The sequence below is a fragment of the Equus przewalskii genome, chromosome 6, assembly GCF_037783145.1.
Source record: "Equus przewalskii isolate Varuska chromosome 6, EquPr2, whole genome shotgun sequence".
Taxonomy (NCBI): Eukaryota; Metazoa; Chordata; class Mammalia; order Perissodactyla; family Equidae; genus Equus; species Equus przewalskii.
The window spans coordinates 42,621,900-42,763,511 of record NC_091836.1 but is presented as its reverse complement, the minus strand read 5'-3'; the positions used below and the strand labels follow the sequence as shown (position 1 = coordinate 42,763,511).

Sequence of the window (141,612 nt, the reverse complement as noted above, 5' to 3'; positions counted from 1 at the left end):
AAGGTGGGGAAATTAAACTAGTAGACTGCAGTTCCCCCCACTTCTGAGCTGTTTTCAGTGCTTTAGGTTGACATACGAACCTGAGAAGCGTCCTCCAGGATCAGAGAAGCAGCGAGCCCCCAGCTCCACAGCAGAGTCAGCTAGTGAGCCTGCAGACCTCCCTGTAGTGACTCCGTCCTAGAGCCCATTTTGTTCCTGTCACCTCCATCAACTTTTATTGACTATCTACTGAGTGCAAGGCATTACGCTCCGTGTGGAATCGTCCTTCCACCTCTGGGGATGGCAGATATCTTCCTTCTGGATGTCTCTCTGCCTCCTCAGTCTCGGGCATGCCGGGGTGCAGAAAAGATGAAACGGTTCTCCAGCCCTCCTTTCAGCTACTTCAGTCATGACGATGTGGAAGGAGTCTCCACAGGTCCTTCAGCCCAATGCTCTGCTTCTCGACTGCACAAACCAAGCTGTAAAGCCAGCTCCCCTTGGCCCCGTCTGCTCGCTGCCTGCTCTCTCCTGCACGTTAACAACCAGGGAGGGAGGAAAGAAACTCTGGAAAGAACCCAAAGTGCCCATTAGATGATTGTTATTATGTTGGTGCCTGTTGCAATGATCTAAGTCTGAGGTCTTCATAAAATCCAACATTTTCCAATTAGCTGTTGCTTAATTAGCATCATGAATATTCAGAGCCCCCACGCCCTTTTGCATCCTCCCTCTTCAAGTCTCTTCCAGCCCAGCCTGCTTCACCAGGTTGTATTTGTGACAGCTGCGGTCGGGAGGTGGCGCCCGCAGAGCCCAGGCCTCCTTCCACCTCCTTGCAAGGCTGGGCTGATACAGGCATCTTTGGGCCTGGCTCTCACTACCCACCCTCCTCCAGGGGCCAGAAGGCGCTCGGGCCATCAGACCTCCCGTTCGGAAACATGCAAAATGCACAGGTTTCCTTACTTGCCATGAAGCCTCTGAGGATGATTACTTCTGGAAAAGGCCCTCCCTGAGCACTAGAATATGTGATCCTTTAAGCACAGACTATTGCAGCAGTGAGAAGTCTGACTGCTCCTGACTGCTGCGGGGTCCTCCCTCCACCCTCCCTCTCTTTCTTCTTCCTTCCTTTTTTAAAAAAAAAAAAAAATTAGCAACAGAACCTTTCCTTCAGAGGCACCTTCTTTAGAACCTCAATATATATAACAGATAAAAACGGCACAGCTCTAGCTAGAGCGCGACTGAGGATGCAGAGCCTCTCGCCTTCTCCACCCACCCTTCCATCGGATCCCCTCTGGGGCACCTTTTGGAGATCTACGGAGCACAGTGTGCAAAACATTGATTGTCGTCTTTTCTTTTTTTCAGGAAAAAAAATGGAAGGCCAGGAAGGTAAGTTGCCAGAGATCAATCAGCTCATTAGGAACAGAGGGAGGGACTTGCTTGGGGCTCACTGTCACCTCATTCAGTGTGTTTCCCAGGCGCTAAACTGGGAGACCAGACCGAAACGCGAGCGCAGAGGATCCCACTCAGATGGAAGGAGGACAGTTTCCCCTAACTGCACTAAAATCCGTTTTGCTTCCCCAGCAGGCAGAGGTACCCTCTCGGCACTCCTGACTGTGGAAAGAGAGGAGAGGAGAATGTTGTCCTCTGCTCTCAGAGCCCCTCCCCTGGCCACCTCTCCCTGAGGAAGGGCGGAATACGCTGCATTGGCTGTAATTGGGGCTTAGCTTGGAGGTAATTTCCTGGTGGTGCCCGCAGCTTCTTAATGCAGGCTGTCAAAACGATGTAGAATTGTGCTCTGCCAGCCACCCAGCTGACTTTATTCAGATACATCCAATGTGACAATTTTGTCAAAGCTTGTTTTAAAGAGCTGTTTTGACTGCGTGTTAATTCAGCCTTCCTAATCAGCCAATTGCTACATCTGATCCCCCATACCAGGAACGAGATGGTGATGATTTCTGAGTGGATAAATGTCTCCCTTGTCCTGGGGAGTGACCCAGCCTTGAGGCAGAGGCAGGTGGTGGACAGTAGGCTGAGCCGCGCCCTGCTCGCCCCGCCCCCCCCACCGGCTGCAGTGGTGGTGCTGGGAGACCATCAGGCCCTTGGGTTCAGGAGCTGAGCAGAGAAGAACCGGCTGAAAGCTGAGGGGAGGACGTGAGGACAGGGGCTCTGGAGCTTGTGCTAATAAGGGCGAGTTAGGGGACCTCCACTGTGCTTTGAGAAGCTGGAGCCAAGAGCTTGTTTAGGAGACTGCCCAGCTGCTGGGCCGATGCAATGAGTTAGATTGCAGCCTCTTTGCTCGCCTGAGGGTGTTGTAACTGCGCGTCTGGGTGGGCAGAGCAGCAGCCAGGGCACTGGGCTGCCAGATGCAGGTTAGAAGATTCCCAGTCTCAGGCAAGTCGCCTAACTCATCTGAGCTTCAGCTTTCTCATCTGAAACCTCTGAGGGCTGACTACGAGATCACAGGTGGAAATGCCTGCATGTAGGCAGAAAATTCAGAATGGCAGCTGCCCTTGTCCTTCCATCTCGCCGTTGCTCCTGGGCGCGATGGAGTCTGAGCCTGACATCTACACGGAACTGGATACACGGTCCCTGTCAGCCACTTCTTCCCTTGTGCTCAGTGGACTGTTTATAACGGCCCTGTTTGACTGTTAAGCTCTGTGTGGGTAGGAGTTGGGAACTGATTATTTAATATACATTCCAAGGACCTTCTATATTCCTATAGAATCTTTGGCAACTGATTTACTATGAGACGTTTACTCAAGATTTTCATCTTCTGTAATTTACACCAGTTCTCTAAATAGTGGATTTTGTCTTCTGAGGGAAGCAGAAAGTGAATGAATGGGTAAGTGCTTGTGGGGCACCTGTTGTGCATGAGGCCCTTGCTGGGCACTGTCCCTGTGTCACATCTAACTGAGTTGTAGCAGGTCTGTGACTCACGCAGCTGTAAGTGCCTGGCTTGGGTGGAGCCCATGTCTTCTACCACCAAGAGCCAGGTGTGTCCAGTAGACCGTTGTGACCATGAAGGCACTGCGTGCAACAAGCCATCACAGTTCTCACGCTGAGAAATTGGCATCTGCCATTCTGTGCTGGTTCCTGAGAGGTGTGGAGGCTGAGAGGTGGCCTCTGAATTGTCCTCAGACTAGGTATGCTGAGGTGGTCAGAGGGTGGCCACTCTCCTTGCCTGGCTTTGGGACTTTCCACTTCATTTGCATCTCAAAATGTTATCTCCTTTCTCCACGTTGCTGGGTATTGATGTTTATTTTTAACTTGCATGTCATTAAGATGAATCAGAGCTGTCTTTACCAGCTGCAGATGGTCCTCATTGGGGCACTAGGGGCTTGGGTCTCCATGGCCTCTTTGGGGTCTTCTCTGTTCCTCATCAGTTGAATTGACTCTGGCCACATTGACATGTTATCCAGCTCACGTGCTCAGGAGGCCACAAGAGATTCTTTGATCCTGTCTAAATGCCTGGTTGCCCTCTCCCCCACTTCCTCTGCTCTCCTGGGAACATCTGTGTTGCTGAAGGCACTTTGTCTTCATAAAACACAAGTTAAAAATAAAAATCAATAACCACCAGATTATCAAGGGAGGATTAATTCAACTTTTGTAAATGCTAATGAGATCTGGAACCCTAGCCAGCGGTTCAGGCGTGGATTAGTGCCCTTCTGCCTGGCTCTGGGAGAAGGGCTAACAAGAGTTCTCTTGGGGTATGCCTGCTGGACTCAAGTGTCCCTATGACCACACCTCACGAGGCCTGTGCCCCAGGATTCAGGCTGCGTCTGATCCCTGGCACAGGCCCTGCTGGCTCCTTGGCTGAGGGCAGTGTGGGCAGAGTGTGACCAGAACACTCCTTCCTGGGAGCAGAACAAAGTCTCTGGGGTCAGGACCCAGGAGGCTTTTGGTTTGTGAGGTGGTTTTGATGGTTGAGTGTAGTTACCATGGGGCTCCAGGAAGCCTGTCAAAGGCTCCCCACCATGAACACGTGCTCGAGTCTGCTTTGGGAACCTCTTCCGAGCTTGGCTATCCCGGCTGTTCTGAGACGGCACAGCTACGGGGCTGGGGAGGCACGTGGTAGTGGAGCTCCCGGTCTTGAAGGAGCCCATGCTGCTCCCAGACCTACCACACTGTTTAGCTGGCTCCAGCAGAGCCCTCCAGGCCTTTCCCCGACACAGGTGTTTCCTCTGCAAGTCTGCTCTTCCTTCAGGAGCTGGTGAAGGTCCCGCTCTCTTCTTACAGTCTTTGCTTGAATGTCTCCTCTGTTTCTAAACTGCAGCCCCTTCCCCACCCTTCTGACTCCTCCTGACCTTCTTTATTTTGCCCCACAGCACTCATCACCTTTTACATCCCACACCACTTATTTATTAGGTTTGTGATAGGCTAGGATTGTTGCCTATGTTGTTCAAATGTGCATCCTCAGTCACGTAGCAGTGCCTGGCACATGGTGGACCCCCAATCAACACTGACCATCAAGGAAGATGAAAAGTCAAAGTGTGTTTTTCCTTCTTTCTTAGCTCACTCTGTGAAAAAGGTAGTAAGGATTATGAGGTGGACCAAAAGAGCAGGGGAGCAAACTGTGGTCCAGTCATTCCATGATCTCTACCTGGCAGAAAAGAGATGAGCTACAGGCAACAGGTCAGGGAATCTCCAAGACATTGTACTGGGTGAGAAAGTCAGTCGCAAAATGCTCCCTACCTCTTGACTCCATTGATTTGATATGCTGGAAAAGACAAAATTACAGTGATGGGAAACAAATCAGTGGTCGCTAGGGGTTATGGAGTGGGTGAGGCTTGAGTATAAACAGGTAGCTTGCCGGAGTTTCTCGGGTGATGGAGCTGTTATGCATCCCGATCATGGTGGTGGTTACATGAATCTATACGTGTGTAAAAATTCATAGAACTATACACCCAAGAAAAAGGAGTCAATTTTACCATTGTACAATCATTTAAAAATAAATAAAAATATCTTTCAAAAAAGAAGGGGTGGAGTTTATCCGGAAGCACAAGTTGGAGGATAATCTGTAACTAGAGTCTTAGCCCCGCTCAAGGGAGAGGCGTCTCTGCTGCAGAAACTGCTCCCCCGCCCCCTCAGTCAGAGCCCGCAGGCCCTGCATTTATGAATGGAGCTGTGGCTATGTTTACCTCTTTATGTCCACACAGCAGACACAATGCATGGGTGTCTGTGTGCAATTTTGAAAGGACAGCAGGTTCTTAATCCGGAGCGATGCCACTTTAGCAGACCATTTACTGCGATAAGAAGGAAATACACTATGAACAGAATTTTCTTTGCAAATCCCTTTCCTGGCCTCAGACCCAGTTATGGATTTCCTGCTGTTAATAGATTTCAATTCTTTCACTTTCCTCTCCTTGCCTGTTCTGTTGTGGTCTCTGTGCCCTCTGCACCCTCACAGCTCTCATTCCACTGCAGAGTCTGCCGTTCTCACTCACCACTGGCCTGAGCCTGGAAGCCAAACCGAGCAGGAGCAAGTGGCAGATCCCACCAATGAGAAATATTTTCTGCACTGAAGTGATGCCAAACGTTCTGAGTGGCGAGTTCTTACCCTGGGTTAAGTGCCCTTCTGGGACATGCAGCAGCCACCACTAGCAGGATAGCACAGCAGCTCCTGGCGTGCTTTTCCTCCTCCAGCACTGCACGTTCATTCTGCTTATTCAGTCCATGAATGTTACTGAGTGGGCAGTATGGCGGTCACTGTGCTAGGGTACAGCAGTGACTGAGACAGATCTAGCCTTACCCTCATGGGGCTTACATTCTGGCCCTTTCTCCCCCAAACCTGCTTCTTCCACCAACAAAGTCAGAAACCTGTGAGCATCTCTGGGTGCTCTGCATCCACACTATCCGGCTGACTCCCAGTCCATATTCCATCTGGAACCTTGCTCACATCTGCCCTCTCTTTTCCATTCTCTGCCATGGCCTCACAGAGGCTGGCAAAGCCCCTTGCCAGGACCACTGATCTGGACTCCTAATGTCTTCTGTGGTCCCTTTCCGTAATCATTCCTTCCTCCAGCTTACCTGTCACCCCCATGCATTGCAGAGGCCACAGTTATCTTTGTCAAAGAGTTCATAAGGACACCTCCTGTTTAAGAACATTTTATTTTAAAACTGCCTATGGAATACAGATCAGGCTCCTTCACAGAGCCCCTCATAAGTGAAGGACCAGCCCCATCGCCTGCCCAGGAAAGCTGCTCTCTTTGCATCACCCCACCTCGCTTCCCAGGGTCACACGTCACCTTCTCTGTGAAATCTGCCCCTCCCCCACTGCTCTCCAGGCAGAATGAATCTTCTCCTCCTCTGTGCCCTTACTACACTTTATTCCTAGCAATGGTGTGCCAGTTCTATCACCATAACCTTGGGTGCTCCTACAGTAGCCAGGAGGTTGCTTTTGTTCCCGTTGGCATTCCCAGCACCTGGAGAGGTACCTAGCATAGAGGAGAGAATTTAATGCATATAGGTCTGTTGAATTGAAATGGTTTCAATTTCCCAGATGCCATCTTTTCCAGGGGCTGCGTATGCACGCGTGCATGCATGTGTGTTGGAGCGGCAGTGCAAGATGGTGAGGGAGAGAAAGGGTGTGTTCGGGGAAGAATTAAGGTCTCTCCATTACTATTTGGCCTTAAGCCATCCTGACTCCTTCCCTCCTCGGGTCTAGGTCTCTGGCCTTAAGCATCCTGTTCTGACAGAAGTCTTGGGTATCAATTTAATCTCCTCTCGCTTTTCTACTTTAAGTTTATAACAGCTCAGTCATGGCGAGGCCAAACCCCTGACGGACTGCCCCTCTCTCTCGGGGAGTGGGCACCATGGCTTCAAATATCTCTGGGGTTGGCTCCAGAAGGCAGCAGGTTGGCCACAGGCTGGAGTCAGGGTGCAGCGGAACTCAATGTGGCTTCCTCTCCAGGGAGCCTCTGGTCACATTTCTGAGATGGTGTGATCGGAGAGTTACCTTCTTGCCTTCCCGACTCCTGAAACCACTCATATTTCCAAATCTACATTGGATTTCTTGGGGGAAGGGGAAAGCTTACAGGTTGGGGGAAATTTCTTTAGTTTTGGAAGGAAATTTGTGAATTCTTCTGAATCAGACAGTCCTAAAAATGAGTTTCTGCTCCTCGTCCCACCTTCCTGCCTATTCTCACCCCAAACCTGTCTGAAGACCCCAGCTGGGAGTGGGGACGAGATGGGTAGCTGCTGTTCCATGGTTGTCTGAGTTGCTGACAAATTACTTTTTGATCTTGTTATATTTTGCTCATGCAACTTCTTTCCAAGAAAGTAACCAGGTCATTTATGTTCCTTTGCTTAAGCAGACTTTTATTCCTGAAAGAGAAGTTGTATAGGACAAGCTTCGGTCCAGAATTTTGTTTTCTGAGACTCTGGACTCCTTGAATGAATGAGGCTGAGGGTGTGAGATGGGGAAAGAGACGATCAGGGGGACGTTCTCCAGGTGAGAAAGTCAGACAGAGCCCCTCAGGTGAGTGAGGAGAAGAAGGTCGGGGGAGCTTCTCCAGGGGAGGGAGCAGGACACAGCCCCTCAGGCCTGAGGACAGAGGACACTTTCCTCGCTCTTCTCCTGATTGGGCCTTTGTGCTTGTTTGCTCAGCCTAGAATGTTCTTTTCCACATGTTTGTATTACTTACTTATTCACCTCATCTAGGTCTTTGCTCCGTTGTCATCTTCCCAGGGAGAACTTCCCTGAGCGACGGATCTAAAACCACAAGCTTCATTATTTTTTTTCACTTCTATAATTTATGTTTCTTCCTAGTGTTAGAACTACCTACCATTGTTTATGTGTATTTGATTTTTTTTGTTATTATTTTCGTACCCCTAGTATGTAAAACCATAGATTTTGTATGTTCTGGCTTTCTACTGTCGCCCCAGTACTTAGGTTAGTTAAAGGCACCTGGTCCATTTTATGTATCAACTTGGCTAATCCACAGTAACCCAGATATTTGGTCAAATACTAATCTGGATGTTGCTGTGAAGGTATTTTTTAATTTTATTTATTTGTATTTTGAGGAATCAGTCCTGAGCTAACCTCTGCAGCCAATCCTTCTCTTTTTGCTGAGGAAGACTGGCCTTGAGCTAACATCCATGCCCATCTTCCTCTATTTTATATGTGTGACACTTGCCACAGCGTGGCTCAGTGAGCGGTGTGTAGGTCCACACCTGGGATCCAAACCTACATACCCTGGGAGGCTGAAGCAGTGTGTGCGAACTTAACCACTATGCCACTGGGCTGGCACCTGTGAAGGCATTTTTTGATGAGATTAACTTTTATATCAGTGGATTCTGAGTAAAGCAGATTATTCTCCATAACATTTGTGGACCTCATCCAATCATTGAGGGCCTTAAGAGAACGAGACTGAGGTGCCCCGAAGAAGAGGGAATTCTGCCAGCAGACTGCTTTTGGACTCAAGCTGGAATGTCAACTCTTCCCTGATCTCCAGCCTGCTGGCCTGTTCTGCAGATTTTGGACTTGCCAGCTCCAATTGCATGAGCCAGTTCCTTAAAGTGTCTCTCTCTATGTGGATAGGTAGATAGTTATAGATATAAATACATAGATATGTCTCTCTATCTATATGCATGTCTATAGATGTATATCTCTATAGACAATACTATTGCTTCTCTTTGTCTGGAGAACTCTGACTAGTACTGCAGCCAATAAATATTTCTTGAATGAATGAATAAACAAACGAGGTGTGAGACTTCAGAGGAAAATGACTTTACTGTATTTCTAAGAGACTATATTCTAGACACTGACTCCCAAGAAAGTCCCTATAGTTGTAAAGCAACATTGCTTTGAGGGATCATGGCGTGTGCTCAAAGGTATCAGAGGAGACTAGAATAGAGTTGGGGTGTAGAGGCTCTTTCCCCAGGTGGGTTTTTTTTCTCAGATTCTTGAGTGTGGTTGAAGTAGGGGGAAACAATATTGGGTAACAATAATGACTTAGAGCTAGTTTATTTTTATTTAAAGAAAAGGAAGTACTATACCATTTCTTGAATATCTACATTTATGTTTTAAGTTTGTTATCTTTCTAAGTTTTGAATATTGGTTGTCCAGGCTGTGGCCACTCCTCCTCTCTTGCCAATGGTCACAATGTTTGACTTATGGTCATTCTCCTAGAAGCTTTGTTTGTGCATTCATCCATCAAACATTTCCTGAGCACATGCTGTGTTCCAGGCACTATTATTGCTATGCGTATGTATTAATTATCTTTGCTGCATAACATATCATCCCAAAACTTAGTGGTTTAAAACAACCATGCCCATTTATTATGTGTCATAATATCTGTGAATCAGGAAATCAGGAACAGATTGGCTAGGTGTTCCTGGCCTGGGGTCTCTCATGAGATTGCAATCAGATGTCACCCTGGGCTGCCATCATCTGGAGGCTTGACTGGGGTTGGAGGATCTGCTTACAAGGTGGTTTAATCACCTGGCTGCCAAGATGGCTCTGGCTCTTGGTGGGGGTCCTCAGTTCCTCTCCATGTGGATTCCTCCACAGGGCTGCTTAAGTCTCTCTATGGCATGGCAATGACTTCCCCTAGGTGAGTATCCAGGAGACCAAGACAGAAGCCACAGTGCCTTTATAATCCAGCACTGGAAGTTAAACACCATCACTTCCAGAGTATTCTATTGGTGACCCTGGTCAGCCCTAAGGAAGGGGACTATATAAAAGCATGGATACCGGGAGGCGAGGAGCATTGGGAGCCATCATGTAGACTGCCTATCTGAGAATACAAAGATGAATAAGATGAACAAATTCCCTGTAGTGCTCATGTCTTGTGAATTAATTGGTGTGAGTTGGGCCCAGCATAGGCCTACATTATCTCCAGATGACCAGGTCTCCTGCCTAGGAAGCCCTCTTATCTCCAGTATCATCACTACCACCAGACTCCTTCTTCTCTTCCTGGTACCATCATTGCTAACTATTAAGCACAGGATGTTATGCCCTATGTCTGGTAATATCCTGTGCCCTGGTCATATTGTGAGTGGGCACGTACAAACGACCTTCATGGCATAGAAGGACTCCTGAAAAAATGCGCAGACCTGCAAGGGTAAAGTATAAATCACAGGTGATGGGGTTTGACCTCTGAAACGGGGCAGATACACCTGGTGACTTCTTCCCTGATAGTTCCATCAGGCCCATCCAGTGGCACATTCCCTTAGTTCTTTGGTGCCTCATCAGTTGTTCTGTGTTCATTTGTACTTCTTTCCTATTAGGCTCTATGTTCCTTGATGTCAGGGAGTGAGTCTTCTCTCTCTGGAGTGTCTTTCTCCCCTTCTAAGTCAGTGCAGTAGAGATGCAGGCAATACCCTTAAATGACTGGTTTCACTGTCCTCACTTAAGTGGTCCAGGACCAAGACCTTTCACTTTTGTGTCCCCAAGGCCTGAGACGGTACGTCTGCTGAGAATGAAGTTTCTTGAGAGTAGGAACTTTGTTCACTTTGCCTAAAACAGTACTCTTCAAGTAAAGACAGATACTTCTTAAATGAATGAGTGCACAGAAGAAAGCAGAGCATCTTCTTACAGCCCCTGCCAGGAATCCACAGGTCAGGACAGTTCACCAGTGGGACAGGAAGGAAGTCCTAGGCCCCAGGACCCTGAAGAAGAGACCATAGCTACAGCACCTTGGCTCCAAACCATCTTTTCCCTTGGACCATGGAAACCTATCTTCTGTCCCCTTGTGCATGAAATGACAAATGGAAAAAGGGAGCAGAGAAACCATGAAGCTTCCCTGGTAGCCAACGTCCCAGGCAAACTAGGTGCCTAGGTCATTCAGCAGTTCCCTGCATGAGCGAGTTAGGAATCCGACTGTATTCCCAGTGTCTTCAGGGTCCTCTTACTCTCACTTGAGCTAACTGGATGCGAAGCCAAATTACTGATGCTGTGGGAGGCTTCAGGTGGTGTTTCCTGTGGTTATTATTTCCAGCCTAATGTTGTATTAACATAGCTCTGCCTGGTGATGACTGCATTATTATATATTAATCATAGGATAATGATGTACACTCACCCTGCTTCTCTCCTCAGTCTGTTCTGAGATCCCACCTGGATCCTGTGGTGCCACTCTGGCTCTCCCTGTATCTGCACTCCCATCTCACCCTCAGGGGCCAGCCTTGGGCTCAGCACCCCTTCTTTCAGATAAAGTTAGAGGAGGATAATTTTCCTGGGTCCATGTTCCAAGCTAACAGAGTTTTTCCAAAATCAGAGTTTGGAGCCCACAAATCTTTGCTACCCATTAGCCTCTCCTTCCTACCCTCAGGTGGGGAAAGGTCTAGGAGGCAAACTAAGGTCCAGAAGAGATGAAAGTCAGTTTCACTCATTTGCTGAGATCCAGAAGAAGGAAGTCAAGTGGATGTAGACCTAGAGAGAAGAAGGAAGAACATCTACCTCTAGTCTTGGCCAAGGGAGACCTCTATGTGTGTGGCTTGCTTCCCAGGGGCTGTTTTGAGGTTTCAGCACAAAGTTCAAGAGCATACCTTAGCCTGGCTTTCTCCTCCACGCATGCATCTCTCTCTGCAGGAGCTCTACAGGGTCAAGATAGAGTTGAGAGTGGCTGTAGTGGGGCAGGATTTAGGCATGCTGGGGTCTGGGTCCCTGGCCAGGTATTATCTTCTATCTTAGTATGACTTCTGCATAGTAACAGGAGAACACCTCACATTCTAGGAGATGTAAATTTCTAGAGGTAGGGGGATGGGTGGCTTGACATCTGCGTGACCCCAAAATTCACCAAGTCTTTTGCATTTCCAGCTTTCAGCAATTGCTTAAGAAAATGACTCAACTGAGAAGCAACAGTCTTCAGAGTGGAGCCAATGCTGTGTTTGCCGTGGTAGAAGCAGTCTCCCAGAGTTTGAAGAGGTAAGTGGGTGACGTTTGCTGGAGGACATGAGGGACAGAAAAGGTTGTAAGGGCAGTTTTAGCCTGAAAGATTGACCAGGGTCAAACAGTTGATCCAGGCAGACTGCTTGCTCTTACCCCCCCGAGAGCCCTTACTCCTCACCTCCCTCCCACCAGCTATGTCTCCCTTAATTCCTGGAGCCTGAGTTCCAACCTCTTGGCTAAACCTCCATTTCCAGCAGTTTCTAAACATATGGGGAATGATCCTAACTATTGCAAAAGGTGACCCTTTCTTCAATGCTCTGGCTCAGCGCTCTCCCTGTAACCAAGAGCTAATCTGATTGTTGCTCATACAATGCCAGCCTAGAGAGCGGAAGCCACCATTTGTCTTGTTACCTTACAAACAGGAGTGGGGGCACTCATCAGGGGCCTGGGGCTGGCAGGGCAAAGTGCAGGTTTCATTGCTCTGGTATCCAACATTGCCATACGGACAGATTCTCTGGGACCTGTTGTTGTCACTTTCTTTTCTGGGCCAGGAAGATATTCTCTTCGGCCAATTCTGCTCCGAGAAGAATCACCACCTGCTCTGTTAGTGCAGGAAAAGGCAGATAGGAGGGAGAAGGGAAGGCAGTGAGGCTGAGGGCAGAGAAAGCAGCCAGGTTAGAAATGACGTCTGCAGAATTTCCCAGACCACTCCTTTTTCTGCTTTGGTGACTCTGGCCTCCCAGAAGTCTGTTGTAGGGGGTGTAGGACTCAAGATTCTTGAGTTGGAGGTGAAAAAATTAAAAAGAAAAACAAGATTAGAGATCCACCTCAAGGCAGGTAGCATACAACCCTGAGGTTAGTCCCCTGGACAGAGAATCCCAGGCATCAGGTCACTGTGGCATTGTCTCTCCCTGCCAAAGTACAAGGATCTAGGTCACCCTGCAAGCTCCTGGGCTGTGTCTCTCCTCTCTGGGGAAGGCCAACTTTGGCCAGCTTTGCTCTTCATTTTTCTGGGCTAAGGGAACACCAAGGACTGGCTCAAGCAATATGTTCACTGCTTGCTATGTCTTTACAGGACTGCCACTGCATTCCTGACACAAAGCTTTTCTTGTCCATCCCCAGCTTCTAGATGGTACAGCACTGCCTTCCACCTTCCTACAGGCTGATCAAAAAGAGGGCGTACCAGACACTCTGATCCCTCCTGGGAAGATGCTAAGATGATGTGGCTTGGAGAGCATTTCAGGCAGAGTGGAATGCCCTCTGCCAGAGTTCCACCCCAGAGGTCTTCCACCTGCCCACAAGTCCTGCCACAGAGTTCAGAATTCACTGCAATCTAAACAACAGCTCTGTTGATGGCATGTAATAAACACACCCTGCAGCTTTATGTTGCTTAATTAATAACCTCAGTATTAATCCCCAAACACCTGCAAGCATAACCAATTCTTTGTTATGACCATGTTGCCATCTTGGTGGGAATCTGTTTCATCTAGCTCTGGCTCAGCTGGTGGAAGAGAAAGGCAACTTAATTAGGAACCTGTTGTCTTTCCCTTGACACTATCTGTTCAGTTCTCATTCTCTAGGAATCCTGTAGTGCATTTGCTATTTTATACCTCTGACAGTTGGTGCCTCTCCCAGCTCCCTTTATTGGGCTGCTAGCTCCACCCCAGCTGCTCTGTGAGTGTTGGCCACTATTGGCTAAGAGCTGCACCCTACCCTGCAGGGAAATTCAGCCCCCAGACCTGGGCTGACCAGTGCAGATTACAAAAGGCCAGCCCCCTTTCCTCAAGGTGGAACAGCTGTGTAGTGCGCATGGAGTTCATGCTTTGGGGCTCCAGGGGGACAGTGAGCTGAAACTAGACTTCAGATGAAACCCTGTCTTTCCTTGGCTTCTCCCTCTGCCCATCCTGTTTCCTTCACTTCTCTTAGGTTCCTCCTGAGAGCTCTCCTTCAGTAAATCCCTTGCACAAGAATCCCCATCCCAGGTTCTACGTCTAGGTAACCTGACCCAGGACACATACATACATACACATACACATGTATGTGTGTGCATGTGTGTGTGTGTGAAAGAAGAAATGTTGGCAAGGGAATCAGATTAATTCAATCTGCTGAACACTTTCCATGAGCCCTGTGGAAAGGGCTATAAAAGGGGTTAGCATAGAACCGAGGCATTGAATAGGAGATACAGGAAGACCTTGGGGAGAGGACCTCTGCATCTTGAAGGATGAATGATAAGGAGCACAAAGAAGAGGAGCAGCAGGAATGAAGCTAAGAAACTGAGCCTTAGATGGAGTCTAGGCAGCTTGCCAAGTTCAGGCAGTGGTGAGCACTGGAGCCAGGACCCAACCCCATCTGTCCGCCTCCAAAGGCCGCCTTTGTGCCACATGCCTCTCTCTCATTAGCCTGGCTGCCTGTGTGGATACTGAAACTTCTGCTCTCCCCTGCCTTTCCCATGTCCTCCATGTCAGGACTTTGGCTTACATGCTTACGTGTTTAGATGCCTTACCTGTCTCCATGGGCATGATGCCGAGGTAAATGGCCTGTGCTCATTAAATATCTGTTGAAATGAGTTGACATCAAAACTGTTCTTAACCCAGCTTCAGTTTGTTTGTCAAGGTTCAGTGAAGGAAGAAGTCTCCACTCTAGATATCTCAAGCAGACAGGGATTTAATACAGAAAAGTAGGGACTTACACAATTGTAGGAAGGGTAGGAGAAACAGATTCAGTGTTGAGACTATTAGAAGGACCCCCAGAACAATGCAGAATTGGGGACACTGTAACTCTGAGGCTGCCACTGGGGCTAAGCCCATCAAGGTTGGAGCTGCCATTGGCCCCAGAGAAGCCTCTGGAGACCTGGAGATGGGAAAATAGACCTCAAAATCCATGGATTAGACAGTTAGATGAAGAGGCTACTGCTAATGTTTTTGAAACTTAGAAAATTAGGAAAAAACAGTGGAAACTCCTGCAAGACTATTATAACCTTGATAACCATCAATAGCCAAGGCCGCAGGGAGATCACCTCCATCTCCTGTTTGTCTTCCAAATCTTGTGCAAGTGCATGTCATGAGTGGGGTCTAATTCACCACCAGAAAGCAAAGCTGCAAGGTGGTTTGGGAAATGCTTTCCAATCTTTCCATATAGATGGTGTGGTGGTGGGGAATGACATGGTGAGTGACAGAGCCAGCCAACGGGATCTCCCACAGCCTTCTTTTCTCCATCAGATGGATCGTCTATTGTTTGCCTGAAAGGGATGGATGAATGGCAAGAAATCTCCCTGAGTCCAAGAAGTTATAACTAAAAGTGGGTGAGTGGGACCATAGGGGGCGTAGTTGATGGTCCTTAGGCCCTCAAGGTTGTAAAACCTCCGTGTGAGTTAGAGGTGGCAATAGATTGCACAGAGAAGGTTCAAACTATGCACATGGAGAACATGCCTTCAGAGACTTGCACTTCACGTGCTAAGTTCGGATTCTGATGCTGGAGCCAAGGCTTGGGGTGTTCCTGCACAGGCACGCACAGCACTGAAATTATTCTCCTCAGACCTTAGACATTTCACCATCTGTGGTAATCCTATTAACTCATTTTATTTTGGGGGAAGCTTAGCCCAGAGACGGCCAAGAAAGAAGCTCCTCCACTGTCACATAGGAAAATTAGTAAACAAAAATAGAGATCGAACTCAAATTGGGCTCCCTCCATAGGCTGAAAGTTATCTTAGGGTTTTTCAAGATCTCTTCTTGCCTATGAGAGGTCGAAATCACCTGCATGTCCTTCTGAGGGTCAGATTGCCCCCAAGGTCTTTGTCATCAGCCTCTGCACAGCCGCATATTGAGAACAGTGAATACAAATGTAAAACACTGTTCCTTCCTGTAAGCAGCTTCAGCAGAACCATCAACCATGTGTAATTAAGTGGTTTTCCTTTTGCCTCATGCCAGTTGGTGGACATTATGGGGAGGGAGATTTTGACTCTATTTTAACAGAATTTTTGAGCTGTTCAGCTCGAGAAGTGGCTGCTTGATGGGAGTTCTCCATTCCCCACGGTGTCCCAGTGAACATGTTTACTATGATACACAGTCACTTGTTGAAAAAGTCATTGAGGAAATTTGGGCATTGAGAGAATGGGGAAGGGGTGATCTAATAATCTCTCAGGGCTTTTCTATTTCCAATGCTCTATGCTTCTGTGACTTGACCCAGAGATTGACCCGGCATGAAGCCAGTGGCATAGGCGTGTGCAAGGGAAAGAAGATGAACTTGTCCACAGGGTAGGGGGCAGTGTAGTCTGAGGCCTGGAGCATCTGCTTGGGCTGTATTGAGTGGGTGGTCCCATTCTACCTTCTCTCTCCTCTAACCTTGACATTCTCTTTGCATCCCCACTTCTGTGCCAGATGGGAGTGAGTTGGTGGCTGTCACTCTGCATTGGCTTCTATAAGGCTTGGCACCTCATTTCCTATTGTTTGGGGCCTCAGGTGCAGATGTGCTCCAAGCTCCTCTGAGGATGGAGGTGTAGAGAGAGCCCAGCTGAGTTATAATGGGCTCTGTCTAGAATAGAAGTCGCTGGGCGTTTCTCCAACACCCTTGACGAGATTAGCAGGCAGGGCACATCCCAGAGGAGTGGGAGTCAGAGTCCTACACAACTGGCAGAAGAGCTTCTGCTCAAGGTGTGTGTCATAAGTGTGTCGGGCTCATCACACCATGACTCACAGGCAGTGCGTGCTCCTGAGTGTGCAGCTCGCAGGGCAGGTGGGAAGGGGGCTGGTGAGGAACTAAAATTCTGCTCATCACTTGGCCAGCGCATGCTTTCTGAGGTCCCAAAAGTGCCCTCTTCTTCTAGTCAACAGCATGTGTATGTGTCCCCATGTATGAGTGTGTTTGTGTTTGTGTACATGTGGGTAGACATACATAAGAGTATCCAGGTATGTATATCAACTATTTCTGTGTCTACATGCAAATTTTTATGTGTGGCCTAGTGCATTTTCTGCACATACTTCTCCATACGCCTTCTTGGGTGTGTGTGTGTGTGCACAAATGTGTGTGCGTACATGTACAGTTGGGGTGGGCAAATGTCTCTGCTGGGCTCTGCCTTGGGCCGTTGGTTTCCTAGAGGGTGAGTTTGGATTTGTCCTCCCTGTTCCAGGTCAATGGCATTGATCCAGAAGGAGTGAAGAATCAATTGTAATTTGGTTTGAGGGCCTGGCGCCAGAGTGTGTGGAGAGTAATTAGAGGGAAAGGAGCAGATGCAGGGGCTGGGCCTACTGCCCTTGATGGCGCTGGCAGCCTGGGGGCAGATGGGGCATAGTGGAGAGGAGACTCATTCAAGGAAATTTGGGGAATTTCCCCATGAACACATGACGTCAACTTAGCCTCCCTTCCTCTAGTGGGATGAGTTCTGAGAAGAGAGCCCAGGGAGTGGTGGCACCTGGAGGACAAGCTTTTTGTTTTTTGCCCTTGCTGATCTACAGTGTGGGAACAGGATCTCTTGACAGATACTATATCTTTCACTCCTATGCATCTCTTGCATAATAATAAAAACTCACATCATTTATTCAAGGCTTCCAGCTTTTCAACAAGCTTTCACTTTTCTTTTCTCATTTGAAACTTAAAACATAATTATGAGGTGAAAACACAACTATCATGCCCCATTTTATAGACAAGGAAATGGAGGGACACATGCAAGGTGACTTGCCAAAACTCCCATAGCGAGTTAGTGGCAGAGCTGGGTTCACAGAGCTGGCAGACCCAGCTCTGGACTATAACAGTGGTTCTCCTACTCCAGTGATGCTCAGATATGGCACAGACATGCATGTGTATGACTTTTACTCATCTGGGGTGAAGGTGGATGGGAAAGGAAGTCACCCAGATGGCTTTGGAGGATGGTTCCTGCTACATTAAGGCAGTTGCTCCTCAAAGTGCAGTGTGCCTGAGCCACCAGGAGGTGCTGTAGAGAGCAAGTTTTCAGGCCCTCACCCCAGAGGTTTTGATTCAGTGGGTCTGGGGTAGATCTGAGGTGAGGCTCAGAGGCTGAGATTTTTGTCACATGCTCCAGGTAATTCAATGCAGATGGTCCAGGAGCAATGTTTGGCGAAACACAACTTTAGGAAGTGGAAGGAGAAGAAGGGAGGGTGTCAGTAAGCAGCTAGTTCCAGCTGAGGGTAAGGGACAGCTAAGAGGCAACATGAATGATGGGGCATCCTGTCTGCCTGAGGCAGGTGGAAAGAGAAGGGAGGCTGTTGGAGAGCGTGGGTATCTCCAAGTCATGAATAAAGAGAGAAGAGTGGAATGACAAGGCTTTAAAACCCTGGCAATTCTGTGTTTCACTGGAACTCCCTCACAGTGTTTCCAGCCTCCTCCAATTTAGTAGAGGCTCCTTAAGAATCTTGTTCCTTGGAATGCCAATGAATTCCTTGGCATCTTTCTTAGGCAGTGGTGGGGGGAGCAGGGGAGGTGTCCAGATTAAGTTTTAGGAGAACGTGAAAGGAGATACAAAGGAATGTTAAAATTAGTACAGGAAAACAACCAAAAATGGAGTCAGGAAGGCCCGTAGAGGGAACTCTAATGCCCTACCACTCTGGTCAATTACCCCCAACAGGAAGACATCAATTACAGCATCAGTTAATTACAGCTCAGTTACAGACCATAGCAGAAGAGAGTAGTTGCACTCTCAAACAGGAAGTGCAACTACTTTAATGCTCCAGCAAAAGAAAGGAAGATTTCCTTCTTGCCCAGCAACAAGCCCAGCCAATGGAAAATGCTGCAGCTTAGTCAATGAGAAGCTGTTGTCACCTGAACTTTTATTTTCCTCTAATGAACTTTCATTGTTTCCCTGCTGATATCTTCCTTTCCTTGTCCTGGCCTCCTTACCATAAGAGTCTTCCATGTTGTATAACACCTTGGAGTGTCTCTTTGCTTACCACATGTGTTACTGCTTGATTTATGAATCATTTAATAAAGCCCATTAGATCTTCAAATTTACTCAGCTGAATTTCGTTTTCTAACAGGAGCAAGAACAAAATAGAGAGCTGGGAGTGCTTAGATGCCTTCACTGCACGGCTAATGGTGTCAGGCTCATAGCCATTCCTATTAAACGCCTGGGTTCATTTTGCCAGCTTGAGGGGCATAAGAGAAGAACTCTGTGCTAATGGATTCGTCTGCCATGAGAGTAAGGGAGGAGGGACTAGGCTGGGGAAGATTCTGCAGAGAAAAGAAGAATTGGGAAAAAGTAGGAGGTGGGGGTGGTGTGATGGGTTTAAAGGACCATCCCTCGCTGGCCAGTGACTATTCTGTCTTACATGGGAGCCAGCCAAGGATGGGGGACATGAGGCTTCCAAAAAGATGGGGCTTTTCCTCATGTACATGGAATGATTCCTTTCTGAGGATCAGAGAATATTTTCTAGGAAGCAGTAGGTCATATTAGGATGAGTCAGGTTGGGGACCAAAGAGAGTGTCCAGAGGTCCATTTTCTGAAGTAAGTTGCAAATAAAGTTCCTGGTCTCCATGTCCTACTCTTTGAGACAGCAGAGGGACCTGCTCTAATCCACAGGTGACTCTTAACTTGATTGTACTTCTGCGACTTGCCCTAGGATGCTCTGGGTTAGCAGCAGTTCTCCCATAATAGCAATTCTCAAATATGTCATGTCATGGAGTAGGTGATGTGTTCTACACTAGGGACTGTGGCTGAGGAGTGGTGATGGAGGGTACAGGGGAAAAGGAGCTGGTGAGACATTGGTTGGAGTTTAGAGGAAAATTTCAGGGTGACTTGAAAATGATCTTAATGTTCTACAAAATAGTTTGACCTCCAAGCTAGTAATGGACTAAGAGTGAAAAGCCACACAAGGATGCTCGTCACTGCTGGCCCCTTTATGTCCATTCTCTACCCATTTCTCTCTTCTTGGTGTGATGTACCAATCCCAGATGGCACCTGTCCCCTTTCTGTTTCCTGTATTCATCTCAATTCTCACTCCTGGTGCAATTACTCATAGCATGAGCCAGGCTACGATGCATAACAATATACCCTCACATTTGTATAATGCTTTTCAGTCTTTGAACTCCTTTTATACCCATGATGTCATTTGATGCACATGACACACTGTGAAGGAGGCAGTGTAGTGTCATGGTTAAGAACACAGATTCTGGAGGCAGGTTGCCTGGGTCCCAATCCTGTCTCTGCCCCTACAATTGGTGTGATTTTAGGCAAGTGCTTTCACTTCTTCTTCTTTAAAATAGGGATAATAACCAATTGTTTCACTTAATGTCATGAGGATTTAATGATTTAATCTTTGTAAAGTGCTTATAACAGGGCCTGGCATGTGGGAAGCTCAATTAGTGTTAGCTATTGTTATGGTTATTATTCCAGGTCAGTAAAAGTGGAAACTGAGACTCAGATGAGGTAAGTGATATACCTAGGTCTCAGAGCTAAAATCTGGCAAGGTTGGAGCTTGAACCCAGATCACCCGACTCTAGTTCCACAACATGGTAATGCTGTATGACCAAACAAATCAATATTCTTTGCACAGACTGTTCACCTCCTGGTCTGGAAGTTCATGGGGCTGGAAACCAGAGTTTCCTCTAGTACGTGCCAGGCACAGTGCTAGGAGATGGATGGTCTACAAGCCATTTGATTCTCACAACAGCCCTGAGAAGCAGGTATTTTTATCCCCTGTTCTATAAGACTCCAAATTCAGAGGAGATGGGACTTGAATGTATCTGACTCCAGTTGCTCTTCTGGATGCAGAGAAGGGAGCTCCAGTGTCCCGAACCTCTGAGAACTGCTCCGTGACCGCAGGTCCCTGCTGGTTGAGGCGCTGTCCACAGTGCTGAGGAGCCTCAGTAGGACCGGTGGGGCGAGGAGGTACCGCTGCTGCTCAGGACCCGCAGAGGGGTGTGTAGAGGGTTGTTCTCCGCACTCCCACCATCCTCAGACAAGGGGGCTCTCAGATTTCACTCCTCTCTCTGACCCCTAGAGGCACATAAATTAGCATGCTGTACAGGATAGGAGTCATCTCCTCTCTATTAATGCGTCTCTCCCACTTTCCGGGGATTGGGGGGCACTGAGAATTTACAGATATAGCAGAGTGCGCAAGAGTGCACATACGTGCATGGGCATGTGGAGCTGCTGTGTGCCTGGGCGTTGGTGTGCATCTTGGCTTCATCTATATGTATCCCTGTGGTTCTGTACAGGGCCCGTGTATATGTGCGAAAGTGTGTGGGCGGGCAGGTCTGTATGTGGCGGCACAGCACCTGTCTGCGTAGGTGGTGTGAGAGTGTGTGTGTCCCGGGAGTGTGTGTGGTGTGGAGAGTGTGTAGGAGAGGGCTAACAACTGTGGTGTGTGTGGTGCTGGTGGTCCCGTAGTTGTGAGGAGTCAGTCTACTTTGCTTGGCTTCATCTTTACTCCTCCCTGAGCTGCACCACATGCAGCAGCACACACAGGTGCACACACACATACCACACACACACACACCTGCAGTCTCAAGCCTATTCACACCTACTTCTTCCGTATCCACTGACATGTAAGTAACTCACCAGCATTAGGGTAAAGCACTCAAATGTGCATGCAAACAGTAACACATGTGCACACAAAACATGAGCACATGTATGTCCAAAGCTGTGACAGATCACACAGAAGCTGGCTCTCTGCTCCTCCTTCCTCTTTGCTATCTCTAATCTTCAGCTTCTCATCTTCTCTGAGAATCCCAATCTTTTGTCCCCTCTCTCCTCTCCCTTGGGAGTGGTTTTCCTTGACCTGGTGCTCTTGGTAGATCCATTTACTGGGCTTGGCCCCGGACACAGGAAGGAGGGTTATACCCCGGCATGACTGCTTCTCCTCCCAGAAATGTGGATTTGTTCTCATTAATACCAATCCTGGTTACATGAGGCTCCTGCTGGTGCCACCTGCTGGTGGCTGTTACCTAGTGTCTGTAACAAGTGGGGGACTGGGGAGCTGGGTACCTGGGAGACAAGAATTAGGGGGAAGCCTAGGGAAACGTGGACACAGAGCTCTGGGTGAGTCTGAGGAAGGTGGATTTCATGTGGACAAGTCTCCTTGGGAAGTGACTTAGGTAAGAAGAGAAGAATGTTCTAGGGACATCCATGCTGAGAATTCTGGTGTGAGAAAGCAGGAGGACCCAGGTAAATATGAACTATGAGTTGGTGTGTGTTAGCCTTGTGATGCACGAGGATCTGGCATACACTTGCCCATATGAGCAGTTTAAGAGGATATGGACTCTGTAGATAAGTACAGATGTACATGCGACCTATGTGTGGTTATCTGAAGAGATTCTACCTGTCAATGCATGCGCAAGAGTGCCCTGCATTTATGTGTGTGATTTTGCATATGTGTCTGAGTCCCTACAATGGGTGTGTGTGCAATGCATTGCTTGTGTGTGTGTTTGTGGAGAGACGTGGGTTTAGATGTACTAACATACCATATGATAAAAGCCTTGCCATTCTTATTATAGCAAACCCTCCAACTGAGAGGCAGGGCCCGAAGCTTGGGAAGTGCTAACACTTTCCTCTACACTGTGAATTCCTGATTGTCTCCTAAAAGTACTGCCTAATTTTCAGTTAATACTCACCCTTCTCCCCTTCTCTCCCTTTGTGCCTTTCTCTAAATATCCATAATTCATGGGGTACGGTCGGATTCTGGAATTCCACATATAGACATTTCCAAGCTACTGTCATCTTGGGGTCTAAAGGCAGCTAAACCATCCACTGACCTCATTCTTGTCTGCCAGGGGTAAACCATTTGCCTGGATGATGAATGGCAGACCATCCACTCTTCCCCCATCCTACCCCACGGTTTTTTGCAAGGCTCATGCCTCAAAGAACCTCCACAAAGGAACAGCAGTCTAGGGCAGAGAAAGGCCCCTTCTCCTCACAGCAAATGCTCTTTTCACACCAGCCTCCCTCTTGTTGGGATGTTGCAGGGGCTTCTTGGTGCCCTTCCATTAACCTTGGGAAGTTGCCAGGAAAGCAGCCGTCACGGCAGCCTGCCCCTTTGTCCCCCTTCTCTCCACATTCCTCCTTCTATCAGCTCATTGTCCTGAATTCCCTATGAGACTCTCTTTTCAGAGCCTCGACTGGCCTCCTCCCACAAAACCCTCGTGCCCTGGGCTTCCTGGGCAGCTGTGACCACCCCCAAGCCCACAGGCTTTTCCAAGTTGGTTTCCTAGAAAGGGAGTAGGGAGGGAGCTTAGCTTCTAAGCCCTCAGAAGTAAGGGCTCTGGATGAATTCTTTTCCTTTCCCAAATAGTTCCCATCACTGTTTATATATTTCTCCCATCCTACCTCCAGGAACATACACTTCTCAAGCATACACACCAGAATCTGCTGTACAGCTGGGCCTTCCAAGGTTGGGCTACCCTATCTCCTGCATGGATGAATCTTCACTATCTCCTGTTGCTCTCTAGTTTCTAACAACCTAGAAACAGATACTAGACGGCAAGCAAGGTGAGAGGTTCAGCACTGTCTTAGCCGGTGCCGGTGCCGTGGCAGCTACATCCTTTGGGGCATATAGAGGCCAGACTGCTCTCCTCTCTGGGCTTCTAGTGTACCTCCTGTGTACAGGGCCTCCTGAACACCTGCTGTGGACCAGCCACCATGCTAACCTTTAGCACACTGTTCTTCTGAGCAACCCCATTGGCTATTACCTGTAAGTTTTATGATGGCAAGCAGTGTCTGCATTGCTCAGCTTGCACCTAGTAGAGTGCTTGACTCACAATAGGTACTCAATCCATATTTGTGAATACCAGCTGCTCATTAAGTGGCTGGACATTCACAGAATTCCCAGTGAGGCTTAGGGAAGTTACACAACTTGCTTAAAGTTATACTGTTGGTGAGGAAAGGCAAGGATGGGACACAGCTTTTCTGATTCTGAGTCCAGTAATCTCTCCTTTATACCATATTTACCTTGTGTCCAGGAACCATGGAAACTTGTTGCTGTGCCACCCTCTGTCATGGATGTTTTTTCCAAGAATAAATCCAGTTCTGTCTCTAGGCATTCCGTGCCACTCTGAAACCCAACAAGGGGAAGAACAGAGAGGAAGAGAGAGAGAGAAAATTGAGAAGATAGAGGAGGCAGTGAAAGAAGGATGAGGACAGGCACAAAGGGGCAGGGGGTGAGGAAAGGGGAGCAGCTGAGGAGGAGAGTCAGAGAGGAGGCAGCAGGGAGTAATGGCGACTGGAGACCTCTGGCTCGTGTCTGCTTCCCAGCCCCTCTCTTCCTGTTTCCTGCACCTGCTAGAGCGATGCTCATGCCAAGGTTCTGGGGAAGGGGTGGAGGGGGAAGCAATGGAATAAAGATGCATTAGTGTCTCCTAGCACTCTTGCACAAGGCCCTTTTGTGTGAGGGTTGAGGACTAAGTGTGGAGGGGCCCAAGAATGAGAGGTCCGGGGGTCAAATGTGTGCCAGAAATAGACTCCCCCCAGCCCTCCAGCTGCAGCTCCAGAGTCTATTCTCTTCTCTCATCCCAGCCTATCCATCTGTGGGTCCAAAGCAGAGGCACAGCCCCTTCCTACACCATTGCCTGGGCCTCTTGTCCCTCCCCATCCCCCGCCGCTTTGCCCTTTGGGGTGTTTTTTGTTTATTTTGTTTTTAAAGTGAGATATGTAAAGAGAGTGCTACAGAAAGTCAAACATGAAGTTTACTTTTTTTTCAAGCTGGGAAAGATTCTCCCTAAGCTAACATCGTTGCCAATCTTCCTTTCTCTCTTTTTTTTCCTCGCCAAAGCCCTGGTACATAGTTGCGTAAGTTCTAAGTCCTTCTAGTTCTTCTATGTGAGCTGCCACCACAGCATGACTACTGGCAGATGGGTGGTGTGGTCCCCACCTGGGAATGGAACCTGGGCTGCTGAAGTTGAGCATGCTGAACTTTAACCACTAGGCCATCTGGGCTGGCTTTGCCCCTTGGTTTTATTTGAGCCAAGAGAGATGCTTTCTCTTCAGCCTTTTCTTCACCTCCCTCCTTCCCTCTCTAACTAACCCTACACTCACTCGTGTTACTCCTATCTGCCTACTCCTCCTTCTCACCTTTCCTAGCTGACCTATTTCCTCATTTCCCCTAACACAGTCTCTGCTCCAAACATGAAGGCTTCTTCCTTGTGCCATTCCCCCTTGTTACCACTTCTGTGCGTTCATTCCTCATGAAGCTCCATTGAACGTGCACTACGCAGTAGGCCCTCGGGGTACTAGAGAGCAGAAACCTAGACAGAGCAGCTCTTTGCCCTCACGGGGTTATAGACCAGCAGTTTTCCTTGACTGTAATGCCTTGTTTTACCCTGTCTCTCCTTCTCGTTTCTTTAAGATTTAGCTCCTCTTTCATTTCCGTCACTCAGCTCTTGCCCATCCCCACCATCTCCACCTTCTTGAGGCTCTATGGAAGTTCAAGACTGGGTCACCATCTGTCTCCAGGTTCCATGTTGACAAGTTTATTACATGTTACAAGTGTTTCCTTCCAACCAGATGCTGAGCTCCTGAGTAATAGGGATTGTGACTTGTCACTTTTGTGTCCTCCTCAATGCCTAGCACAGTGCTGACTGCAAATTGGTGTTCAGTGGCTGCTTGTTAATTGGAGAATTCCTTCTCCTGATGCTTCTTGAGCCTACGTCCTTGATCTCTCCATTTCTTGCATTCTAGCATGACCTAATCCTTGGCTGATTCCCCACATCTTCCTGATCCTTTGCTCACATCAACTTTTTTCCAATTTCAACGATGCCATCTGCTCCAAGCCACAACTCCATGTGCCTCTATGGAAGCTTCCATACCATACTAGAATCTCTGGTCAATCAAGAGTCTTTGGGATAAGGCCAGGTCTGATCTTCCTCCAAAGTAATGTAACAGGGGCACAGCATTGGACTAATAGTTGAGACTGTTCGAGAGTCTGTGACAGAAACAGCACATAAGAACCTTCAGATTCCTTTCTCCTGCAGACGTTCATTCCTACTACCTTCTACAGATAGAGAAAGTATAATTCAGAAAAAAGAATGACCCAGATCCCCAACTTGCTAGGGTCAGGGCTGGGATGGTTCGGCAGAGCCCTGACTCCTAGCTGTCTTTCAGGCTTCTGAATGCCAGAGTGAGTAAGTGGGGGCCACTGATGCCCAGCTGTTCCAGCACCTCGCTGCTGAGGCCTTCAGCCCTGGGCAGGCAAGGGCATACTCAGGTAGGGCAGAGCTGCCCAGGAGTCCTGTGAATCATTTTCCATGACACAGCCCTTGGAAAGGTGAGGGGTTGCTGGAGACTGAACAGCATATTTCTCCTCACGAGGAGGACTGCCATTAGGGCATCGAGTCCTGTGGGAAAAACTTGATGAGAAGCAGAGAACCTCCCTTCTGCATTCTCAGATTAAGCCACAAAAACATGAAATATGTCTTTTCTGAGATTGTTTAGAGCTGGTCTGGAAAGCCAAGAAGAAAGAGGGGTTGTTATGGCTGAAAGGGCTATCTATCTGGTTTTCAGATAAACTTATCCTCAATCATGGATAGGTTTCTTCCCTGGGCAAGAATTTGTTCCCTTTTCAGCCAGATAAGAAATGAATATAGTCTGGCTAAAATTCCAGGAACTGGTTTCTGTATCAATTAATTTCTAAGTAAGATGCCACAACCCTGTCTTTAAGAACTCTGACTTAAGGCTCAGTTGAGGGAATTCTGCTCTGTAGATGTATGGGCAGGTTGTGGGAGCATAAGCTTGCACCTGCTCACAGGTGTGCTGTATCTACCATATGCAATGATGGTTAGTGTACAGTTAAGGAATGTCCTACTGTCCCTCTGGAACAGGTGGGGTTCTGGTAGACCCACTTCCCATGCTTGGGGACTCATCTGGATGAGATACCTTAAAATGATCCTATCATGATTGGAACAGGTGTCTTAAGCCAGGAAGAACTGGATCTGTCTCTGGGCCACTCACTACCACCTAACCAATATGTAGCCTTCTGGGAAATTGCAACCAGGTAGGGGAACACTGGATATTCTGGGAAATTTGAATCATAATGAATTTAGAGTTTTAATAAGAAAAAGTCTTCAGGAATTTATTTTTGGAGAGGGCAAAGTGGATTGTTAGAATAGCTACTTGAGTCCATAAAAACAATTTATGTCCAAAGGCCACCTGCCCAAGGGACAAGCAGGGATGTGGGAGAGAAGGAAGCCAAGCAAGGTGCCTGCAAAGGTCTGTGAGCATTCTGAGCCTAGCTGGAAAATGCTTATGATAAGAAGGTTTGCGGATCCTATAAAGCTTTTCTTTACTTCTTTATCAGATCTTAAGATTAGATACTTCTATTTCGGAAATCCAATTTCCTTTGTTTATTTTCTTCTCTCCTTCCAAGTTCTTTTAAAACACACTGACTGGTCTCTCGTGTACTAAGAGAAAACAAGGTGAAAGGATTTGCTTCACAAATGGGCTGGACTTTTATAAGGGTCAGGCTCACATCCCTGTGTGCCTGGGGCTGGCAGCAGCAGCATGAATTGAAGTGAGAAAATACTAAGATCTAGATACTGCTTGCAAACCCTTCCTTTCTAGATTTCCTCTAAAGTTCATTTTTGTCTTAATTTTGGAGGCTGTTTTCATGGAAGATTGTGTCACCCCCAAATGGCTGCAACATTACCTCCTATCCCATGACCTTTTAAAATTGGAGGTGGACACTGCTCCTATTGGGATGTAGGGATCTACATTCTCTGCCTTGGAATTGGGGCAGGGTTTTGAGTCTTGTGTAAGTGATGCTATACATCTTCCAAGGCTAGAACATAAAGGGTAATACATCTTCCACCTGGATCTACTGGGATTGCCAGCTCTTGGAACCCAGACCCCATGCTGTGAGGAAGCCCAAGCAGCCTGTGGAGAAGCCCACATGGAGAAACTACAGCTTTGCCTCTGGTCCTGGCTAAGAGCCAGCATCAACGTGCTCGCCCTGTGAGGGAGCCATCTTGAAAGTACAGCTTCCATCCCCAAGTTGGTCAGATACCATATGAGGTAGAAAAGAGCTGTCCTCACCAAGCCCTGCCCAAATTATAGATTTGTTAGCAAACAAATGACTCGTTGTTTTAAGTCACTATATTTGAGGATGGTTTTTATATGGCAAGATAACTGATATAGTTCCCCAACTGCATAAACACTACTTATGTCTTTGGTGCTCATTTTGGATAAATTGCTTTGATTTAGAGCTGTCTTTCTTCCTCACAAGTAGCTCTCCCAAAAACTGTCCTAACCTAGATTCTACAAAGAGGTCTGGAGCCACTGAAGAAGGTAGGAGGTGACAGGTAAGTGAACTATTGTTTTTGAGTCCTACTTGCTCAGTGGATGAGGAGGGAGCAAGGATAGTCTCCTCTTCTAGACTTAAAGCTTCTGTTGGCTACCTTTCTCACTCTCCCACCAAGGGCCTTTGGGGTTGTGTAGGTAGGTGGCTAGATGTGTTTTTTCAGGGACTAACTGATAAGACTAGAATTTCGCATTTCAAAAAAGAAGAAGGAATGACATATACTCCCATACCCGATGTAAATACACTGCATTTATTAGTGACATCGATCACTAATCACGGACACTTTGGAGCTGCTCATAGGAGTGGCTCACATTCTTCTCTCGTGGCCCTCTTGGACAGCTGGGCCCCATGCTCACCCTGAATACTCCACTGGATGTGTCCATGCCAGGGAATGGGGTTGCCATCCTTTCTGGGTCCAGAGATTAGATATATGTCAAGAGGGAAAGATTTAATTAGTCTCATTTCTCACTGTGACCTGACAGTATATCTCTTTAGAGCTGATATGAAATAAAAGTGAGAGATGTCTGAGATGATAATGCTAACTTTTCCCTTTGTGTCTCAACTTTCTTCCTTTTCCTCTCTGCCTTCACTCACTGTTCCGCTCCATTTCCAATAGACGTATCCAAAAGACGTTTAATCTTTTTAGATGGTTCCTTTGAAACTCTTCTCAACCCAACTCATGCTCTAAAGCTCTTTATATATATTTTTTCCTTCCAACCTGACAGTTTTAATTCCCTAGCAGAAACCACCACACTGAGGAGGACAAAGAAGATGGCCACCCAAAAAAAAAATCAGGATGGTTGATGACAGTGGCTCCATCCTTTCCCTTACCCTGAAGGCCACTATAAGAATGTTTCTCTGAGCACAGATGCTTCCCACTCCTCTGCCTTGTTTATAGAACTGGGGCTAGCCTTTGGGAATCCAGCATTTCTCTCTTGTCCAGTTAGCTCCTTAGGGGTTTTGGAAGGAGAAGAATCCTGTTATCACCAGTTCTGCAAATGGATCCCAGTAAGGCTTTATGGCCCTAGGGCCATGGGAAACTACGTGTACGTGTGAGCAGGTTTATGTTGAGGGTGGAGTTGTTCTTGGGCATGATTGCTGGCAATTAGAACATCAGTGGGGGCCTAGAGTTTCCAACTCACTTCATATCCCCAAGAAAGGCATCTTGGCAAAGAAGGAGAACCTAAAGCAATGGCTTAGGGAGCTATATCCCCAGAATTATGCATCTTGAGTATGTTTGCACAGCTGGAGTAGGTGGTTAGGGTAGGGGATTATTCAATCTTCAGATTACAGCCAGATGCTAAAACTTTACCAATGTATTTGCTACTCTGCTGGGGGTCCCAGGTTCCCATCTCCTGGCTGGCAATGAGTTAAGTGGGCTGGGGTTTCAGGGAAGGCTGTTCCTCCAGAACTCCAGGCCACTTTTAATGCATGTTGTGTGTATATTTTCCCACAAGCAAGTCTCCTTCTTGTTCTTTTAAGAGCTTCATGTCCTAGAGCCACTGCGTTGTGGCCATTGAGAGCTTTGTGAGGGTGAAACTCCTGACTGTCCCTCTCTCCCCTCTTTCTCCCTTCCTTGGCCAACAGCCCATCCTAGAGAGCTGTGCCACCCTCACCACTGCTTTCACTCCTTGAAGGAACAAGTATCTTCACTGCAGCCTCAGAAGGCTTGCTGGTGTGAGGTGATTGTTCCTAGTAGATGTTTCCATGACGCTCATTTATTTCTTCTGCAAATGCAACTGTATTGGGGGAGGGGACGAGTAGAGGTTAGAGCAGAGAGATTGGGAAATACGCAACCTTCTAGTTGCCTCATCTATCTTCCTCTGTAGGAATAAAAAACCCACCTTTCCCTTTCCCTGGGTGTCTCCATCCCAAACCTCTAAACTGCTCCGCAAACCCATCTTGGCTTCCCGCTGCCGAGATGGGGCTAGGTTCCCAGTTAGGTGGGGAGGGAAGGAATCTTGCGCATGAGGAGAAAGCCGTTTTTAGGAGAAGGAAAAAAAAAAAAGCAAACCCCAACTTTTATTGGTCAAAGTTGAGATTTAGTAATGATGAGCAACGATGCCCTGCCCCGGGGGTGGCAGTCTGTGTGTACGTGTGTCCCAGAGGGGGTCGTGACACTGCCGCAGTTGAAAGTGCTGAGGAGTGCCAGTGACTCATTCTAAATCTTAGTGACTTGTGGAGGTCATTTTAGTCATCCCCCTGCCTTCAGGCTGCATGGAGCTTAACTTAATATCACGTTTGGGTGGGAGGGGGTGCGTTGCCCAGGGAAGAGTGTCCGTGAGTAGAAAGGAGTGGGGGTGGGGGAGATAGCGCGTGACCTCTTTGAAAAGATCTCCAGCGAAGGACGTTCCCTAGCTTTCCCAGGCTGCCCGTTCCTGGGTTTCCCCACCATTGAATTAGCATCGTCCTCCCGGGAACTGCTTTTTGCTGGATGGAAACCGGATGTTGGGTTCCCTGCGTGGGCGGGGGCGAGTTCCCTCAGACCTGTGCGGGGTAAATGAGACTCCCAGGGTCCCGTTGGCAAGCCCAAGAAGCCACCATTTCCTTCACCAGAAACTTGCCATGCAGTGTGAACATAGAACAGAAGAGAGGAGAGACGCTACAACGCCTTCTCCCTGGCAATGCGCATGATTCTGCGGCTCTGTGCTCGCCACACTTCAACGCACCTTGAAATGGGCTCGCCTCCTTCGCTCCACGACGGGCAGATATCAGAGCCAATCGGCCCCCAGGCTTGTGGGCAGTGCCCAATGGGCGGGCGGCGGGGGCGGTCCCAGAGGCCCGGCCCGGCTAGGTTTCACCGTGGAGCTGGCTGCGCTCCGCCCGGGCTAGTAGTGCAGGTGCTGCTGCGCCGGGGCCGGGGAGGCTGCGCGCCGAGCCGAGCGGAGCCACGGAGGGATGGAGAGCCGGCAGCCTGGGCTGCAGGAGCACCGGCGCGGGGCGTAGGCGGGCGCGCGCGGGCGTGAGCAGGCGCTCGGGCGCGATAAGTGTGCGGGCGCAGGAGCACTTTGCGATAGGATGAGGCTCTTGGCTGGCGCGCGGTAGTACTATGATTTGGTATGTGGCCACTTTGATAGCAAGTGTGATCAGCACCCGAGGTCTTGCGGCTCAAGGTGAGTTGAAGTGCAGCGTTCCTCCTCTGCCCCTCCCCGGCGCTCTCAGCCCTTCCTCCTCGCCTCGGGCTCCCCGGCCCCGCCAAGCGCCGCGCCTTTCCGCGGGCGAGGCTCGGGCTCGGGCTCGAGCCAGGCGCGCTCCGGGGCACTGCCCGAGAGGGCCGGGGGTCGCGCGGGCTAGAGGGGCTAGGCGGGAAGGGGTCTGAGCCTTCAGGCTGCGGGGCACTCAGGAAAGGATGCCTTGGGATCCGGGTCGACTTCGCCTGCCGTCGGCCCTAGGGCTTCACACCCGCGTGCGGAGCCCGGTGTCCTTTGACGGAGCAGCCGCCTCCTTGAGCGCTGGGGAGTCTGTGGCTTTACTAACTCTGGCTACCGGGGAGTTTGCAGGTCCTTCGGGTAGGCTGCAGCACGCTTGAGCTCCGCGCAACGCCACCGCTCCGTGGGCGAGCCCTTGCAGTGAGGCGCGACCCAGAGCCTTGCGACTCTCGGCACCCACGGCTAAGGGACAGGGTTTCGGCATTGCAGGCACCCACCGCACCAGCTCGCACCCCTTCTGAGCACACATCTTGTCACCTGGAGGTCGGATCCTCTTCGCAGGGCGGGTGCGCATGGAGCCCCAAGAGAGGAGAAGAGCTGGTTAAGGGCGGGGTGTCCCTCGGCGGGCTCCGAGGAGTGTGTGCCTTTGGCTAGCCCTGCCTGCGTCTCCGCCTGTCTTAGCCGCACCTGGGCCCCGGCCAGGCAAAAGTTCCCTGGGAGCGCGCCGCAGCTGGGCCGACCCCACGCCGCTCTCCCCGGCTGCGTGGCAGAGCTGGCTAGGGGCGAGGGCGGCGGAGGAGGGGGGTCCCCACTGCTGCATCTTGGAGCGGAGGGAGGTTTATCTCTTTCTTTTTTAACCCGTCTGAGCTGAGAAGAGGCAAGAGGGAAGCCAGCGAGTTGAGTGATGCGTGCGTGAGCGCGCGGGCTTTTGCTTTGGTGACCGGCAAAGAGACCTACAAGCCTCTGGGTGGCACCCCCAGCTCTCAGCCCTTGTATGGAAGTAGGAGCGGAGTCTGGAGGGTGCCAGGACTCTGAGCTCACGGTTCTCAGCGCGCGGACACGACCCAGCTGCGGGCAAGTTCATAAAGCCGGGAGAGATGGCTGCGGGAGATGGCTCCGGTCGGTGGGTGGGAGTCAGCCAGGAGGACCCACCAGGGAGAGAACCCACTCCCAGCGGTCCAAGGGCAGAAGGGGTTGGCAGGAGACGCCTTTTACAGGGTCCTCTCATTACACCTTGTCTAGGGGTGTGTAGGAGGAGGGGGAAGCGATTTTAGAAAGTTTCTGGAATTGTCTGTGTCTCCCCTGCTATTTGAGGGGTCTGAAAACAGAACCAGAGGAGCGCGAAGGGAAGGGTGATTTTGTTAAATGGTGTGTTGGTGACTTGGATGGTTTTAAAGCTCTCCATTTGTCAGGCGGGAAAGCTGAGGCCAGGGCGACTGCAGGAGCTTATGGAGTGGGGATGCCTGTGAGGTGGGCTGAGCCGTGTGGAGAATCTGTCTCCAGCCTCAGCCTCCTCCGTTCCCCCGATTTCCCTGTAGTCTTCCAATGCCCTCATCTTCCTCCCCTCCACTTTTTGGTATGTTCCTGCTGTGGGACTGTCGCCGAAAGCACAAAGGGATGTGCTGGTATCTTTGAATAAAAAAAGCACTGAAGGGAGTCTCTGAAATAGCCTCCAAACCTGAGAAGTCAAGGTGAGGGGAATGGAAAATTTTTGCAAGTTTAAGCACAGAATAAAGGACAGTGGATTTATCTTGCAGCAACACACAGAATGACCAGACAGAAGGAAGGACTTCCCAACACTGCAGGTTGTTGGACATGAAGGTTATGCCTCTTTCTGGGTGTGGAGAGGTCCTTCTGTCTGGGATGGCTTGATGTGCACCCCTGCCTGCCACGGCTTGTTGGTCTTGGGATCTTTGTAGCCTAAAGAGGATCTGTGTGTGGTGGTTAAGGACCCAGGACTAGAGTCAGAAGGCCTGGATTCAAATTCTGGCTCTACCACTTGTGGGCTCTGTGACCTTGGGCAAATTGCTCAACCTGTCTGAATGTCAGTTGTGTCAATGGAAATTGGGGTTAACAGTAGGAGCTTGTAGGGTTTTGTTTGTGAACATTGTTGCTATAAAGAAATGAATGACCACCTGTTATATAGTAAGTGCTAAATAAATGTTAACATTATTATTTTTATTACTGTAATTTGAATATCTGTGGGGTTCCAAGCCCCTTCTCAATTTCTTTTCCTTGGGCCTTTCAAGGCATTGGTAGCTGGGAGTGTCTTGGGGGGAAGTTCAGAAGGCTGACTGTCAGGAACCAAGTACATTTCACGCCTGACCTTGACTGGGGAGAGCCTCTTGTTTCTCTGCATCCCAGGGAGATGTGAGGAAGGCATGAATGCTGCTTGGAAGTCCTTTGGAAGATCTGCAAAACTGGAGTTGTGTCAGTGGCCAGAGGCTTGTGGGAAGAATGCAGGGAGCCCAGGAGCCCAGCGCTCCTAGCATCACAGCATCTACAGCATCTGGAGGGAGGGAGAGGGGGCCTGTGTGGCAGGCGCCTGCTTGCGTGAGAAACAGCAGCCAGTGTTCAAATGCTGGCTCTGTGTGAGAGCTCAGCTCTTCTCTGACTGGCAGAGGCGACTTCCTGGGAGATTCCTCAGGGGCAGAGAATTTGAGATGCCACTCTTAGGGTTTGGCTGATGTAGGGGCTGCTCCGGCAGAGGGCTGAAAGGGGACAGACCCCCTCAGGCAGTGTCAGGTTGGGACAGAGGTAGGCATAGACTCCCCCTTTTGACTTTAATCCTATGTGTCTGGGAGGTGGGTGAGGACAGTGGAGAGGTTGGGGAGGGTATGCAGAAGAGAGGTATCTGGAGCCTGGAAGGTGGTGAGTGGCCTGTCGCCATCCCAGACGTTTCCTGAGCAAGCTTTGGGGAAGATCCTGGGCCATACTCGGCTGAGTCTGGGCCTCTGACAGGGGAGGGAAGTCTGGGCCTTCATTCCCAAGGCTGCCTCCTCCTGTCTGTTACAGATTCTCTGCGTGGATCATCCCTGACTGCAGAGTCCCCAAATAAAGTGAGGTTCTGACTCAGATCCTGGTGATAGCTGGACCAGTACCCTCTACCCTTTGCCTGGCCTTGTCCCTCCCTTCTTCCTTTTGGCATTAGAGGTTGGAGGGAGGAGGTTTAGACCTGGAAGCTGCCAGCAGGACCTCGTGGGCAGCCCATCAGCTGAAAAGGACTTAGCTCAGGAAGTGGCCAAGTGATGTGTGTATGCATGTCCCCAGCACACACCGCTGGAGGCAGGGGTGTGTCTGGCAGCATGTACCCTGGGAGAAGCTGAGGGAGGGGATGTGTCAGAGGGGCATGGCAGAGGGACAGTGGGAAGAATCAGCTTTCAGCTGCTGCCTGAGGCCCCACACGTGCTAGACTTGGAGTTGTCAGTCCCAGAGCTGGTGGTTTCATGTCTGTGGCTCTGAGACAGAAAGCTGGAATCTGGTTATGCAAGGAGCAGAGGCTGCCTCGTGGGGAGATGCAGGAGCCCAGCATCTATGCCTCCACCTCTTTCGCGTCCCTGGCACTGGCTCTGCTGGTGCCTGCTTTTTCTCTCTCCCCTCTGCCCACCCCAGCCAGCGTGCCGCCCTGCTACCGCTCTCTTTGCTCCCTTGGACCTCTCTTTCTCAGGCCTGCCTCACGTGGCCTTCCTGTGTGCTGCGCTGAGGGAGTAAGGACAGGGACAGAAGCCCCAAGGGGGGCAAGGCCTGAGAGTCAGTGCCCTTCTCTTCTCTATGAAAGTCCCCTCCCTCTCCTACACACATGTGGCCTCCTCGGCTGGGGCCTGGGCTCAGGGGAGCAGTGTTCTTTGGTCTCCTCCCTGGGATGGGTTAAACAGCTGGCAAAGAGTGGATCTGAATTGTGCAGAGAGAGGTGGTGGGTACACGCTGTCTGGAGGTGTGTGCACACGCCCTTATGTGCATGCCTGTATGTGTGCACATGTGTTTGTGCGTGCACATGTAGAATGCAGCATGACAGGGCACAGTTAGTGTCCAGGCACAAGAAAGGGGTCCCTCCCGTCTGAGTGCCATGGGTGGCAGGAAGACCAGACTCAGAGGTGACGCCTTGCTTTCCTCATCCCCCTACTCTACACCTGAGCCTAGGCAACCCAGAAGTCCCAAAGTTGGAGGCTCAGCCCAGGGGCTGGATTGAAGGATGTCTGAGGTCCTGAGAGAAAGCTTAACTGGGGGGGACAAATCCAGGCAGAGCTCCCAGGGACACAGAAAGGAATCAGTCTTGCCAAGGTGGGCTCTGGCTTCAGGAGCCCGTTAGCCCAGCACACTCAGGAGTGAAGGGGCTGAGTCCCTGGGGAGATTGGAGAGGGTGCTGGGGTTGCAGAGAGGCAGCTTGTAGCCTGGCCCCCTCAGGGGCACTGCCCACGGGTACAAGCCCCGTCTGCCCGAGGCAGCTGACCTATTTTTCTTAGGAATCTTCCGGCTTTTGTGTTCTCTCTCGCGTGAATAAGCAGGAGACTGGTGAGCAGAGATGGGGCCTCCATAAGGGTTTTGGAGGACAGTTCCATGTGGGCCAAGGCTTTGAGGAGATCCCAGCCAGCCTAACTGTCCTTCTGAGAAGAAAGGGTAGGGATAGTGCCCGCAGCCTGTGCTTCTAGCCCCTGCTCCCCCACCCCCTTACCTCCCTTCTGGTGACAGGCACCACTGAGACGGTCTGTGGCAGACAGCTTGCACAGCAGCTCATCTACACAAAGTCTACGAGATGAGCCACTGTCCTCATTTTCTGGCTTCAGAGTAGGGAATGCTGACGCTTTGCTGTGGGTAAACATGGGCCTTTAATTTCCCACTTACTTGTCTAGTGACCTGGCCCCTTATCTGAGGAATGTGGCCTGGTGGTGCCGGCTGGTGTGTACTTGGCCACATGGCCATGAGCGTGAGGGCAGGGTGCAGGCCTCTGCCCAGGTGGTGGGGAGGAGGTGGGATGGGGTGTGGCTTTGCCTTTCTGCTGAGGAGCCATTAAAGGAGCAGAGCGGAGGTTGAATTACTGACTGCTTCCTGTCAGTGGCTCCTGGGGAAAGGGCTTTTGGAAATACAATCCAGCCAAGAGCAAATTAAGGTTGCTAATAGCATCGCTGCCTCATGGGCTGCTAAGGGGAGCCCAGCCGGGATGGTGAGGGAGGAGAGGTACCCACAGGAGGAAGGAGGCTTTTGTTCCTGCCCCTTCCTCCCCAAAGCCTTGCTGTGCAGAAGATGGGAAGCTTCCTGGCCAGGGCAAGTCTGGGCTCGCCTGACCTCTGACTTCGGACGCTGAGAGGTTTGATGCAGAGTGGGGGCTGGAGCTCTGTGAGGACAGTGATGGGGAGACTGTAGAAGCTGGGGACTTCTCTGAGGACCTGCCTGGGCTGCATGTGGGGGTCCTTGCTGGAGGCAGAATGATGTCCAGATGACCTCCAGCCCACCTGCCTTCTGGAGATGAGAACAAGGACACAGTCTGATGTTTTGGACTCAGGCCTCTTCTCCATCTCACAGTTTAGAGTGCTTTTAGCATTGCTTTGGGCCATGGGGAGTCTGTCCTCTGCTTTCCTCCTGCCATCCTTCTGGGTGTGCACCTCCGTGGGAGGCTCCCGGGGAGCCTGAGTTGCCGGCTTCCTGGAATCTCCTGGAGCCTCCTGGCTTGTCAGGGAGGAGAGATTGGGGGACTATTGGGGGCTGTGCCTTTTTTGGACTCAGCAGGGATTATTTTTAGGCTGGCAGATGGAGGTGGCGGTGGCTGTCGCTGGTATTATTAGACAACAGGCCTGTGGTTTGGGAGTCTGGTGCCCAGAGGAGGAGGGGGCGGGGGGAGGAGGAAGAGAAAGCTCCAGTAAGGACTTGTATTTATGAGCTATGGAGGCTGGTGCTCACCCCGTGGTCTTCCCCTTACCACAGCCGCCGCCAGACCCAGCCAGAAGCTCCTGAGTCTCGTGCAGAGTGACACTGCTCAGCCCAGAGCCAGCCAGAGATGGCCAGCTGCCTTCTGAGACAGGCCTGCCCGGTCATCCTTCTCTAGTCCTGGGCTGCAGGGGTCTGGCTGTCAGAAGCTGTGCAGAGCATGCAGTGGGAGGGGCTGACCTCTGACTCAGAAGAAAATGGGGCTGTTTCTGGGAGCAGTTGGGGAAAGGCCTTGGTGCCTGGGCCTGTGGCCAGCAGGGTGGTGTGAATGACTATGGGCACCTGGAGCCTGACTCCCCCATCTGCTCCCTGAGTGACTTGGCTGAGACAGATAGCCTCCCAGTTTGCTCTCTTGTGAAATGGGGATGGGTGTACCTCTGCCAGGTGGGCATTTTGGGCACAAATGGAGTTCGTGTCACACGCCCAGCACCAAGCCTGGAGTGCAGTAGGTCTTTAGAGGAAGTGAGCTTTGCCAGCAGCTGCAGCTCTGCCTGCCCTGGCACCTAGGCCTCCTCTGGTATTTAGAGTGTTTCCATGCTGCCGTGCCCTGGCGGAAGAGCTGCAGGTTGTGAGTGTCAGGCATGGGGGCTGTGCCAGGCCCTGGATGCCTCCTGTTCTTGGCCACAGGGGATCTAATGGGCCACCTGCTGGGACCACCTGGCCCAGAGAGCAGGAAGTTTGTACCCTCTGGGCTTCCCAAAAGGTCAGCCAGACCACAGGCGCACCTCAAGCCCCTGTGCTCTCCTGTTTCTCCTCCCTACTGTGGGTGAAACTGCCCAAAGTGGGCTGGGCAGAGCCCCAAGATGCAGGTTTGCTGGGCTCAGGTACTGCTGCTCCTGCCTTCTCTACAATGGCGTGTGAGGTCCCGGGCACCTCCTGGCCTCCTGCTGTCCTCACCGTTGCTGATGCCAGCTTCCCTCTGAGGGTACAGCCTCATCCCTTTGGGCTACTGTGATGGGGGAGGGTCTGAGGGCCTCTCGCCCTCTTGCAGCCACTCCCCACCTCTGGTCAATATCCATCCTTGTCTTCCCCTCCCCCTCCCTACCTCCCTCTCCCCTCTGCTCCCTGCAGAACCAGTGGGCCTTTGCTCCCGCCAGCCCTGCTGGGGAGAAGCCCACCTGCTCCCTGAAGGAACAGCCTCAGCTCTGTCCCCCTCCTGGTTCTGGGTCCTTTGAAGGCCTGTGTTTCTGTGTCTCAGTGGCTGAATCCTCTGTACCCTTGAGTTCTCCCTCTTGCCCTAGGCTGGATTCTGCCTGTGTCCAGTTTGCATTATGCCCATCTTGGTGTCTCTCTCCTTCCTTGCTTCTTGAATCTCTTTTACTCCTTGATTGGGTCTGGTGTCCTCCAAGGTTTGAGTTTCTCCCTCTCCTCCATCAAGCCCCTCTTCCCTCTCTACTGCCAGTCTAGTTACTTTCTTTTTTGCTTTGAGCCTTTCTGGAGAAAGTGTTTTATTAGACATGCTTTGGCTCAGAAAGGATCAGGCGTAGGGAGAAGTGCTTGTGGGTGATAGAGTGAGAGAACACGCTGTGTGTGTTTGTGTGTGTGTGTGCGTGCGTGCGTGTGTGGTGAAGAGATGAGGAAAGCTCATAAATATTTTCCAGTTCGGAGCCAGGAGGCTTGGCCTGAGTGGTGGGCGGGGCTCCCAGCCCTCTGCCTTCTTCTGGGGAAGCTCCGGCTCTTGTTGCCTTGCTTATCCTCTGGGATGCCTGTCTCCCTGTGTCCTCTCTCCAGCTGCTCCTCCCTGCTGGAAAGGGTCCTTGAGAAGAGATGCAGGCTGGGGCAGAATGTCTTGGGGTGGGCCTTGGGTTGGGTGCTCAGCCCTGAGCCCAGGGGCAGGCTGGGGGTAGGGGTGGAAACCTGGAGCCAGCCCCAGTGATGGGGGAAGTGTGAAAGAGGCTGCCTCATTGCCATGCAGTGAGAGCGAAGGAGTGCTAGGTGTAAATGAGCAGCCAGCACTGTGGGAACCCATGTCAGAGCGACCGCCTCCTGGCATTGCCCCCTAGAGCTCTCAACCCCAGCAGCCAGAGCGCTTCAGAGCTGAGCTTCACTGTTAGAGGTGGGCAGCCGCCATTTCCCACCGCTTTTCCTCCTGCCCTAGGCTCTGGGGCCAGAGCCCTGGGAAGGAGCCCCCTTCTGTGGACGACCTCTGTCCCCTGTCGTGTAACCCGTCCCTGGGAATAGCTCCGTCCTCTTCCCCCAGGCTCCTATATGTCTCCTTTTCTCCTCCAAGGCCTGTGCTGCACACATATGCAATGCACAGACACATACACTCTCAGTGCACGATCTGCATGTACTCGCTCACACACGTCCTTCTATCAAGAGCTGTTCTCACACACACATTGCATACATGCACACACACGTTGCTTCCCCTGCTCACTCATGGTGCCTGGTTTATCCATTCCTTCTGGGTCCAGGACCAGCCTTTGTGCTCCTGGATGCCGGGAGGCAGGTTCTGTCCCTATCTGGGTGCCCGTGGGGTTGTGGGGGAGGCTCCTGCAGCAGCTGGGCCCGCTCCGTATTTCCCTGAGGGGCTGGAATTCAAACTTAGCCTGAAGCAAGATTGGGGGCGGGGGACTGGGAAACCTGCTGGGGCTGCAGGCAGGTGAGTGCAACGCTCTGCTCTGCTCCAAAAATACTCCGTGATCTTAGCTCTTCCTCTAGAAAACAGTGATGTCACCGGTAGCCAATCAGCTTCTGGAAAGGTTGCCTCCTCCTCCTTCCGCAACTTATGGGGAGGAGAGGGAGAGGGGGAGGGGCAGGAGAGAAGGAGAGGAGGAGAGATGCAGAGACACACAGACAACAGACAGACAGATGGAGAAAGAAGTGAACACAAGCGCTCAGTCTGGCAGAGAAAGAGGTACACACAGAAAGGCAGGCAGACAAACCCCTTCCTCTTGCACAGCGGGCAGAGATCCATGTGTCCCCCAACACACACACATGCACACACGCGTGCACACACACATGCACAGGCATGCACACTGAGAGAGACACAGAGACAGGCAAGTAGACAGGATCCCCACATAGAGTGGGAGCTAGAAAAAAAAGAGACAGAGACACAGAGACTTGAAGAGAGACAGGCACAGAGAGACAGAGACATGGAGGAGCAGGAGAGATAGAGACATACAGGAGAGAGAGAGAGAGAGACAGAGAACCAGAGAGAGACGGAGAGACAAGGCACAGAGACATGAAGGAGAGACAGAGACAAGAGGAGACAGGCGGGGGCACACAGAGGTGGGAGGCCTGTAAGAGTTAGATCCAGGGGCACCTGACAGACTGGCCACAGACAGGCAGGGACTGCTCTTGGCCATCCTCTCCCTGGTGTGGTGGGAGGGCTTTGGGCCTCACTGAGCAGCCGCTGTCCTCGGTGCTGCCTGGAGGGCCCGGCAGGGATGGAATGGGAGGCTGTGGGGCTGGGGAAAGCTGTGATCCAGCCTGGGGTTGTGTGGGCTAGTGAGACTTCCCCAGCTGTCCTTTTCACTGGGAAGGAAGCTGGACAAGGTGACTTTGTGGGCACAGGCCTGGTGTGCGGGTGAGGAGGGTCAGGCTGGAGGTGGGTCTGCACATCCTCACGTAGGGGCTCAGGAGCAGGTTGCTGAGGCATGTAAAACCGTGCCTGGGTTAACCTCTCTACTGTCCTCCAGTTTGGAGCTGGATCTCTCATGCCATGTCCCCCTCCCCTGCCAGGAGGATGGGTACACCCTATCCAGTCACATGCTTTGTCCTCTTCCTTAGCTGGCTGAGGTTGGCAGTGCCAGGGTCCCCCTCCTTTGTCCCCAGCATCCTTCTCTCCCAATGACAATGTCTGAGTCTTCTCAGTCCAATAGGTTTGGGGCTTGGAAATGGGAGGGCTGGAGGCCCCCCCTTCCCCCCTCCTCCCCATGGAAGATGAATTGGGAGGAGGGGCCTGGAGAGGCCAGCTCAGGCCTGTGGGCTTTCCCTCTGGTGTTGCCCTGAGCAGTCTCTGCTCTGCTTGTTAGGGATTCCCCTGCTCCTGCGTGGAGTGCTCTTGCTGTATGCTGGAACAGCGGGCTGAGCTGGGGGCGGGGTGTAGGAGGATGGCTGGCTCTGCGGTTCCCGCCAGGCTCTGATGGAAGCTCTGCTGCAGGGAGACATTCCACTTTACCCTCGGCTGCTGCAGGCCCAGGCTGTGGTCTCCTCAGAGGCGCTGAGGCCCCTCTACCTTCTCGGGGGCCAGACTCCTTAGGCTTTAGGGGGGTGTTAAAGGGGGAGGGCATGGTTGTGGCTCTGCTCTTTGGCACTGCGGAGGGAAGGTTGGCTTGTGGGGCTGAAGAGAACTGCGTCCCTCTTCTTCTCCTCTGTCCTCCTCTCCCGCAGGTTCCTGGGTACTGGGCCCCAGGGCCATGGGGGGGGGGCGGGGTTGGTGGGTTCACAGATGACCCTCTGGGGAGTGGGTGAGGTCCTCTTCAGCAGGAGTGCTCGAGGGCAGCTGGCCTGGTGGAGGGGAGGGGGGTGCGGAGGTCCTTGGACGTGGGCAGAGGCCGCCTCTGGGCTGCTGGGGCAGGATCTCCTTATCATCTCTTTTTCTGAGTCCCATTTGCTGTCCCATTAGGTGCCCACGGCCTGCGAGAGGAGCCCGAGTTTGTGACTGCGAGAGCTGGCGAGAGTGTGGTCCTGCGATGCGACGTGATCCACCCGGTGACGGGACAGCCCCCACCCTATGTTGTAGAGTGGTTCAAGTTTGGGGTGCCCATCCCTATCTTCATCAAGTTTGGCTACTACCCCCCGCATGTGGACCCTGAGTATGCAGGTAAGTCTGGGCTGCAGGGTGCCCGCCCCCGCGCTTCGTTTCCCTCCTTGGTTTTAGTGTGGCTGCCCCTTCCAGCCCGGGGCCTCCGGGCTCTCACTGGTTGCTGGTCATGGTCAGGGTTCCTCCTACCTTTATCTCTGTTGCCTCTTATCTTTTCTGACTGGTCTGTTATCTCTGTTTTCCACAGTCTCTGCCTCTTTCCTTCCATCCTTTGGACCCCGTAGGTTTTAATTAAGTGGTGGGGAGGAGAGGGAAGAGGAGGCGGTGCAGACAAGAATCCCTCCTAAACAGCGCAGCCCAGGGTGCACAGGGGCAGAGGCAGGAGTGAGAGGCAGCCTGGAGCCTGGCTGTGGGAGAGCAGGGCTGGGCAGGATGGCAGCTCCGGGCAGGAGGAAGCAGAGTCACAGCCCTGCAGGCTTTGCTCTGTCTGCCTTTGCCCACGCCCTCCCTTTGGCTCTGGAGCTGGGGCCTCATCTGGGCCCTAAGTGTCAGTGAGTGTCAGCCAGGCTGCACTCCCATGCTACTCCAGCCCCCTTCTCCTGGCCGCTGGGTATCCTCTGCAATTACTTCTGCCAGCAGAGGCCTCATTGTAAGTCCCTGACAGCGCCTGCCCACTGGTCTGCCAGGGAGGAGGGTGTGGGATGTGTATGCGAGTACATGTGTACGAGTGTGTGTGCACGCGTGCGTGCATATGTGTGTGTGTGTGTGTGTGTGTGTGTTGGGGTTTAAAGCACCAGAGGAAGCCTGCAGGACCCTGCTTTTATCTTTGCTTCTGGCTTCTGAGGTCTGAATTGCCTTTCTCTCAGAAAGCATCCATTTCTGTCTCTCTCTCTCTCCCTCTCCCTGTCTCCCTTTCCCTCTCTCTCCCTCTCTCCCCTCTCCCTGTTTTCCTCTCCCTCTCTCCCTCTCACTCCCTCTCCCTTTCTCTCCCTCTCCCTCCCTCTCCCTCTCTCTCCCTCTCCCTCTCTCTCTGTCTCCCACCCCCCTGTTTCCCTCTCCCTCTCTCACCTCCCTCCCTCTCCCTCCCTCCCTCCCTCCCCCTCCCCTCCCTCCCTCCCTCTCTCTCCCTCCCTCCCTCTCTCTCCCTCCCTCTCCCTCCCTCCCTCTCTCTCCCTCTCCCTCCCTCTCCCTCCCTCTCTCCCCCCATCTCTCTCTCTCTCTCCCTCTCCCTCCCTCCCTCTTTCTCCCTCTCTCTCCCTCTCCCTATCTCTCTCTCTCCCTCCCTCTCCCTCCCTCCCTCTTTCTCCCTCTCTCTCCCTCTCTCTCCCTCTCCCTATCTCTCTCCCTCCCTCCGTCCCTCTTTCTCCCTCTCTCTCCCTCTTCCTGTCTCCCTCTCCCTTTGTGTCCCCATGTCCCCCTCACCCCCATCTCTTGCTTTCTTTGGCCTTTCTTTGGCTGTGGTTGGTGTTGATAGTCTGGGTTTTAGGCAGATGGCCAGTGTGGAGACAAGGCGGAAGGCAGAGGAGGTCGTGAGGTTGGGGTGAAGGGTGGGCTGAGTAGTGGGTGAGGGGTGGGAGGATGCTCGGACAGCTCCCCTCCTCCTCATGCAGGAGGGGGATCCGCTCTCCCTTCTGCTTGGCTCCTGCTGCAGCTCTTACCTTCTCCAATGAGCAAGACAAAGATGGCCTCCTCATGGGGAGGAGGATGGAGTGAGGGTGGGTAGCTTGGGGGTCTTTGCTCTTCCTGCCAGCCCTTTCCTCATTCTCCGACCCTGGGCTCTCAACTCCTGGGGGCACTGGGCTCTGGCTCAATAGGGGTGACAGGTCCCCAGCCTGCCTTCCGTCTGCCCTACCATAGGGAAGCCAGACAGAGAGGGTGCTGGCTGTGAGGACTCAGCTGGGATGGGGGTGTCATGCAACCTGAATGGGGGTTCAAGGCCCTGCCTGAGACTCCCTACCTCATTCTCTTTTATTCACCCGTCTCCCTTCTTCCCTCCCTCCCTCCATCTCTCCCTCTCTGCCCCCTCTCTCCTCTCAGTGCTGTATCCCTCATGCCTTTCCTTTGTCCCAGGAGATCTCCAGGAGAACAGGAGTGTTCTGAGGAACTGAGGCTCTTCTCAGTGCAGACACAGAGTTGTCATTGCAGCTGCGATGGCCCCGTGAGGCTGCAGGGCTGGGGAGGGAGAGTGGTTCTGTGGCTAAGGCTTTATGTCTTTTCCTTTGCCACCTGCTGCTGGAGGTTGGTGCCAGCTGTCACTTTGGGGCCCTGCTGTGGGAGATGGTCTGAAGGTTATAATGGGTCCTCTCCCTTTGGCTGGAGTGGGGAGTGTTGAGTGGCTGGCCTTTCCCTGACGGCCTCTGGGGCTTTTGTCCACTCTGTCCCCCAGGCCGGGCGAGTCTTCATGATAAAGCATCCCTGCGGCTGGAGCAGGTGCGCTCTGAGGACCAGGGCTGGTATGAGTGCAAAGTGCTCATGCTGGACCAGCAGTATGACACGTTCCACAACGGCAGCTGGGTCCACCTCACCATCAACGGTACGTAGGGGCCTCCTTCCTGGGGAGGGGTGCAACCCGGGGGGACTGCGCGCTTTAGGGGAAGCCTCCTTCCTGCCTGCACCCGGTCCCTGCTCTGATTCTCTGCTGTAGAGAGGGAGTCTTGGCACAGCTGGGTGGCACTGGATATCGGCTCCTGCCTCCCGTGCCTCAGTCATCTCCCTGGAGCCTCTGGGTCAGTGGGGTGCACAGGAGGAGCAGCTCCCTGCAGTGTCCTGGGCATGAGGCAGGGGTTTTCTGTGAGTGGTGGTGTCAGAGTTCCTTAGAGGGAGCTAGGAATCTGGTTCTTGAAAACAGAAGGGGAAAGGCTCTGTGGAGGCTGGATCAGTAACTGCTGGCACCATTTCCCAGCCTCAGGAGGACCTGCCTTCCCGCCCTCTAGTGGGGTTCTTGGAGCCCTGCCATTACAGTCTTCCTTTTTGGGTTAATATTTTGGTTGCTTGTTAGATATGTTCATTTGAGTAATGTGTATTAAGGGTCTGTTGTATGCCAAGCCCTCACTAGACGAGGGGAAGAGGACGAGCACGCCCAGACACGGTCCCTGCTGTGCCGGGTTTACTGTCCGATACAAACTGAGAATCCTGCGAAGAGTCACAGTCTTCGTGGCTATCGGTTTTTTCTAGCTCAGGTTAAGTGAACTGTGCTGTGTGTTGATGCTTTTCAAGTGTCCAGGCAAGGGCAAAGGAGCCTTGTGCAGAGGCCCCGGGTGAGTTTGCTCAGTTCCCAGTGTTGGCCTAGGCTGGACCCTTGGGGTCTCCCTGGATGGAGAGTCCCCTCGTGTCCCTGGAAGTCCTTACTTGGGATGAGATACCCTGGAGGAGCCAGGAGAAGCTGGAACCGTGGAGAACGTTTGAAGGAGTGTGGCTCTCATAGTGGGAGGGGAGCAGGGCTTTTGTTCTGTTTTGTTTTCTGGCCAGACCCCTTATTCTTCTACTCAACTGATGACAGAATGTGTTCGGCCGCTGCTGTGCTGCAGACACTGCTGGGGACCGAGGCCTCTCCGCGCGTGTACTCTGGGTATGCTCCACCTAGCTTGGGTCCTCACGGTTTTGCTGTCTATGACTCTGAGTGCTTAGTTGGGAGAGGGGCATTGGTGTTGCTCCAGGCTTGGGAGCTTCTTGCAGTATTGGTATGACCTGAAGGATGGCTCTGTTTGCCCTGCCTTGTGGGGTTGGGTCATTCCTCCCAGGGCTGGGTCAAGCTGTGCTCCTTTTCAACCCAGGATCCTGGATGAGCAGAGTGTTTTAGCCAGAGCACTGGCTTCTGGGAAAAGCACACTTAGAGCTGTAGCCCTGGGTCAGTGTTGTCCCGGCTTCCTGACTCGTCAGATGCAGTCAGTTCCTGTCGGTCAGTCCGAGAGACGGATGGGAGGCTTCCTTCAAGTCTTAGGTGGGCTGTCTCCACCACCCAGCAAGCTTTTGAGTCACCTCCTATTGATGCCAGCTGTTGTGTGCACTGGGAATGAAAACTCGTCTTAATATTAGCCCAAGCAAAACGTAATTAGGGGGCCGAACCTGATGCTGATTGCTTCATCGCTTGCACACCGAGCCAAGAGCCCCACGTGCCTTCTTTCCTCTTGGGCCCTGCCCAGCCTGGGCTGGAATTGCCTCCAAGTGCCGCCTCCTTTCCTTTCGCATCATCCTGCTGGTGTCCTTTTCAGCAATCTGAGATGCCGGGTCTTCCGGGAAAGTGGAATTCAGTTTGGCATTGTGTGTTCTGTTACATCGCTCTCTTAGTTTGCATGAGTAGGGGTTGATTCTTTGGGAACTCCTAGCTAGCCCAGAGTGGAATGAGCATGGAACCAGACCCTGAAAAGACTCGGTTTATTTCAGGAATCCACTGCATATTAGCTGTATGATCCTGGGTACCCTAAGTCACCTCTATGAGCTCTAGTTTCCTCAGCCGCCAAAACCAGTGCCTACCTGCAGGGCTGTTGTGAGGATTAAATGGAATGCTGTGTGAGGAAGTGTCTTGCACAGTGTCTAGAACATTAATTACATGTGAGTAATTGTGTGTAAGATGCTGCCATCCTTCTCAAGAGAGAAAAAAGATGAAATCAGATGAAAATGGACCAGTAGGGATGTAGTAACACAAGAAGGACCTTAGGCTGGAAGATGCAGGGGACTGTGGGAGTTTGAAAGTCCTTGCGATTCCACCAGTAATTATCCATTCAAAACACGTTCTTGAACGTCTGCTCTGCGGCAGGCTCTGGGGCTACAGCAGTGGGCATGACCCAGACCCAGCTCCTAAGGAGACTTCAAGAAGCCACGTCTGGAGACAATTGCAATATGGGGTTTGGGAGCAGAGGGAGGGAGAGCTTCTCTGAGGAAATGACCCGTGCAGAGAGCCTACCAGGGAGGAGGAGGTAGCAGGTGCAGGGGTGGGAGGTGAGGAAGTGTGTTCCGAGCAGACCAAACAGCATGCCTGGAAGCGCAGAGGAAGGAGAGGCGGGGGGCTCAGGGAGCTGGGGCGGGTTGTTCACATGGGCACATGGGGCAGAGGAGCTGAAAGTGTGCGCCTTCTGCTCCAGGCTGTAGAGCCAGGGCTCATCCCATACTAAGGAGCCCACCTCCCAGATGGGTAGAACAGAACAGACCTCCCAAGCTGAGAGCTCTCCCTCCCTCTATTCCCCTCCCCTGCCTTCATCCCAAGTTCTGAGGTTCTTTCCAGTATAAATATTTCCATTATTGAAGGTAAGTGTCTGGAGTGCCAACATTCCATTGCTTCCAAACCAGAATGTTTAATGTCAGGCATTTTGTGACAGGGATCACCTTTGGAAAATGAAAGGCCAGTGAAAAGTTAGAATTACGAATTGTGTCATTCTCCTTCTGTGTTTTCTTGAAGACACAGTTGGGTGGAAACAAACCCAGTTATTTCTTTATCACATAGAAAATACCCGAGAGGCCCAAGCCAAGCCTTGCCTCAGTTTGGTGAGTTACTTGGCGGAAAGGCCTGCCTATTTCTAACCTGCACTATTAATTATAGGGCACTTGTGAAAAAGAATTAAGCCTGGAAATGCAGCTGGCAAGCTAGTACCTAATTCAGTAAATAATCAAGAGTCAACCCATTATTTGCCTGAAAACTCAAAATTGTTCAATGTACTTTCCTGATTAGCACCTAAATAATAAAGTATTTATGTAATTAGTAATTAATTTGTCACTTCAGGATGTAATTTAATTTATCATCTTTTCTTTTGAGCTTGACACAGGAGGTAATAGAGACTGTGGCTGTGTTAACTGTGTTTCAAGGGACAGGCTTGGCAAGAGGGCTCTGCTGGGGATGAGCACACCTTCCAGGACAGGAGAGAGGCCTGGCAGTGAGGGCTCCTGGATTCCGCCACAAGAATTTGGGATGACTTTTACCCTTATATGTAGTATATTAGACACTGGATGAGAATCGACTTTCTTGAGGATGTGTGTTGTGTGTGTTTTTGAGTGTGATGACGTGTGTTTCCTAATTTATTCAGTAGTCACTCTCCAAGAGCCCCTTGCTTGCCCATACTGAGCTAAGGCTTTGGGGATTGTTGAAAAGAGTGGTCTTACCATGGTCCTGCTCTTAAGTTTTCTGTGTTTGCATTTGTGTGGGTCTTAGGTGTGTGTAGGTGTATGCGCCCTCATTCATTTCATTCATTCGTCCATTCAGCAGATGTTGGTTGAGTACTACATACCAGGAACTAAGCTGGGCATACAGCGGGATTTATGGAAAAGATCTCTGCTCTCAAGGACAGTTAGTGGTAGGTGCTTTAAAGAAAATGAAGCAGTCTAAGGGGATGGAGAATGCCAGAAGTGCCATCCTAGCTGACCAGGTAAGGCAGACGTGGCATTTTAGCAAAGCCTTGCATGAACAGAAGGAGTGAGCTCTGATGTAGAGTCGTAGGCAGAGAGGATGGCAAATTCAAAGGCCCTGAGGTTGGACGTTCTTGGACATTCGAGGAGGACAGATGGTCAGTGTGGTTAGAGCACAGTGAAGGAGAAAGTGATGGGAGGCGAGCTTGGCCTGGTGGGGGCGGCAAGGGCCGAATCTCAAAGCACTCTGACCAGTTCCCAGGGCAGGGCCATTTGGGGAGGGCAAACCCCTCTCAGAGCTTCTCATGAATGCCTCAGAGGCTCCTGGAGAGGTGATGGGATGATAGTGATGGCCAAATAACCCTCCTTTTATGTATATTTACATTTTATAAGATCCTTTTCACAGACTTTGTCTCCTTCATTCCTCAAATCACTTTTGAAGGGTGAGGGATCTCGGTAAAGTCCAGAGGCTGAGTGACTTGCCCCGGGTTACTCAACGAGCGGCAATCTAGCACTTGAGCTGGGTCCTGACTTTGGGTGCCTTGATGGGCTCACAGTGGTCTGGTGCAGCCTGGCGTGGTGGACCCTCAGGGCTGGTCTTCAGAAGTAGGGGCCCCTCACTTCAGAAGACCGCAGAACTGATAGTCCAAGGGGTCAAGATTGACCAGATTACTTCTATAAGCATCTCAGACAAGTGAGACTGAGTGTCTTAAAAGCTGAGTATCCAAAGAGGATGGATTTTTGTCAAAACTCCAATGCAGGTGATGGCGGGGGTCGGGGTGGGGGGGAAGCAAGCTAGCATAATCAGAGAAGATTTAAGAGGGGAGTAGCCTGCAGAGTGGGCTGACTGCCTTTATCCTTGGAAGGTAGAAAGTGAGGAATGTGGATTTTCTCTGTAGGATCTGGGAAAAGGAAGATTCTGTGTAGTCTTGGCCTGTGGTCTGTGTGAGGCCTAGATGGGGCTCAGAGGGTGAATGTCCTGGAAATATGAGGGCTGGTTGGGCTGGGGTTGAGGAAGTAAGGGTATCATGGATGATCAGGAGCCAAAGGACTGAAGGGTGATGGAACAGTCTGTACACCTGGCGGCAAGTGTGTGCTCTGTGAGGGCCATGAGAGAGCTGTCTTGTTTGTCTTCGCGTCCTAGTTGCTGAGGATGGTGGCTTCCTTATAGTAGATGGTCAATCAATATTCCTTTGTTGGGAATTAGCCAATTACAATGGAAAAGGTTAGAATTTGTACCCAGCCAGACTGACTTTGAATTCCAGGTCTCCCCACCCTTGTAAGGTTCCGAGGCAGAGCATTTTACCTGTCTCCCACTTCCTTCCTTCATCCTCACACCTTGCAGAGAGTTATGTGTGAACATATGAGGGTTCTGTATGAACACACCTGATGTGGTGCCTGGTGCTGGCGGGTACTGCATGCAGGGCAGCGGCCCAGCTAACTCTGTCCTGCACTTTCGTGGTATTTTTGCAGCTCCTCCCACCTTTACAGAAACACCCCCCCAGTACATCGAGGCCAAGGAGGGTGGCAGTGTTACCATGACCTGCACAGCTTTTGGGAATCCCAAGCCCATTGTCACCTGGCTCAAGGAAGGGACACTCCTAGGTGCTAGTGGGAAATACCAGGTGAGAGTATTTCTACCTTGGGGCCGCTGCCCTCGCACCTCCTTACCTACCCTCCCTTCGCCCCTTTCTCCCACTTCACACAACCAGGAACGCTCTGTGTGGCGGCACAGAGTGAGATGGAAACAGCAGGCAGACTGGCTTGGCCGCAGGCATGGGGTCCATGTTGTTGGAGGGAGATGGAAAACAAGGTGCCTGCCTCGGTATCCCCCAGGTGCCTGAGCCCCGAGGCTGCTTCTGCCTGAGGATGGCATTGGTGGGGCCACAGGGTGCGTGTTGAGCTCCATCTCTCCTTGGCCCCAGGTGAGAGATGGCAGCCTGACGGTGACATCAGTCAGCCGAGAGGACAGAGGCGCCTACACCTGTCGCGCGTACAGCATCCAAGGGGAGGCTGTCCACACCACCCACCTGCTTGTCCAAGGTAAGAATGATTTCTCTGGCTTCTTTATGCCCCGGGCCTTTTGCAGGGACTTCCAACCCAGCTCAGCAGTGGAGGAATTTTCCTGGGGCGTGGTTGGCACAGCTGGAGGTGAGAGGAGAGATGGGCAGCCCATGAGGAGCTAGGCAGGGGCTCCTCCCACATATCATGTACCTCATGGCTAGAGCTCCCACAGTGGCCTGCTGTGGCCATCACACGGGGAGGGGTGGTGGTGGAGGGTACCATGCTGAGTGGGTTTCCTGTTTCTCTGAATGCCCAGGTAGCATCCTGCCATGCCTCCACCTTCCCCAGGGGAGGAGACTTCCCTCAGGTCTCCATCCATTAGTGATGGCATCAATAAATAAAGATAGGAATTCAATCCAGACCCAGATGCTTAAATAACACTGGGGCATTTGGCAGATTGCTAGTCTGCCCTACCCAGGCCCCAGAGTCCCCAGAAGGGGCGGTGTGGTCCCTGTGCTGAGCCCATCTACCCACTCCGCCTCCCACCCACTGCCTGCGCCTGCCCCTGCGCCTGCGTGAGGAGCGAGTGAGGGGTGGTGGTGGCTGTCTAGGCTGCTGGGCACGTGCTCTTCCCACCTCCTCCTGCCTGGGAGTGCTGAGCGGCGGCATGGGCCAGTGGTCCTCTGTAGCTTTGAGGAGAGCACCCCGCTCTCAGGAGAGAGCCAGTTGGCAGCCGCGGCCTGTCTGGAAACCCAGCACCAGGGACTCCTGGAATTTCGCCCTCATTTTCTCTGCTTTCCCCCAACCTCCTCTCCCCCAAGCTGCCCTCTTAACCTTGGGCTGGTAAACAGCACAGCCCCTTCTCCCCCAGAGGCAAGGTTATTCCTGACTCTGGATTGAAAAGAGTGGCCTTTCTCCCTCCTGCGTGTCTCCTGCTTGGGGCTCTGCTTAAGAGAAGGATGGGCAGGAAGGGCTGTGTGTGTGTGTGTGTGTGTGTGTATAGGCAGGGTTGATGGCTGGTTGTGGGACAGGATTTATAGAGGGATGTGTCTGGGGGTGAGGTGGTATGCACCCAGCAGAGTATCTGCATCTGGCTCCAGGGGGTGGGGCATGCCCTGGCCACACCCCCCAGACCTTTTGCATCCCTGGAAGCTGCAGGGAGAGTAGGACCCTGAGCGCTGGCAGCAGCTGGAGGCACCTCCATGACAACTGCCCAGGTTGCACTGCTAACCCTTGGGCCAGTGCTGCCCCCGGCTCTCCATCCCAGAGTCAAGGCACCCCTTCCTGTGAGGTCTTGGTGCTGTTGTTTTCCCCTGCCCCCCAGGTGAGGTCATGTTTGTTTCCTGTTTCCCCAGGGCCTCCCTTCATAGTGTCCCCTCCTGAGAACATCACTGTCAACATATCCCAGGATGCTCTGCTCACCTGCCGGGCGGAGGCATATCCCGGCAACCTCACCTATACCTGGTACTGGCAGGATGAGAATGTCTACTTTCAGAAGTGAGTGCCCTGCCCTGACCCCTCGGGGGGGTCCCCTGTTAGTCCCCCCAAGGGCAAGGCCATTGAATAGGGGCCGCTGCAGGCTGCTCTTGGGCTCTTGGGAGTCTGTGTGTCTCACGTGTCTGCGTGTGGGGGCCTTGAGACAGACCCCAGGAATGCGAGGAAGTTTCCTTGTGTCATCCATAGGGGAGAGGGGCCTTGTTACTACCTTACTCTGGTATCTTGTGGAAGACTCTCTTCTCCCACCTGCCAACCTTGTCCCTTCCTTGTCCCCTTGTAGTGACCTGAAGCTGAGAGTGCGGATCCTGATCGATGGGACCCTGATCATCTTCCGGGTGAAGCCCGAGGATGCTGGGAAGTACACCTGTGTCCCTAGCAACAGTCTGGGGCGCTCCCCCTCAGCCTCAGCCTACCTGACTGTGCAGTGTGAGTAAGGGCAAGGGAGAGCCCTGGTTGGTGGGAGTTCCAGAAGGTTTAGGCCACGTTGGCCAACCTGGAGGCTGGAGGGCAGCAGAGACCAAGCATCATTTGAGGCAATGTGGGTGGAGGAATGACTGAGGAGGAAGGAGGGACAGCCCAAGAGGAGACCGAGGCCTGGGCTCATCAATCAAAGTGAGGCTAGCGCTTGCTGGGCATCTTCTCTGGGCCAGGCATCGCTACATGTGTTAGCTGATTCATCCCGTCGGCCACGCTTAGGGTGGATTCAAGGATGGGCAGACCTTCTGAACAATTGTCCTCGCGTTGAATGTTGTGCCACGTCTCTGTCTGTACCTTGAATAAGATACTCTCTGGTGGTTTTTTCTCCGGTATCTGAGGGAGGATAGCTTAAGCCCATGTAGGGTAGATTTCCTGCCAGCTCTCTGCCTTCCCCCACCGTGGACGGGTGTGTAGGGTGAGGGGGACAGAACCTTCTTCTGGGGTGGCTTGATCCAGTTCTGCCAACACCTGGCTCACTCTTGGCTTCCTCGTTGCGCTTCTCTAGGGCTGCCAAAGACCCAAATGAATGAGCTATTCCTCATGCCAGAACAATTGAGGGCTTCTGTGTGAGCACAATAATTCAGTTCTGATCTTGATGACTTCAGTGTAGTCTGCTTTCCCACCCCCTGGCAAGCTGATCATTATGAGAGAGAGGAAAGATGAGGATTAATTTCTTCCTTTTGATTTGTTGATAGCCCTATCACTCAGGCAACAAAGGTGCCACGTTGCTGTAGGTGACAGGCTCTCCATCACTTGAGGGCTGGTGAGGGAGAACTGCTCACCCCCAAGGACATGGAGTGGCAGACTGAGAAGTATAAGAGTCGAGAGACAGTGGCCTGGGTCAGTACTGGAGCTGAGGACAAGTAGAGGAACAAGTGGTGACTCCAGGAGGCGGGGCTTGCCCCGACTCTGCTCAGCAGAGGTGTTGTCTGCACGCATCCACTGTTGAATGGTGTGGTGGTGGAGCTAGGCTGGACCTGCGAGCCCGGCAAACTCTGAACCTCACGTTCTCATCATTTCTTCCCTGTGCAATGATTTTGCCGTGGGGGCAAAGGCATCCCCTCTCCACTTCCCTTGTCAACAACTTAAAAGGACTTTTAGCATGCTGTGTTACAAGTCCCAAGTTTTTAAGAGCTGTGAGGCCCTGGAAAAGCTCTGTGACCCAGGACATCAGGTCTGTCCTAGACAACTGCAGTAGGAAGAGGAAAGTCAGTTGATGAGTGATTTACCATGTGCCCGAGCTGTGCTGGAAATGAAGAAGCTGAGGGAGGCAAGAGTCCACCTGGAGCAGCATCCAGTCTGGCTGGTCACCTTGGCAAGAAGGTGTCCGTGGTGGAGGGAGAGAGCTAACAGAGGGTGGTTTTCAGAACGATGATGGATCTAGCCAGGATTAAGGCGCCCATCCTGAAGCTGTGGGCCACGATTCTGCTGAGAGAGGTGTGTGGTTCCTCGTCTCTCCCCAGTGCCATCACCCACTTCCACTTGTCCTTTTTTACCTCCTTCCTGCCTTCAAAGAGAATCCAGGGGGTAAGATTTTCAGGTGGGTGAGACAAAGATCTTTCTTTCTGCTAAAAAGCAGTGTTCAGAGTATTTCCCATTCATAAACGCTTTGAAAATCTTGGAGGAAAAAAAAAACCTGTATCATACAAAAGTAGGAAGCAATGTCTAAATATATAACTCGGCCTGGTATTATGTAATGCTGTTCTCTGAAGAGCTCCAAATGCTTAAAAGGTACTGGCTCCTTCATCCTCACTGCCTCCCTGGAAGTTCTGGATCTTTCTCCTCGGTAGCCCTGAGGGGAAATGGGGGAAAATTGAGAGGGGATGACTCACCCACATCACAGGATGTGTTACTCCTGCTGTTCTCCCGAGAGCCTTTCATCTCTTCTGTGGCCAAGGCTGACTCTGCATTCCAGCTGCACAGATGGGAAACTGAGGCCTGGGGAGGCTGGACAGGCAGTAGAAGAAGAGGAGAGAAGAACCACCATGTGGCCATGCCTCCAGTCACCTTGTGCATAGACCTGTCCTCTTTGGCTTAGAGCGTGGAGAGAGAGGGAACTTGGTGTCCAAGAGAGACTGGGACAAGGAGGATTGGGGCAGTGTGGTCAAATGTTGGCTTTGAGGTTCAGTGTCTAGGGACTGGGGAAATGGACGTTGAGAGCCCTTGCCCAGCAGGAAAGTCCATGCATGGAAGCATTTGAGGAATGCCGCAGACTAGGGCAGGCTAGCGTGTGCCTTTGAATGCTCCCAAGCATTCAAAACAGAAGTTCTTGAGAATACCGTAGGCTGGACAGACAGAAGGAGTCTGCAGCCTACCCTGGGGCAGCCTCATGGGGCCTCTGGGCTGTAAGCCTGCGGGCCTGGGTTTGTCCATCTTATTCACCGTGGTGGGCCCGGCACCGAGCACTGTGTTGAGTACAGAGGACACATGCAGTGCTTACTGAATGAGCGGATGGGGTGAAAGGTGGGGCTTGGAGTCGGAGTGTCTGGGTGGGACCCCGGGGTTTGTGTGGTGGCTCCATCCCCTGTCCAGATTTCTCACTTGTTGTCTTTCTTCTCTCCCACCCTACACTACCCCTTTGCAGACCCAGCCCGTGTCCTCAACATGCCCCCAATAATCTACGTGCCCGTGGGAATTCATGGCTATATCCGCTGCCCTGTGGACGCAGAGCCACCGGCCACTGTGGTCAAGTGGAATAAGGATGGCCGCCCCCTGCAGGTTGAGAAGGTGCTAGAGCGACACATGGGGTCAAAGTGAGATGCACCCTTCCGACACTGAGATGCTGCCTCTGGGGGTCTGGTTCCTGGCCAGGACCCCTTCACGCCTCCCCAAAAACCTCTGGGAAACCAAAGAGCTGCTTCCCATGGGGATCTGCAGTTGGCAGGGCTTTAGATGTTCTCCCGGGGCACTTAGATGACACTGCCCTGGGCTGGCCAGTACTCTGCCCAGGCCTGCTGCCAGGTTGGCTCGTGGAGCTGGCCCAGCTCAGGTCTGGCCTGGAGGAGGCTGGGCCTGAGTGTGTGCCCCTGACCATTGCCCCCTGCTCTGCTCTCTGTGTTCCGGCAGAACCTGGGCTGGACCTTGATGGAGGATGGCTCCATTCGAATTGAGGAGGCCACAGAGGAGGCTCTTGGCACTTACACGTGTGTGCCTTACAACACCTTGGGGACCATGGGCCAGTCTGCTCCTGCGCGGCTTGTCCTGAAGGTGAGGCCCAGGGCTGTGGGCAGTCTCCCTGTGGGTGGACACCTGAAATGCCCACCTTCACGGCCTTGCTGTGCTCTCCTTAGGACCCCCCGTATTTTACGGTGCTACCAGGCTGGGAGTATAGGCAGGAAGCTGGCCGGGAGCTGCTCATCCCCTGTGCGGCTGCAGGGGACCCTTTCCCAGTCATCACGTGGAGAAAGGTACCTCGGGGTTCTGGAGCTCCTGGGGAGTGTGGTGGAGGGGCAGGGGCCCGGGCACAGCTCTGTTTTGTTGGGGCGAGGTGCCGAGGAGCAAGGGTGACTCTAGAGTGATGGGCGCCCTGGAGGAGGGGCAGTGGAGGGGTACAGGCCGAGTGCTCGGGTGCTGCCCTCTCCATCCTTCTCTCGGGCCCCTGAGGTGTTGGTGGCTTCTCTTCTTCCCTGCCCGATGTGGCTCCTTCCCTGTTGCCCGCTCCTCCCTCCTCCTTGCCCTCTTGTTTGGCCAAGGTAGGGAAGCCCAGCAGAAGCAAGCACAACGCCCTGCCCAGCGGGAGCCTCCAGTTCCGAGCCCTGAGTAAGGAGGACCACGGGCAGTGGGAGTGCGTCGCCACCAACGTGGTCACCAGCATCACTGCCAGTACCCACCTGACCGTCATCGGTATGGGGCCGTGGGCAGGCGGGCTGAGGTCTGGGTGCTGGGGCCTGTCTGCTCTCTGTGGGCATCTTTCCCAAGTCTGTCTACTCCTGAATGAGCGGCCTGCTGCGTGCGGTCCTAGCCCTCTGTGGACTCTGTGTAAGGGAAGGTGACATGGGGCCTGTTCTGGGGAGATCTTTTTCCGACAGGGACAAGCAAAATGTACCAGCACCTCCCCTGACACAGAAATGAGGTCCCTGCGTGGCCAGTAGGATCTGCTCAGAGCTCTGAGTCTAAGGCCTAGTGGGGAAGCTGGAAGGATAGGAATGAGGGGGATCTGGGAAGGGCGACCGCGTTGAGATCTACGGGCTGGGCTCTGAGGTAATGGTGTTCCTATTACCTGGGGCGCTGGGTATTATGCTTCCACTTCCTCTGCCTGAGGTGTGCGTGTCGTCAGGACCTCAGCCTGTACCATTTTGCCTGCCCCTCTGGGGACTGACAGCTACAGTCATAACAACAGCCAACACTTTTTGAGCATTTACCGCCAGTCTTAGGCTCTCTGTCAAGTGGTGCCTCATCATTTACAACTTACGAGGTGGGAGCTGGTGTACTTCCATTGAATCCGAGGCTGGCGTGGGTCGGACACCTTGCCCAGCATCGCACCACTAATTTGTGGGCCCAGGACTCAAAGCCAAACTGAAGTTGTTAATTGCTCTGTTGTGCTGTCTCTCAAACTGGTGTTTGGGTGGAATATGGCTGTCTCATGAGACCAGAGAACTTTACAGGAGAGGGGCTTTTTGTCTTTGCCTTGTGACCCTAAGGGAGAGTGTTTCTGTGCTCACCAGATGAGCACAGGACTTTGGCCTGGGGTGACAAGGGTTCTGGTTCCCTTTGGCCCATGTTCTTAATGCTCATGTGATCTCCTGATGCATAGACTAGACTGCATGGTGGGACAGGTTTCCTTCTTCAACCCTACTACCTAGTGGGGCCAGGGCACCAGCTCCTCAGAGCATCCCTCATCCCTAATCACACCACTTGGGATGCTGCATTTTGCTACTGTGCAGCAAGATTATGGGAGCCCAGCTCAATGGGCTCAATTCTGTTCAGTCTGAGAGGTCTCCACTTGGTCTCCAGGCACCAGCCCCCATGCCCCAGGCAGTGTCCGGGTCCAGGTCTCCATGACAACTGCCAACGTGTCTTGGGAGCCAGGCTATGATGGAGGATTCGAGCAGACATTCTCAGTTTGGTACGGACCTCTGTGAGTCACCCCCGCATGCTTTGCTCTCTGCTTCTCCCCTCCCCACCCCCCGACTCAGCCCCTGGGTTGGATGGAGGTTAGGAGAAGGATATGGTTCTTTGCCTGACAGACCTCCAGATGGTGAGGGGTGCTGACACAGTGACTAGGTTCTTGTGGGGGTTGGTGTGTCTGTGAGGGACTCTGGGCGTCCCTGTGTTCCCAGCCTGGAAGGTTTGGGATGCCAATTTGGGCCGTTGCCTGAATTGTCCATCACCCTTTGCAACTCTCTCCAAGCTTATCTCACTACCCCTTTTTGTGTCCTTGGTTCATTCTTCTTCTAGGTTCCTGTGTCCTCTGGAGTCTGGAAGAGACTCCTAATTCTCAAGGGCATTGTGAAACAGCCCAGCTGGAAGTGTAAAATCTAATTTTTATTCTGTCCCTTCCCCAGTGGTTCCAGAAATCAGTGTGACATGGTGCTCACCTTCCTGGCCTTGTCTTCAGCATCTGCATTTTCTCTCTAGGATTGTGTCTCTCTATTGTTTTTTTTATCTCTTATTAATTTATCCGGATGCAGTGATTTGCAATCTTTGCCCAAACCTTGGGTAGCTAGAGATATCAGCAATGCATGAAGCAGGCTGAAGACAGGAGGTACAGAAATGGTGGAAAGAGAAGCCACGGCTGACCTCCTTCCCATCACCCTAGGATTTCCCTCTCCCCCATTCCTATCCTGAGCCAAGAAACGGCCACCTGCATCATGGGTGACATCCTTGAGCTGGGAGGACGAGCCCTCTCACTTCCTCCTTTCTAGACCTTTCTCATCTGGGAGCGTATTCCCAGCCAGGCTCGAGCAGGGCCTGGGGAGCAGAAAGCGCCACATTCCAGAGGGCAGCTCCTGGAGATTCAGGAGAGTTCTTGATACACTTCTCAACACACGGGGAGCTGAGGGAGAACCTGCCCTGTTTCCTGCTGTGGTGGTTTGCTGGATATTTCCCAGATTCTGATTATCCTAGAATTCTGAGTTCTGGATAGGCAAACTGGACCTCGATGGTGAGCTTGGGGAAATTTCTTCTTGCAACCAGAACATCCTCCCACCCCTTATCTTTCTTCATTCTGAGGCAGGGCAGGCGCAGGGGCCTCCTAACAACCCTACTTGGTGACAGCTACAAGATCATGGTGCTGCCAGGCCCCTGCGGGGCCCGGGAAGGGCTTCTGGCATGGCTGAGCCATCTTTGGGGATGCCCGAAGGGAAGGTCTGGGCATAGATTGGTCTATGCCCTTGGTCTCCCTTGCTGCCTGTGGCTCTGCTCCCCACTGCTGCTCATCTGCATTGCTTTATCACACTTTGCTCACTTGCTTTGGTGCCTGGGGCCGGGAAGGGCAGTTGCAGAGGTTGAGGAGGTCTCCTTCCCTCTTTTCTTTCTAACTGCCTCTAACTCTCCATGTACTGACTCAGACATTTGGCGCTAGCTTCCTTTTGCTGTGCTTTCTGCTGTCTCAGCTCAAACTCCTGGGCATACACCGTAGTGAGCCTTTAAGCCTAGAGGGGCACCTGGTGGGCATCCACCACCTTGTTACTCAGGGCTGCAGGAAGAGGGCTGCCAGTGTCTCAGTCCCACAGGATGATGTCTCCTCCCTGTGGTGGTGCCAGGGCACTGCACTGCAGACGCAGGCTTTGCTGCCCATGGAGAGTTAGGTGGGCTGAGTAGAGCAAGGGATGACCCTCACCCCTCGTTCCACTATTCTCCATGCGTAGTATGACCTTCCCCTTGGTTGTGATTTCTAACCCTTAGGGCCCCAGGGATCCTGGTCCCCACGGTGGGGATACTCCTGGTCATTTTGCCATATACCCTGGGCCTCCTCAGATAACCAAACCTGGGTGGGCTGAGGGAGCCCTCTGGGTGACTCTAGGTCCCACTTTGGGCTGTCCCTGGGGGCTGGGTAGCCGAGCTCACCTGGGTTCCTTCCCTCACCCAGCTGTTGCTGAGTTGCTTATCCTCACATCCCCATATGGTACCTGCCTTGTTCCCAGTGTCCTCGCTCTCCCAAGGCAGAGCCATTCTTATGGTTGTGAGCAGGATGAGGCTCTGCTGAATGCACTTGGTAATTTGACCAGTGTCTTGAGCATTACTTGTATCTAAGGGTCCTTTCTAGTAGAAGAGGTATCAGTAGTGGCTGGTGACCTGGCGTCCTGAGGATCTGCACAGCCACAGTTGAGTAGGTCATCCCGCCTTGGTCATTACCTCTTCCTGTCCTTGAACCTGGGAAGGCCAGGTCTGCCCCCAACAGCCCCCTTGAAGACCTTGTGTGCCTTCTCATGTCTCCAATGTAACCCAACCCACCCCCCTGTCCCCATCCTCTCTCTTTCTTTTGGCCAGGATGAAGCGGGCACAGTTCGGGCCCCATGACTGGCTGTCTCTGCCAGTGCCACCGGGACCCAGCTGGTTGCTAGTGGATGCCCTGGAGCCTGAGACAGCATACCAGTTCAGCGTCCTGGCCCAGAACAAGCTGGGAACGAGCGCCTTCAGTGAGGTGGTCACTGTGAACACTTTAGGTGAGGGCCTGGGCTGGGGTCTGGAGGATGTTTCCTGGAGGAGCTGACTGAGATAGATAGAGACGGTGATTGATGGTCCTAGCTGTCGCATTCATTGCTTACTATGTGCCAGGCACCTTGCTAAGTGCTTTATACGTCTTGTCATTTGATCTCCCAGCAAGGATCTGCATACCATCCTGTGGGGTTTGTCTGGACCAGAGTGCCTCGTCCCACATTGGAGCACTTTTGACCAGGTTCCTGTTGCATCCTTAGATAGAAAGAAGAGGCTTCCAACTTTACCTTTCCTTGTTAGGCCACATGTTTGCATCTCCCTGTGGCTGCACAGGGGACACTGGGAGCCCTTCGTCCTTGCACAGAGGCCCCTCCCAGTTCTTTCCTTGGGCCCCTGGCCTCATTTGGTGGCAGGTGTCTGGCTGATTCTCCCTGTCGAATCTTCTAGCCAGGCCGGCTTTTCCTTCCTTGATCGCATCCTGCCTGGCTGCACTTATGTTTGCTGTCCTCTCTCAGCCAGAGAGGGCAGCTGTGAACAGGTGGCACCACTCCAGCCACCAAAGGGGACAGTGGTGACAGGGCGTTTAGCCCGCTCCGGGGCTCCTTCACTGAGCCTTGTTTTTCCACCTGAGCCAAGAAGGGGATTGGAAGAGGTCAGAGTGCTGTGGGGAGATCTTTCTGCTTCCTTGGAAGAGGACAAAAGACATGTTTTGTAGTATCTTTTTAAGGATACTATCTTATTGATAATCTAATTACATTTAATTCTTTTTTCTTCCTTGTAGTTCCCAATTTTTTTTTTTTAAAGGTTTTATTTTTTTCCTTTTTCTCCCCAAAGCCCCCTGGTACATAATTGTATATTCTTAGTTGTGGGTCCTTCTAGTTGTGGCATGTGGGACGCTGCCTCAGCGTGGTTTGATGAGCAGTGTCCGCACCCAGGATTCGAACCAACGAAACACTGGGCCGCCTGCAGTGGAGCGCGCGAACTTAACCACTCGGCCACGGGGCCAGCCCTAGTTCCCAGTTTCTTTTTCCTTTTGAAATACTGAATTCCCTTGTGTGTGTTTTTTAGAAGTACTCTGAAAATAGAATCATGAAGTTCCGGGCCCAGTTGCTCTGCCTGCCCTGCCCACCCGCCTCCCCCCACCCAGATCAGGAGGGCTTTTTATGTGACACTCTTGTCCCTGAAATGGTGCTTGGGCCGGAGCGTGGGAATGTGACTGTCCCTTTGGGGTCACGGCACCCCCAGGGACACGTACTGAGCTGGAAGGCAGCACCAGGGTGGGCGAGGAGGCAGGCCCTCAGCGCTCCCTGTGCCATCTTCCCTTCTCATCTCCTCTGCTGCAGCATTCCCTGTCACAACTCCAGAACCCCTGGTGCTGGTCACCCCACCAAGGTGCCTCACAGCCAACCGGACCCAGCAGGGTGTGCTCCTGTCCTGGCTGCCTCCTGCCAACCATAGCTTTCCCATTGATCGCTACATCATGGAGTTCCGTGTTGGAGAGCGCTGGGAGACGTTAGATGATGCCATCCCAGGCACTGATGGAGACTTCTTTGCCAAGGATCTGTCACAGGTGAGGGTCTAGCTCTTCCTTAACTCTTCTTCCTAAGTTCTGGAAGTGACAGGTCTCTTTCTAGAGTCTCTGGAAGCTTTGAGTGACCCTACTCAGGGGTATGACGGCCAGCCCTGTGCTGTCCCTCACCGCTGGTCCTGTATTCTCTCAGCTCAGTGGCAGAGGGCAGTTGTGTTGCCTTGAGGAGTTTTTCTAAGTGCTGACATAAGCTAGGGCAGGGCAGGGCAGGGCAGGGCAGGGCAGGGGCACAGCATGCCTAACCAGATCTGGCCTCAGCCCCTGTCTGGGAGTCTAACCTGGGATGGGCAAAGGATTTCCCAGCAAGCTTGTCCTCTAGGTTTGCCCTTTGACGATTAGAGGCCCTGGAGGGGAATACGTTGTTTTTTTCCTGCTGACCTCCCTTTACTGGCTCCCTAGCTGGAGAGAGGAAGCCGCTTATTTCATGAATACAGACAGTCTCATCTGTCTTTCCTTCCCTGGACGCTCTTTTAGTGCTGGAATTGGCTTATGGGGGCTCCTGAGAGCCCATGTGTGCATCTCTGCCCATCTCTGCTTTCAGAGACCTCCTGTGTGTAGCCTGAAATCAGCCATGGTGGGAGTATTTGCACCATGGCAGTTGGCAAATGCTACAAATCAGGACTATTTTAATCCCAGAAAGCCGGTTCGTAAACACTTCCAGTACACCACTGCTTCAGGTGCCTGTTCCTTGAGAGATCATTGCAGGGTTGGTGGTGGTGGGGTCAGGGCTGTCCCAGTCCCTCGGCTGACAGGGTATTGTCTCTGGGGCTGTAGGACACCTGGTATGAGTTCCGAGTTCTGGCCGTCATGCAGGATCTGATTAGCGAGCCCAGCAATATCGCCGGCGTCTCCAGCACAGGTACTTTGGGGGTGGGAGTTCTCTTAACGACTACAGCGACAGAAGCCCCAGAGCCATGTGGGAGGCCCTTTGTGAAGTAGCTACTACAGGAAGAGAGGCTAGATTGAATCCAAGGAGGGCTCTGCTTGACTCTGCGTGAGTCGTAGCAGTTCTTAACCCCCAACGTGCATGCTTCTGCTTCCACGATAGATAAGATTTCTCCAACTAAAGGGCTGTGTTTATAAAAGTTTCTGTAAGATAGCCACAGAGAGAACTTCAGCAAGTTTTCTCAGTATAGCAGTCAAAAAGAGCTTGATTTAAGTTCTTTTGCCATGAATTTTCTGTTTCCTCCAGCGGTGAATTGGAGCAAAGAGACAACAGGTCAACAAGGACTTATTGACTGCCTCTTATAAGACTGCTTTATAATTATGGTGGTTTTATTTGGAAAATTGCTGTTTGGTGTTGTTTTGCATTACTCCTTCCTCTCCCTAGATTTTTCCAGGCTAAATAAAGCCAGCTCCTAGCATTTTCTCTATTTATCTTTCTTTCTTTTGGCCCTGGTCCCATTTCCACACATCTTCCTCCAGCTACAGTTCTGAAACATAGCAGGGTCCCTCCCCCGCCGTGAGCTGGCTCCCTTGGTATGGGAAGATACTCCTGCTTAGTGATCCAGCAGTGGCACTGTTCCCTTGGGCACTGCTCACACAAAGACCCCGAGGACCTGTGGGCAAGGAGCTTGGCCAAGAAGCTCATGCAGCATGTAACTCGTAGGGTTACGGAAGTGCTGGCGTGGCAGATCTGGGGGGGGACTGAAGGGGCATGAGAAGGTTGGCGGGAGTGGAGCATGACTTCTGTCCTGTATACTAGGCTATTAGGCACCATGGAGCTTTTTTTTCTTTTTACAGAAGTACCTCCTGTAGGCAGCAGAATCCAGTGTACTTCTGTCTTGGCTTCCTCCAGGGAAGAGACTCAGAAAGATGGAGGAACAGGGAATATAGTATGTAGCCAAGGCCAGAATAGAAGACTTGAGGATTTGGCGGGCTCATCTCAGTGAACTGTTCTGTGTTTAGCGGCTTATGTCTGACTCCTGAAAGGAAACATGCATAGTTGGGAGAGTCCTCCTGGGTGAATGAGGGTGCAGCGACCTCAGCATTCCCCCTAATTAAGCCCCCGTTTCCAAAGGCTGTAATGTTCATTTTCCACTCAAGCAATCAGCATCATTTGGGTTATTTTTATCCATTGTTATTATCAACGTAGCAATGGATTCTGGCCAAATATATCAGAATATATAGCTTTTCCCTTTAATGAACCTAGAGTGGTAGCCACTAATATGACTGTCCTATGAAGTATGACACAGCAGCCTGGTCTAGTCCTGGTCTGTCACATTCGGGCACAAAGTGAGATCAATTCTTTACTTGTAAAACGGGGAAATGGACCTGTGTTTACCATCCCTGCCAGCTCCAGGAGTCTGCACTGAGATCACCGGGACATGCTGATCTTCCCTGTAGAAGTCGCTCACCTTCTGTACTGTAGCACGTTAGAGATGGATGGATCTGAGTTCTGTAGTAACAACTCGTCTCCCTGCGGTGGTATTTTACCCTCAAGGTGCCTCCATGTCTAGGTGCTCGTTTTGTAGAGAGGGCATGGCAAATGGCAGAGAATACTAGCTGGAGGTCAGAATAACTGCTGTAGTTTCGACACTGATAGTGCAGTGTCTATAGGCAAGCTGCTCAAACTCAGCCAATCACAGATTTTTTCATTTAGAGAACGAGAACAGTAACACACGCTCTGTCCACCTCATGGGGTTAATGTGAGAATATCTGCTGATATGCATGAAAGCACTTTGCAAAGAGCACCAGACAAGTATAGATTATTATTGAAGTTATCTCTATGGGGTAAGATATAGATGCTCTTTCTTCTTTACAAGCTGTGTAGCGATTTCTTGACTACTGTCAATGGCCCCTCTTCCCCCACTGTACAAACCACTGCAGTGTTAGCGTTGAGCATGGAGCCTGAGCCTTGACGTTGTCTGTGCTACAGAAGTGGGGGAATACTTAGGGGCTGGGGGTCAGAGTCGGTGGAGGCCTTGGGGGAGGGAGGGACCCATGCATGTTCCCTGCCCCTTCCTGCAGACATCTTCCCGCAGCCGGACCTGACTGATGAGGGGCTGGCTCGGCCTGTGTTGGCTGGAATCGTAGCTACCATCTGCTTCTTGGCAGCTGCCATCCTGTTCAGCACCCTGGCCGCCTGCTTTGTCAACAAGCAGCGCAAGCGTAAGCTCAAGCGCAAAAAAGGTGGGTGTCTGCCCCCCGTCTGGTTCTGCGGGCCCCGTTGCCATGCTTTGCTTCAGGAGAGATAGCCCATTTTAGCATATCCCCCTTGGCAATAGGGAAAGTGGGGTCTTGTGGGTAGAACTGCTAGTGGGACTTGATTTGAAAGAGGGAGTAAGGAAGCAGGGATGGTGGGGAGAAGGATGGAAGCAGAGCTAGGGTGAAGGCACAGACCTCTGAACTGGACCAAAGATGCCAGACGCTGAAAGGGGCTGCTTCCCGCTGTGGCTTTGCTTCTGGCCCTGCTGACCCCTGGATGAGTTTTGTTGTCTCGGGCCTCAGGAGACTCTCTCTCCACTTCTTTTTCCTTCCAGATCCTCCACTCTCTATCACGCACTGCAGGAAGAGCCTAGAGTCTCCGTAAGTGTCCCTGGCCCTGGGAGAACCATGCAATGGTGTGTGGGTGGAAGGTGGAGAGGAGACTGGTAGAGGGTTTGCCTTGCTCAGCCCTAGGACAGTGTTTCTAAGCTGTTTACTATTAATTGATCTGCAAGGTAATTTTAAGTTGTCCACACTAATAGAGGGAGCGATAGTATAGACAATCCAAATTAGCAGGTAATCTGTTTCTCTTTAGCTTTGGAATGTGTGTCTGTGATATTTTTTTTTCATCCTAGTAGGTTTGCCTTCTTAATATGTTTTGCTTAAGTTGATGTTAAAATGAGCTTGCATTTCTTGAGCGCCCTGGGAATGGAGTTGGAGGTGTGACTAGACAAAGTGTGGCAAACAACAGGGTCAGGGCAGAATCCAGGTAGAAGTGTGGGTGTTCATTCAGAAGAGGGACAGCATGCATCCAGACAGTTGAGAGTTGGCCAGAGTATTTCGTGCTGAAATACACAGCCTGTCTGCGCTCCTTTTCCTTAGCGTCACATTCCTAGGTGTCTGTGCTTGTTGTTTGTCAAGAGAACAAAAAGAAGTCATGGACTAGGTGTCCCCCCCTTCATCCCTCCTCCTCTGCCTCGCCCCCACAGCTTGTCCTCCGGCAAGGTGAGCCCCGAGAGCATCCGGACACTCCGGGCCCCATCAGAGTCCTCCGATGACCAAGCCCAGCCAGCAGCCAAAAGGATGCTCAGTCCCACCAGGGAGAAGGAGCTGTCCTTGTACAAGAAGACCAAGAGGGCCATCAGCAGCAAGAAGTACAGTGTGGCTAAGGCCGAGGCCGAGGCAGAGGCCACGACGCCCATCGAGCTTATTAGCAGAGGTCCGGATGGCCGCTTCGTGATGGATCCCTCAGAGATGGAGCCCTCGATGAAGAGCAGGCGCATCGAGGGCTTTCCCTTTGCGGAGGAGACGGACATGTACCCTGAGTTCCGCCAGTCGGATGAGGAGAATGAGGACCCGCTGGTGCCCACGTCTGTGGCTGCCCTGAAGTCCCAGCTGACCCCTCTGTCATCCAGCCAGGAGTCCTACTTGCCACCACCAGCATACAGCCCTCGGTTCCAGCCCCGTGGGCTGGAGGGCCCCGGTGGCCTGGAAGGTCGGCTCCAGGCCACAGGCCAAGCCAGGCCCCCCGCCCCCCGGCCCTTCCACCATGGCCAGTATTACGGGTACCTCAGCAGCAGCAGCCCTGGGGAGGTGGAGCCGCCGCCCTTCTACATGCCAGAAGTGGGCAGCCCCTTGAGCTCCGTCATGTCCTCCCCACCCCTGCACAGTGAGGGGCCTTTTGGCCACCCCACCATCCCTGAGGAAAATGGAGAGAACGCTTCCAACAGCACGCTGCCCTTGACTCAGACGCCCACAGGAGGGCGCTCCCCTGAGCCCTGGGGCCCACCAGAGTTCCCCTTTGGGGGCCTGGAAACCCCGGCCATGATGTTTCCCCCTCAGCTGCACCCCTGTGACGTAGCCGAGAGTCTGCAGCCAAAGGCCTGCCTCCCCCGAGGACTGCCCCCCGCCTCTCTCCAGGTGCCCGCGGCCTACCCGGGCATCCTGTCTCTGGAGGCGCCAAAGGGTTGGGCAGGCAAGTCACCGGGCAGGGGCCCCGTCCCAGTGCCCACTGCCACCAAGTGGCAGGACAGACCTATGCAACCTCTGGTGAGCCAAGGGCAGCTAAGACATACCAGCCAAGGTATGGGCATACCCGTGTTGCCTTACCCCGAGCCGGCCGAGCCGGGGGGGCACAGCGGCCCCAGCACATTTGGCCTGGACACCCGGTGGTACGAGCCCCAGCCCCGGCCCCGGCCCAGCCCGCGGCAGGCCAGGCGCGCCGAGCCCAGTTTACATCAAGTGGTGCTACAGCCCTCCCGGCTCTCACCTCTGACCCAAAGCCCCCTCAGCTCCCGCACCGGCTCCCCTGAACTGGCTGCCCGGGCCCGGCCTCGCCCGGGCCTCCTGCAGCAGGCGGAGATGTCCGAGATCACCCTTCAGCCGCCGGCCGCCGTCAGCTTCTCCCGAAAGTCTACGCCATCCACAGGCTCCCCTTCCCAGAGCAGCCGCAGTGGGAGCCCCAGCTATCGGCCCACCATGGGCTTCACCACTCTGGCCACAGGCTACCCCTCCCCTCCGCCGGGCCCTGTCGGGCCTGGGGACAACTTGGATGTGTTTGGACAGACGTCTTCCCCTCGAAGGATGGGGGAGGAGCTGCTCAGACCAGAGCCCCCCCCACCACCCTTACCTACTTCAGGGTGAGTGTGAGCTGGTTTCTCCTGCCCACCCACACCTGGTCATCTTCCTCCCCATCCCTTCCCCGCCCTCCACCCCTTCCATCTACCTGAGTGACAGGGCTTGTCTGGACATGCTGCAGCATCCCTTGGGAAAGGAGTTCTGGGCTTGGTGGCATTCACAGGGTATGGTCATTGGGGTTGGGGTAGCGGCTCACCTGCCCAGGTACCCTGCGAGGAGCATGAGGGATCTTTTCCACCCAGCTCAGCGCTCTCAGGGGGCCCCCAGGATGACGGGGAGTGTGCACACATGGACAGGGGAGGGAAGGTGGTGTCCGAGTGAGTGGTCAGCCTGGTTCCTCTTGGAGTGGAGAACTCTCCACATCCCTGTGATCCTGGCTGTGGGGGGGTTCCAGGATTTGCCCACAGACCTTGTATTCTGCCTCCTTTTCTTTTCTGGCCCCTCCTCCTTGCTAAGCAGGACCCTGAAACCTGACTTCCCTGGACCACCAGGCCAGGGGCGCTCCTGTTCCCAACCTCCTGCCCTTAGCAGCCTAGTGAGTGCTGGGCCCTTCCCACAGCCTCACCAGAGGGCGTATCCTGGAGGCTGGGAGCACAGTCTCAGGCCTGGAGCCACATACACCACCCCAACCTGTGTGCCTTGCAGGAAGCTGCAGACAGACAGACAGACAGACCAGCTCCTGCGGTCAGCCTGCCTGAGAGAGCACACTCTAAACTGTAGCAGCTGGTATTCCAGGTACCAGAGTTGGCCTGGACACCTTTCTGTGCCTCTTTTTCTCTTGTCTTTCTTCCCCTGTCCTCCTCCTCCTCCTCCTCTTCTTCTTAACTCCTCCTCTCCTCCCCTTCCTTCCTTCTCAAGTCTGTCTTTCTCTCTGTCTTCCTTCCTTCTCCATCTTCTTTGGGTTGGCCCGACTTGCTCAGAGGAGCCTGCAACGTCTCTGTAGTGCCCCCAGTCCCTCCTGCCCTCCCTCCCTCCCTCTCTCTCTTTTTCTCTGGTTCCGTCCTTTGGTCTCTCTTATTGATGTGGCCGCCTGTGCAGGGGAGCAGAGCAGAGGAGGCTGGCCCGGTGGTAGGCAGGATGGGAGGCGGTTGAGCAGGAGGGAGGCCAGTGCCCTTCCCCTGCCCCATTCACTCCCACCCTCTCTGGTACCTGGAAGTGCGAGCCTCACCTCCCACCCCCACCCTGCTCCTGTGGGGGAGAAGGGAGTGGGCCCAGGGAGGTGGAGGAGAGCTCTAGCGAGGACGCCAGGCAGGCGCCGTGGGGACCGTGCCTCTGTCTGTGCCGGAGATGCTGTGCGCCGCAGCCCTGTCGTCTGTGCTTTGTGCCGCGCTCTCATCTGCTTCGTCCCATCGTGCCTGCGTCTGGGTCTCTGTCTCTCTCCTCTCCTTCCCCTCACCCCATTCTCTGGCCTCGCTTGTCGGTTCTCTGGTCCCTGTGCTCCCCCTCCCCTCTCTGGGTGTGCGTGGGTGGTCCCCCTGCGCCCGTGTTGATAACTGCTTTGTTTCTGATTGATCTCAGCTATCTGGGCAGTGTTGTCGAGACAAGCCTCTCCTCAGCTCAATAGGTAAGGGAGCTCCGCGGCTGGGGCGGGGCGGGGGGCGGACAGGCGGACGGGGCTTCGGCAGGGCCATCGCTTCCTTTACAGGGGAATCCAAACCATATCCCCTCACCCCTCTATGGGGCTGGCAGCCTCTGCTCCTCGATTCCCCACGGCTTCTGGGTTCCCCACATCATGCTGCTCCAATGGCCCCACTGGGCCATGCTTGGTCCCACCTAGCTGCAGCTTCTGAGCCCCACCCTACATGTCAAGCCCTCTCCTAGAGTCTCCCGCCGTTTTCCTCACTCAGACACCTCGCCATCCTGCTGCCAACACACCTAGAGCTTTCCACAGAAGCCCCTTGTGGCCCTGCATGCACCCTGAGGGACCTCGAATGCCTGAGGTCTGCTTTGCATTCTCTGCACCCATGGAAACCTGTCTGGGGCCACGCTGGTGTCCAGGAACAGTCCCACCCCCATTTCTGCACTGTTTCCCTGGCAGCGTCAGGCATAGTGCCCCCCTTTCCTCCCTAACCCTCCGAAGAGTCAGCTCTTCCCCTGGGGTTGCTGGTCCCTCACCATCTTCCTGAGATCTTACTAATGTTTGATGCTCTCAACGAGCACAGGTTGGAGTGTGGCCCAGCTCCTTCCCTAACAGCTGGGTCTTCCTCAGGACCAGGTCACGCATAGTCCTGTCCGGGTGAGGGGGGGGACATGTCACCACTTCCTAGGCTCCTTGCATTCTGCAGCCCCTTCTTGGTTGTTCCAGGACTGAGGTGTGGACCTTGCCTTTAGGTTCTAATTGCTTTCAAGGTCCCTGTAGTAGCCACCCTGACCTCCTTGGGTCACAGCGCTAGGGCAAGGGTCTTGGAGGAGCACCCCTGGGGGAGAGAATGGGCTTCCCCCAGGCAGAAGGAAGTTGAGTTGGCAAGAGGCAGACACCCAGTGGGGAAGCACTGATCCCTCCCTCTGCTCTCTGCCGTGGTTGGCTCTTCCAGCGTTCTTCCAGGTGGAGGTCTCAAGAAATTGGGCATTTTAGAGGGGTGTCAAGTCTCTTAAAGAGGCTTAGGGTTGCTTGAGACTCACTGTCTCTCATGGTGGCTAAGAACGTGCTTCTTTTTGCCATGGACACCACTGCCCGTGCTTCTTGGAGCAAACACATGCAGGCCCCGGACACTGGGGTGGGAGCCAGAGGGCCTCCTCGTGCTCCTGGCTTCCCTAGGTGAGAAGCATCTGCATCCCTTCCCCACGTGGGGATGTCAGGGGAGCTGATTATCCTTACTCAGGCCTACAAATCTCCTTCAGTCATAAGAATGGCCTCCCATAAAGAGGACTACTTTCCCATTTCTTTACCATCTGCAGCTATAAAAGTGTTGGCAGCCCAGAGGTCCTGGGATTGTGTATGAGGCTGGCAGGTACCACACGCGGCCATTAGCACTGGAGAGAGCACGGAAGGTGTCAGGATGTAGTTATGAGCTCACCTGTGCTAGGGACCTCCTGCAGCCTGCTGGGTGGATGCTCTGGAGTGGCAGTGGCTGGACCATCCTGCACCTTCGGTGCTCTCCCTCCCTGTCCCCCAGTTTGACCCCTGTATCACCCCCGGAGGTGTGATAGCTCCAGGACCAGCTCTCACTTCACTCCTGAAAAGTGCCTGGACCTCATTCTCATTTGTTACTGCCACTCCCTCTCACCCGACCATTGACCCCCTGACTCTCCAATGTCCCTGCTGTGCGAGAGAGCTGAGCTGTCATCCTCTCACCACTGTGGCAAACCCAGAAACCAGGGGCAGCGACGAGGGAGCACTGTCTCCTCCGGCCTGGCCGGCATCCCCAGCCTAGGAGAGTAAAATCCCCGCAGCCTCGGAGTTAGACTTGACGGTGCTGGGCAGCAGGAGCCACCGCTCGCTCTCCGCTTGCTGGGAGCCTCCCCGGGCGGGCGTAGCTGCTGGGCCATTGGGAGCACCAGGCTCCTCTTCAGATGCTGTCTTCATGCTGCGCCTTTGCATGTGTCTCCACTCGGTCTTGCTTGGAGAAGATGTGACACGTCTTGTCTACGTCCGTTCTTGCTCTGTCCTATTTCCTCCAATTCTCTCCTGTCCCTTCTCCCCACACCTGCAATTGTTTCCCCACCTCTACCTCCTTTCTCTCTCCCCTTTCTCTCCTCTTCCCAACTCCCATCTCAAACGGGGAGTTGTGCTGCGGGGACCTGACCCTCTGCGGCGTGGCTGGGAGGCCGCGCGGTGTCCTAGGCTCCCTGTCTGATAACAGGAGCATCCCTGTTTTCACCTCTCCCTCAAATCCCCCTTCCCGTTAATACCAACTTTGGCCTCGATGGTGCAGGTGGGTCTGGGAGTGTGGATGGGGCCCCCTCTTACTCGGTGAGCCCTAGGGAGGAGCTCCCGTTTGGAAACAAGCCTCTCCTGAGTGCTTCGCCTGACCCCACTAGAAGGACATCATTATAGTCAAAGCTGAGAACGGGCTGAGCTCTGGACTCCTGGCTCACTGGCCAGATATTTTGTATGTGGACAGTGGATTTCCCTTTTTTCTGGCCACACCTTGTCCATGAGTGGATTTCCGTGGCCTCCCGTCCACAGTGTGCAGTCAGATAAGCAGAGTCTGCTCTCGGTCAATTCAGAAGAAGAGGGAAATGCTCTTTAATGTGCTGCTTTTCCGGTTGGCGGGGACATGCCTGTGAACTATGTCATCATGGTCAGCTCTTAGGGCATAAGGGTGGGAAATGTCCATTGGATTTTGACTTTCCTACCCTGTGGTTTGTCTACTTTTGGAACCAACCTGTGTCTTTCCTCCGCTACTCTGGGAAAGTGGAGAGCTAAGCAGCTCAGGCCTCTTGGGCTAAATGGTCGTGATTTGGATTTTGTATGGAATTTATGAAGGGAGAGAGTGTAAATTGCAGGCAGTTTTTGGTGGTTCTGAACTGTAGAGAAACACCCCTGGGGTGCAGAGAAACACAAAGGACTGGGGTGTAGGAAGAAAAGGATATAGAAGAGCCAGAAAACCCATAGGCTTTGAGGCCTTCACCTTTCAGTAATACTCGTATTTCCTGGGAGAAGGAGAACCTCAGAGTTTGCTGAACTCCGGTATATCTGAGGAGAATTGATGTTGGTTGGAAAGAGAACTGTCACCTCACCTTCCTGGGGAACCTCGGGTTGGGTTCCGTTCTAATAGGGTGACTTACTGGTCAACCTCAGGTTGGCTTGCCAATTGCATTCCGGGGATAGGATGGACCAAGCTTCCTACTGTCTGAGAGACATCAGCACCAAAAGCTTCATGACCAGAAAGTGCCCCTGGTAGGTTTGACATTGATAGAGGACGTGGTCACCCTTCCTAGAAAAGAGAAGCAGTTTGATTCCGAAGGGCTTGACATGCTGCAGGTCGAGTCTGTTGGACCACATTTCATGTGTCTTTTCTGTATAATTTGCTAAAAATAAAGACCCATTTTGCCCCTCCTCCCCCCTCATCCTTCCAGACGCTTGCTTTTATTTTTTTTCTCCTGCATTGAGAGAGTGTCTTGGTGCCTCCAGGAGCCTTCTTCTGTCATTTTTCTGTGTTTGAGGACTGAGCAAAAAGTGAAAACAGGTGGACAGCAGGTGTCCTGGAAGGGCTGGAGCTGGGCTGTTTCATGAGGGAAATTGACTTCTCCTCCTCGGTGGATGGTGCTGTTGGGGAGTTTTTGCCTGAAGACATAACTTCAGCCAGTTTTTCCCCTCCCTGGTCAGTCTTACCCTGGTTCTGCCGCTGAAGCAGAGTGTCAGCAGTGGTGGCAGCTGGTGCCTTCCAGGGCAGACTGGTCTCTCAGGGGAAGTGTGGAAGCAGTGTTTTGTTCTCTGTAGCTTATATAGCTATTTTGATTAGGAAGAAGTTGGAAGAGCGGTTTAATCTAAGGTTGACAGTCTTGGTTCCATCACATAGTAACCAAATTGTTGGACAAGCTACTTAACCTCTCTAACTTCAGTTTCTCCAACTGAAAATGAGGTCAATGTGGTATTTACCTCTTAGGCTTATTGTAAGGACTAAAGAAAATTATTGTAGAGAATATAGAACAGTGCCTGGCATGGTAAGTGGTAAATAAATTCTATGTGAGAAAAATGATTAATAATATGTTGGCTATAATAATAATACCATCCTGGGATGTTTCACCTGGCTTCGAGAATCCCTAGGAATTTTCAGGCACGCCCTGTCCCAGTTTCTCACGTGCTCTCGTGGGCCACCCTGGATTGTGTTGTTTAAGCACTGTTTCCTGGGTCCACTTGCTTGTCATATGTTTCCTCAGACTGTACATCACTCACTTTGTATGGTCTCTCTGAAGAGGCTGGCAGGACCGGGAGACAGCTGGACTGAGCAGTGGATTATCTTTGATTTTCCTTTTAGGCAGCTTGAAGAAGCCTTGGTCAAGGATGAGAAGGGGGTGAGGAAGTTGCACCAGCATTGGAGTCATGCTCCCTCGTGTCCTAGCCATCTCCATCCTTTGCCTGCCTTCCAAATTCCCTCCCAGCTGCTGCTGCTGCTGCTGTATGGGATCTCTGTGGGTAGAGTATGGAGTTGGTGAAAGAGGAGGCAGTGGGGAGTTGGCAGATTGGGTCTCTGGGGGTGGAAGACCTGACTTCTAATGGTGAGTTGACTACTTCACTATGCGGCTGTGTGTGCGCATGTAGGTGGGGCTTCTTAGCACCATGCTGTCAGGGGGCTGCAAAAATCAAGAAGTTGTCTCTGACCTGAATGTTGGAGAGGCTTCTTGCTACCTTATTTACTAAAGGACTATGGAATGATGACATCCATCAGAGAAGACGGAGGTTGCTTTATTGCCAGTGAATGCAGGAAACCCCAGAGACCAGAGGCTTGTCTATAATGAGTCTGGAAGCTTTTCCTTCTCTCATGCCTGCGAAGATACCTAATGTTGGGGAGATGCAGCTGCTGTCTTCCTATCCCTCTGTCATTTCTGTTTGTTTGTTTACCTCAGATTTGAGGCTTGCTCACCACTGGGGATGTCTTTTCCCCTCACACGGTTGGCTGTCCTACTCCTTTTAATCAGATTTACCGAAGTTAATTGTGATGGAGATGGAAGAGGGTGATGTGGGGGCTGAGGAAGAGCGTGACTGACTGTCCACCGGGCCCTGGAGTGCTCCTCCTTGCCTGATTCTGTGCTACTGCCAGCACTGCTGGGAAAGAAGAAGTGACCTGTCTCTCTCCCTTTATTCCTCAGGCTCCGAGTTTGGCTTACTTTGAGAAGAAATGGCATTGATAACATATCTTCCAGATTTTCTTCTTTTATGACTTTTGGAAAATTGTCTTCAATATGCCCAGATTGTCACAGACAGTCTCAGCTCTCTTTGGTCCCCTTTGTCACCTGGGCTGCACAGGCTCCAGTCAAATTGCTGACTTGGTTCTAACCATGCAGTTGATCCATCAGGCAAATGGTAACATCCACTTCACAAATGGAGGAGAAAGAGAGGCCTGTGTACATGGTCTCCTCTCCCAGCAACCTCGGTTTCTCTGTTGCATCTTAAAATGTAGAGATTCACTGGATACTTGCTATAGCTGGGAAGGGTTTGCAAGGCTGCTAGATTTGGACACTCTTAACTATCATAATCTACTTCCGCCCTCTTCTGTTCGCCTACATGACTGATGAAATCTGAGCCCAGTCTGCAGGGGGTCAGGGAGACACCCCTGCTGGAACGTTGGTAGATGATGAGTATTTGTTGCTGTTGGCTGCTGGGGTTTTGCTTGAATCTTTTAGCTGGAAGGAAGAAGCCCAGTGAAGCTGGGTTATCTGTACGCTCCATCTCACCGGGCACTGTGTTTCTCATTTGGCCCTGTCGTCCTCTTTTTTGGAGGAGGACAGGTAATTAGGGTTGGGGCTGCTTGCCTCCTGCTTTAATCTGCCCTTTTACTTTTCATTTAAAGGTCTTGATTTTGATGATTTCTAAGAACTTCTTCAGATGTTGAGGCTGCTTCCTCTTCTGACCTCACTCCTCCCAGCTTGAGCTACGTGTAACGGGCCTCCTATTAAAGTCTCTCTCTCCCTTTCCTAGGTCTTCTCATTGCCCTACAGATTGGTTTCCATCTGAGGTAGGCCTCCTGCTGCTGGAGCTTTCTACTGGGTTTTCTTCCAGGAGCAACAGAAAGGCTGGTGTCAAGGATTGTCGTGGACGCTGGGACTCCACGGAACTGTCCTCTGTCCTCCTCTGGGTCAGCTGTTTGGCTTTCTTCCAGCCCTTCTTCAAAAGCTCCCTCTTTCGGGAGCTGACCTGTGCCTCTCTGATTGTCCCTTCCAGAACACATCCACCTGCACCTGGGGATACTGCTGCACCTGAGAGGCTGGAGGCTCTGAAATACCAACGGATAAAGAAGCCCAAAAAGTCATCCAAGGGCTCCTCGAAGTCAAAGAAACGATCCGGTAAATAGCGGGAAGCACCTGCCCTGCTCTTTGCGCCTTGCCTAGCCGTCATTATGAGGCTGTTTCCTCAGGATCCCAACTTTGGGCTTTCTGTAGAATTCAACTCACGGGGTTATCTTGTTCTTTGTTTTTCTTTAACATTAATTTTCAAATAATACATAAATATAATTTTTATGTAGAAAATGAGAAAGATAAAGTTAAAATCTCTGATTGTCCTCCCAGTTTTGTTTCTTCCTACCTGGGAACCTGTCGGGTATGTCTGTTCTCAGAACCTGTCTGTGCATACACCTTTAGAAACTATATCATATTGTTTCAAGGTATTTTTTAACAACATAAATAGTATCTTTTTTCCATTCTGCAATATGCCTTGGAAATTTCTTATCATTTGATGCCTTCTGTTTGGACGGGGGAATCATGGGGTTCTACTCAGTGCATAGGAGGCATTGTGGCGTGGACGCACCTCTGCAGGTTGACCAGACCTGTCTCAATGGGATGGAGTGAAATCTCCTTATCTCTTGGAAAGGACGCCTCTGTTGACATGTGTCTGATGTTTGTCCAACAGTGGTAGGTAGCTTCTAAGATTGTGCAAAAATAATTGAGCCCTTTTTTGCACTTAGAAAATTCCTTAACATTGATCATGTACTCTCTTTTTACCAATGGTTTTAGGAGTGTAGTGACCGGCTGTCAGAGAAGACTGCTGAGCAATTTCCTTGCAGCTCTTTACTGACTACGCTGGAGTGACTTTCCTTCAAGGCAGGGCTATGGGAAAGTGTGATCCAGGGGCCCTTGGACCTCTGGGAGGCAGTGAACACTTACTTCTCACTTAGCTTTTGGCTGGTGCTATTATCCTATTAGTTTATAGATGGGACCACTGAGGCGGAGGAAAAGAAAATGAATTTTTTAGGGCTTGGGTGAGAAATTGGAGCCCAAAGCTGAATTTTCAACCCATTTAAGCCCATTTCAGTTTAAGACCCATCTGTGTACCTACCTCCCTACCGATCTATCATCATTGATCCGGTTTTTTTTTTTTTTTTTTTTGGTAAAAAAAGTCACATCAGATCTTCTGTCTTGTTCTGTTTTAGTGGTCCTGTTCCCTGTTATATATTAACAACTCTCAAATGTCTGTCTTTAGCCCAGTTCTCTTTCATGAGCTCAAGTCTCATATTTCCAGTTGCCTGCTGAGCATGTGCTTGGGTGTTTTATGAGACTTTGAAACATCCAGAATAGAGGCATAGGTGATCTCCCCCGGCCTGTTCCTCCTCGGTTCCTCCACAGTTTCATAAGTAGCGCCTCCACCCACCCCGTGCCTCAGGCTGCTTCACCTGTGGTTCTTCTCTTGCTCTTGTGTTTTGCATCCGATCCATTTGGTAAGGTCTGTTGGCTGAACATTTTTTTATAATTCTTTTTTGTTTTCTTTGCTGGGAAGGATTGGCCCTGAGCTAGCATCTGTTGCCAATCTTCCTCTCTCTTTTTTTTTCTCCCCAAAGCCCCAGGACATAGTTGTATATTGTAGCTGTAGGTGCTTCTACTTCTTCTGCGTGAACTGCCACCGCAGCATGGCTACTGACAGATGAGTGGTGTGGTTTGGTGCCCGGGAACCAACCCCAGGCCGCCAAAGCAGTGTGCGCTGAACTTTAACCACTAGGCCGTCAGGGCTGGCTCTCAACTTTGAAAACATATCCTGAATCTGACCCCTTTTTTCTGTCTCATCTGCTAAGACTACAGTTGGAGTCATTCTTGTCGCCCACCTTGACTGTGGCAATAGCCTTCTAACTGGCTCTCCTGCCTCCGTCCTGGCCCTTCCAGTGTATTCTACACAGCAACCAGAGTGATCTTTAGAAAGTGCAGTCACATCCTCTTTCAGTTATGGGCATGTGTGCACACACATGCACACACACATGCACACATGCATGCACACTTCTGATTAAAACCTTCCAGAAGCTTCCCACTATAACCAGAACAGATTTCAAACTCCTTACGACACCCTTGTCTGTCTGCCGCCTCACTGTCCTCTGCTCACTCTGCTTCAGCCATGATGGCGTTCCCCCTTCCTCCGTCCTCCTTCCTCCTTCCTCTGTCCTCCTGTCTCTGCAACATGTCACTTCTGCTCCTAACTCAGGGCTTTCACATTTGCCATTCCTTCTCCAGGCAACGCTTTTCCCTTAGATCTTTGGAGGCTTAGAATTCAGGACTCAAGTGTTTCTCCTTCAGTGCTTCACTCATTTGCTATCACATGGTCATTTTACCTTTCTTTGTACTACTTTAGTATCTGAAAATTTTATTTCTGAATTTTTCATCTTTACAGTTTGTCTCTTCCTCCACACCCATACATGAAAGTATAACCTCCTGGAAAGCAAGGGTTTTCCCGCTGTGTCTCCAGAAGGGTCGTGAGGCAGAGGGGTGGCCCTGAGCGTATATGACGGGCCAGGCCTGACTGTGGCACGTGATTAAGATCTCGTATCAAGTCCGTCACTGCCTGCAGGGGAGTGAGGGCTGGAGGGGGTGACAGAATGGATAGAGCCCCAACCTGTTCTTTGAAGCCCTGATCTGCAGCACCTAGAACGAGGCCGGACACCCAGGAGGCAGTAAAAATGGAATATTGATTTTCTTTAATAAAAAGAAATATTAGATGAGATATTAAATAAATATATTTAGTATTAAATGAAAGATAAAAAAGAATGAAAGATTGACTAGATCTGTGAGTACAGAAGGAACATCCCGTGCATCCTGCCTCCTTGCCACATGAGGACTGAGGGGGCAGACTCCGGGACTTGCTGCCTTCGTGGGGAGGGAGATGGTTTTCTGCTGCACTCTGCTCTAGTCTCCCATCACCTTGCGTGACCTGTTTCTCTTAACCCAGACGCCCAGAATACGTGCCCTAGCAGATGAGAAGGGTGCGTATGAGGCCGCGTCCCTCCTTTTCACCTGCCTTATTTTCTCTTCACTGTTTCATGCACCTCTTCCCTTCTCCCTAGACGGTTCTGCCTCCCAGGCTCAGCAGCTTCCAGACTCTCAGGTTCTATCACCCGATGAAGCTGTCTGCCTCCGGAAGAAGAAGAGGCATTCTCGGCCTGACCCCTTTGCCCGTCTCTCAGACCTGTGCCACCGCCAGCTGCCAGAGGACCAGACGGCGATTCTCAACAGTGTGGATCACGATGACCCAGGCCACGCCACTCTGCTGTGACACAGCTCAAGTCTAAGTCTCCCCAGAGCGAGCAGGCTTGGCTGAGGGCAGGGGAGGGGCGCGAGGGAAGGGGTGCGGGCCTCATCTTCCTCTGTTGGCTGAGGGTTAGTTCCGAGGGCTGCTCAGAGCTTTGTCTGCATGTTGTCTCTCCGGCCAGAGCAGGAGTCTCCTCCGACTCCTGGCCTGCTGGCTTCGTCTTTGGGACAGAGGGCTGGAGCAGACCTTTCAGCTGGGGGTAGAGATTGGGAAGTGAACTGGGGGCAGGGAGAGTGCTGCCTCCTCTGCGCCTCTCCCCTCTTCACCAGATGGATTTTTCTTACCTCTTCAATTATCGTTGGAAGTGAAGAAGAGGAAAGCAATGGCGTTTAATGCTCTCTGCTTCTGTTTCAGTTTTTCAAGTCCTGGAAGAGGGCTGGACTTCCATGCCATCTTCCAAACTCTACATATATATAGATATAGATACAAATGCATATGTATGTAGTTTGTGGGTTTCTCTATGTGTATATATATGTACATTGAAGCAAAGTGCTGTTTATTTCTGTGGTCAGTGAAAGAAGGAGGAAGAGGGTAGCAGACATCCGAGTTTGTGAGCAGGACTGGCAGAGAGCTGGCTGTGGCACCCTGATGTCTGCCTAGGGCATTCTTCCTCCTGAACAGGATTCATGCCTTCTTAGCTGAATTGTCTCTCTACCTTCTCCCGTCCGGAGCAGAAATGGGCGCTTGCCATGATTACCAGCTGCCTGCTTTGGGGGTTAGCAATGACTTACCACAGAACTAAATGCAAGCCTTTATTTCTTGGTTCCTGGGTGAAGAAAGGGTGGCCAGGCAAAGGGCCAGACTGGCATCTTTCTTTCTTCCACAGTTTGGCTCACGCTTCAGAAGTTAGAAGCTGCTTAGCAGCGGGGCCGAGCGGGCTCTGATGCACAAAGTCAAGCTCATCCATCAGTCCCTTCTGGTCCAGCCAGGGCCAGGAGCCCTGTGGCCAGAGGGCCTCCCATTCGGGAGCCATCTGTGCTGAGCACCAAGCTGCTGCGGCTCTATTTATAGCCAGCCTGTGGCTCGGCGCCCTCTGGGGCGCGGTTCCAAAGCTGCTGATTGGATTCCTCCTTTCCTTTTGTGAGAGCTAATTCCCCAGATTGATTAATTGCCACTTGTGGGGAGCCCGCCTGAGGCTCCCTTCCTCACTCTCCACGTGCTGCCTGCTGACTCTTCTTTGCCCAGGCGCCCTCCACTGCTCTGTGGACCCAGTCGCCAATGGGATGGGACCACATGAAGCGAGGGTGCTTCAGATTCCTGGGTTCTGGGGACGCTCTGCATCCCCTCTCTCTTCCCCCAGTTCTATTTATGTGGAACTGGCTGAGGCATGGGAATGAAGGTGGAAAGGGTGGTAGGTAGGGGCACGGGCTCTGATCCTTTCTCTGCCAAAATCTTGTCCTATTTCAAACTGTTAGCACCTAGAAGTTTCTGTGAGGTCATCTTACGGCGACTGAAGATGTATCTCTCCCTTCCAATAAGGTAATGGTGCTGCCCAAGAGAGGGCAGACGGCCCTGAGAGTGGATGGGGGTGCATCTGGTCTCTTTTTCCCCTCTTGCTGTGCAGGAGCCTACCCTACCAGCTGCCCGAGAATAAAGGTGGCGATCAGGTTCCTTGAAGTATTTCCTTCTTGGTGCTGCTGTCTTGGTGGATTTGGGGACATCTCCCCAGTTACCTGCTTGGACATTGGCCAAGTCAAAGCACTAGAGGCTTCTGCGAGTTCATTGCAGTTGCCAGTGGCTCAGCCCAATGACCTAGGCAAGGAGGGGCCTCTGAGAGCCGGGAAGCTGCTCCTTTTGGGAGCTTCCATCTTAGGGCTTGAGTTCTTCTCTGCCACACAGACCCTGGTGCTTCCTCTCTCTCGCCTAATGAGTGGGGACCAACTCCACGCTTGGGGTTCTGCCATGCAAGTCACACAACCGCAGTTCATTTCTGAAAGGGATGAGTTTGGCAAAAGAGGTGGAAAGGAGCAGAGTTTCTGGCCTTTGTCTTGTTGACTGCCTCATTGCTCTGGGGCTGGGCCTTGTACCCTTGGGGTGGAACCTGGACTTTCTGGCTAATGCGCTTCTCTGAGCATCCAAATCCACCTCACCACTGGGTGGCAGCTGCAGCAAAATGGAAGAGCAGAGATTGGGTGACTTGGTCTTCTTTTCTGAGGCAGCACTACCTCTGGCACCGCGCTCCAATAAGTGACTCACAAGTACCTCTCCTAGGGCATTGAGGGGATGGATGTGGGGGCTCGCTCTGGGTCAGTTTGTAGCCTTTGTCTGTACTCTCGCGGAGTGTCGTTTCCCAACCAGGGTGAATACTGGCTGGAATGTGGAGGTGGGAATTCAGGATGAATCAGGCCAACTTTTCTGAGCCCTGTGCTGGAAATTCTAGGCCCTGAGGTCACAGAAGAAGAGAAGATGAAATGGAAGGCTTTCCTTCTTTAGGATGTCATACAGGGATGAGAGCCAAACTCTGGGCTGAGCTGCCTCAGACCATGCTGTGTTTTTCCGGGACCCACGAGTGGGCTATCTCCAGGGCTAACACAGGTGCTCACTTCTTTCTTCTCTTCTTCCTCTGGCAGTCCCCCTTACCTCAGCATATCAGACCAAATGATTGGATTGGAGGTGTTCTTTTTGCTGGCCACTGAATGGCAGCAGTGTTGGGGTGTCACCAAGGCTAGAGAAAGGACACAAGGCCAACCTGTCTCCTGACAACCTCAGATTCATTTCTCCTCCCAAGAGGGCTTCCTTCTTGTGACTGTGCCCTTAGAGGCCAGCAGCCTTCCTGCACCCTGGGAGCTATGGTCAGTCCTTCCTTTAAGGACTGTGATGGAAACTGACAGAATACAGTCCCCTTGGTCCGTGTGATGGAGGGTAAAGATATCATAGGTACACACTTAAGAGCTGGGTGTGTGCATGTGTGTGAGGGTATGGTTGTGAATGTGTGCGTGGTGGGGTGTAGCCATTTTTAGGGACCAAATGTCCGTTGTGCTCTGCCCTTGAACAAGGGCCGTGGGCACTCTAAAGCTTCCTGGGACTTTCACACCGCACTCAGTGGGAGAGCAAATGTCTTCCGTACCTCCCTTTTATGGTCTGGTAGCTTTGCAGTAGAAGTAGCTCACATCAGACCTATTCCTGTGTCTCAGACTTTTGCCTGACCTTCATTCTGCATCTTGACTGGAAACCATGGCTGTTTCAGTGTTAGGTGATTTGCAGACCAGGAAAAGGGTAAAAGGATTCTAGAAGGGGCTTGAGGCTGAAAGTACTTAGGGGGATTGGAGACTGTAATTGTTTGGGGAAAAAACGAACGATAAGGAGAAATGAGGAGGAGGTGAATCCTGTTTCTTGGTTGCGGGCTGACCACACTGAGTAGGTTCATGGCTTGAGAGGGGCCATGGGCATGGACTGTCATTGTGGCCCCGGCTCAGCGTACACTGGTGGCCTCAGCCCCCACACCTCCCGGCCCAGCTCCTTTGCAGCTTTCCCTGAAAGGCGGGCGTTGGGGAGGGCTTTGAGATTCCACTTTCTCAGAGGAGGCTTTGTCCCCCAGCGTGGGCGGGCTCTGCCCTGTTGGAGGGGCCTGTGTCCCATGACTGTGCTCTTGGGGATGTCTCAAGCAGGGGTGGATTGGGGTGAGTAATTAGTAATATTTTTCAAAGCTCTTTGTCTTTACTTTTGATGTGGGATCTAAAATATTTGGGGATGAACTGATTCCAGTTATTTTCCAATGCCGCTTTCAGGCAGAGGAAACTGGATAGGGTTCAGATGTGCAATTTCCTGACTTTGTTTTGACAAGGTTGACAAAACAGTAGCTTCGGGGGAAACAGGCTTCACAGAGCATCAGGGCAAATTTGCCACTTCCCAGAATTAGAATAACGCAGGGCTGGGGTGTGTGTGGCTAGAGCTGTTTCTTCCAATTTTGTTAGCAAAAGCCTTTTTGGGGGTTGGGGTGGGCTGGGGGGAAGAATTGTACATAAAGTACATTTTATTACTATGTAGAGAAACATAAGAAAAGCTAATGGCTAATCTTGGGCTTGCTTTGCTTGCATGTAAAAGAGCTTCGGGGGCATCGCAGGGATCACTGGGGAGCAGTAAGAAGGAGTCAGGGAGAGATGGGCGGGAATGTGGGGCGGCCCCCTGAGTATACCCGCACTGCTCCCGCTGGGAAGGGTACGTGTTCTCAGTGGGGCTTCTCCACCCAGCTCTGCATTTCTGTCTTCTCCAAAATAGAGGGAGCCAGCTCCTGCAGGCCAGAGGTTGGAGCCCCACGGGGCTGCGCTTGTTGCTCTGGGGAGAGGGCCAAGGAGCTGTGTTAGTGTCCAGATCCAGGCTGACTAAGGTAACCAGTGGGCCAGGTGTTTCAGGAAGGGGAGTTAGAGAGCCAGAGCCTAGAGAGGAGGTCACATTCTTTTGCTAGGTGTCTGTAAGGTTGGAAGGGGAATAGAGAGTTAGATCCGTCATGGAGTAGAAGGTGGGGATTCTGGGAGATGACAGTAAGACCAAAGCCAGAGGACATCAAGCCTTCCCTTTCTCTTTGGGGCACATGATAACTTTGTTACCCCTAAGGGTACAGTGCACAAGTTGAGGACTGTCCCCGGAAAAGGAAGAGGAGTGATTGCTCTGAGGTGGAGGAAGCCAGGGAGTGGTGGCAATCAAGATTATCTTGGGGGGCAGGTGTGGGAGGGTAATAGAGTTGTTGAAGAAAGACTGTGAGGTGAGGTCTTGGCAAATGGGATCTTGGAAGAGGTCTTCTTAGCTAGCCTTCCTTGCTTCTTCTAGAATTAGCCTATAACACTAAGTGCCCAAACCAAATATGGACGTATTTTTTGTGATGTCTTTCAACTTTATCTGTTTGTTTTTGGGGGCTCCTAAGGCCCAAAGTGAGGAGACTTGTCTTGAGATCCCCATCCTATCACCAGCTCTGTGTCAGTGGAGAAGGAAGAATTATTCTCATGAGCTTTGTGCGTTTGTTCTCATAAGCGGAAGTGGCAGGTGGCCTTTTCCTCTTCCTTAAGACATTGCTCCTGGCGATGGAGAGGAGGGTTTGGGGCATGGCTTTTGCATTTCTCACCCTTTCTTCTTGAGGTATAGAGATTGCCTTCATGCCATGAAGCCACACTTGGCTTTATACCTAGAGATTTTGTCCTCACTTTCTCTTTGACAAGTTAAGGCCACCAGTCTGGTTGACCTAGGAGGGTGAAAAAGTTTCACCCTGAAATCAGACCAGCCATTCCTCTATCCTCTTTGATGTCTCCAACTCTGCCTCCTTTTGGATTGAGAGGCAGAATTAAAAATCTCTTCTTCAGAAGAAGTCAATAAACCAAGGATCAAAGCCCAGACTGGACTTCAGCACCCTTAGCAGCTTGGTGTTTGGTTAGGGGTGTTCATGACTATGCCCCTCCCCTGACTGGGAGGGAATCCATACTGGCTTAATGCTTTATTTCTGGGCCCCCCTGTCTATACTTTCAAATAAGTCTTTATGAACATATATAATATCCCCACCAGATATTTGTGTCTTGGGTTACAGGGAGGGTAGAAGTGTTCTCATGACCTCATTTCAAGCTGATAGAATAATTCTCAATAGATTGAGTTTGATCCAAAGACATCCTCATACCCCAAGGGTTTCTGTGTAGGATAAAGAAAAATTAAGCATTAGGGCAAATATCATTAATAGCTGGCCATTTATTATATAAGGAAGAGTCAGAGTATCTTGATTGCTAAATACTTTGGTAGAACAGCACCCAGTGATTGAAATCACTTGGATATTCTCTTCTGTGGTGGGTCTGTAGTAGTAGTTAGGGTTTCTGAAGAGAGCTGATGAAGTAGTTGTCAGCTTTGGAACACTGGTGGGGAGAGCTAGATTGAGGAGTTGGAGTGGTACAAATTCTCAGCTGCTGTCCCTGGTCCCTTGGCAGTCTGCCTTTCCTATCCCACTAGATGGTGACATGAATGGCTGTATGGGCCTGTTGTTCCTTTGGGTCTTGAAATGTGCTCCACCAGTCCCACCTCCCCCCAGCACTGGGTTTCCTGGATTGATTTTAGGAACTAGGGCAAGCTCTCCCACTCCCTCCCATAAACACACTAGTTAGGTTCCCTTTCCTTCCTTCCCCACTTCATTGTGGCTCCAGGGACCTTGAACTTATGCATGGTTTACGATAGGGAGGTGGTTGGGTGGGGAAGGGAATCTGGGAGGGGAGAAGGGTTTTGGGCTGGGGAGTGGGGACTTGCATTTTCAGCCTTAGAAATACTGTGAGCATGCTTTTGGGTGATGTGTGGGATTTTTCACCTGAGTATATGGGAGGGGCAAATGCCAACTCTCCTGTTGGTGATGAGGGCTTAGGGCATCTATGAAACCTTGTTCCTGGTGGAGGAGAATAGGCCTCCTCATGGTCACCTTGTAATCCTTGGAAGAGAAATTGTCAATTACTCTATCAACAAATATTTATATTGCCTACTGTGAACAATGAGAGGTCTGTCCTGAGTCGACAGTGTCCTGACTGGGTCAGAGAAATGTCTCACCTGTCCCCCTGCAGCTATCAGCTTATCTCCCTGGTCTCTAACCCCCAGCCAGCTGTCTATTCTGTGTTCCTTTCCTGGGCTCAGGAAGTAAGAGTCTATGTATGTTAGTTTGTGAGGGGGGGGGGTGTGTGTGTTTATGGTGTGGTGTGGTGTGTATGTGTGGTGTGTTTGTGGTGTGTGGGTGTTTGTGTCTGGCATGTTTGTGGTAGTGTGTGTGTGGTGTGGTGTGCTTGTGGAATGGTGTGTGTGTGTATAAGAGATCTGTAGGAACACACTAATTTGCCTGAGTAATATTGGGCCTAGGAGACCCTCTTTTTGGTTGACTCTTTCGTTGCTAGGCAACTTCTGTTTTGGTAGGAGGGTGAAATTAGTAATGTACCATGTTTAGTGTATTTTTTATGGAGATTGCATATAAAATTATATAAATGTATATAACTTGTTCTATTTTAAGGAGTGAGGGGAACTTATGTCGGGGGTGGGTGCAAGGATCATATGCAATAGTCGTGAGTGGGAGGCTTCAGGCAAGTGGGACATCTGGGGAGTGGGACATGGGAGGGCAGGAGACTAAAGCCGGGCAAGAGGAGCAGGAGCTTATGCCCTCAGCATACATGTATAAATAGACAGAAAACCTATATAAAGTCTATCTAGCTAGCTTATTATATATCTATATGAAGTCATAGTTTGCTTTATTTTTGTACCTGTGCTTAGAGATGTTCTGAGCAGGACCTCCTTCCCCAGGTGGTCTGGGATATTAGCTCATGCCTTGACGTCCCCTGCTTCCCCATCCTTCCTCCATGCCTCTTCCTTTGAGACATTCTCTGTCCATAGGTGCTTGGGTCTTTCTGATGGAAATGTGTATATATGAAAATTTTAAAAATAACAAAACAAATATTCCACTTGTAGAAAGGACAAGTGAACTGAAGGTTGTGGGGAGCTGATAGCCCCAAAGAATCAGGATTCACAGCATCTCGTGTCACTGCAAGGGGACACTGTGGCCTGAAGGCTTTGGCTCAAGTCCTTAATATAGTGAGGATGAAGAGTTGAAGACTCTGTGAATCCATCTCCATATTGCTGTGGGTTGGTACCTGGTTGCTCTGAAGGAATCTGGCTCAGCGTTGTTAGAAAGGAGAAGGTCAAGATTACTGTGGGGTTCATGGCAATACCTGTCCTGCTTTGTAGCCCTTTGACTCAAGCACTCCCGGAAGGGTAGGTGGTGAGAGGGAGGAACCTCGAGAGAGCTTTGGGAGGCTTACTGCATGGGCTCAGTCTTGGAGAGCACCCTGGTCACTCTTGCTGCAGATGGCTGGAACCAGTGTGAATGTGATATCTAGTATGAATTTATCATAAATGCTTTCTTCAGTTATTATTTTAATTGGAAAATAAGGTGCTGTTGGAAATGGAATGGTCCAATTTCTGAGTGAAGGATGAGGAAGGAGAGAACTTTGGGCGTGAAGGGGAGGATGGGTCTAAGTGGAACCTCCTAACACCTGGCCTGGGACTTACAGAACTGAACAATGTATTGGAAGAGTTTGACCCAGAACTGGAGATTCTGGGGAGTAGGAACTCACTTGCGTTTGAGCAGGAAACCTCTGTGCCCTGAAGAATACCTCTGAGAATTCAAGACCTCACGTGTGCTGTGAGGGCCAGGTACCTCACAGCTTCATCAATCATCTCCTGGGTGCTAGCTCTTTCTTCTGACTTACCAAGAGCTCAGAGTGATGTGTTTGAAGCTGTTGCAGGGCCAGGTGGTGTAGGCAGCCAGGAGAGACTTGTGGCTGCAATCTCTCTCTCTTATTCTGCTCATCAACTGAAAAAAGGCAATACTACCCCTCCTCCACAACCAAAATGTCATGCTATCCAAGAGCTTTTGTCGTATGGAGTTTGATCATTAGAGGAACTCAGAGGCCTCAGCTATGAGAAGGCCTCTTTTGGGGGTTTTATGTGAAGAATAGATTGGCGTGGAGCTTGAGTCTGCCTCCTGACCCTTCTGCCCCTACAGTGTAGACTTATGGGGAGAATACTCAGGCGCTCTACTTGAGTCCCTAGGATTACATACTCAAATGCTTCTCGTTTCCTGAGGACTACTGAGGGAAAATGGGCTCTGTCTGTGTACTCCAATACTGGGTCCAACTGGCTGAGCGTCTATCCTTGGCATGTGACTAATCTTTTCTGCAGTTTTCTCAGGAGGCCAAAGCAGGATTAAACCAGATGTTTCTTGTAAGATTTTTCAGGGACATTGAACAGGAGCAAAAGCAGCACATTCTATGTCCCTTCCTGGCTTGTAACCCCTTCTAATCTAGTAAAGCCTGCACACAAAGAGGTCTTTCCCTTCCTCTGCTTTTGGCTTTGAGAGCAACCCTCCCCCCTTTCTCCATAGATGCTGTGACACTTCTGGTACACATGCACCAGCAGAATAAGTCACGTCAGCATCACAGGCCCGTTGTAGGGTTAGTACCCCTGCTAGGTCTAGGTTGCTCTAAAGCCCTACTTTCCACATTAAACCCAGGGCTTGATCCTTAGAAACCTCAGCAGCATCAAGGTATATGAGATCGAAAGAGTCACTGACCTGCACATTCCCAACCCATGCCTTAACCTCCAATTGGACTCTTCATTTATGGGAGGAAAAGTGAAGACAAGGGATAGAGCTCCTACCTTGAAATTTTGGAGCTTGGAGGGGTGTCAGGCTTACCTTCACCCTTTCTGTGATCCTGGCCACGAGCCTTCAGAAAGATGGTGAAAGGGTCAACATTGGAGGGCAAAGGTTAGGTAGCCTAGCATAGATGTTCAGTTCCTCCGAAGAGCCAGTCTTTCACAAAGGCTCATGGACACAATGGACTGAGATTCGATGATAAGTGCAGTAAGCAAGATTTCCTGTCTTTGGCCCTCTCAGTTAATGGGACAGGCTTGTGGGATGCGTGCTTGGCTTAGGCCTCTGAGGCCCATGGCCACTGCCGGGAACATGAGCTATTCCATATACTTGTGCCAAGCTCCTAGGTTCCCATGTAGTGGAAAGGATATCGAATTTTGGTGCTTTTCCCTTTTGCTAGGTGATGGAGGAATCTATAGAGTTGTTTTGGTTTGCTGCCTCTGTCTGCTATGTAGAACAAGAGTTTGGAGTAGACAGATTCACTGGGAATTACTGACCCAAGGATTGGTGTGAGCCATACCCTTTTCCTCTTTATCATCAACCAGTAGCTTAGGGAAGAGGGGTTTGTCCATTGCTCTTGGGCTTTTTACTAGGCCCTTGCACTGCTCTTTGCTATAGATGTTCATGTTGAGCCCCTTTGGGCAGTATGAAAGTAGGAAGTGGGGGGACAGGAGAACCTACACAGCACATTCCCTGGTCTGTACCGGGTTGGCCACGATCTTGGAGTGGGAGGGCTCTTGTGGTGTTTAGCAAACTCTTGCACAGTGCCCAGGGACTGGAGGGGTTGCTCTGGAATGATCTTGATCACTAGAACTTTGAGGCGTTCGAAAGGGAGTGGTTGGTTTAGGGAAGCAGAGCAGTTGAAAGCTCCATTTACCAAGTCATATGCATCAATCTCAGAAGGTTGTAACGTCTCATTCAGGTTTAGTTTCTGAACCGCCCCGCAGTTTGAGGGGCCAGAGACTGAGGGCACGGATGGGGTGTGCTTTCACCACTTGCTCCTTCTTTTCCACAGCCGCTGACCTGAAGGGACAACATCCTGCTTCATTGTCAGTGACGCTTGGTTCCTTTTATCTTCAACTTTTCTCTTCTACCAGGAGAGAGTTTACTGTCCTGGGGATAATGCTTCCATTGCACACCTGGAGGCAATTTTGTTTGAGTTTCTTATCCCTATTTCACCCAGGGGTCTGTAGACATACCGAAGGTGGGGGGTGACCAGGCAGTGTAGGTGGGGAGGGCCCTGATGCTGCCTCCCCAAGACCTCTTAAAAACTCCATACCTCCAGATGCCCAGTCTCTTCCTGCATTAGTTCTTCTTTTCTAAAATGAATCTGGATATGACTATCAGTTTTGTCATGGGAGTTCTTGCTCTCGTTTCAAACTCTTGTTTCCTTCTTCACCTTTCTTTGGGGCTTACCCTCATCCATGCCAGGTCTTCTTGTGAAGACCCTCAAACTTCGTTTCCATTTCTTGAATGTTTAGTATTACAACGTAACTGCGCTAGGGTGCTTTATGGTGCTGTTCTTGAAGAGGCCAGCTGGACTGAACCTCCTTTGTCCCACTGGTTCCTTAAATCTTGCTGTATTTTGTCTTCTATTTTATTTTCTCCCTAGGGGTGTGGGGTGGGAGACGTAGGGGTGGCTTTTGTGTTCTCTCTCTCTCTTTTCTGTATGTATGGACTGGTTAAAGTCAGTTATCACGGGCAGCTGACTTCATGGTATTGGTTGGCTGACTTTGGTTAACTATTAAAGACAAACCAACAAATTGTACAGCTGCACACAGAACACCTTTGAGTGTGAATCTGAATGGCAACTAGAGGCTTACTTTTTGAACTTCAGGTATGTAATTCAAAAGTAAATAAAAACACTATTTTTTCAGTAAGCTTTTTTTTTCTTCTAAGAAACGACTTAGAAATCAGACTACAAGAACATTAAATCGGTGCTGTACCAAAGCCTTATATGAATATACTCTACACTTTGTGTCACCTGTCTCTGGTGAGCTCCCTGCTCTGTCACCCTCTTCTCAAAGCCTGGGAATGCCAGCATGTGTCAAGCCTGGGGCTAGGTCTTGGGGACAAGAGGGCCAACGGGGCACCTTGGATCAGAGATGATGGTGAAGATGAGACACCATCCTGCTTCCTGACTTGACTCTGGAAGGAAAGCAGGCATTTGTGTGCATGGGTGGGGGCTGGTGTGAGTGTGTGTGTGTGTGTGTACACAAGTGTGTGTGTCTGCTTACAGGTGCACAATGCCAAAGTGAATGCACTAACTGGGGGTCTGAAAGGGAGACCCAGGTGGGCTCTGGGAGTGGGTGGTTGTAGTGAAAGACACGTCTCTCTCCTGTTTCCTGTCCCCTCCCCTTCCTCTCTGTCAGGGAAAGGAGGTGCGTGGAAACAGCTACACTCCCAACCAGGTGCTTTTTCCTCAAAGTCTCCAAACTGTAAGCATTTCAAAGGGCCCAGCCAGGAGGCAGGCACCTCCCACCACCAAATCACAGACTGCCAAGACTGGAGGAACGCTTCTCCTCCTCAGCTCTTGCTTTCTTGGGGAAGGGGTCTCCTCCTGCAGGGCCCCTTGACCTCCCGTTCCTGGGCCTCGGCCTGTTCCAGCTGCCGCCCCTCCAGATGGGCTCTGAATGGCTCTCTTACCCCTTCTTCCCTCTCCGCAAAGAAGACCCCACTAGAGATGACCCTAAGCCACGCCTGCTCTGTGGCCCTAAGCAATAATGCCTGCCCTGGTTACCAAGGACAGTGACTCCTTTGGCCTTAGACTCTTGCCAGTTAAAAAACTGAGTGACACCCCAAACTCAATTAGGGAGAGACTCTGCAGCCTGCTGTGGCTCGGGCTGCTGTGCCAGGCTCCACTCACTGGTATTTTCAGGCTTGCCAGATACTAACCACAATTCATCGCCGGTAACACTGCATGTTCATATAGTGAGTTAAAAATCAAAGCAAGCAGACATGCACATAAGCAAACAAACAAAAAGAGGAAAAAGGGCACATCAAATGACAAGGTGTGTAGCCAGTGAAGGTATCCTGGGAGTGTTGCAAGTTAATCTGATGAAAAGAGGTTTAGTATTTAATTGCTTCTCATGTAACATTACTCTGCTTCAGAAATGTTTTGTATTTTGATATAAATAAACATTTGCTAAAAAACTTCATTTTCTAATTTTTATTTCTACCTAGCAAATATTTTCTGATGTTACCTAATTTCACCTCCGGCTTTAACTCTCCCTAATTAACTCATTTTAAACTCATGGCTCAACATGATTCTGAAAGGATTTCAGGCTTGGAGATCAAGGAACTGCTCTTCATTCACTGAGCAAATATATACTGAGGGTCTATTCTGTGTGGATCACTGTTCCATTCACTTGAGATCCATCTGTGAACAAGACAGATAAGTTTCCTGCTCTTCTAGGGCTGATATTCTAGTGAGAGACAGACAATAAGCAATTATCGCAATAAGAAATTGCCTAGACTATAATACAGGGATTAGTGCTTTGGAGAAAACATAGGGCAGGATCGGGGCAGGTGACGTGCAGGAGCGTGTGGGGTGCAGATTAAATAGAGTGCTCAGAGTGGGTCTCACTGGGGAGATGACACTTGGGCAGAAACTGAAAGGGGGTCGCTTATCTCATGGTCTGATGCACATAAAGTTCTTTGCCTTTGTAGATTTCTTACAATGCCTGAAATCTTTAAGAACTAGAAGAGATGCTAACTCTTCAGTTATGTGATGAAGACAGCGTTCTGTTTGACTTGGTCTTTGTCTAAATGAGCCCCCACTCTAACACGCTGGCCCGAGGCAGAATTTCACATGCAGGAGTCACGCGTGCAGTGACTCCTTTGTGACTGAACGGCGCCTTTCCTTTCCCTTGAAGGGATTAGCGCATCTTATTCTCTCATCTCCAGGTTGACTTGGTAGACCTGATGCCTAAATAAGCACACCATCCTCCCCTTATCACCTCCTCTTTCTTGTTTCTTGGCATCCTTTCTTCCTGATGTTGTATCTTGGCAATACTCTGGCTATCTATCAGCTCCTACTATGCTTGTTTTTAATTTCATTTGGTCTTTAGGTGGAGGGCAAATACCAACATAGGATATTCCTATTTATGCTCATAGTTCCAAGTGAAGAAAACAACCAGCCCACTGGCCAAACAAAAAAATAGGTCCACCTACCAATTTAAAAACGTCTGCGGGGCCGGCTCCGTGGCCGAGTGGTTAAGTTCGCGCGCTCCGCTGCGGTGGCCCAGGGTTCGGATCCTGGGCGCGGACATGGCACGGCTCGTCAGGCCATATTGAGGCGGCGTCCCACATCCCACAACTAGAAGGACCTGCAACCAAGATAGACAACTGTGTATCGGGGGAGGGGGTGGTGGTGGTGGCGGTGGTTTGGGAAATAAAGCAGAAAAAAAAAAAAAAAAGATTGGCAACAGTTGTTAGCCCAGGTGCCAAACCTTTAAATAAATAAATAAATAAATAAAAAATAAAAATAAAAACGTCTGCTGTGGTGTAAAAAGTCTCCACAAAAAATTCCCTAAAAGCCCTGAGACAGTGCTCTGATGCCAGGAGAGCCTTCTGGGGCCATGGATTTCTTGGGCCTCAATAATCTGTCACAATTCTCATCCTTACCTAGTCTCTGTTCTTCTCTCCTCTGCCCTTCCTTTTTCTTCGCAGGCCATAATGAAAACCTTTTTGATATCTCTAATACACCCTGGTCTTAATTTTTAAAAGCAGATGCATGGAGTGTTTTGTAGTCTGTTTACACATAAATGAGTGGCCAACGGTGCCAGCCCCACCCTGTGAAGGCCAGCTCTTCGAACCCCTCCCCGTTCCTGGGAGCAGCCCCTAATCCTCTCAGGGCCGTGACTGTTTGACAGGGGGAGGTTGTGGACCAGAATCAAACATTTTTGTTAGATTTGGCAAACAAACTGTGGCAAAGCTAAGTTAAAAACAAATTAATTGGTGAGGAAAAAACAACTAGTTTGGGTCAGGAGGCCCTTTCCTGAGTTAAACTGTTATTTAAGGGACTTTAATCTATTTTTAAAATTGACTCTAACTTCATGTTAACCCAGTCCTCCATGCTTTAGAAAGTTATTCACATATATTTCATTTGGGGGTCCCAGTAACCTTAAGGGGTAAGTTAGGATTGAGGTGGTGAGAACCAACAAACAAGCCAACCAACCAATGTCCCTTCCTTCCTCTTCCCTCTCCCTCTCTCCCTTCTCCCTCCTCCCATTCCCCCTTCCCCTCAGTCCCTCTCTCCCTCCCTTCCCTCCCTCCTCCCTTCCCTCTTTTTTCCTTCCCTGCTCCTTCCCGCCTCGTCCCCTCTCTCCCACTTCCTCCCCCATTTCATCCTTTCTTCCTTTCTTCCATATCCTTCCTTATTCCACAAAGGCTTTAAGACAGCAAGGAATTGCCTAGAAAATAGGAAGAGGCCTCAGACTTTAGTCCTGCTCCAGTACTTTTTCCCGTAGGCTTCCTTTCGGATGGACACGACCGGTCCCAGGGTGCCTGTGTTCCCCCAGTGGGGTCTTACAGCCCGTTGAATCTGGAAAATGAGACTTTGGAGCCCTACTGAGCAATGCCAATACATTTATGAGTGGAAATCAGTAAATTACTGTGACAAGGATGGGAGAGCCCACGTGACACACAAATGTCATAGGCTTTATAAACCTCAGGATAATACTGATCTCAGGGATCCAGACCCTTTACTTCTAGGTTCTGGGGAGAGACTGGGCTGGTCCTGGAGCAGTAAGGGCCCTTTGTTGTACAGACAGCCTGGTACAGGGAGAGCCCAAGTCATGCCTATAAGCTAGCCCAGGTTTCCTTTTATGTCCCCAGCCTCCCCTTTTGGGCCCCTTCCCTTGTTTCCATAGAACCCTTTTCCTCTATGGTCAGGGGCCTTGTATCCTTCTGTCTACAAACTTGTTGTCAAAGAAGGATTTCAAGATGCTTACTTCCTTCATCAGGCAAGCGAGGTGGGTGGGATCATTTTGCCAGGACCCTGAAAGCCCAGATCATAGATCACTCTGCTCTTGAGAAACTGCCTTTCTACTTTACGCGTCAGCCCCAGTCTATAAAGCCATCTGTGTTTACAATGGCTTGCTCCCACTTACCAGGGGAGGAAATCCTTGTCTTGGTTCTGCCATTTAGTAACTGGTGAACTTGGGCAAATCACTTAGCCTTCCTGAGGAAGCTAGCTGCTTTTGTCAGCTTCCCTCCTTCCTAACACCCAGTAGGAGGTGTGCATCCTCTAGTTGGCACATACTCTCAAACACCAGGGGTGCTGATCAGTCTCTCTTAGAGCCTCCTTAGAGCACCAGTTTGAGCCATAAGGTTCTGCAGCTCAACCAGTGGCCATTCCAAGGAGAGAGATGACTTTCTTTCCTTCTTGCTAACCACCCCAAGCTATGTGATAGATTATTTCGGAGTCCTTATTTCATTTGGATTTGGGGGAGAACCACACCCTCTCTGCTCACATTGGAAGGAGAAGGACAAGACTCTTAGCATTTACAGGCACTCCTCATAAGGCAGTGCCTCTGGACTTGAGTCTTCCCTTTTCTCTTCCCTTCCCAGGCCCTCTATCTTACCAGCCACAGGGGAGTGGTGAGGTGGTGCTAAGGCCAAAGATGCTGCCTCTTGGTAGGTTGTGCTGGAGGTAACTGGCCCTCTTGAGAACTGTGGCTACCTCAAGAAAGAGAGGTACTTAGCTCCTATTTGCCCACAGTTTAGGGCCTTAGTTGCCATTCACAGGCAGCAGGATTGTTGCCTGTTAAGTGTCCCTTAACACACTGTTACACTTGCTCATTATGTGTCTGCCTTACTGGTGTGTAAGCTCCTCGGACATTGGGCTCTATCTGTCTTGTTCACTTTTGGAGCTCGAGTGGCTGTCACAAAAGTGATTTATTCAATACTCATTGAAAGAATGGCTGACTGCTCAGAAACTGCATCATTGAATTTGGAAGCATTGGTAACCTTGGTGAGAGCAGCTTCAGCAGAATGATGGGGACAGAAACCAGACCGGAGTAAGTTGAGGCATGGGAAATGAACAATTTGAGACAAGGTCTATAGACAACACTTTTGAGAAGTCTAGTGTTTTAAAATATAATATATTAACAGAAAGTCTGAGGTATAGTAAGGCCCAGAGATCAGGAGACAATTGTCATGGAAAAGATAGTTTGTTACTCACTGTTCCCAAGAGGAGGGGATATATCATGCCATAAGGGGCCACGTGGAGAAGCACCAGGGTGGTAAGGAGGCAGAAGGAGAGCGGGAAACTGTGGGCAGGAGTCTTTACTGCGGTTTTCATGGGAAGGAACAGGCAAGGCAGGTAAGCAGGCTTAGATCTGGTTAGTTTGAATAATTTCGGTGGACTCCCGGATGTAGGGGCTGTACCAGTTGTCTGGTACCTGGCCCTGGGGGGATTAGTAGCGTGGAGCATAAAAGCCTGATAAGGGAGGTGGTTGGAGGTATGGGCTCTGAGTTGGTTTGTATCTGAAAACTGTACTTGTGGGCAAGTTATCTATTATCTCCAGGAATTTGCTAATTCTGGGAAGGCCAGTCTCTCAAGGGCCAGCAAGTGCCCAGATGTCAAAGCCTCAGAATACAGACAGTAAAACAGGGTTAATATTCCTCATAGCAAAGGGGAGCAGAGAAATGGGATGGTAGCCAGTGAGGGGACGATGTCACAAGGGTAGATTTATCTGTTTCTAAGTTGGGAGATGTTAAGGTATGATTTTGTGCTGCTGAAATGAACCAATACAGGAGGAGACCGATGCCACCAGGGATAAAGGTGATAACAAAAGTAACAAGGCACTCGGTAAATTAACAGTAAAGGGGATCTAGACCTCACATGGATGAACTGGCCTTTGAGGAAAGGTGAGCTATTTTATCCCTTGGGACAAGAAGGAAGAAGATGCCAGGATGTCCTGGGAGTAGGAGAGAGTTCTCTTTTGATGACTTGTGTTTTCTTATGAAGTGAGAGACAAGGTTACCAGCTGAAAGGTCAGAGGGGTCATGGTGGTGGTGGAAAAGGTATGAAGAATGAGCTTACTAGAGAATTGCTAAGAATTGCTGGGCTGTTTTTTGTGTCAATTTGAGGCTGGTGATATTATATTGTGGGTTATCCAGAATTGTGGATTTTCTAGGAAAGCATGATGAGGGAGAGGGACAAGGTAGTTGAGGGAGATTAAAAGATAATAATAAGAAAACATGAAATCTTATGTTGATGAGTAAATAAGATATAACAAGACTGATAAATACAATTAAGATGATGGGTTCAATGATTTGGAATCTTGATTACTACTTTTTTTTGGAGGGGGCAGTGTTGAGTCACTGTGCTTGAAGCATAGGAGCTTGTGGTCAGATCTTGGTAAGAATGTGTTCATAATTTAAAGGAAGAAGAAATTCCAGCAACGACCAGGGCCATGGTATGACCATGGGAGTAGATGGCTCAGGTAGGGTGTGAGAAAAGTTCACTAAAGATGAGGATCTCAAAGAACTAAGAGGCCATGATGGTGGATGGATCACCTAGGTAGGTCATCCCTGAGAATGGTGACAGTTGAGTAGAGAGGAAGACAGTGAGGCAAGTGCTAAAACTTTCCATGAATGAAAGGCAGTTTTCATGATGGGAGATGTCACCAACAAGGAGAAGGAGAAGGTGGTAGATTTGAAAGGCTGAAGCTTCACAGGAACATATTTAAGGGGAGAGAAATGGTCTGGAATCAGCAGATAGAGTCTCTGTTTTCCCACAGCCTACATTCTCCTGTAGGGAGCAAGCCAATCAATCGACTGATCAATCAATTAATCTATCAATCTTAGATTGTAATGGCTATTATGCAGAGAGAATGACTGGTTGATTGCTTTAGATTGGTGGTTAGGGAAGACCTCTCCAAAATAACATTTTAAGCCTTGTCTCATTTGGTGACCAGAAGGGACCAGTCAGATAAAATTCAGCAGAGAAGAGCATCTCAGGTAGAGGGTGCAGTTAATGCGAGGACTCTAAGGCAAGAACGAGTGTGGTATGTTTGAGGAACAGAAAAAGCAATGTGATGTGAGTGTGCAGGGGAGTGCAGAGAGGGGCAGAAGATGAGGCTGGAGCACTGAGTCAGGGCTGTGCAAACTCCGAGGAGTGAGATTTTATTTCAGGATGATGGAAAGGCATTGGAGAGTTTTAGGCTGAGAAAAGGCATGATCTAATTTACACTTTAAAAAGCTCCCTCTGACTGGTGGTGGAGAGTAGACTGTAGAAGGAGAAGAGCAGAAGGAGGGAGACTAGTGAGAAGACCACTACTGTAGTCCAAAGTTGAGAAGATGGTGTTTTAGACTAGGACAGTCATGGTACAGATGGAGAGAAGTGAGGCCAAACGGATACATTTGTAGGGAGAGTTGACCAGTAGAAAGATCTGAGGTGATAGGTGAGGGGAAATAGAGGAATCAAGAATGACTCCTAAATTTTTTACCCGAGTGACTGAGAACGCAAAGACTGGAGGAAGAGGAGATATGAAAGGGGAGGGAAATCAAGTGTTCGTTAACATCTGAAATGATTACTAAACATCCAATTGGAGATGTCAAGTAGGCAACTGGATATATGAGTATGGAATTCCAGAGGGAGACAAGGGATGGAGATGTGGATTGGGGGGTCATCCACAGACAGATGGTATTTAAGTCCCAGGAAGAGATGGTCAATAGAGAAGAGAAGGGGTGCAAAAGAGAGGTACTAAAAGCCAGTGAGTGAAGAAAAGTAAGATAAGTACAGAGAAGTGACTGTTGGTTTGGGCAGCAAAGAGGTAGGTAACTGATGATGTGGACAAGGGCAGCCTCAGTGGGATGGTAGAGACAGAAGTCCAGCCGGAGTGAGCTGAGAAAGTTGAGATAATATTGACAAATCTAGGACTAGGAGGCAGAGGGAAAGTTCCGATAATGTGGGGGAATTTGCTGACCACTGAGTGGAAATTTCCTGCAACATTGTTTAAAGGTTTAGAAGCATAGTAGGTACTGTAGTGTCCCACCCAAATCCCCTATACTGAATAGGTGTAGCCATTCCCCAGCTTCTTTGACTGTAGCTAATGGCTCACAGGTTCCCCATTACTAGAGAAGTGCCTTTGAGCCTTCTTGAGAAGGCCGACATGTGCCTACTTGCCAAGAGGTTATATACCCCTCCCGTAGGGTGCCCCTCACTCAGTGGCTGATACAGGGCTACAAAAGGCCACCCCTGCCTTAAGAGGTACACCTCTATGGTGATCTCCATGGACCAGGCTAAGGCTGGAATTCCCCTGAGACCACATCCTTCTTTCCCCAATCCTGTCTAGCTTTCCTTACTCCCTCACATGTTTTTTCCTGAAGAGGATTTCCACCATATGGGACACGAACCCAACTGCCTGCCTTAGGCTTTGCATACAGGGAACCCATTCTAAGACCTGCTGCCAGGAGACTCTAAGGATGGAATTCTGGAGTTGGACCACTTGCCAACTCGTTGGCAACAGGAACCCATCATGGTGGTAGGTGAAACTGTTAACAGTCCCTGGCATGTTCTAACAGTGCAATTGCTAGGATATTACTTATGCTGAATGGAGGCAGGGTACCGGTGAGAGGGATTTACTGGTTCATAGGATATCTTGTATTTTAGAGACACTGGAGAAAGAGTACTTACAGGAACTGTGGAATTGAGTGGCTGTTGCAGAACACCATTGATGCTTTGGAGAGTGAAAATGCAGGATCAGGGAAATCAATCACCAATTTAAAGCAAAGCATGAGTCAAAATACCTCCTCAGCAGCTTTAAAGAGACTTCATCTCCTGCAGCAGAAGTGCTGAAAACCAGACCCAGGACTTAATTGTAAGAGTGGAAGAATTTTGGAGAAGGCTGAATTTCAGCCTGATGAGTCTCCTATGCTGAAGTCATGGCCCTGACAGGGAAAGAGTGAGGCCCTGTAATCTGGTATAGGAACATACAGATGAATGTGTTGGAAACCTTGAACCTCCAGATTCCTCTGAAACCTCTGGTCCTACAGAAATGGCCACTCCCTCTTGCTGGAAGATAGAAGCCCCTCCTTGGGTGAAGAACAGCCAGATGCCTCAACAGGGCAAGTGTCTTACAAGAAATTCTTGACTTTCTCAGCAGCTGCCTCATTCTTCTCTTCTTATCACCAGACAAATAATGAGAGTCAAATCTCAGTGTGACCCCACTGGGAAGCTGTTGAGTCTGCTAAGAAGACAGGGATTTCACCAAGGAGCTGCAGGGCCTGGCCAATGTGCAGTGGGCAGGGACTGGGAGAGCATGCCCAAGAGTGGATCCTGTGAGTGCTGGATCAAGGGGGCCGGAATAGAAAACTCTCTGTGGGAGAATTTGTTAAGTTGGTAGCACTCTCCCATGACACAGGATTTCACGGTCTAGCAACGGCCCTGGAAGGTGATTCTAGTAGGAGCTAGAAAGTTTCCTGAAAGTTTGATGAGAGTGATGGCCCACACTAAATAACAAAGATATGACAAAGAACTCCATTGCAGACTGTGGAAGAAGACATCAAAAAGCTTAGAGAATTGGGCATGCTAGAATGGATCTACTATATAAAACCAGAACCCCCACCAGCTGACTGTGTTTTTTGATTGGGTTGGAGGACTCTCCATTTACCCAGGAGGTAAAGGATGTGTTGGTGAGAGGGGGACCAGCATGGATAAGAAGCTCACCAGTGACTGTCCTTTATGGGCTGGTGACTGAACATGCCGTTACAGAACTGAATGTCTACCAAAAACCTGCAGGAGGTATTATTATTAATGGTGAAACATTAGAAGCATTCTTTCCAAAGCCTAGAATAAGAAAAGAAATAAGACATCAATTCTACTATGAAGTTGTACTGGAAATCCAACTGATGTAAATAAAACAGTAAAAAAAAAGAGGTTTAAAAATGTGAAAGTAAAACAATATTTTTATTATTCTCAAATAATATGAGTAGCTACATAGAAAATCTGTGAGAATCTATGGGCAAACTATTAGAAATAGTGATGGAACTAAGCAAGATTGCTGGATCCAAGACGAACAGCATTTCTTTATACTAGCAACAGAAAACATAATTTAAAAGGTACCTTTATAATAGCTATGACAGCAACAACAAAATAATATACTAAGGAATAAATCTAACAAAAGATGGGCAAGACCTTTATAGATCAAATGGTAAAATTTAATTGAAAGACGTAAGAGGAGGCCTAAAGAAAGGTGAAGCGCAGGCCCAGACAGATGAGCATCCCTGGCTCCTTGTGTTACTGGGTGGATTTTTCTAATTGTTCTTTTCACTGAGGATGTGGTCCTTCAGGGGTCCTAGTTTTCTGTGGCCTGTCAGCACCAACACTCTGCCATATGTGGGCCCAAGACTTATGTCTTGTCCCTGGCTGTTAAAACCTCAGCTCTTTAGTTACAGGATTGACCCTTCCGCTGTCCCCCTCTCCTCCTTGCTCAGGTCAACTATAGCAGCAGCTCAAGCTTAGGACTCTGGTTTCCAATTCACTTTTAATTTTTAGCTAGGGGCAATTACCCATACTCTCTTATAAACTCAGCTGTGTATTCAGAAGTATGCTTACTTTATTTTATTCAGCATTCTGGATTTTTGAGGCAGAAAACTTTTTAGATTATCTAGTTGGCCTTGTTATCAAGACTGAAAGTCTCCAACCTTTCTTTGTCTTTGTTTGAAGTATAACTGTTTTTTTTCGATGTAGCATATTTGTAAATATGTTTCTTGACTCAATCTAAAGGTGTTTTTCCAACAAGCATTCAGTTCATTCACATTGCATAACAACTGCTTCACTTTATATAGCATTCTCTTATTTTATATTTTTTATTCATTTTACTTTATGGTTTCCTGATTATATTTTTCCTTATTTTGCTGGTTTGCTGTTTATTTTTCAGTTGCTCTTTATTGCTATTTTACCCCTTTATTACATTTGGGAGTTTCACTATCATTTGCCATTCCATTAATGACTATGTACCCTTTCCTAGTACTCAATCAAGTCCATATTTCCTTCACCACTAGTAGATGATAACGAATGTCAACCTCTTCCCCCACTAAGACACTTGATTATCTGACTGCTTCCCACACTCTGCCTAAGATGAGGCTTTAGGATATTTTCCCTTCCCTACGTTCCTCCTCCCCAACCTGAAAGGACATCTTTGAACATTTTTACTTCTATCTCCTCATCCTAATACCTAGGTTGTTTTATTGTGTGTGTGAGGAAGATTGGTCCTGAGCTAACATCTGTTGCCAATCTTCCTCTTTTTGCTTGAGGATTGTCACTGAGCTAACATCTGTGCCAATCTTCCTCTGTTTTATGTGGGATGCTGCCACAGCATGGCTTGACCAGTGGTGCTAGGTCTGTGCCTGGGATCCAAACCTGCGAACCCTGGGCTGCTGAAGTGGAACATGCGAACTTAATCACTACGCCACCGGGCCAGCCCCCCTAATACCTAGGTTTTGCTGAGAGAATTTGATACATTTATTCTAAGCTATCATTAGAATTTATATTGCGATAGGTCTCTTCTATTTTAAGAATCCTTATTTCTTAGATTACACATTCTCAGATGCTCATTTTCAATATATATTTGACTGCATGTGTATATAAAATGATATCTATGAATGCATATATATACATATTTAAGTATTTGTATATATTTATTACTTACCACTTTCTTTTCTCCATCATCCTCTATCTCAAAGTCTTTGGTTTGAAAAATTGTTTGAGAGTAAAGTCTTTCCCAAGTTCGTTTCTTAGATAGATTCATAGGTGATAGAGTCTCTGGACCACGCATATATGCAAATACTTTTCTACTGCTTGTGATAGCAACATAGCACCAGGGGTCTTTAGCCCTCTTTCAACGCACCAAGAGGAAGCCTCTCAGCTCCTGATCATCTCTTATTCTAGGCTTGGGGCAAGGGAAGACTCAGCTCACTGTTCAGCTCTTCTTCTGCTCCTTGGGCTATTATTACCTTCCCTGAACACTAAGGTTTCTCCAGGACGCACCAAGTTCCTCATCTGACCCTGGGATTTTTCCAACACTTGGCCCTAACTCACTGTTGCAAAGGAAGAATAGATGGAGCCTCATACTAAATCATAAAAATGGTTGGGACTGCTTGTGAGAACATGGCGAGAGGGACGAGCAGGGGACCAAGAATAGAATCCTGGAAACACCAAGATTTAAGAGGCAGGCAGAGAAAAGGGGACCTAAGAAGCAGAGCTAGAAGGATAGGCGTAAAGGGGAGGAGAACCGGGGAGTAGAGAGTCTCAAGGAGGAGGAAGTGGTCAGTAGGGTCAAATGTAATAGAAAAGGTCATGTCAATATCACTCATATGTCTTCACAAGCTGGGGTGAAAATCTCATTAGCCTTCCATTGAAACCACACGTTTCAATGACTCCATGTTGCATTTGCCGAATAAACAGGAAGGATGCAAATATCAGTGCTGTGCTCCATAGCCTAGAGAGGGCCACATATTGCATACAGAAAGTGCAGCTCCTTCTGTTTTATGTGCTTGTTTTTGTTTCCTGTGAGGACACCTTAATTCCTAGAATCTCAAAGAGTAAAGATCAAGGACTCTCTCTATTCCCACCCCCCCCAATATAAATTATTGGATGTGATTAGATGAGCAGAAGGAGCAGCATCCAACTCCTAAATGTAAATGACTACACTGAGATGGAGAGAGGAGCAATGAAGAATGACGCCATACTACATTAGTTAGAGTTCCAACAGGAAACAGACAATCAGAGGAAGGTTTATTTATAAAGGGGCTATTTCCACAGGTATGAGAGGGGTATAGGAAGACCGTGTGGGATAGTGCAGGAATCCAGGGCAATTAGTGGCTGCCTAACACTATCCTAGGCCTGAAGGCAAGAAGGGGAGAGGTCACCGTAACTGGGAAGGAGAAGGAGTCATATAGAGCAGGTGACCTTCAGGTCACAGGTATGGAACCAAGGGAATAAATACCTTGACCTCATTCTCCTTTCTCCTTCTAATCTGACAAGGAGTCCCATAGGCTGAAGTCAACTAGAAGCAAGAGGGTACAGAAGTCCATTGATGTAATCCGTATAGTGGACAAGAGCAAGGAAGAGAGGGGTGGAGAATGGATCTTGAGGGGCCAATCAGAAGATATCTGGCACAAATATGACCTGCCTACAGAATGCCTGACTTAACTTTATGCTCAACTAACATGTTCTGTCACATAAAATAAGAACCAAAAAATGCATGTTGTATTTGGCAATTTAGAGCCCATTTGGCAATCGTGTTAAAAACTGGTCTAGTGGAAAGATCAGGAGAGGAAATCAAATTGAACGGATTAAAGGGGGAGATGAGGACATGAAGATAGTGAGTGATAAAGACTCTTTCAAGCCCCCTGAGATGATAAGGAGAGATCTAGGATGAACTAGATCTAGGAGGCTGCAAGATGTAGTTGATGCCCTCAGTTCTTTACCCTTTCTCTTTTTCAAACCATTTGCCATGTAGTTTTCTAGCACCTTCCCTTTCTGACTCTGGACCTGATCAGGTATCTTATCTTGCTTTGGCCAGTGGGATGTCAGCAGATGTTACACGGCAAAGGCTTGAATGAACCTGTGCTTTTGGGCTTACTCTATTGTGCTTCCACTGTTACCAGTAGAACATTCCCATGGTAGCCTGCTGGAAGATTATTGAGACACAGAGCAGAGCCACATTGCTTTAATTCCTCCCCTTGGAGCCAGCCTATGTTAGAAGCCAGAGAAGATCAGCTGATCCTCTGATATGTGGGTGAGCCTAGCCAAGGTCAAGAGAGACACCTAGCTGACAGCTAAGTGCTTCCAGACAGATAAGGAATAAACACTTGTTATAGCCACTGACATTTTATAGTTGATTTTCAATGTAGCATTATTGAAACAATCAATAACTGATGCACAGGGTAAACAGATATTCTTAATAAATTCCCAAAGGATTGGAGACGTAAATGTAAAAATTTTACCTTCAGAAGTACTTGATGAAAACACAGATAAGTTCCCATATAATTTGGGTTGTGGGAAAAAACTTTTTAAACTATGACTTGAAATCCAGGTGCAATTAAAATATAATAAATTTGACTATATAAAAATTAGGAAAAATTTTACATGGCAAAAAAGCCATGTAAAGCATGGCCAAAAGTGAAGTAAAAAGTGCATAAGCAAGGTCAAAATGAAAAATGACAAACTGGGAGGAAATATTTGCAACATATAGCATAGGTACAGGGTTAATATACTAATGTATAAAAGACTCAAGAATCAAAGTAAAATAATTAAACACTCAGTAGGTATATGGGTAAAACATATGAGGAGTTCACAAAAAATATAAATGGCTCTTGAACAAATGAATAGATGCTCGATTTTCCTCATGATTACTGAAAGGCAAATTAAACTACACAGAGATATCATTTCTCATCTATCAGATTGGCAAAAGTTCAAAAACTTGATAAAACATTCTGTTGGTGAGGCCCCGGGGCAATAGACATGTTCATATATTGCTAGTGGGAATAAAAATGGTACAACCCCATGGAGTGAAATCTGACAATATCTAACAACACTACAAATATAGTGTACATTGAAGCAGCAGTCCTACCTCGATGAATTTACCCTGAAGCTACACCTCCAACAACAAGAAATATGCCAAGCTTATTAATTGTGGTATTATTTCTAACAGCAAAATATTGGAATTGTATGTTCACAAAAGACTGGTTCGATAAACTACCCAATGTAGTGCTATAAACTGTAGAAAGAATGAGGGAAATCTTTATGAAATCAGATGGAACAACTTTTAAGATATATTGTTAAATAAAAAAAGGTGCAAAGAATGTGTATATATACATTTAGTATTATTAACTATTGCTTCACAAGAAATTACTCCTAAAATTAGTAGCTTTAAGCAACAATGAATATTTATTATCTCAGTTCTTTTTTTTAACAACCTTATTGAGGTATAACTGATATACAAAAACTGCACATCATTAACGCATACAATTTGATAAGTTTGGACATATGCATACACCCATGAATCCATCTCCTCTAAGAGTTTCCTTGTGTCCCTTTGTTATTTTGTTTGTTTTTGTGGTAAGAACACTTAACGTGAGATCTACACTCTGAACAAATTTTTGAGTGCACAATACGGTATTGTTGACTACAGGCCCTATGCTCTACAGTAGTTCTCATCTTACACAACTGAAACACCATACCAATGAAGCAACAACTTCCCATTTTCCCTTTCCTCCAGCCTGGTAAGCACTGCTCTATTCTCTGCTTCTATGTGGGTCAGCAATTTGGGAGCAGCTTAACTGGGTGGTTCTGGCTTAGGGTCTCTCGTGGAGTTACAGCCAAGATGTTAGCCAGGGCTACAGTCGTGAAAGCTTTCCTGGGGCTGGAAGATCTGCTTTTGACACGGCTGGCATATTGATACTGGCGTTGGTGGAAGGCCTGTTACTCTCCATGTGAACTTCTCCACAGGACTACTTGGATGTTCTCAAAATTCACCAAGATCTAGCAATCAGAAAGACCAAGGCAGAGGCTACCATGCCTCTTCTAAACTAGCCTTGTGTTCATACAGTCCAGCCATATTCACAGTGGGAGGAGACTGTACAAGGGCACGAGTACCAGGAGGAAAGGGGGCACATTTTCAAGGCCGGCTAGTGTGTGTGTGTACATCTGTGTACACTTTTTGAGTAAGAATGAAAGGGAAATAAGAATAGATTTTAGAATTTCTGCTTCTGGGTTAGATGACAGCAGCCTAACTTTAAAAAGCCAGATACATTATAAAAGTGTATTTAAAAGATCAGGTATGATGGAGATGTATATATACATCAGGTGCATGGAGATCATGAAAGCAAAAAGGAAGAAAAGAATTAAAATTCTAGAGAGAGTGGAGCGCTTCTGAGGAAAACTGATCACTGCCAGTGATTTTCTTCTCTGGAGGCATTTATTGATTCTAGCCCTGGCCTTGTGTTTAGGCTCGGCCCCCTCAGAGGGACTCTACTGGGAGAAGAGAAATCAGGAAGCTTTAGGGATCACACAGGGCTGGTGCGATAGGTTGGCAACTCCAGGAACTCCAAAGGTATGGCAAGTTCTTCCCGTAGGATACTTTTCTGAGATGGGGCTGTGCATTGGGAGGCTGGGGAGCTAGGCCAAGGACTTGGAAAAGGCAGAGTAAGATATTCTGTAATCTCATGGTGCTAAGGAGAGTAAGTTTTGCTAGAGAGAAGGGCCTCCTCAAATACACAGCCTGCCTTTTCCTCAAGGTATTTACCAGATGTTGAAACTGCATGGGGGAGGGAGCCTAAAGAGCTAAACTTATTATCTTCAAAGGGCACAACTAACTTTCTAGCAGAAAAATATATTTAAGAACAGACTGGACATGACAGAAGACAGGGCTAGGGATCTGGAAGCTAGGATAATAAGAAATATCAAAATTGAAGTGCAGAGATAAAAAAAGAAAGGGGAAAGAAAGAAATGGAACAAAAGAGATATGTGGAATACAAACAAAAAGTTCTAATATACGTACAATTGGAGTCCCAGACAGATCAGAGAGACTGAATGGGCAGAGGAATATTTGAAGAGATAATGTCTGAGAAATTTCCTAAGCTGGTGAAAGCTATCCCACAGATTCAAGATACTCAATGAATCACAAGGAAAATAAACACAAAGTAAAACGCACCAAGCACATCATAGTCAACTTGTTAAAAATCAAAGACAGAGGGGCCAGCCCGGTGGCGCAGCAGTTAAGTGCACGCGTTCTGCTTTGGCGGGCTGGGGTTTGCCGGTTCGGATCCCGGGTGTGGACATGGCACCACCTGTCAAGCCATGCTGTGGAGGCGTACCACATATAAAGTAGAGGAAGATGGGCACGGACGTTAGCTCAGGACCAGTCTTCCTCAGCAAAAAAAGAGGAGGATTGGCAGCAGATGTTAACTCAGGGCTAATATTCCTCAAAAAAAAAAATCAAAGATAGAAAGAAAAATCTTAAAAGATTCAGGAAAAAAACCACCATTCTCTTCAAAGGAGCAAAAATAAGATCAACAACAGCCTTTTCAACATAAACAATGGAAGACAAAAAACAAGGGAAATATTTTTAAAGTGTTGAAAGAAATAGCCAACCTATAACTCAGTCAACAATGGAATAATTAAAGTTATTTCATCTAAAATAAAATAAGGAAAGGATAATAAAGAACAGATGATACAAATAGAAAAAAATAAGATAATCTTAGAAATATCTAAAATATATTAACAATTACATTGACTTAAGTGGGCTAAACAATCCAATTAATAGGTAAAGATTGCCAGATTGGGAAAAAAGCCACAACTATGCTGTTTACAAGAACATATTATATAAGCAGACAGAAATATGGGAAGTAATAAAACTTAAAAACATATGCCATGTAAGTACTAACAAAAAGAGAGTTGCCACACCTACAGTAAATCAGACAAAGTCAATTTTAAGGTAATAGCTATAATTTTTGATCAATAGGGCTATTTAATGATGATAAAGTGGGCAACTTAATAGGAAGATAAATCAATGCTAAATTTGTATGTACTTAATAGCATACTTTCAAAATATATGAAGTCAAAATCGACAGAACTAAAAGAAAATAGACAAATCCACAACTGTAGTTGGAGATTTTAGCTTACTTTTCTCAGTAATTTATAGAACAAGAAAAAAATTAGTAAAGATATAGAGGAATGGAATAACATGATCAACTAACTTGGAACTGACTGACGTATGTCTACCTCTGCTCTCAACCACTGCTGGGTCCATTCTCTTTTTAGGTGCTTGTGGATCACTTACCAAAATAGACTATAAGTCTACTGGTCCAGAACACTGATCTAAGCTAATTTTAGAAGACTGAAATCAGAGTATTTCTCTGACTACAGTGGAATTAAATTATACAATAGTAACTAGAATAGTACTAGAAAACTAGAATTACATAATAGTAACTAGAAAAACTACAGTTTTTCAGTTAAGGAACACAGTTCTAAATAACCCAAAGAAGAAGAAATCAGAGGTAGTCAGAAAATACTTTGGGCTGGATGATAATGAAAATGCTTGTGCATGTAACTAAAGCAGTGTTCTGAGGGCACTTTTTAGTTCTAAATGCATACCTTATGAAAGAAAAAAATTTGAAAATTATGATCTGAAATACCATCTCCAGAAGCTAAAACAATAACAATAAATTCAATCCAAGGAATGTAGAAGAAAGGAATAAGGGTAGACATTATCGAAATTGAACACACACACACACACACACGAAAATTAACAAAAAGGTAGTTATTTGAAAATGTTAATAAAATGAGAAACCTCTGACAAAACTAATGATGATAAAGAGACAAAAATCACAAATTAGTGTTATCAGGAATAAAAAAAGTAGAATCACATCAAATGCTACAGATATTAGAAATACGACAAAAGGATATTGTGACCACCTTTATGCCAATAAATTTGACAACTCAGACAAAATGAATACATTCCTTGGAAAATACAATATTAAAACTTACACAAGCATAAAACCAAATCTGAATAATACTATATATATTAAAGAAGTTAAGTCTGTAATTAAAAACTATCCAATAAAGAAAACTCCATCCAGCTAGGTGGATTCACAGATGAATTCCTCCAAATATACAAGGGAGAAATAATATAAATCTTACATGAGTTATTCTAGAGAATAGAAATAGTGAACACTCCTAAATTCATTTTACGAGTTCAGAATAACATTGATATCAATATCGGACAAGGAAATACAAGAAAGAAAAATTATAGGCTAATGTTGATACCGAACCTGAAGTGAGTTCCTTCACCCCTTGTGCAGCAAGCCGATCTCTGACACCGGGTGTGATGGAAGAAAGCAGGAATTTTATTTTTGCACAGCTCTGAGCAAGGAGAGAGGGCGGCTAACGCTGAAATCCCAAACTCCCCGAAAAGCTAAAAGGAAGGGTTTTTATTTGGGGTTTTAGGTAGGGGAGAGGGAGCATATGACCTTGCTGGTCAGCAGCTTTCCCACCAGCCTGTATCTCTTTGCGGGGAGGAGATAATGAATCCAGGTGCTTGTCCTTGGCAGTGTCTGTCTCCATGGAGGATAGTGGATTCTGGAGCCAGGAAGCCAGAGAGTAAGCAGGGAATGAGTGTTTTGGTTTTAACCCCATATATGCTGGGTTCAAATGCGGGGAAACTGATATCAGGGTCGATATCAATACCTCCTATTGTCATAGATGCAAAAGATCTAAGACCGTATGTATGGATAATGTATATGTGTGTATATGTATATATTTCCTGAACAAGTGGGGTTTGTCACAGAATTTCAATATTGGCATTAACATCTGAAAGTCAGTCAATGTAATTCACTATAATAATAGAATAAAAGAAAACCCATACGGTATCTCAACAGATGCAAGAAAAAATTGGTAAAATTCAACATCCTTTCATGAGAAAAACTCTCAGTGAACTACAAATAGAAGGAACCGTATTTAATTTGATAAAAGGAACTGCCAAAAACCTAGCACTATGTTTAATGGTGAAATTGTGAACACTTTTCCTCTAAGATTAGAAATGAGGCAAAGATTGTTTTTACCATTTCTATTCAACATTTTACTGAAGATGTTTTGCCTAGGGCAAAAAGGAAAGAAAAAGAAACACTATAATAATTGAAAAGGAAGAAAAATGATCATTATCCATATATGACAAGATTGCATATGTAGAAAATCCAACAGAATCTATAAATAATCACTATTAATAAGTGAATTTCATTAGGTTACTGAATGCAGCGGCAATATAAGAAATTTCTGTTTACTACCAAAAAACAGTTGAAATAGAACTGAACTGAAATAAGAAATACAATTGAAAGTAGCACTAAAATATCGAATATCTGGAGATAAGTCTAATGAGAGATAAGCAAATCCTCTACGCTGAAACTATAAAACATTGTTGATAAAATTAAAGACAAATAGATGGAAAGATATAGCATGTTCAAGAATGGAAATCTCACTTTAAAAAAATGTCATTTCTCTCTAATTTGAGTTATAGATTCAATAAAATACAAATCAGAATTCCAGAAGTTTTTGTGGTAATTGACAATTTGATTTTAAAAATACGTGGAAATGCAAGACATAATGAGTAAATGAGTGAATACCACGAGAATAGGCCCATTGCTGCACTTCATTTGCTGTGAGTTTCCTTGATCAGAAACTATGTTGTGTAGAACACCATGAGAATAGGTAAGACATTCTATAAGTCCACTGATGTAGTTTTGGAAGAAGTATTGTGTGTAGGGGAGGCAAATCCATATCCAAAGTAAGTATCACTTCGAGTAAGAACAAAACAGTGTCCCTTACATAATGGAAGTAGGCCAGCAAAATCTACCATCTGGTAGCTGGCTGATCACCCTGGGGAATGGTGCCATACTGGGGACTCAGTGTTGGTCTCTGTTGCTGACAGTTTGGGCACTGCGGGGATGTTGACATTAGTGAGTGGAAGTCTATGTTGCTGAGACCATGCGTAGCCTCTGTCCCTGCCACCATGGCCACTTTGTTCACGAGCCCATTGAGTGATGACAGCAATAGCTTTGGAAAGAGACTGGCTAGTATGCACAGAATGGGTCACCTTATCCGCTTGATTAATAAAATCCTCCTCTGCTGAGGTCACCTTTGGTGAACTTTCATATGGGACACAAATATCTTCACATTTTTTTTTGCCCATTCAGAGAAGTCTATCCATGCACCTCCTCCCCAGACCCCTTTGTCATGAATTTTTGAATCATGTTCCTTCCAGGTCCCCGACCATCCAGCCAAACCATTGGCCACAGCCCCTGCATTAGTATACACTTGCAGGTCTGGCCACTTCTCCTTCCAAGCAAAATGGACAATGAGGTGGACTGCTCTAAGTTCTGCCCACTGGGAGGATTTCCCTTTAATACTGTCCTTCAGGGATGGCCCAGAAAGGAGCTATAGTGCTATAGTGGTCTACGTTCAGGTTATGCCAAGATATTGTGCAGAACCATCTGTAAATCAGGCCTTGGTCTTTTCTTCTTCTGTCAACTGATCATATGAAACTCCTCAGGAGGCCATAGGTACGTACTGGGAGGGAGAAGTCAGTGTAGCCAGAGTGGGGACCATGGATATTTGGGCCACTTCCTCATGTAACTCTTTTGTGTCTTCAAGGCCTGCTTGCGCCTGACCTCAACTACACACTTCCATTTGATGATGGAGTGCTGCTTTGCACACCTAACTTTATGGTTTTATGGGCTAGACAATATTCACTTTATGAAGGGCAGCTCAGGTTGCATGGCCATGGTTAAGTGTTCGGTTTCTACTAGGGCCCAGTAGCAACCCAAAAGCTGTATTTCAAAAGGAGAGTAGTTACCCACAGAGGACAGCTCCAAGCTTTGCTCCAAAACCCTAACGGTTCCCACTGTGATTCACCCATAAGGGCTTGCCGAAGATTCCAAATAGCATCCCTATCTGCCACTGACACTTCAAGCACCATTGAATCTGCTGGGTCATATGGCCCAAGTGGAAGAACTACTTCTGGTGGGTTTTACTAACAAGTATTGAGAAAAAAGCATTTGCTAGATAAATTTCTACATACTAGGTACAAGAGAATGTGTTAATTTGCTCAAGCAATGAAACCACATCTGGGATAACAACGGCAGTTGGAGTCAACACTTGGTTAAGTTTACAATAATCCACTGTCATTGCCTAAGATCCATGTGTTGCAAATAGGCAAGCTGCGTGGGTATTGGTATGAATCACCACCCCTGCATCTTTCGGGTCCTTACTGGGGGCACTAACCTCTGCAATCTCTCCAGGAATGTGGTATTGCTCTTGGTTTACTCTCTTCTTAGGTAGAGGCGGTTTTAGTGGTTTCCACTTGGCCATTCCTACCATCGTAGTCCTCACTCTACAGGTTAGGCAAGCAATGTGGGGATTTTGCCAGTTGTTCAGTATGTCTATTCTATTCCAATTATGCATTCTGGAACTTGAGAAATAACCAAAGAATGGATTCAAGGACTCAGTGGACCCACTGTGAGATAGACACGAGCTAAAACTCCATTGATCACCTGACCTCCATAAGCTCCTACTTGGACTCATGGACCACAGTGACTTTTTGGGTCTCCTAGAATTAGTATTAGTTCAGAGCCAGGACACTGGCTCTGAAAAGTCTATTTCCTTTCCCTCAATGCACAGTCATCCTGGTAAAAGGCTGCAAGCCCCTTTGAGTAAAGTTGGGAGAAAGATTAATAGTATGCATTTTTGGTAGTATAGCAGGGTCCTTCCTTAAGGGTTTCTGGCCTCTTCTTCATTCGGGGAGAATTGGTTGAGGACCATAACTCTGCATGATTCAAATTAGATTTTTGTTCACTTGACCTAGAATTCTTCCACTTATACAGATCAAGCAAGAATTTAGTAGACTCCCCATCTATCTCACTTCTAAGGACACCACGAGCAACTAACCAACTCCATAGGTCTCTGAAATTCAGACTCTTATTATTACTGCTTTGAGTCTGCTGTCCTTACAGTAATGACACCTACTTGCTTTTGGAGATTGTGTTGCCACTTTATCCCTGCTTCCTGGGATTGAAATATCTCCATTGAGTTTAGATTCTCCAGTTCAGTGGCAACAGTTCCCACTGTAATTTCTGACTTACAGAGAAGAGTGGCCCCAGAGTTCTTCAAAGATGCTTGGGTTTCCTTCACAAACTTATTTCTCACAGTCATGGTGAGAGGCACGTCCTCTGGACCCCCCAGGATTGGGTGAGCTTGTCTTACATGATAAACACACTCTAGCATTGCAATCTCCCTATACTTTTGGATACCTCCTTCTACAGTATACCAAGCAAGTTCTGGCATTTCAGATTCATCTAGTGTAGCTCACCTTTTGATCCACGTTTTAGCCAGACAACCAACCAAACTGTTAGAGCCCTTTCTAAATCCCCAAGCCGCAATGTTAAACACACAACATCTGCTTAGTGGGCTCATATCACTAAATTTGGCCAGATCCAATCTTATGTTCCTTCCACCATTATTTTATACACTTAATATTCATCCACACACATATTCCTCAAATTTATGTCTATATAAATTGGAAAGATCATGGTTCTTTTTGGAGTATAGTGAAATTCCTCATTAGACACACTTTGTACCTCACCTGTTGGGGACTGCTGAGACTTGAGTGGAGTTAGAAATCTAGAAGCTGAGGGATAGTGGGGGTGGGTTCTGAGGAGAATCAGCAGTGTCTTGCAAGGCAAGTACCTTAGGGTAGGTCATTACAAGTCTCCTTAGGCAAAGCAGGATTAATCTCTTCAGACAGAGTGGAAAGACTGCTTCTGTTGGCAAGGAAAACTAAGAAGTATTTAGGAATTCAATGTCCCCAGCTTCATCAGGATCTTTTCTATGTCCCAATCCCAATTTTTAGGATCCCATTACTTCTCAACCAATATCTTCACTTATCAGCAGACCCCTTGTGAGGTTGGAAATTCAATTTGTGTTGTCATTCAGCCACTTGCAGGATGAGGCTCTGGGGTTGGTTTAAAGCACTCTCAGCACTGTGACTACAGGAGATAAAGGTTTCTTGTAGAGCAGATATGGAAACTTTCAGGTCATTTATGCAGTGTTTAACCTGGGAATTTGAGTCCTTAAGCTCATCTTTTTCTTTCCCCACTTTATCTAGTGTAATTAGAAGCAGCCAGCCAAACTCATTATACTTGTTAGTTTGACAAAAATGTTCTAAAGTATCAAATACAAGGTCACCTAGAACCTTGCCTCTTGTAGGTATTTGATAGGAGTATCCAGTAGTTGTATTTTGCATATCTCTATTGCCACATCATGTCATGGACTATCAATGCTCTCTTTATTACTGGAGAATGAACTCCAGAAACTGCAGAGCCAATTCAGAAGATTTATCCTTAAGATTCTGTTCTTCTAGAACTATTCTTAATATCAAAGTCTGTATTGTTCAGGTTTCTCTAGAGCAACAAAATCAATAGGATATTTATATAATCTTTATTTATCTTTATATCATCTATTTATCTATCTGTATGTATCTGCATACACACACATCTATATACATATATATAGAGAGAGAGAGAGAGGGAGGGAGGGAAGGAGGGATAAAGAGAAAGAGATTTATTTTAAGGAATTGACCATGTGATTGTGGGGCTGGCAAGTCCAAAATCTGCGGAGCAGGCAAGCAGGTTAGAAACTCAGGCAGAATTTCTACAGTGCATTCCTGAAGTAGAATTTGTTTTTCTTTGGGGAACCTTAGTCTTTGCTCTTAAAGCCTTCAACTGATTAGATCAGACCTACTCACATTATGAGGGGTAATCTGCTTTACTCAAAGTTAACTGATTGTAGATGTTAATCATATCTAAAAAATACCTTCACAGTAACATCTAGACTAGCGTTTGACCAAAATAACTGGAAACCATAACTTAGCCAAGTTGACACATAAAATTAACCTTTACAAGGGGCAAAAGAAAAATGACGTCACACAGGTAATAACAATATAATTAACAGATAACTTCTAATCAGAAACAATGGAGGCCAGACATCAGTAAAGTGACATGTTGAAAGTGATGAAAGAAAAACACAGTCATCTAAGTATTTTTATATTCAGCAAATCTATTCTTTTTTTTTTTTTTTTATGCAGTCGGTAGTTCTCTTTTTTTTTTTTTTAAAGATTTTATTTTTTTCCTTTTTCTCCCCAAAGCCCCCCGGCACACAGCCGTATATTCTTCGTTGTGGGTTCTTCTAGTTGTGGCATGTGGGATGCTGCCTCAGCGTGGTTCGATGAGCAGTGCCATGTCCGCGCCCAGGATCCGAACCAACGAAACACTGGGCCGCCTGCAGCGGAGCTCGCGAACTTAACCACTCAGCCACGGGGCCAGCCCCTCAGCAAATCTATTCTTACAAGAAAGGTGAAATCAAGATATTTCCAAATAAACAAAGACCGAGAAAATTTGTTGCTATCATGCTTTTCCCAAAAGAACTATTAAAGGAATTCCTTCAGACCAAAAGGAAATAATAATTTATAGTAACTCAAATCCACAGGAAGAAATGAAGAGTACTGGAAAGAGCAAATATGTGGGTAAATATGAAAGTATATGTAACCAGCCAGATAGATTATAAGGAAATAAAGGACTTGAACAATACCATAGACCAACTGGACTTGACAGACACATACAGAACACTCCAGCCAATGTTAGCAGAATACATATTTTTCTCAAGTCCACATGGAAATTCTCCAGGATAGACCAGACGTTAGGTCACAAAACAAGTCTTAATAAATTTAAGAAGATTGATATCATACAAAGCATCTTTTCTGATCATAATGAAAATAAACTAGAAATCAATAGCAGAAGGAAAACTGGAAAATCTACAAACATGTGGAAATTAAATAAAACATTCTTAAACAACAAATGGATCAATGAAGAAATCACAAGATTTCTGATACCAAAGCCAGATTAAGACACTACAAGAAAACTAGAGGCCAATATCCCTTATGAATATTGATGTAAAAATCCTCAACAAAATATAGCAAACCAAATTCAATAGCATAATAAAAAGATGGCCAAGTGGGATTTATTTCTTGAAGGAAAAGATGGTTCAACATATGAAAATCAACCAGTGTAATACACTACATTAACAAAATAAAGAGAAAAGCCACATGATCATCTTGATTAATGCAGAAAAAGCATTTTACAAAATTCAACACTCTTTCATGATAAAAACACACAACAAACTAAGAATAGAAGGAAACTACCTCGACATGATAAAGGAAATTTATGAAAAGCCTGCAGCAAACATCATACTGGATGGTGAAAAATTGAAAGCTTTTCCTCTAAGATCAGGAAGAACACAAGGCCCCCTCCTTTTACCATGTCCATTCAGCATAGTACTGGAAGTCCTAACCACTGCAATGAGGCAAGAGAAAGAAAAAAAGGCAGCCAAATTGGAAAAGAATAAGTAAAATTATTTCTGTTTGCATATATCACAATTTTTTTTTTTTTTTTGAGGAAGATTAGCCCTGAGCTAACTACTGCCAGTCCTCCTCTTTTTGCTGAGGAAGCCTGGCTCTGAGCTAACATCCGTGCCCATCTTCCTCTAGTTTATACGTGGGACGCCTACCACAGCATGGCTGCCAAGCAGTGCCATGTCCGCACCCGGGATCCGAACCAGCGAACCCCGGGCCGCCGAGAAGCGGAACATGCGAACTTAACCGCTGTGCCACCGGGCCGGCCCCCATATAGCACAATTTTATTTATGTAATTATTTTTATTTATTTATTTTTTGGTAAGGAAGATTTTCCCTGAGCTAACATCCATTGCTAATCTTCCTCTTCTTTTTCACTTGAGGAAGATTAGCCCTGAGATCACATTCATGCCAATCTTTCTCTACTTTGTATGTGGGATGCCTCCACAGCATGGCCTATGAGTGGAATAGGTCCATGGCCAGGAGCCAAACCCTGGAACCTGGGCCTCCAAAGTGGAGCATGTGGAACTTTAACCACTTGGCCATGGGGCTAGCCCCTAATAATTTTATATATAGAAGACTACAAATATCCCACAAAAAATCTATTTGAATTAAAAAATTCAGCAAAGTTGTAGGATACAAAGTTGACGTGCAAAATCAGTTGTGTTTTTAAACACAAACAATAAATAATCAGGAAAAGAAATTAAAATAATTCTACTTATAATATCATCATAAAGAATAAACTACTTAAGAATAAACTTAATCAAGGAAACAAAAGACATACACTGAAAAATTACAGAATGTGGTAAAAGAAACTGAAGAAAACACAAATAAATAAAAAGACTCCCATGTTCATGGATTGGAAAACTAAACATTGTTAAGAGAGGATGTCGATACTACCCAAAGCATTATACAGATTCAGTGCAATCCCTATCAAAATCCCAATGATGCTTTTTGCAGAGGTAGAAAAATGCATCCTGAAATTCATATAGAGTTTCAGGTGACCCCAAATAACCAAAACAATCTTGAAAGAGAAGAATGAAGTTGGAGGTCTCACACTTGCTGGTTTCAAAATATATTACAAAGCTGCAGTAACCAAAAGAGCATGACAGTGGCATAAAGACAGACATGTAGACCAATGCAATAGAATAAAGAGCCCAGAAATAATCCTTCACGTATATGGTCAAATAATTTTTGACAAGGGTGCCAAGACTACTCAAATGGGGGAAAAAATGGTCTTTTCAATAAATAGTGTTGGGAGAAGTGGCCATCCACACACAAAAGAATGAATTTGACCCGTACCTTTATACCATATATAAAAATTAATTCAAAATGAATCAAAGATCTGAATGTAAGAGCTAAAACTATAAAACTCTTAGAAAAAACAGGGAAAAAGCTTCATGACATTGGATTTGGCAATGATTTCTTGCATATGACACCAAAAGCATAGGCAACAAAAGACAAAATGGATAAACTAAACTACATCAAAATTCAAAATTTCTATGCATCAAAGGACACTATCAACAGAGTGAAAAGACAACACATGGAATGGGAGAAGATATTGGCATATCATATATCTGATAAGGGAATAGTATTAAGAGTATATAAACAACTCCTACAACTCAACAGGAAAAAGCCCAAACAACCCGATTAAAAATGGGCAAATGACTTGCGCAGACATTTCTCCAAAGAACATACACACATGGCTAATACATACATGACAAGATGCTCAACATCGCTAGACATTTGGGGGATGCAAAATAAAACCACCTTATACTAATTAGGATGGCTACCATTAAGAAAAACCCCAGAAAATAATAAGTGTTGGTGAGGAAGTGGAGAAGTTGGAACTCTTGTACACTGCTTGTGGGAATGTAAAATGGTGTAGCTGCTCCCCCAAAAAAGTGTATGTCAATTCCTCAAAATATTGAAAATGGAATTACCATATGACCCAGCAGTTCCACTTGTGGGTGTATACCTAAAAGAATTGAAATCAGAGTCTCAAGGAAATATTTTGGCTACACTCATGTTCATAGCATGAGTGTTGTGGTATACTCATGTTCATAGCAGCATTATTCACAAAATCAAAAAAGTAGAAGTAACCTGAGTCCATCAAGGGATGAATGGATAAACACAATGTGGTATATATGTACAATGGAATGTTATTCAGCCTTAAAAGGAAAGAAATTCTGCAATATGCTACAACATGGATGGACCTTGAGGATATTAAGCTCAGTGAAATAAGTCAATCATAAAAAGACAAATACTGCATGATCCCACTTAAATAAGGTACCTACAGTAGTCAAATTCATTGAGAGAAAGTAAAATAGTGAATGATCTGGGCTGGGGGTAGGGAGGAATAGACAGTTATTGTTTAATGGGTAGAGAGTTTCAGTTTTGCAAAATGAAGAGTTCTGGAGAAGGATGGTTGAGATGGTTGCACAACAATGTGAATGTACTTAATACTACTGAACTGTACATTTAAAAATGGTTAAGATGGTAAATTTTATTTTATGTGTATTTTAGCACCATATAAAATAATAGTAAAAAGTCTATGTAAATATATATTTCACTTTTACTTCTTTAAAAGACATAAGATTGTATAAAGTAATGTGATAACACTGTATTTATTGAGTTCACAATACGGACAGATGCAATATACATATGATAATTGCATAAAGAAAGATGGAGGATATTGAGGTATACTGGAACAAAGTTTCTATATTTACCACAATTAAGAAGTAGATTATGATTAATTAAGATGCATATTGAAATACATGGAGTCATCACTAAGAAAATAACACAAAAATGTAGTAACAAAATCAAGAGGAATTAAGTATACACTAAAAATTGCTTATTTAACACAAAAGAAGACCATAAATGAAAAACATAGGAACGAAAAACACGTGTCACACATAGAAAACAAATACCAAAATGGCAGATGTGAATTCAACTATATCAATGAGAGCATTACATGTGAATGGACTAAATACTCTAATCATAAGGCAGAGATTGTTAGATTAGATTAAAAAAGAAGATCCTATTATATGCTGTCTATAAAAGACATAGTTTAGATTCAAAGACACGAGAGTTTAAAAGTAAAGGGTGGAAAATATATGCCATTAAAACAGTAACTATAAGAGAGCTGGTGTAGCTATATTAATATCGGACAGGGTAGACTTCAAGAAATATCACTTGACATAAAGAGGAACATTTCACAAATATAAAAGAATTAATTGCTCAGGAAGATATAACAATTTTAAATGTCTATGCATGAAACAAGAGTCCCTAAATACATGAAGCAATAACTGACAGAATGAGAAGGAGAAATAAACAATTCAACAGTTGGAGATTTAAATACTTGACTCTCAATACCTGATAGAAAAAATAGACAGAAAGTCAACAAGAGTATAAAAAACTTAAACAACACTACCAACCAGCTTGACATGATAGTGAGAGAACAACCAATGACAGCAGAATACACGTTCTTTGTAAGTACACTTGGAATCTTCTCTAAAATAGATCACATGCTATACCAGAAAACAAGTCTTAATAAGTTGAAAAGAATGCAAATCAAACAAAATATATTCTCTGATCACAAAATAATTAAATTAGAAATCAACAATGTAGAGATATTTGGGAAATCCCCAAATTTGAAAATTATTTGAAAATTAACAACATACTTCTAAATAACCTATGGATAAAATAATTTCACAAAGCAAATTAGAACATATGTTAAACTGAATTCATCTGAATATACAACTTATGGAATACAGCTATAGCTATATTAATAAAGAAATTTTTCTCTTTAAACACTGTTTTTAAAGAAGAAGAAAGATCAAAAGTGAATAATGTAAGTCTCCGCCTTAGTAAGCTAGAAAAAGAAGAGCAAACCAACCCCAAAGCAAGCAAAAGGAAAAAAAAATGAAGATTGGTTTAGAAATGAATGAAATAGAAAACCAAAAAATGACAGAGGGGAAAAAAATAGGGAAATTCAATATAAACAAAATGTCGTCTTTGAAAAGATTTAAAAAAATGACCTTTTAGCTAGGATGAGCCAGAAGAAAGAAAGAAGACACAAATAACCAAAATCAGAATTGAAAGAAGGGACATCACCACTGACCCTACAGGTTTTGAAAAAGTTCTATGGGAATACTACGAACAGCTTTATGCCAACAATTAGACAACTTAGATAAAATTTATCTATAGCTTCAAAACAGTACCTATCAAAATTCCAGTATCATATTTTTTAGAAATTGCCAAGCTAATTCTAAAATTTACATAGAACTTCAAAGGACCTAGACTAGCCCAGAAAACTTTTGAGAAAAAAAAGATTTAAACTACCTTACCTGAAAACTTACTATAAAGCTATAATTATATAGACAATGCTCTACTGGTGTAAGGATAAGCATATAGGTCAATGGAACAAAACTGAGATACAGAAATAAGCTCTTATGGTCAACTGAATTTCAACAAAAGTGCCAAGGCAATTCAGTGGGAGGAAAGGATAGTCTTTTCAACAAATGGTCCTGGAATAATTATACATTTATATGCAAAAATAGATATTCACATCGTTACTCATGCTATACACACAAAAATAACTCAAAATGGACCATAGGCCTTAATGTAAGAGCTAAAATTATAAAACTTCTGGAAGAAAATACAGAGAAAAAAATCCTCGTGACCTTAGAGTTTTAAATATGATACCAAAATTATACTCCACAAAAGAAAAAAATATAGGATTTGACTTCAAAATTAAAACACTTTTCCTTTCAAAAAGAGAAAACTATTAAGAAAATGAAAAGACAATCCACAGATTGGGAGAAATATTTGTAAATCATATATGTCATAAAAGACTTGCATTTAGAATATACAAAGAACTCTTACAACTCAACAAAAAGAAGGTAAGCAACCTAATTAAAAAAAAAAAGATTTGAATAGATATTGCCCAACTAAAATATATATTGTTAATAAGCACATGAACAGATTATCAACATTATAAGTTATTAGGAAAATACAAATTAAAACCAAATGATATACTTCTTTACACACCAACTAGAATGGCTATGATAAAAGAGACAGATGATGCAAGTGTTGTGAGGATACGGAGAAACTTGAAACTTCATACATTGCTGGTGAAAATGTAAAATGTTACAGCCTCTTTTGAAAAAAGCTTGACATTTCTTAAAAAATTAAATATATATCAAATATTTAAAGAAGGATTATTACCCATCTTTGGCAATCTCTTTCAAAAAATAGAAGAGAAGGGACCATATCCCAACCCATTCTATGAGGCCAGTATTACCCTGATACAAAAACCAGACAAGAATATCACAAGAAAATAAAACTACAGACCAATATCTCCCACACATATAGATGTAGAGTCCTCAACAATTACTAGCAAACTGAACCCAGAAACATGTAAAATGGATTGTATACTATGACTAAGTGGGATTATCCCAGGAGTGCAAGATGGGTTTGACATCTGAAAATCAAAAACTAATATAATACACAATATTAATATAATAAAAGACAAAAACCATATGATCATCTCATCTAAAAAAAATGATTTGACAAAATCCAATGCTTTTTGATAAGGAAAACACTCAAAATCTAGGAATAAGAAGGAAATTTCATCAACTTGATAAAAGGCATCTACAAAAAACCATCATCTAACACCATACTTAATGATAAAAGACAATGCTTTTATCCTAAAATCAGGAGCAAGAAAAGGATGTCTGCTCTCTCCAGTTCTATTTAACAATGTATAGCCAAGGCAGGTAGGCAAGAAAAAGAAATGAAAGGCATCCAGATCAGAAATGAAGGAGAAAATGATCTCTATTTGCAGAAGACATGATCTTTCATATAGAAAATTCTAAGGAAACCACCAAAAGACTATTACAATAAATGAATTCAGCAAAGTTGCAGGATACAAGATTAATATCAAAAATCCACTATATTTCCATACACTAGAAATGACAAATCCAAAAATGAAATTAAAAAAAGAATTCCGTTTACAATAGCATCAAGAAGAATAAAATAGGAATAAACTTAACAAATGAAGTACAAGATTTGTACATTGAAAACTACGAAACTTTTTTGAAAGAAATTACAGAAGATTTAAATAAATGCAAAACCACTCCACATTCATGGAATGGAAGACAATGTTGTGAAGATGACAGTACTCTCCAAATTGATCAACAGATTCAATACAATCCCTATCAAAATGCCATCAGGCTTTTTTCCTTTTTGCAGAAATTGTCAGCTGATCCTAAAATCCACATGGAAATGAAAAGAACCCACAATAACCAAACAATCTTAAAAAGGAACAAAGTTGGAGACTCACGCTTCCTAATGTCAAAACATACTACAAAATTATAGTAATCAAGACAGTGTGGTATTGGCATAATGATAGATACATATATCAGTGTAAAGGAATTGACAGTCCAGAAATAAACCCTTTCATTTATGGTTAATTGAATTTTGACAAGGGTGCCAAGACAGTTCAATAGAGAAAGAAATTCTTTTCAATAAATGGGCTGGGACAACTGGATTCCACACGCAAAAGAATGAAGATGGACCCCTTACCTCACACCATATACAAAAATTAACTGAAAATGGATTATAGGCATAGACATAAAAGCTATGACTACTAAACTCTTAGAAGAAACATAGGAGTAAATCTTATGACCGTGGCTAGGCAACAGTTTCTTAGATATGACACCAAAAGCATGAACAACAAAAGTAAAAATAGATCAGCTAGAGCATCAAAAATCCATTCTGTGTCATGAACGATGACTTCATTCATCATTTTGTTCTTCAAATAATACCATCAAGAAAGTGAAAAGACAACCCACAGAATGGGAGAAAATATTTGCTAATCATATGTCTGATAAGACACTTGTACACGGAATATATAAAGAACTTTTACTTACAACTCAATAATAAAAAGACAAATAATTCAATTACAAAATGGCAAAGGATTTAGATAGACATTTCTCCAAAGAAGATATACAAATGACCAATAAGCACATTATGCTTAGCATCACTAATCGTTAGGGAGATACAAACTAAAACCACGAGATACCACTTCATATTCACTAGAATGGCTAAAATATGAATGACAGTTTAACAACAATGTTGTCAAGGGTGTAGAGAAATTAGAACTCTCACACATTCGTGGTGGGAATGTAAAATGATGCTGCCATTTAGGAAATGTTTTGACAGTTCCTCAAAAATAGAGTTATTATATAACTCAGACGGTTAACACAATTAATTACTTACATGCAAATTAAACTATTCTTAGTTACCACTATATCTCCATTCGTCTGGCTAAAGTTAAAAGAGTGACAATACCAAGTGTTGACAAGAATATATAGAAACTTCTATTTTCATATATTGCTTACGGGCAGTAATTGGTACAACCACTTTGCAATACTCTTTGGTATATACTAATACTAAATATATATAAAGCCTACTCCCTACCACTTCCACTCTTTAGTATGTATATACTCAGAAGATTTAGGGCTTATGTCAACCAAAAGATAGGTATAAGAATGTTCATAGCAGCATTATTTTATTTTATTTTATTTTATTTTGTTAAAGATTTTATTTTTTTCCTTTTTCTCCCCAAAGCTCCCCAGTACATAGTTGCATATTCTTTGTTGTGGGTCCTTCTAGTTGTGGCTTGTGGGATGCTGCCTCAGCGTGGTTTGATGAGCAGTGCCATGTCTGCGCCCAGGATTCGAACCAACGAAACACTGGGCCGCCTGCAGCAGAGTGCGCGAACTTAACCACTCGGCCACGGGGCCAGCCCCACAGCATTATTTTAAAAAACACCAAACTAGATATAACAAGAATGTCCATAAAGAGTACACTTGAGGGGCTGGCCTGGTGGCGCAGTGGTTAAGTTCACACATTCTGCTTCTCGGTGACCTGGGGTGCACTGGTTCAGATCCCACGTACGGACATGGCACTGCTTGGCAAAAGCGATGCTGTGGTGGGTGTCCCACACATAAAGTGGAGGAAGATGGACATGGATGTTGGCTTAGGGCTGGTCTTCCTCAGCAAAAAGAGGAGGATTAGCAGTAGTTAGCTCAGGGCTAATCTTCCTCAAAAAAAAAAAAAAAAGAATACATTTGATAAATAGTTTGTGTTGTGGTAATACAATGGAATACTAGACAAAACTTATCTACGTTGATACAAGTCAAAATGCTGGTCACCTTGTGGGAGAGTATTAACTGGGGACCTGCTGGGGTACTAGAAATGTTTCGTATGCTGATCAGGGTGGTGGTTAAACATGTACATATGCGTGTGTGTGTGTGCTTAAAAATTTTTCTGAGCTGTCCATGTATTTTTATATCTTACCGTATGCATTTTATAACATGGAATTAAAAAAGTGAGAATAGATTTATGTCAGGATGTACAGCCTAGAAACGTATAAAAATCTTACTTCTGAAGTAACAACAAGTTTGAAGGGATAGGGGAGGAGATGGAATTTCCCTGAGTATATTTTTTCATGTAGTTTTAATTTTTGAATCACATTAATGTTTTAAATATCAAAAAATAAAATATCAATAAAGATGGAAACAATTTTTAGGGGTTAGTGGCAGAAACTGAGATGTCGACAAGTAATTTCATCTTCTGTTTTACAACTTCCAGTCTTCCTTGGAGTTAGTTTGGGATCATATGACTGGTACTGGCCGAAAAGCTTCAAAAAGGAGACTTTGGGCTGAAACAGAAGAGCTGACTTTATTCCTTCCCTTGCTTTGGCCATTATGGCGATCGCATCCTGAGACGTGGAGCCAAAGGACGGATCCTGGATCTCTAAGTCACCACGTGGAGCACGACTGCCTTAAAGAATTATTCAACTTGTATTGGAGTTTTTGAGAGTCAGAAATAAAACCCTTTTGATTTGAGGACTTGTTTGTTGCCTTAGCATAGCCTAGCGTTTTCCAACAGATAGAGAAGATGTAAAATTGAGGTGATTTGTTGAGAGTGAGGAGACGTAGTGACTATATTAGGGGAATTGGAGAGAGTGAGATAAAGGTTTTCTATACACTTCAGGAGAATGGGAACGAGAACATTTATAGAATATTAGAGCTAGAAGAAAACTAGATACATTATTCTATTCTTTTCATTTTGAAGACAAAGATACTAGGAGATACCAGAGAGACTAATGAGTGGGTCAAGGTCACAATAACAATTAGTGGTAGAGACAGGATTACAATCTAGGTTTCTGAGACCTTGAGAAGAGTCTCAGGGTTAGGCTGCAGCTACTTTTGAGAGCAGCTAAACATTTGCTTAGGGTCCCTTAGGATATTTTGAACTTCCTTCAGTTTCCTGGTGAAGGCTCTAGATGGGAAGAGCAGCTATCTGAGCCCCCAATTCTGAACCCACAACATAATCCCTTTTTCATTTCCAATTTACTGTCTTTCCTCTTAGGCAGTCCACTGTGGGTGACTTGAAATAATCAGGAAATATCTTTTACAAGAAATGGCACTTTCACTTTTCACTCTATACCTCTTATTGTTTAGATTCTTTTCTTTTCTTTTCTTTTTTTAATTTTTTTAAAGATTGGCACCTGAGCTAATAACTGTTGCCGATCTTCTTTTTTTTTTTTACTTTTTTTCCCCAAATCCCCGCAGTACGTAGTTGTACATTTCAGTTGTGGGTCCTTCTAGCTGTGGCATGTTGTTTGGATTATTTTTTATGATTCAAATCACTTGTGTAAACGAAGTAGACAAAAAAATAAAATGTCCTTGTTGAGAATTTTGCTCCTCTATCTTTCATGTTTTTTGGGTGGACAAGCTCTTTCTCCTCCCACGTGTAAGAATAAGACTAAGAAATGCTTGTGGCATTGTTTGAATGAATGTCTGGAGGGCCCAGGTCGTTTTTAAAAATGACAGATTTATTTATACAAATGTGTTCTTTTGATTTATAAAATCTCTTTCTGCTTCAGCATTGCTCAAGACTGGGTGACCACCCGCAAGTCCTCCCCCTGCCCTGAAAAATCTCTATCTATGATCTGGGTAACTTCCCCCTTGTGTCTTCCTCAGGCTCCACTGGCTATATCTGATCCTTTCCTCCCAGCCCCTCATCTCTCTACTTGTGAGCTATGGCCACCACAGGTAGATACTTCCCGACCTCTCTTTTCCATCTCCACTCTGACCATGGAGATTACAGGAGGTCATTGTCACATCATCATTGGCCAGCCAATCAGGTGGGCGCTTCCCTTCAATGAACCCCTTGCTCCAGAGGAGTTCTCAGGCAGCTTCAATGGAAGGAGGGAGCCAAGAAGGAGGCCTGGCATAAGTCCAAAGATGATCATTACAACATGGATTGTGTACATTTTTTCCCGGAAAGGTGTAGGGTTCCCCTTCCCACCAAAAATCAGTTCGGTAAGTGGAGTTGGTGGTAGACAGGTGGAGTTGTTTCTCATGTATCTTCTCCCTTCGGAGCCCCCTGCTGCACTTCCAGAGAGATCTTACAACATATAACTTTGGACAAGAATGGAGGAGGGGGCTGAGTCTCTAGGTGTCCTGAGGGCACCAATTTACCAATTTGTTGCAGGATGTTGAAGTTGTGGAAAGTGAGGCTGTGTCTGTAGTACAGCACTGGTTGAAAAAAGTGAGTACGATTCCTCTATGACTCAGGGTACCCAAAATTCTAGAGAGCTGCCCTCTAAGGGGCAGGGATCTGGACTCCCCTCTTCCTAGAGCCGGGAAACTCAATCAAGTTCATCGCCAAACACCCTGCCTAGAGCTGTGTCTAACTCACCAAATGGCCTAGGAGATGCTGGGGCTTGTGTCCTTGTAAAAGATGTGTTGGAATACGCTAGCCTGGTCCTGTTTCTCGAGCATACTGGAGGCAGAGTTTCAGACCCGTTGCCCCCAGCTGCAGAATGTCTCAGGAATACCTTGGGATAGGGCCAGGGACGTAGTGAGTTCCTTGGAATTCCACGGGAGGGTAGCCATAAATGAGCTGATTGCAGCACCTGTGAGGTACAGAGTGTATTTGTGGACACTCGGCATGTGTGTTGTGGTGAAGAGGAAGGAAAAAGAGGGAAAACTGGAGATCAGATACAGAGTGCCACTTTCAGAGGGAAGTTACTCACATTTCAGACTGAAGAAGAGGCTTCCCAGGACATAAAGGAGAAGATGTCCACCAACGGCCCTCCCACCCATGGCCAAGATGTACATGTGACCAGAGATGTGGTAACTGAGAGTCTGAGACAAACCATTCTGGACCTGTGCGGGGAGTGGGGGGAGGTGGGAGGTCATACTGCAACGGGTCTTGGGCAAGTGGGCAGAACTTGTCCAGGAGGGGCTCCATCCTGGCCAGGGGGTCCTTGCTCGCAGTACTCATGCAGACCCTACTTGGATTTCGTAGGTCAAGCACCATCTCTCAAAGTCTAATTTGTTAGCAAACCAGAGTCAAGAGGTCCTGGAGGAAAGAACAAGAATCCAGTTCATAAGATGGAGGTAAGCATCTCATTTTTCCTGAGCCAAAGTGTGGGGAGGGAAGGGCAGAGAAGGCACAAGCGCCCTCTTCAGGATTCCTGGACAAGACAGACCCCAGCTGTTCTTCTCTAGAGATGTAACTTCTTTGGCTGAGGAATTCTTCAGCCTTACTTTGGGGTCTTAAGGGAATATTTTTGCTATCTTGAAAGCCCAGCTCATTGCTAAATTTTAAAATGACATGAGGGGTTGGAAAACTGGGCTTGCTCACCATTTCTTCAGTGCTTCTGAATAAATTTCAGACTTCTGTTATTTTTGCACTTGATTTCTTAGAAGTGGCTGCACTTTAAAGAGCTAAAGGAAAATAAGCTCTCAAAATGCAAAAGCCAAAGCCCTCATCTGCCACTGAGGTGTGTGGAGGTTTCTCAGCGCCCGAGGGTGGAATTCTGTGCTCCACACTAGGGGGCTTTGAAAGCCCCTCTCTGTGTCTGCTGGAGCACAGACCATCCCCCTCCACCTTTCCTGGTTCTAAAGATGCTACGACTCAAGGTGGAGGGCGCTGGGTTTGGAACTGGGCTCACTCTCTCTGGCAGAGCTTCCCTATTTCCTTTCAGGGACTTGTGCTCACTTGGGGTCTCTTTTCCAAGTAGAAGAATTGTGGGATTAAACTGGGCCTTTGCGAAACTGTGAGGGAGCCCCCTCTAATCTCTGTCTTCTTCCTGTCCGTGTTGCCATCGCCAGCTTTGCTCTCTTCTATCAAAGAGGATATATTTCTCAAGAAATGTATTTGTGCTTCAGGATATCCAGTTTTCACGTGGGCATTAGCATTTTAAGAGAGGATTCAAAGGCTCAGTGATTACACAGCAGGGAGGGATAATTCATGGAGGGATTTGAGACCTCCCTGGGAAAGATTTTTGGGCTGGGGAAACCTTCCAAGGTCCCTGAAGTCATAAACGTTGGTGACTGTAATCCAACCACCGCCCTCCACAAGGGGGCTGGTCCGTCCCGAAGTGGCTGCACTATGGAACTCGAGATGTCGCGGTTCCTTGGTTTAGATAATGTGAACATCATCTTCCGACTTTCTTTCCCGCCCCTCCTGCTTTTTTCTCCTCAAATCCCCCCAGTACATAGTTGTATATTCTAGGTGTAGGTCCTTCTAGTTGTGGCATGTGGGACGCTGCCTCAACATGGCCTAATGAGCCTTGCCATGTCCCCGCCCAGGATCATTACCCTGGGCCACCGAAGGGAAGCACGCGGACTTAACCACTCAGCCACGGGCCGGCCCCCAACTTTCTTTAAACCTTAGCTGTGCAGCATAACTAGGTTAAAGCTTTAGAGCCAAGCTACAGGAATCACCATCAATCGTCTATAAATAAATTTTCCACTCTGGATTTTCTACGGAGGTTTTTTTTTTAAAGATTTTATTTTTTTCCTTTTTCCCCCAAAGCCCCCCATACATAGTTGTATCTTCTTAGTTGTGGGTCCTTCTAGTTGTGCATGTGGGACACCACCTCAGAGTGGCTCGATGAGCAGTGCCATGTCCGCGCCCAGGATTCGAACCGATGAAACACTGGGCCGCCTGCAGCGGAGCATGAACTTTACCACTCGGCCACAGGGCTGGCCCCTCTATGGAGATTTTAAGCCAATAAACTCTGCCTGGTTCCCCCTACAATCCATTGGTTTTGGTACCCTCCTGTTAGTTTCAGTAGGTATAGTCTGTAGTCAGGGAATACATGTCCCTTTATTAAGCATCAATGAGTACTCATTTATTTGGTAGATGTGTGCTGACCATCTGATGTTTGCTAGGCCCTCTGGAAGATAGAGAAAAGGATAAGATGGAGTCCCCAGTTTCAAAGGGATAAAAGTTAACTAGGTGGATAAGGTGTGTGAATATTAGAGAAGTCATGAGGAATACCTGTGAGAGCACAGCATGGGAGACCCAGGGCACACGCGTTCTAGGCGTTGCCACCCAGGGTACTCAGAAGAGCTTTCTAGGAGGACATTTGCTTGGACTGACCTATGAACTGGGCTCTGGCTAGAAAAATGGGAGCCAGGAATGGGGCCCCCCACAGATTGCAAGAGCCTTGGCAACTTGGTCAGTCCCATCTGGCTTCCAGGGCCCAGTGCTGTGGCCTCCCGCCCCCTTTCCACCTAGGGCTGGGGTAATCTCTCCCTCTTGTGGAATGCTTCCATGCTCTCTTAGCTCTCTCTTTGGGCACTAACCCAGCCTCGCCTTGGGTGGGTGGTATTTGTGAGCACATTTGTCTTGTTAGAGGCAGCATCAATACTGTCTCCACATTGAAAGCCCGAAGCCCCTAGAAGAAGGTGTTATCCAGAGAAGGCAGTTTCAACAGACACAGACACAGGGCATTCAGTGGACAGGCTGGTTTTGCTAGAGTGGAGGGTCTGTGGGAGGAGAAGGGAGTACAGAGTTGGGAAGGACGCGAAGCGGACCATAGAGAGGAAGGCAAATCCAGTATCGTGAAATAAAACAGAAACAGCAGCAGCCATGAGGTATCTGTAGCTTCTTTGTGACAGAGTTTTCTGGAAGTATTTCTAAATCCTAGTGAATATGGCACAATGTTGATCGTAAAGAGCTGATAACGAGGTTGGAGAGGCATTCAGAAGGGGCGAATTCCACATCTTACAGGTCCACTGACTGCTGTGTAACTCTAGTAAGGGTGCTTAACCTCTCTGTTTCCTTGACTCTCCTTAGGACCATTTGCTACCTGCTCAAGATTATCGGGTGGCTCAGGGGTACTTGGTTAGTGAAAAGAATGCTTTGTGCTCCTAATACAAGAAGGGTGAAGGAGCAGCTCACAAGTCAAGGCGACGGAGTCAGAACTATTGTTCATATGATTGCAGCTCTAGCAGTTTCACAATGCCTAGTAAGAAAGAGACTCAGGAATCCCAGTGTTTGAATGGTGTTTTGCAGCCATACCCGTATCTTCCAAGTGCCAAGTGAGGTGAGAGACGATGTTCTGCGAGAGCGAATAGAGCAGGTGAGACAAAGGTAAGCGTTTCGGGACAAGTTGTTTCATCTTCCTGACGGGAGGTAGCGGGGTGAGGCGGCTGCTGGCTCTTTTCTGTGGGTCTCCCTTAGCTCCAGCCCAAGCCTGGGGCCTTTCTGGGCTGAGACCCTCTTGGCTGGACCCTGCTCGTAGGCCCAGATGGGGCGAAGGCCCAGGCACGGGCCCTCTGCCTGGCCCAGCTCCGAGCATGGTCTGGGGAGGTCTGCCCCTGCAGCCTCCCTGCGGCTCCATCCCTGTCCTCTGTCCCCCGAAGCATAAGCCGTCTTACGGACGAAGCATCTCAGGAGCTTCGCAACAGAACTTCCTACTCTGACTGCTGAGAGCAACAGGCAGGAGAGCAGCAGGTGAGGGGCCGGGCAGAGAAGATGGTGTCCTCGGCTGGGAAGTGTTGTGCTGGGGTGAGGGCTCCATGAAAAGGTTTAGCCTTTCCCTCTTGGTGAGGGGCTCCACTGGGCCATTGGGGGTGGGGGAAAGGCAGCTGCCTTAGGCCCCTGCGAGGCTTCTCTTAAATTTCTTGAAGGACTCAAGGTCAAGTTCAGAGTGGCCTCTCTGACTGTTTCAACTGTAGTGTCATAGACCAGTGCTTCTCAGTCGTCTCAGGCCTTAAGGTCACGTGGGGATCCTGTGTGAGCAGGCTGTGGTGGGGCCTGCATTCTGCCTTTCTCATGCTCCCCAGCATGGCCACTGCTGGTCAGCTGACCCCACTTTGAACCACAAGATTACCAGCACTGGAGTCAGGGGCCAGGGGGCATAGGTTTTGGCCCTGTCACAAATTAGGGCCATAACTCTGAGTCACAGAGCCTCTTGGTCTGCACTTGTTACCAGTGGTCATAACAGTGGCTGTTCACGTGACTCTGGAAGGTGGCAGGCCAACAATAGATGCTGCAGCCACAGGAGCTGTCCATTCAGGACATGGTTACTGTACCCCCGCCAGGGGCGCAGGACCAACTTGGCTGTCGTGGGGGTGCTGATGGAGTGACTTACACACAGCTCACTCCCAGCATGCTTAAAGGAGGGCCATGGAGATGTATATAGGCATTTATCAAACACTTATTATACGCCAGCTTCTGCACAGGCACTGTGTCAAGGTTTCTCATCTGATCCAAAACAACCTTAAGAGGAGGGCATCGTTCATGCCCAGTATACAGATGGCAGAGGTTAAGCCAAGCCTTGGGAGCAGATTCTGGGTTCCAGTCCAGCTCCATCATGGGCAAGTTACTTTATGCCTCTGTACCTCAGTTTCCTCAGACTTCAGAACGTGGTGCTGAGGGCGATGGTGTTCAGCACATGGTACGTGTCATGTCAAGGGCTTGCTGATATGAACAGAGATGAGGAATCTGAGGTGCTTGCAGGGCCTTCTGAAGTTGGGAGAAGCAGAGCAGGGCTTTACTCCGGGCTCTGTCTGACACACTGCTGCCCTTTCCTCCCCTGGGTTTTCTGCTCTCTGCACCCAGCTCTATGGATGTCCAGCAGGCTTAGTCACCGTCAACCCTGCCTCTTAGCTGTCCTACATTTCTGTGACATGCCCCTTGGGCATTCCTCTGCTTTCCAGGTTGATGTCCTTTGGAGTCAAGGAGCAGCCTGTGTCAGAAGAATGTCCATCCCCCTTGACCTGCGAGCGACACCTGGGCAGAGAGAATCCAGTGGGTGAGCCCTTCCTTGTGACAGTGGCAGCACTGGAATCTTTTTGCTGAATTGCTAATAAAGAGCCATGCTATTTAACCACCATCCTGGCCTCTGGTGTGAGTGCTCTGCCATTCATGCATTCATTAGACCACCAGACCGATGCCATTCACAGATCCATCAGACTCAGCACCTCAGGGGCGGCCTCTGGGACACAGCATGCAGGCCCGTGGGGAGACCACACCAGGCCACCAGAGCGCTGTGTGATGTGGGCTATGCCCAGTGATCCTGGAATGCTGGGGGTGGCACAGGGGGCAGGGGAGGGGACTTCCTGAGGGAAGCATGGCTTGTGTGCTTCACTCAAGTATTTATCTTCATTTATTCCTTCTCTGGTGCTCTTGCTTTCTTTATGTCGATCCAATTTTCTGACCTGTATCTTTTAACCTCTCTGCAGGACTTATTTCTTGCAAGGTAGGACTACTGGTGACAATTTCCTTTGATTTTTGTTTGTCTGAGAAAGTATTTTGACTTCACTTCTGAAAGACAGTTTTGAAGGATGCAGAATTCTAGGTCTTTTTGTTCATTTTCTTTCAACACTTTGAATATTTCATTCCACTCTCTTCGAAGCTTGCATGGTTTCTGAACCCTCTCTGGGTAAGGCTTTTCTCCTCCGCTTTCAGGAGTTTTTTCTTTGTCTTTGATTTTCTGCAGTTTGAATATGATACGCCTAAGTGTGGATTTGCTGGTATTTACCCTCTTTGGTGTCTGAGCTTCCTGGATATGTTGTTTTGGGTCTGTCATTACTTTTAGAAAATTCTCAACTATTACTTCAAATAGTTTTTCTTTTTTTCTTCTTCTTCTCGTGTTCCCATTACTCTTATGTTACACCTTCTGTATTTGTCCCACAGTTCTTGGATATTCTATTCCATTTTTTTCATTCTTTTTTTTCTTTGCTTTTCAGTTTGAGAAAGTTTTGACATTTCTTAAAACTCACTGATTCTCTCCTTGGCTGTGACTAGCCTACAGATGAGCCTGTCAAAGGCCTTCTTCATTTCTGTCACAGCGTTTATTATTTCTGGCATTTTCTTTTGATTTTTCTATGGGTTCCCGTCTCCCTGCTTACCTTTCCCATCCGTTCTTGCATATTGTCCACTTTTTCCATTAGAGCCTTTAGCCTATTTATCACAGCTGTTTTAGATTCCCAGTCTGATAATTCCAGCATCTCTGCATGTCTGAGTCTGGTTCTCATGCTTGCTCCATCGCCGCAGACTGCATTTTTACCTTTCATCGTACTTGCAAGTTCTGCTGAGAGCTGGCTGTGGTGTCGGAGGTAAAGGAGCCGCGGCAGACAGGCCTTCTCTGCGAGGGCGCCTATTTCCCCATCAGGAGCTGGGCTGTGTTTACTCCTTCCAGCAGCTGTGGTTTCAGAGGCTGAAATCTCCTTTAGCGGCCTTTTTTCTGTCCACCCTGTCGTCTTTGGGCCTCCCTAGTGAGCTCTCCTTAAATAGGGCCTGAGGCCTGCAGTGCTTGCTGCTGGCAGCCCCTGTCGTTGCAGGGAGCCCTGCTGATGGGGTGGAGTGTGAGCGGAGGGGGGAGCGTCCTGTAACCCTCTGATAGGTCTCAGTTTCTTCATGACCTGTGCTCCTGGCCTGTGACCTTCACAGTGCTTCTCGGCTTCCCCGCCTCCCGCAGGAAGCAGGAGGGGCCACAGCGGCACATTTTCCTCCCCCAGCTAGGTGGGTTCTGACAAAATCATCTTCCTCGAGAGCAGGTCCTTGTTAAGGAGAACAAAATGCTCTGGACAGACTTTAAAATGGCTCTTTCCCCCTCCCCTTGCTGGAAGGAGGGGGAGATTTTTCTCTGATCTTCACAGGATCACCCTGTGAGAACCTGGTGGGGATCCAGGAGGTAACACTCAGAAAGCGAGGGCTCGTCTGCGACTGGGCCTCCTGGACGGGCTGACTTTCAAGCTCGTCCACACTGAGCTACCAGCAGCCCCTCCCTTACAGGAGCTCAATCTCCTGCCCTGGTGTCCACGGAGAGTCAGCTCGGGGAGCTGTGGTGCTCTGTATGCACCTGCCTGTCTGTCTCTCCAGTTTCTGGGCCAGCGGTTTGCCCTGTCACCTCCGTTCTCTGAGGGATGTAAGAAGAGTCATTGGTTTTTGGCTTTTCTCACTGTGAGGATGGGAGTGACCACTTCCCAGCCCGTTGCACAGGAGACTGCGAACTGGAGGGCTCCTGCAAGTACTTACTGAGTGTCCATTAGAGTCACGGAGACACTCACGGAGCGCTTCCCACAGCGGGGCCCCATCCAAGCTCTTGTTCCAAGCAGATGCCATTATCATCAGAGGAGAGGCAGCAGGGCACCAGGGGCTAAGCACCTTGACAGGGCCACTCTGCTGACAGAGGCGTGTCACAACCCAGCCTCGCTGCTGGCTCCCAAGCCTCTTTTCCCAACCACGCTGTTACAGTACACGTGGGCCCAGGGCAATAACCCACCCTCTCCTTGTCCTGGTGAAACTTTCATTTTGACGGGGGAGACAAGTTTTAAACAAGCTATTTATTAGTCACAATTTTCATAACTACTAAAAAAGGAGTACTACACATAATGAGAAATTGCTTTAATCAGAGAGGAAAACTGAGATTTATTTTTGACTATTTTTAATCATCGCCCCCATTTTACAGATGAAGAACTGGAAGTTCAGAGAGGTTAAGTAGCTTTCCTGATGTCACACAGCCATTAAATTTGAGTCCAGACAGTCTCATGTCAGAACCAATGCCCTTGTCACTCCACTGTAGTGCAAAGCTGGGGTGAAGGGTCATTTTGATGGTGGTGGTGAGCCTTGGCCAGCCAAGTGCTGTAAGAGAAAGGGGGAGGCTAGAGGTAGGACAGGGCCTCAGGCACGTGGCCCCCATTCCTAGTGGTCAGGAACGCTTGCACTTTCCCTCTCCATCACCTCTCCCTCCCAGCCTCCCTTTGCCTGCTTGCTCCAGAGGAGAAGAGCATGAGGAGGAGTTAAGCTGGCCAGGGCAGTGAGGGCCTCTCAGATGAGGAGAGCAGCAGGGCGTGACAGAGGGAATGCCAACAGGCCCATCTGGCTGGACTGGAGCAGGAGGAAGAGGGGCCATGGAGGAGGCTGTTGAGAGGGGGTCAGGGCCAGGCCAGGTGGCGTGCAGACCTTGTTAAGGACCCCAGCCTGGCCTTCTCCTAGCAGAGACGGGAAGCGCAGGAATGCTGGAAGCAGGAAGTGATCATACATGTGCTGACAGACTGTGGGATGGGATGGGAGCACGGAGCCAAGGAGGGATCCCCTGGGGAGGTGAAGGGAGGTGAGAAGGGGAGAAGAAAGTTCCCGTGGGCACAGCTGGCCACGGGGCTTCCGTTTGCTCAACTAGGGAGGTTGTTCAGTTTGGGTCATGATTTGGATCCCTGTCGGTCATCACAGTGGTGACATCAAGCAGGTGGACAGACCGGACACGGCTGGCAGGTGCGAGTAGGGTGGAGAAATGGCACACGTGAGAGAGCCTGGTGCAAGGAAGAGCTGGGCCATTTTGGGGGAAAGCTGCAGTCCGCATCTCCGTGGGAGGAGAGAGGTACAGAAGAGGTAGCGGGCCTTCCTCAGCAGTCCTGGAGGCACCTTTGCCCTCCCAGCCCCTCACTCAAGCTCTTGGGAAGGCAAAGAGCAGCTCAGTGAGCCGAGCTCCCAGCTGCAGGAGCTCCTGTTCACAGTCCAGCAAAGGGACAAAGCCCTCTTGCTACCGGAACTGAGCGGCTGTTTTGCCAGGAACCACCAGATGGCGCCATTTCCACGCAAAAACAGATTTCCTGAAGGCGAGCTAGTCTCCTGTGAGTCACGTCCTCTGGGTGGCGGGATTTAGATTTTAGCAGCATTTGGGAAGACTAAACAGATGGAAGACCTCTGAGTATCTAATTTAATGATGAATACAGTTCACACCCATGTACATGAACTACACAGGGGCTATTTATTAAAATAAAACTTATTGATCACTTACACCCAGCACCGTGCTAGAGCATGGTCAATATCCCGTCACATCCTCAGGGAGTCAGAGTGGTGGAGGGCTGACATGCAAACAAATGATGCAATGTTTTGGGAAAAGAAACCAAAAGTGGACAAACGGTAGAGCAGAGGAGGGAGAGATTTTCGTCGCTTGGGGGAAAAAAGTTTCTGCTGACTTCCCAGCAGAGGTGACGTTTAAGCAGAAGCTTGGCCAGGCTCTGGCAAAGAAGGAGGGGTCTTCCAGGCAAAGGGAAGACCCATTTGGGAAGGCATGGACGACGTTTAGGGAACCGGGCCTGGCCCTGGATGTCTGGAAGGCAGGGTATGATGGGGGGAATGGCAGGAGAGGAGGTTGAGAGGCACACAGGTATGGATCCTACAGGTGGGTGCAAAACAACCCACGAAAGCTGAGGGGAGGACCCAGAGGAAGGGAGGAGCCCAGTGTGCACTGCTGGCCAGGCAAGGCTTCCCGGGGGAGGGGAGACATGCATACGCTTCCAGTTCAGGCACCTGGAAAAGAGGGGCCCGTCACACTCAGAAGGGAAAGGAGCCTACAGTTGGGGGCTGTGCCCTGGGAGGCGATGGCTGAGGAGCTCACAAGTCCCGTTCGCTCTCTCACACACAAACATCCGGGGTCCGGGGAGAGAGGGAGCCACATTAGTATTAGAGTCGCAGCTCTTTCAAACCTAGGGTGGAAATGAAATCATTAAGTGGCTCAAATGGAGTTTTGTTCTGTGCATGATTAACCCCAGGAGGGGAGTTTGGGAACAAATATGCCTGCTTTACCTGTATTACAGGGGGACTGAGCCACGGTAAATTAAAAGAAAATCACTGGCAAATTTGGGACCAGTCAGCTGTGACCAAGCCATTTGTGTAGTTAAATGGAGCTGAAAGAGCTAATAAAGGCTTTGCGGTCATGGATCCTTCCCGAGGAGAGGGGGAGCTGGGGGCGGGGAGCTGGTCCGGGCTGAAGCACGTGGAAGCCTCACCTGGGACTTCTCCGTGGTTATGGTGATGGCATGGGGGGCGCTGGCCTGCTGTCATCCAGGTGTGTGTCATTTCCTAACAGGACCTTGTTAACTCTAGACAGAGACAGCGAACCAGGGCCAGCCTCAGCCCTCTGGTGTCTCAAATAAGACAGACTCTGTCTAGACAAAGACCAGCCTTGGAGACAGAATCGGCGCCTCCCGAGTCTGTCACCGCTGAGTGAGGTGCGAGTGGGGGCTCAAGATCAAAGCTCTCTAATGAAGGGCACCAAATGTTGTAGGGACTCCCCGGATGAAGACCCAGCCAGTGCCTTGGGGTGTCCACCCCCAGAGGAGAATGTTAGGCACCAGCCAAATGCAGCATCTGAAAATGCGACAGGCTGCCCTCAGAGGGCCGAGGGTGCTGGGCGCAGGGCGAGGCGGGGAGAGGACGCGCGGCGGGCGCGCTGCCCGGGCGGGCGAAGGGGCGGCCGGGGAGGAGGAGCGAGGGCAGCGGGGGCCTGTGCTCCAAAGCCGCGGGCACGGTCTTCGGGCTCTGGGACTCGGCGCCAGAGCGGCAGAGGCTGCATCGCAGGGAGGGCGCGCGATCAGGAGGACACGGCGCCCGCAGCCGCGCCAGGACCCTCTCGCGGGCGGGACTTACCGGCGGGCGCCGACGGCGCAGCCGGGACCGGCTCTGCTTTGTGCCCTCACCTCCCCAAGGGCTCTGACGCCCGGCCTAGTTTATTTAGTTTGTGCCCATGGGGCCGCCACCCCCACCCACGACGAGCTGCTGCTCCCCAAGGCCGGGGGAGGGCCGGGGCGGACGGGAGACCCCGCGGAGCCACTAGACGCGGTGTTCGACGGGCTTTCCGAGTACTTGGAGGCTCCGCCGCGAGGCTCGAAATTCACTTTCCATCTTGAGGGGAAAACAAAGGCAGAAGAAGGCAGCAGCTGCCCGGGAGAGTTCGGGAAACCTCGCTCCCGGCCGGCAGAGCCGGGATGCAGGCGCGCCGATGGCCCAGGGGACGCGCCGGCCTCCCCGCGCTCCGCCCCGGTCCCCTCCCCGCCCAGTCCACCACCCTCCGCCCCTCCCCCCCCCCCCCCCCCCCCGCCGGCTGCCGTCCCGCTGTGGGACATAGGCGGTTCTTTCCAGGAGAGTGGAGCCCAAGGCCTGGGCCGGAAGATGCCAGCCCGCGGGCTCGGTTGGGGTGGGGTGGGGTGGGGAGCCCGGCCTTCGAGGGGAAGCCCGCAGGGGCAGGGGTGGGATGGAACAGCCCGGGTGACTGTCTGTCCCCCTCGGCCCCGCCCGGGGCGCCCTCCCCCTGCACTGCCGGTCCCGGCTCAGGAGACCCTGGGGGAGAAGGTGCTGGCGGTCTCGGCCTCCGGCCTCCTGCTGTCGTCGCCTGGCGCTCCCCTGGGGCCTGAGGCAGCCTCCGCCCTTTCGGGGCCCGGCGTTTGGGGCATTCCACGACGCGTCTCTTTGAGGGTGGGCCTGCAGGGCCCGCCAGTGAAGGCGGAATGGGCGCTGCGAGGCAGGGTCCGTACATGAGAGGCGGTGCAGGGAGGCCAGCAGCCACAGCAGTGCCTGCCTTCTAAGCGGGATGCGTGGAATGCTCGTGAGAAACTACAGGGGGCATGTTTTTGGTAAAGAGGGTGCATTTACCGGAAATGTGTGTGCACCCGTGTGCTTTTTCTGAGAGGCAATATAGCATAACTGCTAAGACCAAAGCTTCTCGCGTTAGACTGCTTGTGCTGGAATTCTGGCTCTACCATTTAGGGGCTGTGTGATGTTGCGCAAGTTGCTTAACTTCTCTGTGCCTCAATTTCCTAGAGTCTTTGGGAAGATCAAGGGAGATGACCCCTGTAAAGTGCTCAGCACAGGCCTAGCACTTGGTAAACTCCCACCGATCAAAGCGTGGACCGTGATGGTGATTACACCCGGGAAGAGGCACCCGTGGAACCCCTTTCTGACTGGGACGGATGGCTGGCTGTTACTCTTCTTCACATATTTCTTAAAATACTCTCACCAGCCCTTTGCAGTGGACGTTGGTGATCTGGTTGCTTCATGAAGGAATGCTCCGTCACTGCCCTCTGGGAGCTGATGCTGGAAGGTGAAAGATGCTGGGTGCATACAAAGATTCTGGGGGACCACAGACAAACATTCAGTGAAATTAAAACTACCAGGTGTGTATGGAGGGGGTGTGTTGTCAGAGCTGTGCTTAGTCCCTCTGCGAGGTGGGTGAAGTTTTCCTGGAAGAACCAGAGTCCCAGTTTTGCGGACTCTGCAGACATGCTTCCCCGGGCCTAGCTGGACCCCAGGACTCCCCTTACACCCTGGGGAGGGGGGCTTCTCTGGTTCTGCGTGCCAGCTCAGGAAAGCCACTGCTTCCTCTGGCCTCAAGCTTCCTTGGGGTCTGGGAAGAGAGGCCCTGAACATGGCCGGGACCAGAGGCAGTGGCATGGCATCTTGTGGCCAGCAGATGACACTGTTCATCCATTGTTGCCAGCACTGGTCCCCGGATGGTGCCCCTCCACCTCTTCAACCCCAAGCTGCTGATTTCTCAGATGTTTCCACCAGGTGCGCTGCACACAACACCAGCATGCTCTGTTAGCATCCGCACTTAGCTCTTGTGTGTGTCATCCCGTGGGGCAAGTTCTTCTGTCCACTCAGGGGTCCTTGGTTTGGGAGTCATAAGGGGACATAGGTCTTAGTTTTGGGGGAGGAGGTGCCTTGCTCTCTCTGGCTGCAGGCAGAGGCTAAGGAGTGAAGTCCCCGTGCCACTCCACAAAGTGATAGGCCCTGCCTGCACACCACTCGGGGCTTCTAGGATGCCCTGTAATGAGGGGTGGAGTGGGGACACGCAGGGTGTGTGCAGACACAGGAAGGGGCACCACTGTAAATCAGCCCTGGGCTTCTGAGCCCCTTTTAGGGACCTCAGTCTTGTGTCCACTTCGTGCGGAGCTAGGAGTGAAGCAGTGCATCTCCAGCTTTGGGCATCAGAAGCCCACTGAAGTGTGAGGGTACTCACTAAAGATGGAGATTATTGAGCACCACTCTGATTTATTTTGGTGGGTAGGCTTGGGATGGAGCCCAGGAGCCTGCATTTTTATCAGACCCATCCAGGTGATTTTGAGACAGCTGTCCTCAGGCACGCACTGAGATGCACAGGGATAAAAACTGCTGCCTGTTCTTGTAGAAGAGAACTTGGGAGACTCCAAGGTCCGAGCCATGAGGAGAGGATTCTGCTCGCTTCAGCCTCTCCCTTCCTCTGGCCTCTACGGTCATCTTTTGCCAGTTACCCCTGTGACCACCTCTGGGTGTCCTGCTCTGCTTTGGTCCGAGAGAGTTAACAAAAGGGAGAGAAGCAGAGAGAGCAATAAGCCCTGGAGGACAGTTGGCTTTACCCTGGAATCTCACTCACCTTGAGCCTGTTACACACCCCTCCCCTCTCCTGGCTCCCTCACCTTCAATCCCACTCATTTAGGGCCTCTTAGGTTTCTAGCTGATTCTGAGTTCTTCCTAAAGGGGGTTGGTTCTGCTTCCTGCAGGGGAGAGGCCCACCTGTCAGCACAGGGCTGGGCTTTCCCTGGGCCTTACATGGACAGTGTCAGCATTTCACATTGCAGAAACACACTCATATGTGTGTGTGTGTGTGTGTGTGTGTGTGTGCGTGCGTGCACTGCACTATGCTCGGTCTCCTATGGTCAGCATCAAATAACGCCTTGTGAAGTAAAAGAAGTAAAAAGGGTGGTTTTTTGAGTTTGCACCATTTTGGCTCTCTTTACTAGGACCCTTGCCCGACTTTCGGGGAAGCCGTGTGGGGAAACGGAAGGAGGAACGAGGTGGACGCAGCAGCACTGTGTCTTTCACTGCTCTGCCTTCACCAGCTGTGTGCCCATAGCTGAGCCACTTAACTTCTCTAGACTTGGCTTTCTGCACCTGTAAGATGGCAGTGTCCTCCTCTCGTGGTGGTGTGATGGCAGATGAGACGCTGTGTGTAAACCCCACAGCGCCGCGCCTGGGTGGAGCTGGTGTCCGTCGGGGTTGTCGGCCCCACTCTCTTCCCTGCACTCCCTTCCTCCAAGTTCAGAAGGGCAAGCCTTTGGGCAAGTCCTTCAGTAAGTCTAGGCCCCAGCTCCCCTCTGGAAAATGGGACTGTTGAAGCAGCCCCACCCGGAATTGCTCCTGGCCAAATTGTTGGGGTTGGGGAGGATGTTGTGATTTGATATTTCGTTCCCTCCTGCTTTGGGGGCATGGCCGAGACCTCGATATCTGACTGTTTTGTGCTCGGTCCAGCCCTCCGAGACCTGCCTGTTCTCTTACTCCTTGTGGGATTTGTGCAGCAGAACCTAGTCGGCCTGGCCGTGGGAGCCACCCAGAAGGCACTCAGTGGTTGTGTTGAGAGAATTCAACCCTGGATTGACTATGTGGCCTTGGGGTCACGGGTAAAATGGAAATTACAATATCTACATGGCAGGGACAGAGCAAATGCATGTGTAGCTTCTAACAGCGTCCTGCACACTTCCTGCCCCAATAGATGTGCTGTGATTAGTACAGCTCAGAGCAATGGTAGATTTTCCTTGCCTCTTACTCTCAGGGGGACTTCTTCTTCAGAAAAGCTGTGTTTGAATCTCAGCATCAACCACCCTGCGCTTTGGAGGAGTGGGGAGAAGGCTCAGAGAAGTATGTTGTCAATGGTCAAGCTTATGTTCCCGAAGGGCAGAAACGCATCATTTTTATTTCCACAACGGGAGAGAAGAAAGCTACAGTGAGGGTCACGGTTGCCTTCCTGCCCCCAAATCTGAGACCCTCCCACTTTCAGCCCCGTGAGCCCAAAGAGTTTGTATCAGGAAGTTTGGTTTGGATGACTAATATAACCCCCTCCTCCATAATCAGTTAGGGGGCCGGCGTGTATGTCAGTAATTCTCATCATAGTGTCTATGCATTTCTGTGCGTCCAAGAGTTATTTTAGATGATGAGACGGGACTGCCAGAGTTCATCTGCATGCAAACCATCCCACATAGGTGAGGCCCCTGCTTTGCTGATGCATCTGTGGAGCTCACCTGGTGGCTTATTTCTCTCTCCTGCAGCTCTGCCTGGATCTTCTGTTCTTC

The 141,612-nt window shown here is 48.7% G+C and overlaps 2 protein-coding genes across 13 annotated transcripts; both read left to right on the top strand.

Annotated features, from left to right (window-relative positions):
• Window positions 1–30,068: 30,068 nt before the first annotated feature.
• On the top strand, window positions 30,069–90,581 carry IGSF9B (immunoglobulin superfamily member 9B). Of its 11 annotated transcripts, none has more exons than XR_011540988.1 (22): window positions 30,069–31,148; window positions 41,677–41,874; window positions 44,201–44,347; window positions 45,314–45,382; window positions 49,624–49,775; window positions 50,076–50,193; window positions 51,510–51,651; window positions 51,932–52,077; window positions 54,713–54,855; window positions 55,195–55,335; window positions 55,419–55,535; window positions 55,821–55,971; window positions 57,082–57,205; window positions 59,560–59,735; window positions 61,071–61,297; window positions 62,090–62,174; window positions 64,286–64,447; window positions 64,798–64,843; window positions 65,452–67,101; window positions 68,618–68,663; window positions 74,928–75,049; window positions 78,025–90,581. XR_011540988.1 is itself a non-coding variant. In XM_070623498.1 (21 exons), the coding sequence occupies exons 1-21, from the start codon at window positions 31,085–31,087 to the stop codon at window positions 78,231–78,233; spliced, it is 4,377 nt and encodes a 1,458-aa protein (XP_070479599.1). In that variant the 5' UTR covers window positions 30,069–31,084; the 3' UTR covers window positions 78,234–90,581. The 11 variants fall into 11 exon arrangements, 8 of the variants coding, with proteins under 8 accessions (XP_070479599.1, XP_070479598.1, XP_070479604.1 ...); XR_011540989.1 differs by lacking the exon at window positions 78,025–90,581 and adding an exon at window positions 73,024–74,841 and having other exon boundaries at window positions 74,928–75,020; XR_011540990.1 differs by lacking the exons at window positions 45,314–45,382; window positions 78,025–90,581 and adding an exon at window positions 73,024–74,841 and having other exon boundaries at window positions 74,928–75,020.
• A 35,014-nt stretch (window positions 90,582–125,595) lies between these two features.
• SPATA19 (spermatogenesis associated 19) lies at window positions 125,596–131,615 on the top strand. Of its 2 annotated transcripts, none has more exons than XM_008523748.2 (7): window positions 125,596–125,796; window positions 125,969–126,025; window positions 126,520–126,612; window positions 126,788–126,879; window positions 129,791–129,868; window positions 130,141–130,231; window positions 131,440–131,615. In XM_008523748.2, the coding sequence occupies exons 1-6, from the start codon at window positions 125,719–125,721 to the stop codon at window positions 130,205–130,207; spliced, it is 465 nt and encodes a 154-aa protein (XP_008521970.1). In that variant the 5' UTR covers window positions 125,596–125,718; the 3' UTR covers window positions 130,208–130,231; window positions 131,440–131,615. The 2 variants fall into 2 exon arrangements, with proteins under 2 accessions (XP_008521970.1, XP_008521971.1); XM_008523749.2 differs by having other exon boundaries at window positions 125,614–125,796; window positions 129,791–129,857.
• Window positions 131,616–141,612: the final 9,997 nt, after the last annotated feature.

Coding starts and splice junctions, on each gene's coding strand:
- IGSF9B (XM_070623497.1), top strand. CDS start 31,085: ATGATTTGGTATGTGGCCACTTTGATAGCAAGTGTGATCAGCACCCGA. Junction 44,348..45,313: donor GGTCCACCTCACCATCAACG/GTACGTAGGGGC, acceptor AACTGATGACAG/AATGTGTTCGGCCGCTGCTG. Junction 55,972..57,081: donor TACCCACCTGACCGTCATCG/GTATGGGGCCGT, acceptor CTTGGTCTCCAG/GCACCAGCCCCCATGCCCCA.
- SPATA19 (XM_008523748.2), top strand. CDS start 125,719: ATGATCATTACAACATGGATTGTGTACATTTTTTCCCGGAAAGGTGTA. Junction 125,797..125,968: donor TCCCACCAAAAATCAGTTCG/GTAAGTGGAGTT, acceptor AATTTGTTGCAG/GATGTTGAAGTTGTGGAAAG. Junction 126,613..126,787: donor TACATGTGACCAGAGATGTG/GTAACTGAGAGT, acceptor TGGATTTCGTAG/GTCAAGCACCATCTCTCAAA.